Here is a 118,157-nt window from a genome sequence, read left to right as displayed (position 1 = left end):
TAAGAGAGATCTCATGTCAATGGGCACAGACACTCACAGAGAAGTCTATAGGATGAATATATCTCACAAGGCAACAGCCCAGTCTGTGTTTTTTTACAATCAAAGTTAATATGGATCTTTTTCAAAAGTGATGTTGTCGAGATTGAAGACAATTATAAACTGTATCAACAATATGTACTACAGCCTGCAAGTCACAATCTGTGCACACCCAATGGAATATATTATTGCTTGGTAGCCTATTAGACTTTGTTTATAAAAAGATTTTTATACAGAGTACAGGATTATGACAAAACTAGCTAAGTAGTTCTCATCTTGAAAATACAACATCGATTCTTTCAACAAAGTAGCTGAGAGTTAATGAACAATAACAAATATTTACTAATAATTTTATGGCCAGTTTGAACAGAATTTCTTATAGGACTCTTCTCTGGTGTTTATTTACATACGCCTCTTTTCTTTTGGAAAATAGTTGATAAAATATAACAAGGAACATAGAAATCAAAAGAATGAATAAACTTCATACCAAGAACATCAAACATTTTTGAAAACACTAAATTATGTTACCTGTTAAAAAACATACATATCATTTTGTCTTTAAAGAAAAATATTTTTCCTGTTTTAAAATATTACCAACAGCATGTAATAAACTAACTTAAAATGAGTTTCATAAAAAAGTTGTCTTGCTGTCTAAACATTACTAAACATGCTTAGGTTGAGATTCTATTAACTGCCTCAACATCTTAAAAACAGCTCCTTTACAGGAACTTGTGATATTCATACTCCAGAACACCTGCAAATTTAGAACAGTACAATGATAAAGGATCTGGAGCTAGGAACAATAAATATATATTTTTATTCAAAGCAAATAATTCTGCAATGTTCTTTGAAACAATCCATGGCCAAGAAATGCTGGCCCTTACCCTGCCCACAGTGCCTGCAGTGCAAAGGGATGCTCCAGCAGCTTCAGCTGCAGGATGAGGACCCATGGATTGAACTGCAGAAGTGAGGACCTTGCCCATCCCAGCTGTGTTGGGGCAAAGGGAAAGAAACACCAGGAGACGGGGAAAATATCACATTTTTTTTGCCTGAATAAATCAGGACTGACCATGGTCACGGCTGCTTTTTGCTCAGAGCACACACAAAGAGGACAAAGCCAGGTACGAGGCTGCTGTCCCTGTCTGCAGGGGGCTCCCACTGGGGAGAGATCATTCTGCTCTCAGCTTCAGGATTTCTTTGTTTCCCATAATGCAGGTAACATTTAGGGATTGTCTCTCCACGTTTTTTTTGGCCAGCAATGCTCCCATTACCTTTACAGTGTAGCAGTTGGTGTTCAAGGAACAGAGAATCAACCCTGAGTTGGGCAGGTATTTATCTTTCCTCAGTCTCATCCCTCATAATCATTCACCAAACAAAAAATACTGTGACACATTTTTTTTTTCTTTTATTTAAGTCTCCTGCTCTTCCTCTCACCTTCCCTGACTGTAGCCAACAGCAAGACTCAGGCACAGAAAAAGACTCAGCCAGGACTTGCAAAGGGGACAAAAGTTCAGCTTTCAGCTGCTCATCACCATGGCAAAATGCTGCTTCATACACGACCACACAGGTAATCCCAACTCTCACATCACATCACATCACCTTAGACAGAAACTGACCAGCCAAATTTTTTGGGAAAAAGTGGGTTAGGCTTTATAAAAAGTAGGCTATTCCAAGCCTGAGACTTGTCTTGGATGCTACACTGTGAGTCTTAAATTGATGGGCAATAGAGGAGTTCTTTTTTGACTACAAAACACCATGGCCAGTGCAGGAATCACACGTATGAGTGAAGCAAGAATTTCAACTGTAGGGTACCACACAACTCCCCTGGCCTCACTCTGTGTCCCGTGGGCGCTCACAGAAGGGCTCCCACGAGTCTGCTTTGGGAAGGAAGGTCACCTGCACTTGCCAGTTCATGTGACTGTGCTGTGCTTGGCAGCCAGGGACTGCAGTGTTCACTTACTGGGGAGAAACAGGACTTGGAGTGAGTAAAACAAAAGCAAGAAGCACTGGACCACAATCAACCGTGTAAAAAATGATGAAGAAAATAGGATGGAGCAGACTGTGAAACTGCCTCCAAATTACAGAATTGGAGATGTTAACAAAACTAACACAACTAGAACCACAACTTCTTTATTTTACCCTGACAGCAACCTTTCAGCATGATTAAAACCAGACGGAACATAGTCCTCGGTGTTAAGGAGTCCTGTGGTAACTAAATTGGTCATCACTGAGCCTGCAGAGCTTTCAGAGGGGCAGGAAACGTTGCATCTGCCAGGCACAAAGGAACTGAGCTTTTTGACAGTCAGTCGTTAAACAACGTTTTCTGGGGAAATATTTTTGGCATATATAGTCTCCTACTCCCCATTAAAAACTGCAGAAATGCTGCATTCATCTTACTGGACACAGGAAACTCAGGATTAACTTAGCTCTTACTGGTAGATAATTCCTAAACTAAGTACCGATACAAAACTTTTGGCATAACTTAAAGACACAAGCCCTGTTGCCAAGTCTGGTGTGTACCTGGAGCTCCCCACAGTCCTTTTAAAGTCATAGTTATTAAAAGATCCAGTGCTACAAACCACTAAATCTACCTAATCTATTCTAGTTCATACACATATTGTACAATATTGCCTAGTACTCACTACATACCAAGAGGAAAAGATGCCAACTTGAATTACAGTAAATGAGCTTTTTAAAAAATAAAAATAAAAGAGAGAGCGCCACGACATAGTTTGACCAGCATGCAACAAACTTTCTTCAGCTAATATATAGAAATTGTCTAATACAATTAGAAAAAATAATTAGTGAGAGGCCAGAGACATATTTGATCAAGGAAATGAAGAGGTTTATGTGAAATGTTGAGGTTTTTGCCACTGAAGACTCAAAAAACTAGTCATTCTATGTCCCTTGTCCTCCTTCCCTCTCCTTTATATAATTTTTTACAGATTATTGTAAGGCCTATATAGTTTTTGCATCTATCCTGTAATTTATCTCAAAATAATTTAAAATGCCATGGACAAGCTAGGACCAAAAGCAACTGCTTTTACCATCCACTCAATACTCATGCTTTTACTCTAAAAAAGCTGAGGTCCACATGCAGAAATAAATGCTCAGTATTCCTCTATGACAGGCCAAGAATCTTCCCATTCCTACATGGGACACGGGACCTTCACTTTTAAACCACAAAGTAAAACATCTCCAAAAGCTTATTCTGGGACAGCAGTCATCAAATCCTCATTTAGGAACTAAGACAAAACCTAGCCAAAACAGAGCTATCAACAGAACGTCTTTGGAGATTCTCTGTGATTCTGGGTAATTTATTTGTCTAAAGGATCCAGCGCACTTCCTCCAGCACGTGGCTCTGCTGGCAGCAGCTGCCACAGCTCAGCAAATGTGCTTTACTCATTTAATGAACACAACACACGTGCTGTGACCACTGTGTCACCACATTCCTCACTCACTACCTCTGTACTTTGGAGATCACATCTCCTCTTGCAGGACACTTGACAATGTCTGTGTAATACCAAGACTGCCTAGAGCACCCCTCTCTCCACAATGAAGATTATTGGTTCTCCAGCACCTTCTTCTCAGTTGGCAAACTTTCTCCTGCACCCCCAGAACCCCCCATTTCCTCTCCTATGGCAGAATAAAACAGTCCTGCTTCAGGTCGGGGAAGGAAGGCAAGCATCTCCAGCAGATATGTACCAGTACCAAGGAGATGAAGGAAAAAAGGAGATAGAAGACATCATGACTGAAGGATGCACAGCAACAAGTAAGGGAGTCAGCAAGTTGCAGAATGTCTTATTTGACAATACAAAACACCTCAAGCTGCAAGTGTGATGTTCAGCTCCCACTTCTAGTGTTTTGGGAGCTTTTTCTTAGCAAAATTGTGGTTAATTAGCCTGCTAAACTCAAACTGTGTTTAAACTGTCTGCTCCAAGTAGGCGCTACTTGTTCTCCCACCACTAGCTTCATCAGCAGTGGTAGACACTGCAGTAAAGACACTTGCTGGTAATTTGGCACAGTTTGAAAACACAGCAACAACAGTGTTACAGCTAACATGACTCAGTGACAGGGAACTGATTCTAAAGAAAGAGTTGCAGGTTTCTTTCTTCTTCTTCTTCTTCCTCTCAGAAAGAAAGACATTATAAAAAGACCTAATGCTTCTTCTTAAACTTTCTGTTCCTGCTCTTTTTAGCCCAGACAATGATCTCTAAATTTTTCAGGTACTTTCTTGTGAAAGAACTCATTTTAGAAATTTCCAAGACACACAGCTAAGAGAAATTAATTCCTTACTCCCCCCAAATTCTTTCAAATGCTGCAACTTTCCAGGGTTAACACTGATCTGAAACAAGGGTCCAAGAATGACAGCAAGAGAAGTGAAACAAGAGGTGTATGTCTAATTTGACAACTAGGACTCATGCCCCATGGCACCTCCTCCTCGGATGGAGAGGGCACAGTGCCCTCCCCCTCGTCTTCTGTCTAAGGTCACTGGTTTATCCTCCTCTTCCAGCTCCACAAGAACTGATTGAACATGCATTGCGCTTGAGGTCAGAGTTCCAGCAAACAAAACCTTGACAGCATGTTTAAAAAACAAAAGCAGTTCCCCCTTCCTTACTCACTAAGACCTGTCACAGCAGGGTCCCACTGTGCTCTCCAGGGAAAGCTGTGAGGACTGACGCAGGAGCGGGCCCGTAGTGGGATCTACCATGGAGGAAGTTGGAAAGAGCTTGTACCAGCCGATTGCTAAAGTTGACAAATCCAGTTCTTCCAGGAGAACCCTGGCGACTCCCATGAAGTGCTTGCGCTCCATGCGTCCATAGTTTCCCCAGACTATCACCTTAGGGACAAGAAGGGGGAGCACAGTTAATCCTCCAACTTTCACACTTCCTTGGGAAGCACAAGTCTGACCAATCCTTCTATTCATCCAACTTTCTGGAGCTTTGCTACAGCCTGAGCAGACCAGAATTATTTACTCTACCGACAGGCGATACGAAGCTCTGGCTGATGACATTAATTTTTTTATTTTACATGTTTACAAATCCTAATGTTATCGGACTTTTTCTCCCCCATGGAAAGGACGTGAACGTGCATGTGGAAAAGTCCCCATTCTGCAGGGCAGGGGCAACACCTCTACAAAGTATCCTCAGGGCTGCAGTCCAACACCTGCAGGTAAAATCTGGTTCTGGCATATAACAAGCCTTGGACACACCAAAAGGTGGCCTGAGAGCAGGAGCAGCTCCTGATCTGTAAAAATAAACCAACAAAAAAAAAAAAAGGTGGCCAACAACTTGGGCCAAAAGCCAACAGTTTGAGGAGAAGAGCATTTCAACTTCTGCACAAGGAGCTCCTGTCACGGGGCAGATGGAGACGAGGCATGGCCAATCACCTGGAGGAAGGGCAGGAGCCAGGGACACAACACGAGGGGTACACGTGAGTGACATGCAGGGCAAGCAGCACAGACGGCCGAGAATGGCTCACAGACATAGAGGAAGGGCTAATGAAGAGCTGGCAGAGGAGCAGGGAAAGCTGAATCACACTTACGACACGATGGAGACCAGTGGGTGGAAGAACAGACGCAGTGAGGGTCATGGGCTTAGGCATGCTGGAAGTCTGCACATGGCCAGGTGGCCCTGTATGGCTCAAGACAAAGGTGACGACTGACTGCAGAGTGAGTCCGTGCTCTGAAGAGGAGAGGATGAGCAGGATATGTTATGATGACAATTAGTGATCTCTGGCTAATCCTGACAGCTTCTTTCCTTAGGATCCTAACAACCACAAAGCTACATTTTCTGTAAAATGAGGCAGGAGAGACAATGAATGTCAATCAAAAACCAAAAATTCACACACTAGGCCAGCAGGAGATGGAGCAAGCCACTGCACAAAGTGCATTTGGTGACATGGCTATCAGCAAAAAGCCAAGTTCCTCAATCTATTCTTGGAATAAGTGCCTTTCCTGACAGGTAGACAGCAGGTAAGGAAACCCACACAAGGCAAGAGCAGACCAAGCTAGGTCCCACTCCATTTCAGTCATAAATGTGCAGTCTTGTTGCATCAGGGGAAAATGTTTCTAATCAAGGTAAATGAGAAGTCACTAAAGAAAACAGTCCAGCAGGTTAGCTGGTAATTCATACGCCAGTGGAAGTAAACAATAGAAACTCCTGGATTAATTACATTAGTATTACAAAGAGATTTTAGCCAGCCTTTATTGGATGGAAAATATTCTTGTATGACTGAACAAATTGTGATTGAGCAAATCACTCTTTGCTCTGGAAACACAGGTACAGAGTTGAAAATATGAGTATGGCAGAAAACATATGGCAGTAACAGAAAAGAAGTAGAAAAGGGTAGGATATGTGACTGGGTGATGGCAAAGCAGAGTGCCCTGAATGTGGTGTATAAACATGGAAGGCAATCCATGCTGCAAAATCATTTAGCACCTATAGGTACCACCCATCTCCTAACTGGATGAGAAAAAAAGAAATCAAAAAAAATTTAAAATCAATCCTTTCCTGGTAGGCACTCATGGTACCTGGCAGGGTGTCAAATAATCATCAGCTTGAGTATGAAGAAAAATGGATTCCTTTCCCTTTGTTAAGTTCAGATCGAGTGCATTTGGCTTGATGTAAATATTAGCTTTTCCCATCTATGGTAATTAACCAGCACAACGGGACTTAGTATCTTCCATGAGAGGTGGAACAGAGAGAGAGGCAGACCTGAGACTTGCTCATCTTACCTGTAATACTTTGCCCTGGGGACTCTCAGCAAACAGTAACACCTGATTGTACAAAGGGTCTAAAGACTTGCGAGCCACTTTTGTCTTCTTTTTCGCAATGCACACACCATTCTCTAGCAGGTAAGCTTTGATGTAAGCAGCTGGAAAAAAGAAACATGGTCAAGTATGAAGAAAATTTTCATGCTTACTTTAGAAAAGATGGGAGTGCCATGTCTCAGGTGTTTTTAAAGAAGGCAGTTACAGCAGGGCAAAGATTTGCCCAAACAGCCTTGTTTTCAGTACCACGCACAGGCTGCTTTGTCCTGCCAAGCAAAAATTCAAATTTTCCCTATTCACAAGCATCGTGGGAGGCTGGAGCTCAGGGAAGTACCTTAGGAGATCAAAGCACCCTACCTGGCAGTGTTTTGGAGCCAGGTTTTGGTGTCAGTCCTCGAGCCTGAATGATATCCACTTCAAGCTGCCCATTTCGCTCTTGCAAGCCAATTTCCACGTCCCCTAAACCAAAATGTCAAAATATATAGAAGACTTTCAAAATAATACATCCTTGGGTTACAGAAATGTTTAAAAAACAATCTTTATGTCCCTCCTGCACAGGCTGTAACAAACTGTATGTGCCTGATTTCCTCCTGTATTACTCTGGAGTAGCTCCATAGTGATTCCAGGCCACATTTTCAAAAGCAAACTCGACCAGGAGCCCTCTAAAAAGGCTTTGGTGGCTCAGTCTCCTACTCTTTGTGGCAGCAAACTTCTCATCTCTCCCAAATGGAAGAACACAGGACTGCAAGCTGCTTTGGAAAATGCAATTATGGTGGACCACAACAAAATTCTTACAGAGTCTGGTGGACCTTAGAGAGAAATAAAAACCCCCACAGGATCCATTTTCAGGATTTCAGCTGCATTTTACTTAGTCTGTGCCATACAGAGCTGAGAGGGAAAAACACAAAGCTGCTGCTCTCCTCCTAATGCCACATTTGCTGCAGTCAGCAAAACCTTTCAGCCAAGCTCACTGGATTTAACAGAGAAATGGAGCAGGACAGTGTTAGATCAGCAGAAGCTGGACACATTATTAGGTGGCATGTAGGAGATGTCTGCTCAAGACTCAATTAAAGCCACCCAGCTCCCTTGTGCTCCTTACCCATCGAGGTGGTGGCCAAGGTCTGACGGCCAACGAACTGTGCAGGGCCCATGCTCCCCAGGAAGTCACTAAACTGCCCAGCAGATGCCAGATGGACTCCACTGAAATTCAAGCTGCAAAACAAAATCGTTTTGGCAAGTAGTTAATATGCATATTAAAGCAACTCAGTAACTAGAAAAGCAGATTTAATATATCTTTTAAATTAATTACACCTGTGGAAGCCTTTTTTTGAGCAAAACTCAGTGATTTCCACAGTTTAGTTACATGGAATCCATTTAAAATCTCTTTCCTTATCCAAAAAGCCCAATAATGGCTGCAGTCACCAGCTGGTCAATATTTGTTTTGCTATAGCCAATTTTCTCTAAGGAAAATCTCTGCCATCTCAGGCTCATATCTGGCCTGTCACCTCTTCAGGTAACAGATTCCTAGAACTGCTTATAGGATTTCTCTTGGTAGCAATCCCTTTCCAGTCTTAATTTCTAGGGGGAGAAATAATCCATTTAGAGCAGTAGTTAAAAGTGAGATGAGCAGGCAAGCATCAATCCCCTTGGGACTCAATTCCTTATTTATCTATCATACTCACACACATAGCAATACATCTCCTTTTTGATCAGTGGGTCCCATTTCCTACTGCTCAACACCAGAAGCTTCCACCCTGTCCACACTCTGTGGTTTTCATATCTGCTTCCATGACTGTAGTCACAAAGAGCATCTGAATATGGGCGGCAAGGCTAACAAGACAACATCCTCAAACACCAGCAGCATCTCTGCCACAGTCACCACTGCAAAACAAAAGCTGCTGGAGGACAGAGCCTCCAAATCTCATCACCAGGGACTGAGGCTGGCCCATGGCAAGCAACAGGTGCTGGTCACTGTACTAGGACATGTGTAGCAACAGAGAAGTGCTGAACTCTGTGGTACACTGATACAAATCAAGATTTACCCAGCTGTACCCTGATTTATGCAGCTGTTTTGGAGGTTGTAGAAAGAAGAACTTGCTGCAAATGGTAAGGAGGAGGCTTGAGGCCAGCATTTGACACCTACATTTGTCCCACAGGCATCTGCCAAGCCATGACACAGCTGCTGAGACACACGTCAGGAGCTTTGTGCTGGGATACCCACGCTGCCGTGCCGGGTGCTGCTCTCTGCCTGCTGCGTGCCAAAGTCAGGCACAATTACAAACCTCCTCCACTTCTCCCAACTTCCTTGAAGGGGGGCAATTACCCACGGAATGATACAGCCCCCCGTTCCTCAAATCTGTTTCTCACAAAGGATGCTGTGAGGAGGCTGCTTGTTGGGTACAAGAGATGGCAGAGAGGAGCCCTGCCTGCGGGGTGGGCTGGGGACCGCAGGCTCTCGCACAGCTGAGTCAGCCACAAAGGCTTGGTGATGCCCCCCTGCAAGCCAGTCACATTTCAAAGACATTTAAAAGAAAAGAAATTCTTTTCCAACCGGTTCAACCAGCAGTGTGTTAATTTCAGGTTGGGATTTCAGCTCGCATTAGCTGTTTGCAGACCTGCTCTCAGCCCCATGGGAATATTTATTTATTCTGACAGGGAGGACGATGCCAGCACACACACCTCAGCATTTCACCACATATAGGGACTAAAGAGCACATGTCACTAGCACAGGTTTATGGGGTGGCTTAGCTCCCTTTGACAGTGGCACTGCATTAAATGGCCCAACTTTTCCACAGAATACTGCACCTCTCCTCTACATTGACCTGGCACTTTGAGAAACCTGGTTATTGCTGCTACACAGGGAGAGATGCTGAGCCATCAGCATGGACAAACCTGCCCTTGTGCTCTTTACAAATGTCACCTTCGTGAAAAGGGATGAGGGAGTCTCAACACCCTGGGTGACAGGCTTGGGAGAGGCTCTGCTTGGGTGTATTTTCCTCAGTTTAGTGTTTTTTTCACCCTGCATCCACAGTTTGCACCAACACTCCAGGTGATATTTTGAGATACAACAGAAACAGCAGCATTTATTTGGCATCTGTTGCAGAGAAGCCTTAATGTTTCTCTCTGTTTCCTGTGCCACCAAATCCTTAGCAGCACAAGGTGCATTGCCAATGTCCAGGGCCACACTCCGCTCCCTGTGGGCACACAATTCCTGCCCCACCACCCCCTGGCATCTGTCAGCCCTGCCGTCTCTGGGACCAGGGCAGAGGCGCTGGATTTGTGGCCCCAGGATAAAATGTGCACGGAGAGAGAGAGAGAGCCCCAGGGCTGGAAAATCTGCAGGGACATGGGATGGGGGAAGCAGAGGAAGAGGGAGCCCAGAGCCAGAGAGGCTTTATCAGGCTCATGATTTGCCCATACAAGGAGGGAAGAAGTGAGTCCCTGGTGCACATGAGGACCAGCGAGACTCCGTGACCCTGCTGGCTCAGGCATTTTGGGCTGCACACAGAGAGTCAAAAAAGGATGAAAACTAGTGCCTAGAGAACTCGAAATAGTGCAGGAAAAAGGAGACCTGACAGACAAAGGCATAAGATTCAGCAGGAGATGAATAGATCATTAGCCAGAAGGTAAATGTTTCCTTTATTCTCTTCAACTCATGGAAGACAAATGGACCAAACTCGGGTCTCACTCCTGCCCTGGGGAGTGTGTGACCTGAACCAACACATAAATAACAATCTGGCAAGACAACTCCCAGCCGTTCAGGGAAATGTTACTGCTGTGCTCAGAACAGATGCTTGGGCTAATTAGCAAGATGCTGAGGACCAGGACAGAGGAGGGGAAATCCAGGATTGAGTAAAGCTGAAGGCTGTGAGAGTTCACAGCACACCCAGAACCACATCTTGGAGCAATTTCTCTCTCGGGGGAAGTCCAGCCATGTTACTGCAGAGAAGACACAAAGGTGGAAGAAGACTACCCACAGAAACCCTGCATGCTGCAGGACAGCAAAGAAAAAAATCCCCTCTGGCCCCTGAATACTCAAAACAATTCACTAAACCACCTTCTCTTACCTGCCAGGGAGAGAGTCACATCAAAGGCTGATGCCCAGTATTCCTCTGCCCTATACCTGTGTGGAGAGAAGGCATGTGTGCTCTCACACCAGCCCACCCCTCCTCTGGTCTAGCATGAGGTGTCCCTGCCCACGGCAGGGGGTGGAACCAGATGGTATTTAAGGTCCCTTCCAACTGTTCTGTAATGTTATCTATAAATGCTGCTAGCAAAAGCTCTCCCCAGCAGTTGGGGCAGCTCAGGAAAAAGTAAAAGCATCTGCTAACAGAGCAGCTGATGCTGCAGCCTGCATCAGTGATATAGAGGAAAAAAGCAGGAGAGTATGAAGGACAGTGTTAAAAAGCACAAGAACAAGAGCTGTTTGGTTAAAGGTGAAACAATGGCAACTGGAAGTGCTTACAGCAAAACAAAAGGTGCTGTTATCCTCTATGAATTCAAAAGTCAGAGAGCTCCGGATGACCTTGAGAGGATGAATGCTCTGCTGTGCAAACTACAGGGAGAGGGCAGGACACTGCAGCAGGGACACCGGGGCTGGGCCACCAGCACAGACCCTCGCAAGGAGGGCAGTGGAGCTGCTGCTTGAATGAAGCTGCTGATCCCAAGGGGAATCTCACTTAGAAACACAGGCCAAGGTCAAGTCTGTCAGTCTGGGTAACAGCCCTAGTTAATGGGTTTACTAGCACTATAAGAAACTCAATATTACATCAGACAGTTAATGTTCCCCACTGTTGTTATATCTGACTGGGAAGGAAAGACATAGGGAATTACTTCTATAATAGATTATGCCATTAACTGGTAGAACTGGCTGCTACATCGCACAGAGGCTGACCTTTTGCAGTACTGCTTTATTAGACACTAGAAGCAGCAGCTCTAAATCTTGGCTTTGACCAATTCCTGGACATATATTTGGGTATTGCCAATAACCCTGGAATGGAAACAATTTCTGTCTGGAAAAATCATAAGCTATCTCCAAGAAAGCTACTGCTTCTCCCTTGAGGGGAGAGGGAAGGGAAAAATAAAACGGTAGAAATTTAGTATGAATGTGAATTAAAAACAGCAGGAACCATTTAGCAGAACAGACTAAATTTTGGATGCTCAAATCCGGCTTGGTGAGCTGTCTGTCCAATGCTCAGAGAGAACCTGGGAGGGTGAAGTGAGCGGGACATGTATGGTGAGATTGGTGGGACAGGCTGTTCCCATTCACTCACTTGTTTTCCCTGCAGTTAAAGCAGGGAGGAAAAGAGCTCCAGGGACCACTATGACTTCTTTTGACTCTTTAAATGCATCCCTGATGCTCCCAAGAGTCTGTCCCTGCTGTTCTGGAGCATGCTTCAGGCTCAGCAGACTTTTTGTGCCTGCCCTTTGCATATACTGAGCTCTTCTGACCTTGCCCTTGATCCAGAAACCAGCTCTCCAGCTGAACCATAAATACACTGGATGTACTGGAGCCAGGCTCCTGAAGGGATCTGCTGCAGGTGACAGCGGTGTCTCCACCTTGGGCGACAGCCAGCAGATGTTTCACACACACTGGTGCGATCCTGGAAAACCCTGCCCCTCCCATTGCCCAACATGTCTCTCCCTTAAGGGCAACAATCGCTACAACCTGGTTATCACGGATAGGAGATGTCTTTTTTATTTTTATTGCATCTAAAGAGAAATGCTAAAAATAGCCGAAGGAATAAAGAGGGAGCACTTTGCAGCTGACTTGCAAATAGCAGCTGTCAGAAGCAGCAGGGCCCTGACAGGACCATCTCAGGCAGCAAAGAGCTGCACCCAGAGAAGATTAACAGGTGACACTTGTCAGCCTTTTGTCTAAAGAGCACAAATCCTCAACTGAGAGAGGGCAGTGCAGCCTTTGAACAGCAAAGCAAAATTAATTATCTCTTCTCTGGCCTTTTGCTTTCACTAATCGTGATTTACAGGCTGTGCTTTGCCACAGCCAAACGGGGATGATTTTAACGGAGTTAAGGATTATGGGTTTGCTGTGGAATTGGTCATAAGTTGGATGCAATGCTGTTATTGGCCGGAAGGCAGAGGGAGAGCACAGGGAGGTCAGCAATGCCTCCAGCGTGTCAATGACAAATGAAGGACATTTTGCTGGAGGATGCTCAGACCATCATGTTTAGCTGTAGGGCAAGGAGGCAGAGCAGGGACAGCAGAAAGATGACACTAGTTACTGGTTACTATTGATCCTGGGATCTCTGAGCCCACCAGTGCAGCAGAAACCTGCATGAGCGTTAACCCTGTCAGCACACACAGCTCCCAGCTCTGCCGAGGCTCAGCACAGGCTGCAAACGCCATTCCAGCCCAACGCATCAAATAACCACTGCTGTGCCCGAACTGCCCCTAGCACAAGAGCCACCAGGCACAGCCGGCTCCCGGCACACGCTGCAGGCAGGGCAGCGGGGACACACCTTGTGACAGCGGGGACACACCTTGTGACAGCGGGGACAGCCGCGAGAGGGAGACAAGAGCCCGCAGCAGCGCTAGCAGCTCCCGCACGACACCCCCATGTAGAGCAGGGACCAACCACCACCCCGGCTTTATGCACCGATGGCCGGACCCGTAAAACATTTCTGTCTTTTTGTGACATTTTTACATGCAGAATAAAGCTGGTTGTGCGTACAGACTGGGGAGCCAGAGGCTGGAGAGCAGCGCTAGGGGTCCTGGTTGATGGCAAGCTGAATAGGAGTCAGCAGTGCCCTGGCAGCAGGAGGACCAGTTGTGTCCTGGGGGCATCAGGCACAGCATCACCAGCAAGGGAGGGGAGTGTCCTGCCCTGCTCTGCACTGGTGCAGCCTCACCTCAAGTCCTGGGGGCAGTTGGCACAACAATATAAAAAAGATACTGAGCTATTAGAGAGTTCAAAGGAGGCCATGAGGATGGTGGTGATGAGACTGGAGGGGAAGCCTTATGGGAAACACTGCAGGTAACTCGGTTTGTTCATCCTGGAGGAGACTGAGAGGAGAACTCATTGTGGCCTTCAACATCCTCATTAGAGGAAGCAGAGGGGCAGGCACTGATCTCTTCCCTCTCACAACCAGTGACAGGTTGTGAGGAAATGGTATAAAGCTGAGCCGGGGAGGGTTAGGCTGGGCATTAGAAAAAGGATTTTCACCCAGAGGGTGGGCACTAGAACAGGCTCCCCAGGGCAGTGGTCACGGCCCCAGGCCTGTCAGAGTTCTAGAAGTGTTTGGATACTGCTCTCAGGCACAAGGTGGGATTCCTGGGGTGACCTGTGCAGGACCAGGAGCTGGAGTCGAGGACCCTCATGGGGCCCTTCCAATTCAGCATATTCTACATTCTATGGATCTCAGAAGCTATGTGCTCAAACTGGGGCTGAAACTGCCCAGACCTCCTTCTTTTAAACACAACATTTCTAACCCTGATTATTTAGGAAATCTGTGCAGCCTCTGAAGACTGTGTTCTTGTGCTGCATGCTGTAGTCAAGGTGTATGAAATCTGTCCTCTATAGACTAAGTTAAGAGTAGCTTAAAGGCCCTTTGCCAGCTGCTTGTTCCTCTGCTCTTTCAGGGTAGCATCACTTCCTGACTTACTCCTTGCAAAGATCTGTGTCCTTCCCCTCTGTGTGTAAATCATGCAGTTGCTTTCTTCACGGCACAGCAGCTGCTCCTTATAACTGCATGGAGAACCAGCTTTTCAGCGTTTGCTTTTAAACTGATCAGGATTTGAATGCCTAGATGGACAACACTGATTTCAATGTAAAATGTTATGAAGAAGATGCAGAGCAGCTGTGCTGATCCCTCTCACACAGCATATGTGGCTCTGCCCAGTCCCTTCCGCACTCCCGCCCACTGGTGGCTGCAGATTAACATGCAGAGTGTGCAAAGGCAGACACATTTAGGGAAAATGTATCATTAATTTCTTTTCCTGTCCGTGTGGAGTTTGTCTGACCTCTTTTCTAAATCTATTTTTAAATTGCTTCTGGGACTCTGCCTGCCAGGTATCCCATTATGCTGCTGCGAGCGTTTGCAGAATCAGCTTGTCAAAATCTTGTAATACTCGCAGGAAAAATGGTCAGAATGCATCTCCACAGGTCAGCCAGTCCACACCCAGGTCCCAAGGCCAGAGCAGTCTTATTTACACCATCCATGACAGGTGCTTTTCTAACCTGTTCTTAAAATCCTTCCCTGAGAGTTTATTTCTGTGCACTGATTTACTTTTTCCTTCCAAATCTTTTTCCAGTCCTTCCTCTATACACATCAGTCCTGAACATCATTTGTGAATCATCAATTTGAAAAAACAGACCACATATTCCCTTTCTTTTCCTCTTGATACCATACCTTTTTGTAAGTCTTATAAGACTATGAGACTGGTCTTGATTGTACTAACGTGTAATGGCCACACACTTGCTGCTGTGCCTGTGCAGAAGAAATAGAGTGAGGCATTCATCTCCTCCCTTCACAGGCTGGGTGTAACACCCTTTTGTCCAGGAGCTCTCTAAGGAAAAAAGAATTTTGTGTCCTCCCCTTGGACCAAATCCCCATTCCTGTCTCTCTGTTTCACAAGTTGTACACCTTGACTCCCACGGAACTCCACTGCTGTGGGTTCAGCAAGGTGGTGAGGCCAGACAGCTTCAACACAGCCACGCCCTAGCACACCCAGACAACAGCTATTTTCAGATTTGTCTTGTTCTTTTCATGGATTCATTTACACTATCCACACAAACACCTATTTCCCATCATCTCAGGTCTCCAGAGGTGATGCATTCTTAAAGGCTTGCTCCACTGTGTCTGCTATGTGTATGGGACATGCCTAGGCCCAGGGTTCAGAAATTACTGTTCTGTTCTTGTAAATAAAAAACGCTTTTTTTTTGTCTTCTCATGGCACAAATTTGCAATTAATAAGCAAGTTGCCTAAACACAGCCATGCATCTCAGTGGTTTGACTTGCACAGCTGAACTAACAGATACACCATACATCTACATCTAACATGGAGCTAAACTCTCCAGCTCTGTCTTTAAAAAACAGGGACAGCAACACATTTCTTCAGCCAGAAGAAGTGGGGAGGGGGAAGTGAGACTGATAACATATTTGACAGTTATTTTATTTGAGCATTAAAAAAACCCCATCAGAACTCCAATTTCAGGGAGCAGTAATGTTCTATGTAACAATCACATTCATCCATATTGCATGCTAACGTCTTTTAAATCACATCTCACAGGCAGGAGCCAAGCAGATTTCTATCAGCTAGGGAGGAAGGCAGAACTTGCCAGTGTCCATCACCCCACCTTTCAAATATTTATGGTGTGCATGAGGAATATGCATCCAACTGCACTGTCCAGGGACTGGGCACACAGCCCCTCAACTTGTCAAAGCTGATGTGAACGCTGCAGGAGCCTTCACTTTGGCAGGGAAGGTTTCCAATAAGAATCCATCCCTGCAGGACCCCAACCCACCCTAACCCCACCAACTGCACACCATTCCTGCGCCAGGCAGCATCTCCAACTCTGCCTCTCAACAAGCTCTGTTTCTCTCTGGGCCACTCTACTTTCTGCAGCATTTTTAGCAGTGTGACGTGCTGTCTTATGTGCTGTAACACATTGTACTCCTCTCGCGTATCCCTTTCCTTCTGCTGTATGAATTCTGCCACTGAAACAGTGCTATAAAAACTATGCAAAGAATTCTGTTACAAAGACCTCCCCCACTCCCTTCCCCACCTTGCCAGGCTAGCTCCATTTTTAGCAATCACTAGTCATCTCAGATGCACTGAATAAAAGACAGCTACCTGTCTTCAGTGAGCAATTCTGTCTGTTCCCAAGAGGTTGCTGAAGGTGGGATTCACTGTATTTCCTGCTGTAACTACAGCTCTCAAGGTCACATCCTTTCTGAGCTGTGCTGGTCAAGCTTTGCCAGCACAAATGATGTGCTGCTGCTGAACAAGCTAAGGATTTTCTTGATATATTACAGAAATAATCTCCATGCCTTTCCTGGTTTCCACCTCAAAAGACACCAATTTCTTACAGCCTGAACTGATATTAACAACACATTTAATTACTTCTTTTAAAAAAGACTCGGATAAAAAGAGGCCTTAAGATAATCTGTTATAAAAGTGTCTAAAAGTCTCCTGGCTTTGGAAGTAAAAAAATAAACATTCAGGGAATAGCTGCAACATGAATCTCCTGAATGGGGCATTCAGGAATCAAGTCTTTTGGTCATTCTAGAATGCTGATGGATAAGTTCTGGTAAAGAGAAGTGAATTTTCACATGGCCATGTGGTCACAACACAGGCCAGTATTTTCTCCTGCTTCCTGTTAATTATTGTTCCACAGTGAAGCAGAGAAGGGCAGGCAGCTCCCCCAGACCAAGTCCCAGTGTTGGCTCGCACCAGCCCAGCAGGAGAACTGGTACCAGAGACAGAAGGAAGCCAAGAAGTGTGAGATGCCTGTGCTGGTGGCAGTTGTGCCAGGCTGTGTCCTGCCTCCTGCCTGGGCACAACAGGGCAGAGCTCAGGCAGCACTGTCCTCGCCATGGAGAAGAGAGGTGACATGGCTAACAACAAGATGCTTCCTTGCTGGACCTGCACACTCATCTCAGATAATATGAGAACAATCCTCCAAGTCCTTGTTAGTCACCACCTGCTGTGCTCTTCTAAGGTGAAATCACCTGATCTCTCCAGAACTTAATCATCTCAGCAGTAGCCAGCAAGAACAAAAACACTATGAGTACTTCTCACTAGGCACTATGGCAGCTAGCAGGCTTTTGTTCCAGGTCCGGTTTTTTCTTCCTGAAAATGGAACAGGAAGATAAGTGTTTGGCAGGAAGAAGTTACATGTAAGTCCAGAATCTACTGCTTTTTTGAATGCTGTACATGGTCTCGTGCAGCTGCAGCAAAACCCAGCCAAAACAAGATGTAGATCATGCAAGAGCCAGGATGGAGCTGAGATTCTGCTGAATCTCACAGAGCTCGTTTGTGAGTTATTCCTATATTCGGAATTGTATCCTTGCAGCAATCCTGGTGTCCTGAGACTACCCCACTGGCGCTTACTACAGTGGGCAACTGTTTTCTCAAGCAAATCTTTTAGTATAGACATAGAAGAAAATATTCACTGCTGCAGAGATTTGTAACCAGTGCTAAGATTGTTCCGGATGAATTATGAATGAAAACATCTGTGTATGTGAAAGCACAACCAACATGGCTGCAGCAGATCTGCTCTCCAATGACAGGGAAAGGACAGACAACATGGTTAGAGACCGCATCACTTCCATACCCTGTCTGAGGGCAGACTGTGGCCATAAAGATCCCCCAAAAACGGGAACAAAAAGGTGGCAGTGCTGCTTGAGATTTACAGCGATGAAAAAGACCATAGACCTAGAGGTGAAAGATCACTCCAAAATAGCAGGTAAGCCCTAGAAAGTATAAGAAAAACACAGTCCAAGAGCCAGTCTGTTGTGAAGAACAACTCAGCAGACACAGCAAGGGCTTGAAAGATTATGTCCCATGTCCTCCTGCAGCACACAGCCCAGCCTGGCTCCAGCACCTGGATTCATGAGGCTTGGTGTCTGCATGGGGTGGTGAGAGCATGACTGAATGAAACCTGGACACAGGAATGACTGAAAACAGTTTTGTCCAGAGTACATATCTACTTCTCCTTCTACAAAGTCTCACACTGAGTTTTATTATATTAATTTCCTATACTAGCACACAATCACTTTGCAATAGAAAATCTGGATAAGAAGGTTAGAGGATTTTTCTGTCTGGCAAAAATTTACATGAAGCAGTGTGTTGACAACGTCAACAGTTCCTGGCATGCTGTATGAGCTTTAATTCCAGGAGATGCATCATTTAACCCAGCTAGTCTCCAATATACTTCATCTTTAGGTAAAGGGAGTATTCAAAAGAAGGCCTAGCATATCTCAGAGGTATGCCCCTGCATAATAAAGCCTCTCCATGAAAAAATCTGGATTTTATGCACTCTGGTGCTCACATGAAAGCAGCATTGCTCAGAACCATGCACTTCAGAATATTCTTTGTCTGTGATAACCTTGCACTAGCACAGAGCAGCTGTGGCAGCTGCCACCAGCCCCCTGCAACAAATGTGAAAAAGCAGTCAGTGAGCAACACTTTATAAAAGCAGCTTGTATGGCTGAGGGCAGGTATTTAGGTCTGCTGCAGCAGAGTTTCACCAAATCTTTGATCACTTCAGCACGCCATCTTTGGAAGTTGTCCTTTTAGTCCTTAAATTGATAAGGATTATCAAAACACAGGGAAGATGAGAGGTTTTGAATCCACCTTCTTCCAGGTGTGAACACAGCAAAGGGATGCACGGGTGGAAAGAACTAGAACAGCATTGCCTTGCTGAAAACCAGGGGTTTGACAGTCACTGGTGAAAACTCTCTGACCTGGGAGTATCTGCACCAGTCACAAACCCAGCTTTTATTAGAAAGAAAATCAACTTGCCACAGCTAACAGAGACATATGAATCTTCATTCAGCCTCTCTGGGAAGACAGCTACAGCAAATGAGAGAGGTCAAGAGAAATCTGATTTAGGAGAACACATTTCTGTTCCTCAGAGCTATTCCCCAAACAATTCCATTCTTTGCTGCAGGAAAAGAAAGCAGAAAAACTCCCCTCCCACCATGTTTCGAGAGAATTGAGCCCTCTTAGCTCTTTGTACTCTCAGCCCTGTTTGCTTATCACTTGTGACTCAGACAGATAGCTGCAATTCCCACCGGGTCCCCAGAAGAGATTAATTATCCCAGATATGACCAAAGTATCCAGGAACCACTTAATCACACTTTTCAGAGAAGAAACTACCCCATCCCTGGCCAAGGTGCTGGCAAGGATGTTCTGGCAGCATTCAAGGTTGGAATACCAACCATTAGGCTTGTTCTAATAAAGGCAATTGGACTGCAAGACAGACTTTTCCTTTTTCTGTCAAGCAATAGCTACATGTCACTTGCCTTCAGGGTGAGACAGCTCTTGTAGGGGTGCAGTATTTTGTTGGCAGAAATACTCCCCCTCTGCTGGTGTATGTATTGAGAGGACACAGACTGTTCAGGGAACTACACCCCTTCCCAGGAGGGTAAGCTATGTAAACATAGAAAGGAAAGAATTTTGCCCTGCATGAAAGCAGATTCTTGTTCCTCATTGCCCAGGGACTGAACTTAATCACTAATCCTCTGCATCTAGTAGAGGAGGCAGAACTCCAAGCCACAGGACTGTGCTGGTGTAGCAGGAATATTTCCCTGGAGACAGCAGCTCACAGAAGAGATAAGGTACATCACAGCTTTGGAGTGACAAGATTGCTATCGCAGTCTGTGCCTCATTACTATTTTGAACCTTCAGCACAGATCTATGATGCCTTTCCAGGATTAGCCTACTTCTAAAGCTAAAGAAAGTCTCTCTTAATTTACAGCCTGTTACTTATTTAACACCAGAATCACATTAATTGAGAATGCCTTTGGACTATCTCAGCACTTTAGCTGTACAGTGTACTTGGAATATCACACAGGACCAGAGAGAACGCACAGAGTGATGCCAAGTGTGGTCCTTGCCTTAAACAGAACACCTTTTAGGTATAGTAGAAATATTTTTGCCTCACACCTAGAAAGCAAAAAATCAGATGGTATGTACTGCCTTCATTAAATACTGTGGGTTTTTTGTTTCCAAAAATTCCTATGAACAGTCATCTTAGTAAAATTATTAAATTTCCATATATGGCTTCAAGTAATGGAAATACAAAAACCAGGACTGGAGACAAGTCAGGTCCTAAAGTTCTGGCCTAAAGATCCTCTGCTTTGCATTCTGATAAAAAGTCTAAATACAAGCATGTTGTAGCTTCTCTTGGGGTCAAAAAATCTTTCCTGAAACACATTCTTTTAGGACACTGTAACTCAGATGAAACAAAATAGTTTTTTACTGAAGTACACACAGGTGCCAAAATACATATTTTGGTATCAGAATTTTGCTATGCTGTGATGTATTTTATTACTTTCAACCTTCTCACCTTGAAACTTCCACCTGCCCCAAGCCAAAGGGCTATTTTGAAACAGGAAAATGGACAACTATTGTGCAATATTAAAAACCACTGGCTTATAATTTATGAGCAGTAATGAGCCTCTGCTGCTGACCCTGAATTCCTTTTCCAAAGGCAAAGCAGTTAAAAGTAATTGGTATCTGCTTCAGCTCAGAGTAATGAGGACACTAAAAAAGTATATAAACAGTCAAGTATGTGCCAGCTATGCAGACAGAGAGATCTGCTCTAATTGGATGGGCAGTACACCTGCACCATAGGCAAATCAGAAAAACACATCTTCCATCATGCTTGAGGAAAATTAACAGGTACAGGAACAGTGCATCCCACGAGTGATTACCCAGCTCTCTTTTGATGACTTACTTTCCCTCTGATCCATAGCTGTTCATGCTGTCCTCGATGGACTCGTGGCTGGCTTGACGGATGGTCCTGCTGGGCATTTCCACAGCCAGGCCAGTTTCTGTGCTCCTCTGGATGGCTCCTTTCAGTCTCCGACCATCACCATCTAGGAACACAAGGGGAGAAAAGGCAGTCAGCCTCTATTCCCAGAGCCTTCTGCACTGACAGAACCAAGGAGAAGCAGAGAAGGGCTTTTGGAAGATCAGCCTGGCATTTGTAATGCAACATTTCCCTTACTCAGCCCTGCTTCATCAGCAGCTCCTGAGCTACCTCTGGAACACACTGTGCTCCACCACACCAGGCCCAGCAGGTACTCAGAGCATGCACACCCTCCTTACTGACTCCAACCATTTGTACCAATTAATTATCTACCGAGCAGGCAGCCACACCAGCTGGCTACACCCAGAGCTACCCAGTCAGGAAACACAGGCACAGCTGAGGTCTACAGCCTGATGCCTCCAAGCCCTTCCCAAATCCCATGTTGCTGCCTCAGGTTGTGTAGAACAACACAAAGAGTGGCAGGTCCTGGTGGCCGCTGACTGAGCAGAGGGGAAGAAAAGGCCAGGCAGCACCAGAGGTGCTGTGAAAGCAGGAGCCCTCCCAGACCAGCCACAGGGGAATAGTTGGGCACAGCCAAAATATTCCCTAGTGGCACCAGAAAGGGACCAGAAGTGGAAAACCCTGGAGAGGACTACTCCCTTTGGTAGACGCCCTCAGGCACAGCACAGAGGGAATTAAGTAGGTTCTGGGTCCTCCTGGGTGCAGTCTTCAGAGGCTCAGCCCTCTGAAATTAACAGCTGCTATTTTCATCCTCCATCTCAAGCAGTCTGTTTCTCAGTTATGTAATGAATATGTAATGAATACCATAACTATTAATTGCTGTAGCTGGTGTTAGGAAGCTCCAGATTTCATCCCACATAGAGCACTCATCCTGAAACACATCTGCTACAAGTTTTCCGAACAAAGCAAAATTATCTAAATCCTCTGAAGATGCCCAGTCATTACCCTGGATTCAGGCAATAAACCTCTGACCCACAGTGCTCACAGAAGCCTTCCAGCTTGTTTGAGTACTGCCTCCAGAGGAGAAATGACCCAGCTACTGAGTCTGGAGAATTCAGGATCGCCAAACATTAAAGAAAGCAAATCTTTCAAAGAATTAGTATGGGTAAGTTTGGAAGGGACCACAGTGGGTCATCTGATCCATCCTCCCTGCTGAAACAGGGTCATCCTAGAGCACACTGCACAGGATTGCGTCAAGACGGTTCTGGAATATCTCCAGTGAGGGAGACTCCACCACTTTCTGGGCAACCTGTTCCAGTGCACCCACACAGTGAAGAACTTCTTCCTCATATTCAGGTGGAACTTCTCATGAATCACTTTCTGAACTACTTTGGAAATATGAGGGTATCTGTAATAACTTGCCTAAAATACACTGGTATTTGTAGCACACTGTTTGACCTAAAATACTTTTCTTTACATCTTAGTGTGAAGAGGGACTTTAGAAAAAATGCGGTAAGATATCAGAAATGCTTCCTATCCCACTTCTCCAGTTATATCTACATAGAAATACAAAGACAAAAATCCTCCTATAAATACAGCTGTAAAGTACCTTTTCCTCTATTATCATGAGGTTTCCAATTGGGTAAACGTGCTGGCCCCAGGGCTCTGCACCAGCTGCTGTCCCCACATACGGTGCAGCCTGTGTACACATGTCCCTGTGAGCTAAGGGGATCGAACATGCACGTTCTGGATTAACATTAACTACAGTGAGTACTGTTTATGTGCCTAGAGCAATGCATGAAGCACATTGTACAAATCAGGAAGTTACACAGACGTAAAACATATTTCTCATGTGCTTTCAAAATCCAAACCTTCAGGGAAGAATAACAATATGGGCATCAACAAAAGCTAAGCTTGGTGAAATGGCCATGCCTATTCTCCCAATCAGAGCAAAGCAGTTCCCTTTGATGCACCCTCTTCAGCTCTGTGTAACTCACTGGAGCCTCTGATGGGGTGTGTAGGTTCCCCTGAGGGCACAGCCCACAGCCATGCGGGCAGACTTGATGGTCCATTTCATTTGTCTCGAATTCACCTCCACAAACAATCTGAGTCATCCACACGCACCAGTGCCCATCCCTCCTTCACTGTGTGCACTCAGAGCACTCTTCCTCCTGCCCTGTGAGCTTAGTCCTCACAAGAGCTCTGCTGGCAGCCAGAGTCAAAGCATCAAATGACAAATGTAGGAAACAAATTTAAAATGCCCCATTGCCCAGCCATGCAACAACAGTTAAAAAAATCTCATCTTTCCTCAATCTAATGAGATGTGCCTGGAGATGCTCAAAATTAAAAGACTGTTCAGCCACAGCTGGCAACAAACGAGAGGCTTGGGACAGAGCAAAGGTTTGGAGCAATACAAGGTGCTTGTCCTAGTCTATCAACCATCTCCTGACTGAAAGCCAGTCAAACAAAGTCAATAGCCAGGGAAATAAAGCAGAAGGGCCCAAAGGCAAGGAAAGGCAGCACTGTGGGAGCACCAGGGCACTGTACCAGAGATTTAGGTGGCACGGGGCAAGTTCAGCTGTAGAGCACCACATGCACAGCTTTCCACTGCTGGGTAGGTCATTTTCTAGTAGTTTTGATTGCTTCAGCAGACTTAAAAAAAAAATTAAAAAAAAAAAAGGAAAAAATGGGAAAAGCTTGATCAAGAATCTCTGTAAAACAAGACAATGAGAATAAAGGACAAAAATCCTTTGTTCCTCCTTCTTCTTCCAGACAGAGATGCACAGCAACTCCTGCATCTTACAAATGATCTCTCATTATTCTGGAGAAAGACTTCTCCAACCTCTCTCCCTCTATAGTTTCATTTTGCTGAAAGTTTCCTTTGAACAGAAGGTGAATAATTTGTTTTGCCAAAAAGGCAAGCTCCCAAACCACAGCAGCCAAAGGTATGACTGAAACAGGGTAAGAGATCACCACAAGCACCAAAGATGCAATCAGAAAGGAGATACAGGTTCCTAAACTATCCACCCCCATTAGCTGGGAGAGGAGGACAGATCACGGATAAAAGGAAATAAATATGGATGACACTGCAATTCTCATCTGTGAACCAAAAATATTTCACAAGCAACAGTCACCTACCATTAACCTTTTCTGGTCAGTGTGGAGCATGGCACAGGGGCTGTGCCTCCTCCCCTTCCTGAAATCTTTGAGCTTCAACACCTTTGCCAATCAGAAAGTAAATGATATGCATCTATGTGGGTGTTGCCTGGCAAAATCATTTGTCTTAATTTGTCAGTGGTATCTGAAACAAGTAAGAGCAGTATCGACGTTTTCTGCAGCGTCACCAGATTTATTCCCTGCACCTCTTCCAATTAAGCAGCAAACAGAAGTTAAGCAGTCAGTGAAGCCTGCAGCACAACACATCACTAAGAGGGGATTTTAGTTTGGGATGACCTTGGGAAGAAGAAATGGTTTGGTCACATATCCAGGATGAAGATACACAGCACCTTGCTGATGCCAAGAACCAGAAGGGCCCAGCAGTCACTCTGCCAAGTTCTCAGTGTTGACAGGTGCTTCGATTTTGCTCTGTTCAGCCAAACAATTTATGTTTGGCTCAAGAATATTTTCTAAAGCATTATCCACTCTTGGTTTGAAGATACCGAGAGATGAAGAATCTGCCATTTGCCTGCATGGTTTATTTTACTACCTGACATTTAGAGATGTGGCTTAAGATTGCCTGGTTTCAGCATTCACGTATCAGGTTTTTTTAGTGCCCTGCTCCACCCCAAGAGCTGCTTTGTGCTCTCACCATAAAGACTTTTCTGCAGTGCAGGTGAGTTATCTCTCAATGTTATTTTGACAAGTTAAACAGACTGAGATCTCTGGCATTTTTTTTTCTCCTGGCCTTGAATCTTCATAACAACCTCCCCAGGTTTTAAATGCCCTTTTGAGAACAGAACCGGAGTCTGCATTTTAGTGCAGAAATGCATGCAGAGGTAAAAATCATCTTGTACTCTCATCTTCACTACTTCTGCTGGCCTTTCCCAAGACCACAGTAAGCTCCTGGTCACATCACACCTTGCCTGGAGGCTGTGCAGTCCCCTTGCCTGTCCTGCCAGTATAACCTCACAGAACATTATATTAAAAATATGGAAAGAAAACAAATTTTATTTGAAGAGAAAGCAAGCAAAACCCCAGACAGCTTTATACAGCTCTCCCACCCTCAATACTATTTACTCTCTTATGTCCACATCATCTGTGAATTAAGTGATTTTTAAACTCATGCTTGCTTCAAATCAGTTGAAAACACTGAGTAACAACCATGCATTCAAAGGCCTCCTGCCTTTGAGGCTTTTCCTTGACAACTTCTTTTTGATATGTGAAGCAAGTTTTTAATCCATTTATCACAATCATATTTTTAGGGTCATGTTCTAGGACAAAACCCTACCATACTTACCACATTTACCCAGATATCTGTCTTTTAAAACTTGGAGAAAAAAAATTTCTCACAAGACCCATTTTCTCTACATTCTTCTTGATTGATATTAATTATATCCCAACATTTTGTTCATTATTAATTAGAACTCATTATCATGTTTCCCCTCACCTTTGAGTGACATCAGCCCAGCCAACCAAAAGTTTCTTCCAGACAGATCAGTAACAAATGAAGGGTAGCAATGTGACCATGCAGGTGTCCTGTGCAGAGCAGAGCACCTTTTGGAGGGTTCCTTTAACTAAACTTTCAGCTGTGACTCACACTGAGAGGCAGCTCTTCTTGAGGATGGTGCTACTCCCATGGAAGAGCTGCCACCAAGAGCTGGATTTGCCTGAAATCATAGGGGTAGGAAAAATAAGAGCGGCACTGCTCCCTTCTGTCCCCCAAGGAAAGAGTGACCACTTCTCATGTTCTCTTCTACAGCACTCCCATGCACAATGCTCTGAAGCTCTTCCTCTCTGCTACTGACAGGGCTCTCCATGCTCAGAGACCAGCAAGTCTTGAAAAATCTATGCGAGTCCTGCAATAGCTCATCACAAGGTCATGATTATATAATTATTACTCCTACACAGAATTACTCTACAATAGATGTTTATTGATGGCATTTCTGAGAGAGAGAGCATGCCCCTTTCACTGTTATCCCTACACTGTCTCCCCTCGTCACTTCCTTTTCCTCCACCCAGGTACTTGTTACCATCTTTGTCTTTTCCACTTTGTTTTCAATTTTCTCCTCCTTCACAGTTTGCTACCATAACAAAAAGAAACCATCATGATGCATGTGCTACAGACCCTCCTGTACTTTAGAATTAATTGGTATTGATTTAGTCCTAAGATTAGGCATTGACTGAATTTCAACTCAATCAGCCTGGCTCCTAAATTATCCGACTGCTTCCAAGCACAGAACACAGAGGCACCCAAAGCACATGGACACACAGCACCAACACGGGTCACCCAAGACTGACAAAAGGGTCTGGCAAAACAGTGTGGGTAGCTGTTATCCTTTCCCAAACTTCAGCTTGAGGTGCCAGGAGGAAAATCATGAAGGGAAATCAGTTGAATGCTTACTTTAATTTGTCTCTACTGCAAAGCCCTGGAAAATATAACAATATTGTATATTGTCCAAGCTTGAGTGAAGAGACTGCATCCCCACTGCTCTTCTTACCCAAGTGCAGCAATATGGAACAATTCCCATCCAAATGCGCTGCGGGGCATCAACCTGGGCAGAGTCTGCTCTCTGGATTCACACCTGGGTTCCTCAGCTCGTGAATCGCCTGCTTTGCTCCAGAATACAAACCTGCACTTCTGAAGCATGAAGAACTGACAACTCCAGCAAGGGAAAACAGAAAAAAACCCATCTGGCAGAGTCAAGGAAGCCTTCAGAGCTCGTTGTAGATCGCGTACAAAGCAGAGACAGGACAGGACCCAAGTGCCTGCAGAGGAGATTTGCCCGGAGCTATCTCCTTTCAGTTCATGCTGAATCTGCCTGCTCTACCCTTGGCTCACAAGCCCTTTCATTTTCCACAGCCACTAACTTCACCCTTTGGTTTTGACCCTAGGAGTTTTTTTTCTAGAGTTCTTCCCCATGAAGACCTGCCCGAGAAAAGATGAAGCAGGTCAGTTTGGTGCTGAAAACAAGGGAAAACATCAAGCATCCATCAGGATGGATAGTATCCAATAGTATCACCTGCTGAGGTGAGGAAGGTCCCCAAGTCCAACAACTGGACTGTCTGCACATCTGTGGGCAAAAAGCAGCAGTGAGAGTCTCAGCTCAGCACCCCAGACTGTTAAAGCACTGACCATTTCACCTCCTACCTATTTTCAGGTCCTCTGAGAAAAGAGTCAGTACATTAACTTCTCCACTTGAAACTTTGTCACTGCATTGATGCTCCTGAAGTGTTAAAAAAAAAAATATGTTTAGTCAGATGCTGACTCCCCATGACATGTACTAAGACCTGTGTGCCATGAATCAGTTCTGAGATGAATAAAAATTCCATTGTTCAGCTTCAAAGGAGAAAAAGAGAAGTCTTCCCACAGCCTTGCATGAATACCCAACACCTGTGACAGCCTGGCACTCATTGAGCTGTTGGCTGCCAGGGTGGGCAGCACAGGCCCCTTTACAGGGGTATCTCTGTTCAGAGCAAGCTCTGATGCTCTCCTAAGGGGCTGCTTCTGCTGAGGAAAAAAAAAAAATATAAATACTGGATTGTCCCTTCAGAATGCAGTTTAACAAGATGAACTCAATCTCATCACGCCTGGCAAGCCCTGACATCCTGCCAAGCATTCCCTACATCAACATCCTAATGGAGTGTGAATTATGAGCACCTAAAGAGAGGCAGTTTGTACTGTGCTCCAGAACATGCCAGGCTATCATCACAGCCTGAGTAATCCACCAGAATGACAGAAAATGGCTGGGGATAAGCAGGGGCACTAATCAGGCTGTATGCTTCGTTCCCCTTGTCCTAGTTTCAGACACTAGCAAAATCACACCCTTTCTTTCCAAATTAAGTACAGAATCTTTATGGGATAGAAAAAAATATTTCAACATGTTAATTCTTAATCTGTGGAGATTAGGTACGTTCACAGGGCTAGGAAAGTTCAATCAACTCTTCTTGTGAGAGCCAGAAAAATACTAAAATTAGCAAGTATTTGCACTGCTGTTACAGCTACCAACTCCAGCTGAATGCAGAGCAGGGCCAGGACACCCTGCCTTGCTTGGGAAGCCTCTGGAGATGGCAATGAGACACCTTTAAATTCCCACTGCAGCACAGCCCCAATACACCCCACTCCTCCTGACCCACAATGGTATTTTAGCACAGAAAAGCTTTCTGTCATCCTGGTGCTCAGGCTGGCCTGTCCTCACCCACACCAACAGGCAGTGCTGACACCCATGCCCAGATATGTGATGTCAAACCAATTCCCCTTGAGCCCAGAGGTTTCTGTTCTTCCCCCTCACCATCAGGAGAGGACCAAAAATCATTCACAGGGTTATTTTCTTGAATAGCCCCTGAGGATGCCTTCCTTAGTTCCCCCACAACCCAGCCCAAACCTCAACTCCTCAGACACTTAAAGCAGCATTTTTCCCTCTATGCTGGCCTAAGCTGCAGTTTGGTTTAAATCCAACTATGCCTGTATATAAGCAAGTCTCCACCCCAGTAGATGTTATCATCTCTTGTAGCTTGGCTGGGAAAAAGCTCTTCCTTTCTTCATGCGCTCCATTTTAATATTTTAAACATATTTTTTCTCCTCCTTTTGAGGTTAAAACCAAACAGTTTTTATGATGCTATTTTTAATTTTGACCTTTTTGATAAATTCACCTATAGAAAAAAAATTAATTGCCAAAATTTTCATTTAAAAGCATCTTAAGAAAAAGTTCTGCAACAAACAGTGTAGCCAGGAAAATCACTTGGAGATTTTTTCCTTCCCTGTCAAAAGAGAGAAAGTGAACAGCCAAAAAGGTAAACACGTATGTTCCACTGTCAATGACTTTCAAATGGAGTTTTCAATTACGATAAAAATTGTTCAGCTTTTCACTATAAAAAAGTCGCAGTACCATGACACTAACAAAAATGTTTGGTTCTTTCAGAGTATTTCATGGGAACTACTTTGCAGCTAGACCCAGCTCTTCAGAATTCTTTCCATGTCTCTATTTTGTTTGCAGCAGCAGAATCTAAATAGCTTCATCTGATGGCTGCTTTTGCATTTTTATTTTTATAAGAAAATGGAACACACTGCCCCCTTCTCTTCCCCCAATCTGCCAGGCTTTGCAGTAGTGTCTGATTAAATGAAATATCTATAACCATCCAGAAAATTCACTGTTGTAATATTTCTGCAGCAGCCTAGCAATGAAACCTGAACACTGCCCTGTCTGTAGCCCAGGTCTCCTGGGACATACAAGCACAGAACTGCTGATGCTGCTCCAGTTGTCTGGGACAGATATATCCCACAACCCAGGCCCTTCTTCATCTGCTGCTTTTTTGCTTGGGCAAGGGGTGATGACTTAAAAATGTAATCTTACTATGACATTTATAGTGCAATGAACCACAGATATATACACACTCTTGCTGCATGGCAATTAGGGGATTCAATCTTTCCACTTCTTGGATTTTGGGTTTTAAGCCTCACCAAGAGTTAAACTCCCCTCTGACATCAGCCCACCTGGGAAACCCCAGGAGTCTGCAGTCCCAGTACGTACCAAGTCAAGGAAAATTTAGCTGAAGGGCTCAGAGAACATATACACTTGTCACAGGCAATTAATTTAACTGATTTATTTAAACTACTACACTGTAATATTTACTCCCTAGAAAGCTGAGCAAAGTGCCATGCACAGAATCCACAACCAGTGATGCTCTACACATTCTCAGTTCCAAACTCTTAGAACTTTGCCAGCTATCAGCATGTTGGTACCAGGATAACATCAAAGTAGAAAGATGAGTGGTTGGTTAGTGTGTCAGCACAACTCCAGGGCTTTCTCCTTGTTAATCCACAAGGAGAATTAGAGGTTGAGCCAAATTGTGTCCCCCTGGCTGGAAGTTCTCCAGCTACCCAACATAAGTTGTGAAGGCCAGGTGAGGCTCTCTGCTTAATTACAAGAGAGTTGAACCAGAGCACCCAAATGTCCTAATTCTGTCACCCATCTCATGCTATTAATGAGGATGTTACTTACGTCCAGGTTCTGAAATATGAATGAGCCTGAGCTGCAGAAAACCTCTTGATTTAGAAAAGGATCACAAAAATGAGGTGAATTCACAAAAATAAAGCTACTAGAAAGAGCCATCATAGAGAAGGATGGCGTGAGATGGAAGAGCTGCCCTGCCTACACGTCACTAAGCCAAGAAACTTTGCATGAAGCTGCTGTGTCCTTCTAGTTCTTCACTTGGTAACTTTTGGGAAGCAAGCAGGTGCCAAGTAACTTCAGCAGCCTGTCTGCAAGCTCTGCCTTCCTGCTGCAGAAGAGGACTCAGGTCAGGAGCCTCCAGAAGCACCAAAAACCTCCCAGAGGTGCTGACACACCTTTCTGTCCCACCAGATGCTCAGCTCCAGAGGTCTGCATTCATCCACAAGGTGAATTTGAAAATGAGATTATGTATCAAGCCTTTTCTCCCAGAGGAACTAGTTTTTGTCTCTCTCTCAACCTAGAGCTATTTTTTCCAGCACTTTTAGAGTCTGCACATCTTGGACTTCTCCCCCAAATTTAGCTGAAACTAGAAAGTATCTGCTATACAGTAATGATGGGAGGACAGTCAAGACAGCAGCTTAAGCATTGAAGAAATGTTTGCCTCCCTCAAAAATCACAGTTACTACACAGCAGGTAAAGTTTTGTTTTGGTACAGACAAAATTCTGAGGAAGCAGTTGACAAGGCTGTATTTATAATGAGATTTCTTCCCTTTTCTTCTGTCCTACTGATGCTCTTTTAGGAGCAAGCAGCTTTGTCGAGACCGTGTGTGTGTGAGCATAGAGAGCAAAAGTCTTGGCACAATGAATGAGTCATGCAATCTTTTGTTCACTCGTTATAAAGACAATTAAAAACACAGCCCCATTTCCTTAACAGGCATGAAGCCACAGAACCCTGGAGTCATTCATAAACTGAAATCCTGGTGCAGAATTGCGTTTAGAACAGCATTTGATTTGTGTTTAGCTTGGGTTATAATTACTTCATCATATTTTCCTTAAGGAAACGAATGATCAAATTCACAAGGAGTTGACTTTAATTATACACACTGATTAATAACTTATGTCCATTTGGAAGCAATTATTTGATCCACTGTGGAAGCAGAGAGGGGGGAGCCAATGATCCGGTTTCCAGAGAAGTTAAACAATTACAGGCATTGAGTTCCTAATTCCAGACAATCTCACCAGATGTTACAACTACCTGTGTCAGGCTTCACCAAAGGTGCTTTCTTGGAATACCTGTAGCGAATGCTAGAGGAAGCAAGCCAGCATGTTCTTCCCCTCTAATTCTACATATTGCTTTGACTCACATGGAGACATCCCATGACAGGATCATGGCTGTGGAGCATCTGTTGTGCCAGGCAAGTACCACAGCCCACCTCAGGTGCACTAAAGGGAACCCTTTTCTCCCCCCAAAAGGTATCAAGAACTGTACAAAACCCTCTCTTTATAGCACACCTGTGGTGCTGAAGGGAGAGTCCACAGAGTGACTGCGTTTCCCAAAAGGCTCTAACTGGATCCACTGCACTCATACTGCCTCTCTCACATAGATCCCCTCGCAGGACCAAGGCTCTGGATCAAGTGCTGGATTCCACTTGGGTGGAGTGAAAGGAGAGCACCCTGCCCTTCATGATTGCAGTAATTTCATTGCAGATATCTCATGACAGCTGGAAGGGAAGGTCAGGCTTCAATGCCCAGAAGCAGGACAGGAGTAACAGCTCCTTACGATGCTAAATCATTCACAGTGACTAAGAAATCAAAGTGAGTTTGTATCACTGCAAACAGCCCTGCCAATCATACATCATAAATATCTTCAACTGGGGACAAGTCAGGCCGTTACACATGGAAAACATCATCCAATACCAAAAACAGAGGCACTGGAATTTAACTAGCAGACACCTAAGAAAAAACATTCAAGCAAAATTTTCACAGCCCAATCCCTGAAGAGACACATGCAAGCTCTCATCCGAGTGACACACTCTCCCACAGATGAACATGGCAGACACATAACTGCCTCCTACATCTGCTTGCTGCATGCACAAAAGCAGCACTCAGATAGAAAAACATCCCAGTTTACTTGAAGTCCTTTGGGAAATTCAGTTCACCATTTGTGTATGCAGAGAATTGAGCTTTCAATAGAGGAGAAAAAGCCCTTTGGCCAGAGCAGGAAAATAAACATAACGTGTTCATCTCTACTGAAAGATACTGCAGAATGTGGGAAACCAACCAAAATATCATGCCTGGCTGCAGATTACTCAGGATGGAAGCAAAAAGTCATCAGATTAATACAGATTAATTAATACAGGAGATTCATACGCTTTAGGAACAATATCAAAACCTCGTTTTCTCAATTATCAACAACTAGATGCAGTAAGAATCAGTCCTTGGTGAAGAAGAGGCACAACAGTGCTCAATATTGTATTGAATGGAATTTGGATTAATCACTCACAGTGAACAACAGCCACACACCAGCAGAGCATCCTGAGAAGCAATGCCTGTTTGCAGCATGGTTACCCCATGGCATGTACCTGGCAGAAAGTTCACCAAAATCTCATGATCAAATATTTCTGAATGAACTTGGTAGAAGGAGCAAGGATGGACAAAATGCTTTAGAGCACCCTGCTAATCTCTCTCTACTATGAGAGCAGCAAAGAGAACAGATGAAGAAGCAACTGTGATACAGCCAGCATCAAGCCTTGCAGGCAACGCTGACAGTTCAGAGATCAAAAACGCATTAAAGGGCAGTCTGTGAGTGAAAAAAGGCTTTTAATGTAACCACAAAAGAAAGTTTGATGGGAATCTCTTTATAAAATGTGCAGGCAATGACTGCCCAACAGCAATGGAAGGAGGTCAGAAGAGGACACCATGCTTACGAAGCACCTGCATCGCTGTCACTTCCTGCCTTCTGATACCTGCAGGTAACTTTCATGTTTCTGTTCTCAGATTTAACAAGTGGGCTGACATAAGGGAGCCTTGGGATTTCTCAAGACGTTACTGGCAAGGTCAGAGAAGCACAATCCCTTCCCATCACTGCCTGTGCCCCAGCACTCTGTTTCACTCTGCTGTACAGTAACTGTGCCAGCCACCCCCCCACCAGGCTCCACCCTTCACACCCATTTCAACAGGGAAACCAACAGAAGGAGGTAGGACACACAACTACGAAAGTGAACTTGAAGGTGAGACCCTCAGTCCAAACCCATTCACAGTCTCTGATCACAAGTTACAATTACAAATCGAGCTCAGGAGTGAAGTAATATCCTTTCCTCCTCCTGCTGCCTGCAGAGACAGGAGTTCAGGGCTCTGTTTCCTTGGCAACAAAAAAGAGCATCACAACAGCCTCCTCGCTAGCAAATGACATACAAAAACGTGTCAATTTATTTTCTCTCCCGTGTCTTTTATCACCAGGGAATAAGTCTGAACTCAGAACTCTCCACTCAGCAAGAATGGAAATAGATATTCATTACCGCTATTTAAAATGCAGTACCTTTGGAGCTTTTAAGCTTTTTAAGCTTGTCCAGAGGTAGGCAGCAAGTAAGTTCATTTATTAAGTTAAGCAAAAAAAGAAAAAAAAACCCTAACCTTGCTGAAGTTCACCATTTAAGACAAATTCTAGAACTTGAAGAGTTTGGGGGGAAAATGCAGCTCATAAATTTATGAGCTGCATTTTAGATTCTGTTAATATTCACTTTTGAAAAGCATTAGAAATGAAGATTACAAATTTAATAATGCAACACATGGGAGGAATTATACTCCTCCCCATATAAAAAGGCAATTTGCTCTTGCCTATAAATTGACTTTCTATTACTGTCATTAAACCAGCATAATGTGCTATAATTAGGGTCTGTCCAGCCACAGCTCTGTGGCAACCCACAGCCAAGAACTCATCACATCTATTTTGGCAGACATCCTCATGAGGTGACAGGGGCAGTGGCACTGCTGGGTATCTCCTCACTGCAGGACTTTGGCGTGCTCATGGACATTTATGAGGGGTCAAAAAGAAATCTGCTTGAATCAATGATGAAAAAATTCAAGAGTAGACCAAGTCCCTAAGCCAGAAGCTGGGCCAGCATCCTGAAGAAGCATCCTAAGAAACCTTGCCATCTCCCTGACTTTCCCCAGATACCTTGACAGACACAAAATCTCTTACTCCTTCCCTTTTGCCACAAACTCAGACTGCAGTAGTTTCCCACCCCTTTCCTAAGCTGCTTCCAGGTTCTCCTCCTCTACAGTTTGTGCAAACTGGGTGCCCTGCATGGTCTGTGCAAGCCCTGTCCCACCTGTAGAGCACCTGCTGTTCCCCTCTCACTCGAGACTCATGTCTAACTCCACATGTGTCTGGGCTGTCAGGGATGATTTTGCAATACCCACATGAGAACCTACCAAGCAGCAAAAGCACTAAAATCTGTATTCAATGGTTTCCTCTAAGAGGCAACTACATTTAAACAGTTCAACTGAGGGAGCATTAAAATTGTGCTGGCAGATATTTACTGTCCCATTTCCCACAGCTTTCTCCATCTTTAAGTTACTGATGGGCTATGACATATCAAAATAACAGAAATCTCAGTAAAAGAAACCTCTATGCCACTTCTCAGCACTAGCACCATTCTTCCCTTCCACCAGCCATGTACCTAAACAGCTAGATGTTAGTTCTGTCATCTACTGGGGTTTTTTAACCATTTATACTCATACTTTATGCAGCAGGCAGCTGTAAGACTTGCTCACATTTCAGTTACTTCTGGAACAAAATCTGGACAACTAGAACTGAAGGAGTGAATTGACAGCATCTGCTGATGATTCTTGCCCTTCTTTTGCTTGTGAACTGTCCTGAGTTTTAAAAGAAAAGCAGATGGCACTTGTTCAAGATTACCAAAGTATCACTGGTCATTGTATCCCCCAGCAGCTGCTCTGTGCCTGAGGAAGCAGGTTGGCAGGCCAGGCCAGCCTAGCACTGGACCTTCAAGCACCACTGGCAAGCTTTTACAAGACATGTCCTTTGCTCCATGACAAGTCAGTTCTCTAGATTGCTGGACAACAGTCAGTCCACTCAAAAACTTCTCATTTACCCAAATGTTCATTCAAAGGAGCTTAATGGCTTGGAATGAACACAAAGGGGACCTGTGATAGTCAAATCAAACCCATTTGCAGGTCTGACACATGCACAGAAAGCACTTTGCAGTCTTCACCAAAGCCTGGTTTACTCTCCTGGCTGAAGCAATTTTTAGGTCAGAACAAGTTGGGATGTTTGGAGTCTGTGCTTTGTCCTTGGCCTGTTTTGGAGAAAGTGTAACGTTTTCCTTCTGCTCCAACTGCACATTTTCATCACAGACACCACAAGGCCACACTTGATTTGAAGTCACTACTGGATTCTATTGCTCTGGATCCATGATTAGTACATCCTCCTAACACATAAGCCTGATTGAACTGTCCTCCTGTTGTATCCATTCTCCTTAGAAACTTCCCTTTATGAAGCATGACTTGGCCCTTCTGAACGTTACACAGTATTTGTCTTTCCCATGTGTTTTCTACTACAGATACATGACTTTTTCCTGTATTTTACTGTCATATGGAACAGCCTTCCCTCTCAATAGTCACAGCTGCTTAATGAATTCAAAGTGTGACATTTTGCTTTCCACGGTGAGGTGTGTGAGAAGTGTAAACCATGGCTGAGAGATGAACTAGAAAACAGAGGGCACTGAGCCCTTCCCACCAGCCAGACACAGCATTCTCAACAGCACCCACTGCACGACTCAGCTTTACTCAATTAATTGACAGACTTCAACCAAACAAATCAAAATGTCAACTTCAGGAAGTGTCTACAAGCTTCTATACACAATACAGCTTCCCAAGCCCCAACGAGATCCTCCTGTGCTTGATACTCGATGTGTTATCCCACCTGGACATTTAGATGCTTTGCTCAAACTTAACAGTTCCAGGATCCAAGGGGATTCAAAGCCTCAAAACACTTTCCAGAGCACTGCACAAATTCCTCTGATGTCGCCCACACGGGAGGCTACAAATTGGCACCAGAAGTCGTCAACATTTTGTTTTGATCTTCTGGCAAACAAATCCACCCTCTGATATGTTTGCAGGATGCTGAGATAAAAGGCAGCAATAAATAAAACCCAAAGAAGTTTGAAGGGTTTATTTTTACCAAGCAATCAATACCTTCTGGCAGTCTTCCTCCAGCTCTAATAATACCAGTGAGGACAGTGACCTTTGGCAGGTATTGTACACTGCTCTACAAATATCATCTAATTAACCATCACAATCCACTCCTAGAAAAAAGAAAGCATGGTCTGAAGTTCTACAACAAGAGAGAGAACGAATGAGTGTTGGGAAGGGCTACTGATAACAAGGTTATAGTTTGGGAGTTCCAGCTCTTGCACATCCAGTCTAACTATGCTGTTCCTCAGGGGCCAGCTCCAGGGAAATGGTGTGCTTTTCACACAATCTGTGCTTAGCACAATGCTTGGTTACACCTAGCTGTGAGAAAGCTCTAGGACAGTGCCCGAGCCAACTCATTAATAAATCAAATGACAATAAAGCAGTTGGAGGGAGATGAATTATTGAAATCAAAGCAACCTAGTGCTCAGAGACAAAGCTAAACTCTGTAAGCTGGGAGTTACTGAACATGGAGCCTGATTTTCCTCAGAACGGCTTTACTGAAAGACTGCAAACTGCCAGTCCAGTCCACCTGTACCACCGTTCAGAAGAGGATTCACCATTCAGTGGGGTGGTGATACCTTGATGATGATCATCAATATTAAATATGGAAGAGGAATCTCAGGTCTTCAAGTCAACCACAAAAGCACCTCAGGGGATGCCCACCTAAACTAAGCCTAAGAAACAGGTCTAAACCCAGAGTCAGCATATGTGTCAATATAAATCTAGGTCTGTATTCTTTTGAACAGAGTATTTTTCTATTACTTTAGGGCAGCCATTACAGAGTCACAATATTTAGTCAACCTTTTACTTCCACAGTCTTTCATCATGCACCATTTAACTACTGGTTTGTCATTTACTCTCTTAATCCTTTTCAAATCCTTCTGCTTATTTTCACATCTTTTTTCAATCCCATTTATATGTCTTGCTAATTATACTCCTTAACTGTCATAGGCTGTTTCAACAGACATGTTGAGCCAGACGTGGTTTGATCACTTGCTGTGTTATGTGCCCAATGAATCGTTTGCTATTGAGATACTTAAAATATAAACAGTGTTACTGGAAGATGATCAATTGTACCTAATTATCTGGACAGCTGCCTGTAACTCTTGGGAAGAAGGGCAAATGACCATTTAACGATGTACTCAAAACCAACACTTTCAACCTTGTAAAAAAGAACAATGAAAAAGGGAAAAAAAGGCCTAGGGCTTCCATCTTCTCATATATGGACTTTTGCTTCCTTGGCAGACTGCACTGTTTTCAAAGGACTGTTTTTTCAATTCTGCTGTGTCCTGAGCCAACCTCTCCTACCAGTCTCAGAAGACTCCATCTCCAGAAGTCTACACATGACAGCCTGAGAGTCACAGGCCACCAAAAGTAAGGTTACATCCAAATGTGAGATGACAAAACCTGGTGACAGATTAATGAGACAGAGCAGACATCACCTGAAAACTTCAAGATATGGGAATTATTCACAGCCAAAAGGAATAGAAGAGGAACTGTGATATATATGGGAAAGATGGAAGTGAGGGAGGTAGGTGGCCAACCATGATGGAACTGTCAGAAATACCCAAAGCTCTGGAAACGTCAGCCCAGCTTTACACATCCACACCTTCACTTCCAGTGACAAGCCTGACTACACAACTTGACACGGAGCAAATGTCACCCCTACCACTTCCCCTCCTGAAGCTCAGTCTTCATTCCACTTCTACAACCATGTCCTGACCTGTCATGCTAGGGATGCAAACCTTAAAACCACACATATATGTAATGAGGAGACAAGTTTACAAAGTGTCTGGAAGAGTAACCAACTCATTCAGCCTGAGGAGAGCTAACAAAGGCTGGAGAGGACCATTATATGTCATCATTGTTAGCTACTAACTCAGTATCTTTGAGGATAGGAAGAACTGAACACTTCCTTCTCTTCCACAGCCATCTCCTCAGACATGGCTATCAACCCACGCCAAGGAAAGCGTGCAAGGCTCAGAGGGGAGCAGCGCTCCCTGCACTTGGTACCCCTTGAAAAGTTCTGTCTAGACATGGTTTGTCACGCCCATTGAAGCCAAAATATGCAGCTAAAACAGGTGAAGGAACAAATGTCTTCCAAGACATCATCAGCACTACACAGGAAGGTTGTGCAGCTTCCACGTGCCAAGAAAAATGCCATGCACACCATAATCCCCAAATACACTCACATCATGTAACCCTGTTAGATCAGCAGCTCCTAATTAATTTAGAGTGTGGATCAGCCCTCAAACACCTTTTGCTATCACTAAGACCTACTGAAAGTGATGAAGAGGAATCATTATGCATAACACCCTCAAGAACTTGCTGTAAACATACTTGGCAGCACAGGGAGGTTCCTTTATGGCATAATCCATTTTTATATACACCTAATATTTTCAGGTTTTCAACTGATTGTCAAGAGTGTTTGTAGAGGCTGTTAATGAATCTCACTGCTAAAAGCAGTTACAATTCTGTAGCTATTAATAGAATGTGACATCAGTTATATCAGCTTCTGAGTGAATCACAGTTTGCAATCTTGTAGGTGTTCGATAGCTGTTGTCACATTGAAATAGAACACTGTTAAATATACTCTAAGTCTGTCCTAGTTCCGCAGCTCTTTTCCCCCTTTCTGCACTGCAGCCTTAGTGGACAGAACACCTGCAGGTCTGAAGAACTAAACAGAGGAATGTCAAGAGGAAAATCGGGTTGACTCTTAGACCACTCAGATCAGCAAGTTTTGAAATGTTCACTTTTGACTGCAATTTCCTCTCAAATCTGACGACTATAAGAGGTTAAAAGAACAGGTCACCAAATCTTTTATGATGGCTAAACCCTTCAAGAGGTACTTGTATCAAGATGTCGAGTTTTTTTATTCCTCCTTGTAAACTGAAATAAAAGGCTGGTAATCTTTCCCGACATAGTACTTTAGCATTAAAGCTGGCAAAATCCAGTTTTCAAACCATTAACTGAGTATCAAAAGCCAAATGCTGCTTTAATCTGCATAACTGAAATTCACAGAACACTTCTGTCTTGGTCAGCTTGTATATAGAAGCACATTCTTAACAAAACTGGCATAAGCCTGTGAACTCATTAATACCTTGCTCAGTTAAATATTTTCATCATGTCCCTGCTTCAGGATTCAAGCCCCTCATCAACATTTTTCATGCAGATAATACCTTGTATGGGTAATCTTTGGAAACCCAATCGTAGAGCTCCAGGGCAAAGATATTTTAGAAAATACACAGCTTTCTAGATTTCAGGAAATTAAACAAAATTACAGCCTGGAATAAGACTTCCTGATTTTGACAGGCACTCTGTCCAACAAGCTTGCTGCCTTTCTGCAGCAGACAACTGTAGTGAACAGGCTGTGAAAACAGTCAAATTCACCAAATAAAATGGACTGTGGATCACTTGCCTGGTATTATTTCTAGTGCAAAACAAGCCAGATTTTGCCTCAACCAACCATGCAATATTTCATAAGAGTGCTTTAGTAGGTAAGCTAGGCAATACTGAGACAGAAATACAAAATTATTGAAATAGGGCCCACACGATGCCAGGTTTAGATGTACTTGGCTTGGATTAAGTCTTGGGAAAAACTGAGTTTAAGACATAGCAGCGTCTCCTGGGCAGGAGCAGTAAAAGTGTTTCTGCAGAGACTGAGGAGCCAGGTCACAGGAACAGACATACTCCTGTTACTAGGCAGATGCCAGGAATTCAGTGGAAACAGATGAAAAACAAGTTTATAGAATTATTAACTTGGGACTCTGGCACAACTCAAAGCAGAGCACTGGGCAAGATGGGAGAGCTGAGAATTATTGCTGTGAAACAGTTCAGAAGTGGGTCCAAACAAACAGGTATGATTGAAAAATCAAGTTCTGCTCCTTCCCCTAGCCTCAACAGCTACTTTCTCAAACCTCACATTTACCCTATCAGGCCCTTTAGACCAGATGTGAGGACTACAAGCTCTGGGTTTTATCACATATAATTCCTTTATGCTGTAGCACCACTGTGTAAAAACCAGCTTTGTTGTGTACCCACATACCTTGAATTGCACATCCACAGCCTGTACACACCAGGTAGGCAAATCCTTAGTTAAACATCTCTTCGCCCTTCCCATTTGAAGAATCTTCACATGCACAATAACTAATTCCAGATCTCTCTCCTGCTCTACCAAAACACCAAGGAGAAGTGCGAAACGTGCACCAGTGAAAGGTCCACAGGCTGCCATACAGGAAACATCTCCACCTTTGTTATTTCTTGCCAAGGCTCTAGCTTATATTGAGAACAGCTTTCCCCATGTCAAGGGGAAAGAGCCAATAAACATGTGTGAAAAGAAAACCCATGATACTAATTTTGGAATACAGTACCTGGCGGAAATACAGAAATATAGGAAGACAAGGGGAAAATAAACCTTGAGGAATACTGAAAATCCTGGCAGGACACAGAGGTAGCAATAAAAACTGCAATATTTTTAGGCAGGCCTAAAACACTGATCAAGATAAATTGAAACCTCCAGGCAGCCATGGAGGAAAGGTGTGAGGCAGCTGTCCAAAACCAGCTCTGCCCAGGGCAGCTGATGGCTCCTGCTAAGGAACGGGATAAGGGAGCAGACCACTGCAGGCTACAGATGGACATTAGCAACAGGCGTTCTCTGGGCTGAAAGGACTGGTCCCAAAACAAGACCAGAGTGCCTTTCCAAACTGAGTGATCTCAGAGCTGCCTGACCCGAGTGTGGGGGCCTCTGATGCCAGGTAGGACACACCTACTGCAGCAACCGTACGATGGAGGGAAAGCTGCTTCCCCCGCGCAGCAGAACGCAAACCCAGGTGCTTTTGAGCCCGAACACGATCATGAGAGTGTTGCTAAAAGAAAGAATCATTGCCTTACTTAAGACACCCAAAAGCCCAGTGAGAGCATCTCTTCCACCCTCAGCCCCGTTACTGAAGAAATCCATCCGATCCCATACCACAGCACTCCTCAAGGCCCCAGATGGAGGAGGAAAGTACATCAGCGACAGCATGCGCTGACACTGCAGTACGAGAACGGGTGTCATGGGATGCTAACGTTGCCATGGCAATGTCCTCATACCACGTAACATTTTGACACTGTCTGTTTTGCGAGCAGCAGCACCGATGTGGCAGCCTGCAAAGCCAGGAGGAAACGGCTGTTCGAGTTTCGCCACGCTCGTTACGGCAGCCGGCAGCCAATTCAAACTGTCTGGGCATTGGAGTTTGACCAATCTGGCAGCTCCGCTTCCTAAAGTGCACGAGGAAGCTTTTAACAGAAACTGTTCCATAAATCACCCTGATTTAACAGGCACGGGCTGCCAGGCTGAGCGCTGGCCTGCACGCCCACTGTGGGCACTGCCTGCCCTGCTTTCCACACCAGTGCTTCCAATGTTCCCCCACCAGCTTCCTTGAGCTGCAGAATCCCAGGAAGGGTCTGCTCCCCTGCTCCAGGTAGTTTTGCACAACCAGGGCAGCAGCCTCAGCCCCACTCTTGCAGAACTGTGGGGTGATTTTCTGATCTGACAAAAGCAGACACAGCCCTAAATCACATTCACTTCCAACTAATACCAGAGACCAAAAGTCACAGGTGTCTTTGAAAAAGCACAACTTTGCACATTTAATATTTAAAACAAGCACTTACTCTTGTAGAAATTATGCTCCCAGCAGAATGCTTGTTCTTATCTCAAGGTACATTATCTAATGTATCTTTTTTCTTTACTTACATTAAAACAAAAATCCTGTATCTGGAGGGGATGTACTGTGGACTATGTGATCCACAAAGGCAGATGTGTGGGGATCAACCCACACAAAAATGCCTGGGTTTTTGGCAAACATACCAAATTTACCATTGAAATGCAACAGTGGGTTGTGACAGCAGTTCCAGCAATTCCTTCTGGTTTGGGGGGATCTGAGGGAAAGCAGAATACTGACAAGCATCAAAAGTCAGTCTGTAGCACTGCCTATCCTTATTGCGAATTCAATTCAAACAGCTATAAAGATGGAAGGGCTCTGCAGAAGTCGTGCAGAGCAGTTTCTCTAATCCCACATGCTACTGGTGAGGTCTCATGGCAGGAGGCAGCAGGGCTTCAGCCAGAGGGACAGCAGCACAAACCTGAATGTAAGGGACAGGGAAATTTACTGGGTCTGAGTTGTCATGATACTTTCAGGAATTAATCATCTACAGCAGCTGGAAATCCAACAGGCATCAGAAAGGAAAAGCCTTCTCTTTTTTTTTCTTCTGACAATCTGATTAAAAAATAGGGCTATAAAGCAGCCACCTGAAAATCCTGAACGAATGTTTCCTAACTTTTCTCTGGAGCTGTGATGACATGTATAAAATACAAGAAAAGAAAGGTAAATAGTAAAAATAAATTTTTTTTAAAAACCAAAAAAAAAAACCAACAACCCACCCACACAATCCTCCCAGGATGCTGAGAAGTGCTAAACAAGGAGCTGGATTTACAACAGGAAAAAAAAAAATCTTAATCTTCTTAGACATCTTGGCTGCAACACAATTAACATGTTTTCCATCCACATGGCAGGATACATCCCCTGCTAACTGTAAATATGCATACTTCTGGTGGGCAGCTGGCAGAAGTCCCACAGCACTGGGAAACTGTCACCACTGGGAAATGTCAGCCTCATCCATATTGCCCAGGGAGCTGAGCGAGGGGCAGCCTGTCCCCACACTCCTGTCCTTTGGTGACACTGCTGCTTCCTTGCTAATGTGGGTCATTCTACAAGTCTGAGCTGCTGCTCCTCAGAGGGTGGCCAGCTCCAGAGAGGGACACAGCCATGTGCTCTTTGGGCAGAGAGACTACAAACTCTTAAATCAGATGTCACCAGTGCGAAGCACAGTAAGGATCACTACTGTCCTCATTCCAGCTGCTAACTGTGAATGACACCCTGGCAGTCCCTCGACCTGAGCACCACAGAATGAAGCAATGAGAAGGTGCCTGACAAAACCGGTCACTCTGGATGCACTGAAAGCAAAGGTTTTCAAGGATGCTGCACTTTGCCTGTGAATCCTCAGTTACAGAGCATCTCCTCCAGATCCCAAAATTATCCACAAATACTGCTGTATTCCTGGAGCCCAGAGGATAAAGCATCTTATCACAGACATCTACCCCACTTCCCAATCCCACAAAAAAAAAGCACAGGTCTCACTAAACAACAGATACTGAATTCAGACCAATACCTATGGGATAAAATAGCTCAACCCTCCAAACCAACACAAAGAAAATCACTAAAGGCATATGTAAAAACCCAGTAATTTCAGAGCACCGAAAAAATTAACATACAAATGCCAGAAAGGGAATGAGTAGCCAACAGCACCCATGCTGGGAATGATCTGGAAAACAGCATGGATCATACCCTGAGTGTTAGCCAGGAACAAGAATGTGTATTTTCAGGAATGTTGCATACAAACTGTGGGAAACAGATACTCCTCATTGAAAGGGGCCACACAGCAATCAGGGCACTGTCCACACTGCTCCTCCTCGATAATCCCAAATCCAGCAAGAAGGTCAACAGGACACTTGGAAAACTGCTTTATGCAAAAAAAAAAAAAAAAAAAAAAAAAAAAAATGAAACCATCCATCAGGTTTCTTTGGTCCAAATAGCCAAAGGAGGGAGAGGGATGCCAGGAAGCAATGTCTGTCACTGTGGTCATTGCCTGGCTTGGAATTATCCACACAAGAAGGAACAGTTCTGTGATATGAAGAGTTGCTTTGAAGAGAGCAGCAATCAACTGCTTCCCACAGTGCTGGGAGCAATGTGATAGCAATGCACTATTTCCATTCAGATTTAAGCTAAATTTTAGGGTAAACTATCCTTCTGATTAGGAATAGATTAGTTACTTGGGGAACAGATACAAGAGACCCCTCTACCTCTAAATTTGCAAGAATAAGGACACAGACAATAGCTTAAGTTCCTCCTAGTCATAAAAGAGTTTTGAGGAAAATGTATCATTTACCTCTGTACGCAGTATACTCTCCAAATTGTTGAGCACTCAAACATTTTAGACTGGTTTCTGCAAGACTGTATGAGTGCTTTGTGTTTTGGACAAAGCTGATATAACACCCTGATGGTATGAAGGTGGAACTGATATTATCCATCTCAGTGATTTAACTGTGGCTGGTTTTTGACTAAAAGGTAGGGCTACAGAGCTTGCTGTACCACTGTGGGGTGAGGCTGTATGAGGGCTAGTCAGTCCTTACAAATGTGCTGCTTTGAAAAAGCAAAGCCAAAGATATAACTTGAATGCAGATTCAAGGCAAGCATGGTTGGATGGAAAGCAGAGAGTGCCTAATTTGTGTGTCATCAGCAGATGACTTAAGCAATGGCACAACTGCAGGATCATTGTGTTGCAGAACCCCAGTAGTGACATGTGTTGCCATACAGTACAGCATCCTCCCAGAAAATAAAACCAAATGCCAAGGGAACATCATTTGGATAGATGGGATATTCAAAATGTGTTGAACACTTCCACAGAGGAGCAGAAATCCTTATTCAAATATGCTAATGGTGCTTCTCAACAGATGTCTGTAGGAGAGAGGAGGAGACAGCAGGGCTGAGAGTCTTGAGTGAGTCAGGTCTCACTGCCCCATCAAAACCATCAATGACTTACAGACCATTTCCTAAATTAAACTGTTCACATTTCTAATCTAACTGAAGGCATTCAAATATAAGCAAATAGCACTTCAGAAAACAATTGCACAGATAAATTATTCCTCAAAACAACTACTCCAATCAAACTTAATTCTTCCCTACACAAAGCAGATCCACACATTCTGTCAAACACAAATGTTGAAGCAAAGTAGTTACAGCGTTTCACAACTTGTCCTGATGCAAGAATCTGACAGAGCAAAGATAATTTTTTTTTGCCCGGAGAACAGAGTGCTTTTGAATTAATAAATGTTGCATTAGAATTAACTGCACATGAAATAGAAGCAGTAAGAAAACAATGTCTCCTCAATAGAAAGCTTTCCAGGGACAGATTCTTGTACTCAGAAACCAGTTGACAGCAGAATAAAGAGAAAGATATCCTCTTCCTGTGGCTGGCAGGGGTCACATTCAACCCACTCTCAACAACAACTGCACACACGGCTTGAACTCAGCATCATCCTCTGAATACCTCATCATGCCACCTTTGAGGGAAGGAGACACAACGCTGTGCTCTCCACGGCTGCAGTGTGTGCTGCAAAAGCTGAAGGGACAGCACAGAGCCACCATCGTGGCCCATGACTTCATCCACATCCCTCTCCCCAATAAACCTACACCCAAATGACCACCAAGGAAACTTCCACACAGCACTTTGTGGCACAGTGCTTGAGACCCCTGGGCTAGCAGCTAGCTCTCTTGCTCCCACCTTACACCAGCATTCACACCAATGCTGAGCACAGCACAGGTGGATGCTCCAGGCTGGGGCATGCTGGAGGACTCTGCGGGACGCCCCGTGGGAGACAGGAGCAGGAAGCAGCTGGTGGCCTGGGAAGGCAGCCTGGCACGCTGAGCGCTGATCGATGCCACGTCACCCTTCCCCGTGCTCGCCCATCTGTCCCACCTTCCCCATCTGCTGGGTTCTGCCACAGACCACGGGCGCCCTGGGACTGACGCTGACATTTTGCTTTGCCTTTCTACAGACACAGCATGAACTTGGCCCAGGACCACGGCTCTCACGTGCAGCCACAACACCAAGAGCGACACAAACAAGGACAAGGTTTCAAGTCCCTTGCTCCTAATGCTGACTCATTCTCAGGGCTCCTGCTCTGCTCCAGTCTCTCGTGGCCACTGAAGACAAAACGTGTTGTCTGTGATTGCAGTCCTCTGATCACACGTGCAGCAGCAGGGCCTGAGAGCAGAAAGCTGCCTCCAGTGCACACAGGCCAGGATGTCCAGTGCACAGCAAGAATTGTTCAGCTCTACCTGACCAGGTGCACCCCAGTGTAAGAATCAGTTCCTGTATTTAAGACCTGGTTTAACTCATTACCAGGTCTGGGATCACCAGCCTCTGCAGGTCCTAGCCACAGCATCTTCTTCCAGGCTGCAGGTCCCTTTGATACACCTTCCTCTGATGGAAGACTGAATTGACAGCAGCTCTTTATGAAACAAACACGTTTACCTAGAGCTAGAATGCAACCAGCAGGGAGAGAGGCATTTCTTACAATCACTAGGATAACCTACAGCCAAAGACATCCTCCTTACTGTGCAAGAAAGAGGGAAAAACCCAGGATTCTGCTGCCTCCTGCACCAGCCAAGAAAGCTGGCACCCCTGGGGTAATGCATGGCCAGGTGAGCTCTAAGGGCTGTCTTTGCAGGGTTACAGGGATAAACTATCCTTTCATTTATTAAAGATTTATTTTAAAAATACCTAACAGTCCAGACGGACAAATAATTTTCCCTGTTTCTGCCACTTGAACATGGTTGCCTACCTTAAAAACAACTAAAAAAGCTGGCTGGAGGCTTACAGAGCTCCAAAAAATAACTTTGGATGAAAAATAACTTTGGATGAAGCAAAACCTAAGTAAGCACAAAAAGGATTTAACGCACTTGGGCTATATTTAAAAACATGTAAAAACGGACTAGTTAAGTCTTGAATCATTATTTTCTTTTAAACCATATGTACCCCAATATAGTGCTGCAACTGAGAAATATCCATGGCAACATGAAAACACACATAGGGGCTCTCTCTATTTAATAGCTTTGTAACGCTTTAATGTTTGAAATTATAGAGAAGGTCAATGTTTAAAATTATGAGGAAGTTCAATAGATAAAACCCAAACACAAGAATATTCTAAACTAACCTAAACGTTCACATTCCCCTCTCATAACCCAATAGTTTAAATGTTTTTTATCAATCCATTAAATGAGTATTTCACGTACTTCTCTTCAATGCAATTGAATGCAACACAGTGCCTCTGCCAGTACTTTATAACGTGTAAAAGCAGCAGCCTGGGCTGAATTTTATCTCTAATTCAACTCTTTCCTGAATGAGCAGCTGACACGAGGAAGGCTTACTGTCAGTATCTAGGAGACATTTTGACTTTGGAAACCATTTTCTCTCTGCCAGAAACTTGGTTCCAGCTGGCTAAGACACGATTTGATTCTCCTGTCTTGCAGCCAGGACAGGGCTGTGCCAAGCTGGACATTCCCTGTGCTGAGGTCCTGCCCAGGGAGGGGACACAAGTCCCTCACAGCTGCTCTGTACCCTTCCCTGCTTCCTGACCACAGCAGCCCTGCTCTTCACACTTGTGAGTGTAAGCGACCTTGTGTAGATGTTTAAGCTGGATCTGGATTCCAGGGTAGCTGCATTTGCAGTGTAACCCACAGCTACAGCTCCACACACCCAAATCTGCATCCCTGTAAGGGCATGCTTCAGATGCCTTCTGCCAGTGCAAGCAGGTGTCCTTCCCAAGAAAACCAGGATGTAGGATGAAAGGAGCTGGTGCACTGCAGCATCTCACCCACTTGGGACACAGCACAGACCCAAGTAGTGCTGCTGGATCCTGCAGTTTAGGCACAAGAAAGCAAACCCCATCCCTTCCAGTAGTTTTTCACATTTCCCTACCTGTCTTTCTTTAGGTGTATCTCTTATCCTCCGTAGTACATGGGGGTCCTCATCTGGAAGCTCTCCAGAGCTGAGCACTGCTTCTGACTTCCCAACTCCCAGAGGGCTCACCACTGCCACATCAACTGCCCAAGCTACTCAAACCACCTCCTCTCTCCTGCTCAAAGCTTGCTTGTTCTGAATGTGCAGCTCTAAGTTGGTTGTTGTCACTCTCTGCAAAATCCTTACTTTCTGCTCTGCTTTAGCCTGGTTTCCAAACTTCATGCTCCACCCAAGGAGCAAGATGGCTCTCTTCCACACCATTAACCTTAAGGATAACCTTCATCCTGAACTGGGGAGGGCTGTGCTAATGTCACCATCATACACCCCATTCCCTCAGTTTTAATTAAGAGCTGCACCTAGGTACACCACAAGCTGCCTAGAAGGTGCCCACAGTCATCATGGATCCTGTTATTAACCCACACGCACTTGCCACTTGGCAGTTCACTCATCAGCAGTTTGGTTCCATCTGACATGTTCCCACAGGAATATCAGCATTCCAAATGGCTGATTCCAGCCAAGAGCAAGCGTATGGCAGATCCTCAGAACAGCTAAGATTTGTGTTCACAAGATTCGTGTTAGAAACAAGCATTCTAGAAATGTGCCCACAAAGAGTGCATGACTGACTTATACCTCTCCTTACTCTACTGCTCCATAACTGAAATGTAGGATAGACATTTGCATAAGTTAAACCAACAATTATTCTGATAATAACTGCAGTTTAAAAATCCCTAAACTTCAGTGACATTGCTGGGGACCTCAGTGGAGCAAAGACAGTGGCACTCAGCCAGCAGGAAGGGCAGCAACATTACCATGCTGAGATCAAAAGAGTTATTAACCCCAAGTCCTTGAACTGCTGGGTGCATTTTGGCTATTTCAAAGCCCCACTGCAACTTCCTAGCAAAAAAAAAAAAAAAGCTCTGCATTTGCTCAGAGCATATTCTTTGCAGCTGCAGCTGAGGAATGTAAAAGGTATTAGAACACTGAAGTCCACAACTGTGTCTCTGGAGAGACACGTAGACATGACATATCTGAAACTCCATCACCCTCATGCTCTGGAAGCACCCAAATGTGATCTGCCTCTTGCTCCAAGCCCTGTTGCTTTCCTGCCTCCACTGGCTGCCCCCTTCTGCACACTGAGAGATCATCTCCACCCAGTTCACTGCCCAGAACTCCCTTCAGACACACTGCAGGTGTACCAGGTAAAGGAACTGTGGAAGATGAGGAGAGTCTTCTCACCTTATGTGCACAAGGTAGGCAGCAAAGAAGAAAAGAGCCATGGCAGAAAAGGAAATATTGTCTAAATAAAAGTATATTCTGTATTTTTAAAAAGCAGAGCAATTTTTCCAGATTAAAAGGCTGAAATACTGCAAGCCAGAGGTATTGTTACCATTGCCCAAATGTGGCCATGGCTCTCAGCACATCTGTAAATTTTCTTTTAGGCTCCTTTGATACAACCCACCCATAGTAACTTAAATGAAACATCTCAAGAATTTTTCTTGTTTGCAGATTTAAGCGATCATTAGGCTGTTTTTCTCTTTCAGAGGAAGACATCAAATTTCCTTTAGGATTGGCCATTTATCAGCTCTTCTCCTTTTTCCGTAGGATGGCTATTCTCTTAAAGATGTGGTTCTCAGCCTCAGACAAAATGGATGATGTGTCTGTTTGAAATAGGATTGTTTACTTTGTCACTGCCCCTGGGATCAATTTCATTTTTCTTCTGCCACCTCCTGTGGAGAACATCTTGCCAAGTGCAGTGTTCATCTCCCTGAATGAGCTATCGAGATCTATTTTTTTGACAGAAATCATGCTGCAACCCAAACTGGTCCGAATCTCTCACAATTTCAGAAGCATGCATGGATATTAATAATACAGAATCTTATCTGCCACAATTTCAGCATTTCTCTTGTAATTTCTCTTTCATGTCATCCATTTGCTTGAGAAGATTATACACTTGTAGTTTTAACACCAAAAATAGAAAGCAGCACACGTTCTTCCTGGCTGGTTGCTCATACGTGTCTGAACACACACTCACAGGCACAAAACACAGGAGCAACACTGCAACATCCCCATCGCACTGAATCCACCCTGAGCAGCTTCACTAACAAGACAACTCACACCAGCAAGATCTGCTCCTAAGATGCTGGAGAATGAGGTCTTAACTGTAGATTTATTTCATTCAGAGACAAGTACTTGTGTTATACTCAGAGCAGCTTATTAACATCCATGCATGAACATTCACTAAGTGTGAACAAATACAATTCAGCGCAAAAGTGTTCTGGTTTTTTTTTTTAAGCGGTGGAAGAGGAAGCGTTCACCTAAACTATCACCCTGCTCAGAGCAGGACAGGTTGCACACCAGGGAATGAAATGCTGTCCCAGGCATTGTGTTGGGTTCTCATACTTGAGCATGCCTCACTATCAATCATTCCTGAAGCAACAGCGCTGAGACTTCCCAAAGCTCCTGTTATTGCCTTGTACGCTCCTCAGCATTTGAACCAAATCTGAACTGCAAATACATCATCAGCAAAATTTTTAGACAAAAATTTTAAAAACTACATCTGTAGGAGGAGACAATCCTCTGCTTGCCACCCCTGCATGATGCTGATGACAAGTCTAGGTTAATCACACAGATGATGAATTGATTCTTACGTCAACTCCTTTAAAAACAATTGTTACAGGTGTAGCAGCTGGCAGGCTGATGTATTCCTGCTTGTATCTGCATATCTTGGGATGAGCCACTAGACAAAGGAGCATGCCGGCATTTTGAGGGATGCAACCATGACTGTCAGTGTTAAAATACGCCGTAGTCACCAACTTTTATTATCTGCCACTCACAAGATTCACTTACGAGTTCAGTCTCAGGTACAGTGTGCACTGGGAAAAACACCCCTAAATTACCAGGGAGCCACAGGTAATGGACAGAATGCTCCCCGACCGCTCTCCATCCTCCCTACCCACGCAGCGGCTGTGCTGCCCTCTACTCCCAGCACCTTCTCCAGCACCCACCATCGCTCCTCTCCCGTTCAACCCAATGCCTTTCCTGCTTTCCCCTGCCAGTGCCCCACTTCTTTAAGCTTGGTCTCACCTATGACTACCGCCAACAGTCTGAGGCCAGTAAGATCTTTCTGATGCCGGCAAAAAAAAATCACTGCATCCATTCTGAAAGGTTTTTGTTTTGGGATTTATTCTGTCCTCATTTAAACTGAATCCCTTTATTCCCCTCTCCAAAGACAGCATGGTGTACGGCGCTAACTACGCCTGGGAACAATCGGCCCGAGAGCTGATGGTGTATAAATCAGAGCGGACACACCACCCGGCAGAACGGACGCCTTCTCCCTGAGCTCTGCCCTTCATTCACACAGAGGAGGATGGAGCGCGAGCCGCTCCATTTGCAGATAACCCGCGTTTCCCATCGATTAGCAGCCGGAGCGTGTTCCACCGCTGGAACACACTCCCAGTTTTAACCTCCACAGGCACACGCATCCCTTCGCCAGCAGTCCCCAGCACGCCTCGTAAACCCCCCCTCGGGACGAAGCGGCGGCCCCCGGAGCCCACGGCGGGGTCGGGGATAGCGCCGGCAGCCGCACACCCAGCCTCGCCCGCCCGCATGGCGCACGGCGGGCGGGCACACAGCCCTGGGCACCGCCGGCCCCCGAGCGCACCCAGCCCGGCCCCCAGTACCCGCGTCCTCCTCGTCGAAGCTGTTCATGCAGGGGAAGTAGATCGCCAGGGCCTCGAAGGAGGCGGACAGGCTGAGCCGGCTCTGCGACCGCTCCATGAAGAGCCCGGGTCCGGGGGCGCCGCCGGGGGTCTCGCCCGCGGCCGCGGGCGGCTTGGCGAGCTTGGCCGCCCCATTCTTCACTCGGAGCACGGCCCGCGGCGTCTTGGCGGCGGCGGGGCCGCGCTGAGGCGGCGGGGAGCGGAGAGGAGAGGCAGGAGAGGCAGGAGAAGCAGAGACGGGAGCGCGGAGCGGCGCGGAGCGGCACGAAGCGGAGCGCAGCCACCTGCTGCCGCCCGGCCCTGCGCGCCGCCCGCCCCCGCCCCGCCGCCTCAGCGCCGCCAATGGCGGCCCGGGGGCGGGACGGGCCCGGGGGCGGCCGCGCTGCCCCCGCCCCAGGCAGCGCCCGGAGCCTTCTGGACCCGCGGTTCTATTCTCGCCTTTCCCTCGGCTTCGGGACCCGCGGTTCTGTTCTCGCCTTTCCCCCTCGGCTTCGGGACCCGCGGTTCTGTTCTCGCCTTTCCCTCGGCCTCGGGACCCGCGGTTCTGTTCTCGCCTTTCCCCCTCGGCTTCTGGACCCGCGGTTCTGTTCTCGCCTTTCCCTCGGCCTCGGGACCCGCGGTTCTGTTCTTGCCTTGCCCGGGCCGGAAAAGATCTTTTGCATCCCCAGCACAGAGATAACACAGGTGTGGGTTTGCTTGTGTATTGATCTGAGAAAGCGAAATAGAATAAGAGATACAGGAGTTAGAGCATGGTCCTGGCTTCGATCTCACTGAGATCAGAAAGCAGCCTTGAAGCTTCCTTCAGGAAGAGATGGGCTGTAAGTGATATCCATGTGAATGGAGGAGCAGCCCGGCTCCCAGCCTTCTCCCACTTGCCTCTCTTTAGACACACAAAAAAATCCCTCCCCAAAATATAAAAGCCACGGTTTGGATGTATACAAGATCCCAGGCAGAAAGCACAGAATCCGGAGGTTTTCCTTGGTGTGCTACTTTAAACAGGAAGGCTGGTGTCTGTTGAGGCTCAACATTAAGCCTGTTCTGCAGCACACCATGGGACAGAAGCTGCTGTGCTCTGTGAAATGAGCGAATTTGAGATCCATCCCCAAGTCTCATTTTTTTCCGCAACAAGCTTTATGAAGAATTACTGGCTCAAGACTGCCAGCTGTCCACAGGTGCTGCCTATGGCAGAGACATCACAGCATCTCCTGTTCCTGTTCTGGGGAAGGAAACGCAGCATAGCCTTATTTATTCAGTGCAAAAAGCCCTGGGATAGTTTTATAGCGTTTTCCACCAGTGGCATGGTCTGCACAGAAAGGTTACTGTTCCCTCAGGAAACAAAGGAGATGTTCCTCATGCTTGGTCTGTCCACCCATCCTGCTAACTAAATGTCATCCCACTGAAATGACAGGCCTGCTTGTGCTAATCAAAAAATGCATATTAAGACTCCAGTATCTCCCTTAGAAGTGTGGCTAAAACTACTACATGTTAAGTGCTCCTGAACAACAGCCTGTATTCTCCATTCTCAAGTAGTTAATAAATCAATCGATGAAAAATCTTCCTATCTACTAAAAATCTCACCAGAGCTATATTTTTGTAGTTGCCAGTGCCAAGAAACAGCAAGAGCAGGGCTGCTCCCAGGGAAGGAGTGCCAGGAGAAGTCTCTGCACAGGGCAGGGACAACCCTATGACCAGGCAAGGTCCCCTGCCATGGGAGGTAGAGCAGGACATGATGGCCGTGGCTCCTATCAACACACCAACTCCAAAGTCATCCATGGAAAGCCAAACATCAGCTCAGGAACAGCTGATGAGACTCTGCGACAGTCTCATCTACAGCCCAGGCAAGAGCTAGAAGCCCCCTAGGCTTGGAGGTTAAATGGAGCTTGTGACAGAGGGTGAATGTGAGGCCCAAATTAAGCTTTTTGGGGCAGGTAAGGCCAGCTAGTGCAGTCTCAGCCCTGACATCCAGGTTCTTCAGGACTGGTGATGCATCCAGAATGGCAAAGGTCATATGAATATCAGATGCCAAGATGAGTTTGCAGGACTTTACAAAAGAAAATATGTTACTTAATTCAAAAACTAATCAAAATTTGCTCTGGAGTTAGTGAGTTATGTGAATTACTTCATCAAAGCTAAGCCAGGCAGTAAAGCAGAAGGAACAGAATGAACTTATTACAGACAATGATATCTCCAGGTCTGAGTTTTGAAAGGCAGGGGAATCAGTGAGGAATGTATTACCATATGTTTAAGAAGAGATTTCAATAGCACCAATCAAGGCATTAACAGCAGCTACAGGCACAAATTTAGGTGCATTAAAACTGTTAAGACAGCTCCTGTCTACCAGTCCTGCCAGCACATTTGATCAGAGGAGCAAGAAGCATCTGTGAGTCAAAATTTGCTTCCAGGTTGCCAGGCACAGAAGTTACCTGAAAGTGCTGACAACTGCTTTATTTTCATTTAAAGACTACAATAAAAAAAAAATTAAATGGGGAATAGAAGTTTAATCTCAGCTTTATGCTGTGGCCATCTAAATGGCTCGTTTCACTACATCTTGAAAGCACAGTGCTGGCAGACATGGGCCTGTGGTTTGGAAAGCTAATCTCTGTGCCCAACACTCTGGTTTTTTTACCAGCATACCAGGGCTGAAGACCCTTCTACTTTTAGTGCTTTGAGACCTCCTTTTGAGGTGCTGAGGAGGATCATCACCATTCCCACCCCGCTCTGTGCACCTTTCTCCATGCTCATCCATCTGCCAGCTTTCTCCAGAGACACAGTCAGAGCCGCTCACACCTGCACAACTCGGCACCACTTGGTCACACTCTCTAAATGCTCATTTTGTGCATTTTTTCCCTGGCTGTCTTCCATCTCCCTCTTTACAGCATCTGTGGGACCAGCCATGAGCCACTGAGTCCTTCCCTGCTCCTGTCCACCACAGAGTGCCTTGGGCTGAGGGCTCCAAACATCCCCCCTTAGCTTTGGTGTCATCTGCCTCTCATTTGACTGCTACATTTTGCTCCTCAGGGAGGGGGCAAATATGTGTCCTGCAGGGCTCTTTGATTATTAATTGGGCCAAAACACCCTAAACCAAAACCATCTGCCTTAAAGTGAGAGAAAATGCATTGACAGCTGGGAATTAGGTGGACAGTTAAAGGCTTAGTGCCTTCTGGATACCTGGAGGAAACTGTTTTGGCTGCCTGTTTAGGGGAAATAGGGTTTTGTAAAGAAGCTGGAAATTGTTAATCTGTAAGAGTTCTTCATTCATTGACATGGACAGAAAGATCCTTGGGAGGGACTTGCAGAAGTGAGGATAAATGGGGAGGAAGATTCCTGTGATGTAAATAAGCTGAGAGTGCAACCAAGAACAAATAAGCTCAAAGATTTACTACCTCCAGAACAGCACGTCTGTAGCTGCCCTAGTGGAAGTGGTTAATTGATTGTTTCCCCAGTGAAGCAGGCTCTGACTGATTGAACCATGGAAAGCTCTGATAGATTTTTCCTGCTGGCTCTTTCTCTTCCCACTAGTCACGTAGCTTATATTTTTGCCTTTTCTCTAAGGTGTCTGGGTCAGCCTAGGCAGTTCATTTTTATACTGGAGCAAGAGGATATGCTGCCCTCTCTCTCTTATACCCCCTATGGTTCTGTGTATGCCTGTTTGGATATAAAACCAAACTCTGATTTGTGTGTGTTTGCTCTTTCTGCTCTCTCTGCCCACTGCTTGCTCAAAAAATAGTCCACATGCTGGGAGCTCAAATGCAGCAGAGAAACAAGCCCTACTAGTGAAAACACATCTCATGCATAAATCTGCTCAGAGTAAATACAGCATTCCTAAGATTGAGGAGGGTTGGGCTTCCCCCTGTCTCATGCTATCCCTTCCTGCCCTGAGCAAAGCTGATGCTGGAGCCAGGAAGATCATGGTTGGCAGCACACAGTGTTCTCCAGCACCCAAAAACAAATGCAGACTTGATCATGCCTGCTCTTCAGGGGTCTAATTGATTCCACTTAGAACTTCCTCTTGGCCTTTCTGGGCAGGCTGGAGTGCAGGAAGTGAGGTGTGCTGAACATGGATACACAGAACCAGGCACTAAGCATCAGAGAAGGGTCTGTGTTCCCATGGCATGGCATCAATCCAGGGTGATGCTCAGAGGTACTGGCTCACGTGCCCAGCACATCAAGTACCACAGCTTCACTGGGCTTGGTTGTTGTGCACTTACATAACAATACACATTTTAACTTACTTATTCTTCCTTGCTATTTGTGTATATATACACAGCAGGAATACTGAGGGCTGACGCCTCAAAGAACCAGGCACAGTATAAATACAGAGTGAAAGCTTTTCTCTTCCCCAAATGCTCACTGTCCAAGTAGCCAAGACAAGGAACAGAAGGCAGTATAATTTTTTTTTAATACCAGTTCAGGGTACAAAGCATGTGAGTTTTGGTTGGCTTACCCAGCACTGTATAAGGAGAGTCTCTGTTGGAGCTATGAACTGACTGTAGATTTCCTGCCATAATCTCAAAACTACCTTCTGCTTTTTGCTAATAGAAGCATTGTTCTAACCTTAGCAAAATTAAATTATAAGCCAGACAGGTTTTTACAACATCCTTTGTTGGCTGGGCTCCAGACAAGCCAGGAGTGCTCTGGTTTGTGCACAGCTGAACCACATAATGCCTTAAAGAGCAAGCCAGGCTGCTACTTGTGTGGAGCCTTTCACAATGCTCTGCACTTGCTTAAACCTGACACCCCATCTAAAAGCAGAGATCCTGTTGTTTTAGTCACATCTTTCTCATTCCCTGTCTAGGTATCAAAAACAAGCCCATAAAGGTGCTAAATGACTAGTGAGACAGAGCCCAGAGGATGAGCAATGAGAGGCTGAGCCGTCAGCCTTGAGTCCCTTGCTAGCCCTGCTTCTTCTCACATTTGTCTAGCCAGGGTTTTCCCGAGTTAAGAGAAATCAAGGCTTCACAGCACGTGCTGTACTCTGTTTTTATTGTTGGTATCTACTAAAACTGCATGAGTTCAGCCCATTCAGTGGCTTCCAACCCCTGGCAGCAGGACTTTGGATGGGCTGGACACTCCCATGGGGTATAACTCAGCAGATCATCTTCTGCTTCACTGTGTCCTTCTCAATGCTGGGGTTTGGGTCAGGCTTTTTTTGGTTCAGTCAGCCAGGATGAGTAAAAGGATATTAAATCAGGCTGATTCTCTTCTCATGACTAAAATGCAGACCGAGACTGACGAAGTGCAGGGTAGTGGTGATTTGCAAACACATGGTCTGTTGCAATATTCACTCACATGTGAAAGAGAAAAGGAAGTACCTGCATGTAGAAAGTGCTGTTAAGAGCAAGTACTTGCTTATCCACTTCCCTGATTTATAATAAATAAGACATCTCTCCGGGGGCTGTGCTATTCCCCAGCTCTCCAGGCTGGGAAATGGCTAGACACAGTGAGGGAAAGCTTGAGATCCAGGAAAAAGAGAATGGAACATCAAAAGCAAGAAGGCAAAAAATAAAGTGTGGGAGGCACAAGAAGAGAAGGAAAGGACTGGGGAGTTTAACCAGTCCACAAAAGTTTTGCAGCCAGAGGCAAGTTCAAGAGAGCTGAAGAAATGGACTTGGGGACATCCTGTGGCTGGGAGAAAAAGAAACACAAAGTAGGAGCTCATGTACACAAACAGCTCACCCAGCTCCTCCAGAAAGAGAGAAGGCCATCTGGAAATTCCATCAATAGTCATGAGCATCAGTGTTTTAAAGCACCTGGCTGAGTGACCACACATGAGCGGGGGGTGGGTGCCTGTCTTGCATGGGTGTAAAATCACAGAGGCTGCTTTGGAAACCTGAACCACGGGGTCCTCATTCCATGAAGCATCCAACAGAGCAGACATTTTGTGGCAAATATCCCAAGGGTTTGGGAGAAGAGTTTGGCAGATTGTGGCAGAATGAAAGGATGGAGTTCTGCAGACAAACCACTTCCTTCGGTCCTTTCATTTGTATCCACTCATGGTATTGGCATTGACACAAGAGAGGCAATGCTGGGAATGACAGGTGGAATTTAGTGCATTTGAATTTTAATCAGCAATTATTGTAAAACACAATAATGCTTCAACTAGTGGGTAATTTAGCTCCAATTCCAAAAATATAGACTCATCCACTCTAAATGTCCAATCTCATTCCTCCAAGCAAACTAGCACATGGAAATGTATGAATGATAACCAAGCAAAGTAATGATGGCTGGAGAATTAAGATTGCTCAGAACTACCCAGCCAAATTACATATTAATAGTATGGCAGCCATCCCAGGCCAGGCTTGGAGAGACTCAGGATTGCTTCTCTCGCTGACACTTGAAGGGCTGTGTCTCTATCTGATTCCCCTGTGTACTCACACAGGCACAGAGGAATGGAGAGGAAATATTTAAATGCTGTTGGTAGCAACAACATTCATTGCCAAGGCTGGGAAGTTCTGCTACCTGTGCAACTACAGTGTTTCTTGGAAGGAATACAGAAAATAGAAACACAGAATCATAACAGACATTTCATCTTTCTGGTATTCTGAGTTTGTGAATGTAGCTTTTTAGCTAAGAATGCATTCCTGAGCTAGCCCCACACCTGGGATTCAGGAGCCTTCAGTGCTGAACACCTCCCAGCCACTCTGGGCAGCATTCCATAGCAGGGGTCAGCCCATGCCCTGGACAATCCCTCCAGCACTAAAACAGCTCAGACCCTCACTGGGAGAAACCCAGCAAATGAGGGCACATGAGCTCTGTGCCCAGTGTGCTGCTGGGGCTCAGGCTATCTGGGAGCTGGTTTGGCTTGGGTTTTATGGAATTACAGAGTAGTTTGGGTTGGGAGGCACCCTGAAGACCATCTCATTCCAGCCCCCTGCTGTGGGCAGGGACACCTTCCACTTGACCAGGTTGCTCCAAGCCCCATCCAACCTGGCCTTGGACACTTCCAGGGGTGAGGCAGCCACAGCTTCGCTGGGCAACCTGTGCCAGGGCCTCACCACTCTCATAGGTAGGACTTTCTTCCTAACATCTAGTCTAACCCTGCCCTCTGGCTGTTTGAAGCCATTTGTCCTTGTCCTGTCAGTCTGTGCAAATCCTTGTCCAAAGCCCATTTCTGGCTCTCTGTAGCCATTTTAGGCATAGGAAGGGGTTTAAGGGCTCCCCAGAGCCTTCTGTCCTCCAGGCTGCATAGCCCCAACTCTCCCAGCCTGTCTCCAGAGCAAAGGGGCTCCAGCCCATGGAGCATCTTTGGGACGTTCTCTGGTGTCACTCCAGCAGCTCCATGTTCCTATGTTGTGGTCCCCAGAGCTGGATGCAGCTCTGCAGGTGGGGTCTCACCAGAGCACAGCAGAGCAGAGGGAGAGAACCACCCTCAACCTGTTGGTTTTGCTGCAATCTCTGCCAAAAACATCCCTTGGAGCAGAGACCTCTCAGCAGCCCAATGACTGGTAATTTAATTTAGTTTTAATGTTAGGATTTGGGTCCTTCAGTTGTTAGAACATACAATCATGTGGACGAAATGTTCCTCACTGCCACCTGCCTCATCTCAGCATTTCTGCTCCCCTGCAGGAGAGGCCCATCAGGGCCATGGATGGTGCTGAGGTCAGTGACTTTTGGACTACAGTCCCTTTGCACACAGTTCTCAGCCTGGGAGGCAACTGGTTTGTGAAATATCTCTTGTAAATGAGTCTGCTGAGTCTCTAATAAGAGGAGGACAGAATTACCTCTGTGACGCTTCATACAGATGGGCTGTAGTACCTGTAAAAGTTGTAGCAAATGGATTTGCTCCGGGATTGGATGGACATTGGCAGATTTATGGACTGAGGTAATGCAGCTGCAGCACAACTGGAACTTGTGGGGACAAATCCCTGAAAGCATTTGGGGTACTTCAGACATGTTTTCATTTTGTGCCTGTGCCTGGGCTGGGGGTGGTCTCAGCTTAAAGGGTTTTTGTGCCCCACAGTACTGGGCAAGGCAGTAGAAGCCAATAGAGAAGGGAGAAAATGCCTTTTCTTCATCTCAAATGCTAACAACAGTTTGGTGAAATGTGTTTCCATGTTTATGGATCTACCACAGAAGCTGCTTTAACCCTTTCTCTTGTTTTGCCTTGCCTTTTCCCTCCCTCCTTCCTCCAGGCTCTGATAACTCTGTCCCCAAATGAAAGGAAGATTCACTTGTCTGCAGTTAGAAGAGGGGCTAAATTTGTTATACATTATGCACATTCTTCACGATGCAGCATTTTTTCCTGAACTTGAGAGGAATAATGTTACGTAAGAAACCCCTAACAGATTGTCTATAAAACACTATACAAGACAAATAGTTCAAAGCTGTGACTCAAACTGTGGAACTACAAACTGAAAGCAAGGCCAGTGCTGATCAACCAAGTGATAATACATGTTTGATCATAATACCCTAAAACATTGCATCCACTTGAAAATAAACAGAGATCTCAATGACCTGTTGTAGTTCTCACCAGCAAACTCACATTTAGTTTCACAACTCCATTCTGTCTTCTGACAGTCCCAAAATTGAAAAAGAAAATGTTCTACCTTTCAAAATGCCTTATCTATATATGCCATCAACAGACTGCTCCTTCAAGTGTTGTAACTCCTCTCTTAAATCTCTAAGTATAGAAAACGATAGAAGGAAATGTAGGGGATTCTGTACTGGGCAGAATGTGTATCTCCTGAGAGTTTAAAATTAAAGCAGCACACGATGAAATTCACTACAAGCATGTCTTGGAAATGTATTTTTACATTGATTGTTTTAGTACTCTCAGAGTTATTATATTTCTTATCATCTGCCTAAAAAGATACACTGGTAATACTAGTGAAAATCCAGATAATGTTTCATGTTTTTACAGATGCTGTATTTCATACCAAGTACTGGAATATATCACTCCATTTCTTATCTCACCCATCTTGTTTTTATTCCCCTCTTCACATTTAATTTCAACTCTTTTTTACATTTGCAGTCTCATCAAATCATTCACCTTTTTTTTTCAGTCTGTTTGAGGGCATGGTTGCCAGCATTCCTAATGTAAATCAGGCTACGTTTCACACTTTTCACAAGGAAAATTTTTCAACTTCATTCAGATTGCTTCCAATCTTCAAAATATTAGGCCTACTCATTCAAATACTTAGTAAAAGTACTGTAAAACAGTTTACCATATTTTGCTTTTGCTGCCAAAAAGACTCCCTCATGTTAGAGTTCAGCTATTGAAGTGTTTATCATCATTGCCTGAAAATCTGCCCTTTTTTTACTTCAATTCTTATCATTAAATGGCTTGATGTCCCCCATTTCACAAAGATATTTTGCTGAGTTGCCTTGACTCCAGTGGAAAACATCTTCAGTTTGCCTCTGACAAAATGGAGTTGCAGCAGTGATTCAGGACTGCTGAAAAACTGCTTTGATAAAACAGGATACTTGTCATATGAAAGCAAATATGGTTTGAATGCATCTTAGAGGTCAATAAATCTGCTGCTGGCTGGCTGTAGAGATAACTACCTTGTCTTACAAGGTCTGGGATTGCTTTTAGTTTATATCAGTAAAATTGTGAGGGATGTAGAAATATGACCAGGAGGGATTCACTGCTCATAATGCATCAGCACAAGTTGTTCCAGCTTCTGGTTGGGGGCACAGCACCATCCCTTCCCTGGAAGTCCAGGTTTAGTTTTGGGTGGGGGTTTTTTTATTATTTTGTAAACACCTTGTTAGTTTTTTCCTCTCCTGACTCTTTAAAATTCACATCACTAAAGGAGATGGCAGCACCTGCCCAAGGTCTTAATGGGCTGATGACACACTCATCATTTGTACCAGCTCACTGTGGGGTACAGTGGCTTGAATCCACTTTTGTTTTCCTTGAACGAAGGGCCAAATTCAACTTGTATGTGTCAGTTCTTGCAGAGATGTACCTGAGTGTGTAACCCCAGGAGATGTCCTGTTTCCCAGGGCCACTGGGACTGTGCTCAGTTCCCGTGCAGCATCCCAGCTCCACTGACTGCTCCACTTTTACCTTGAGCACAGATGTGCTCTTTCTCCAGCAGATGCATTGCTGCCCTGGGCAAATCATTTATTGGAGCAGATGCTGATTTTTGTTTTTCAAGGCAAAACGCATGCGATGTGGAGCCCTGGGCAGACAGGAGGAAGTGCTCCCCCCCTACACACTTTCCCTATCTCCAGCTGATGGCTCTGCAGGAATCTGCCCAACTTCCCTGTGCCAGGGGCTCTACTTCCTAACAAGGCTGCTTTCCATAGTGCCAGTGAATGTTAGAGGGGCTACACATCCAAATATTTGAAGGAAATGTGAAATACTGACATAGGAAGAGATAAGCTGTTTGAGTAATTGAAAACCAGGGTTAAGACAGAGCCCTGAATTCCATGCAAATTCTCCTGTAATGGATTTTGCAGCAGAAACCTGTGCAGCCTGTGAGCTGTACCCCAGCTCTGAAGGGTTTGCTCCCATCACATGGCTGCTGGGGGAAGCTGCAGGGTGCTGCAGCACCAGCTCTGTTGTCCCCACCTTGCTGGCACAGGACTCAGACAGTGTGGGAACACATGTGGGAACATGTATGCTGTGGGTGTTTGGTGCATTGATACAATGGAAGAACCCATCCAGTTCTTCCTCAAGCAGGAAACAGAGACTGGAGGTGTTTGAACACCTCTAGAGCATCTGCTCTTATCACATCTTGAGTCCTCTTTGCGTCTCACCAGTGCACAACTTTATTCTGGAGGTTTGTCTTTGATGAGAGGAGGAGAAGCTCCTCACCAATAGTAGGGTTTCCCTGATTTTGCCTGGTTTTCCCAGGTTTTAGCCCTGGGTCACATCCCTGCCCTTCTCTGTCCCCTCCATGAACACACAGGGAGCCAGAGGAGAGCAGTGCTGTACCAGCACTGTGGAATGCCCAAGGGGCACTGCTCCTCTTGGTTGCCAGTTGAGAAAAATCTGGAAACTGGATTCATCTCCAAGAGACTTTGATTTTTTAATTTGCTTTCTGCTTGATTTAGCTATTTTCTGAAACAATCTCAGCAGTGAAAAGCCTTTTCAGAATAGAACAGGAAGGTTTCCTTTCTTCTGAAAATGATGAAACAAGATGTTTTGATTCTGCCAGATTTTTTGTTTGTTTCGTTTCAAAACAAAATTCCAGTGAAACACAGTAAATTTTGTGAAGTACTTTGATTTGGATGGTTCTGTGTATGCTGGCTTAAATATTTTTCCGGCTACCTCCGTCTGGGAGAAGCGGGAGGGAAGGCAGAGCAGATGTCACACCATGCTTTGCAGAACTGGAGATCTGGCACCCATCCGGCAAACAGCCTCAGGAAGAGTGGGAACATGGTGTGGGTGCAGCTGGGGCCCAGGAAGGGACAGCAGAGGAAGAGGGAGAGCCATGGAAACTTGTCTGATGATGAGGCCACATAAACCATTGATAGCCCAGCCCTGGCATCAGCTGCTGCTGATTCCCAAGTGACCTTGAACAAATGTCTGTGACCTGTGAGGAGGCAGTAACAGAGTGACTCTTTGGACCACTGTGTCTGCTAAAGTTTGAGGCTTTTTAGAGCTGTGACACCTTTTAATTGAATCATAGACTCGCTCAGGTGGCAAGAGATCTATAAAATCATTGAGCCCACCTGTAACCCAGCACTGCCCAGACCACCTCTAATCCACGTTCCCAAGACACATCACATCTACATGTCTTTCCAATCCCCTCAGAGCTGGTCACTCAACGTAACTTGTGTGTTGATATTTTGAACACAGTCCTCATCTAGACTGGGCTCTTTGCTCTGTGCAAAGCAAGCAAGAGCAGTAATTGCCTGGACATGTGAGTTTTTGTTAAGACAGGCAGCGTCAGAAGAATTTAAATGCAGATGCCAGCATCCTGCCGACACAAAAAGAAATCCAGGCTTTGCAAAGTCAAAGAGAAGCAGTTTTGTCCTCCTGGGAGCTACAAAATAGGTTGGGATGCCAAAAATAACCTGTTACTAGTTATAGATGCTCCAGCTCTTTTACCGAGACATGAAAACTTGAGCTGGGTTTAATATAAGACACTTGTTTAGTGTCACTGTGACCTTCTGCAGATTTGCCACCCCAGCTTTAACCAAATTAAAGACTAATCCATCCTGTCACTTCATCACTTTATTCTTGCACGAAGCTTCCTCAGTGAGATTCAATCCTTTTCATAATGGCTTCATCTCCTCTCTGAATTTATTTATATGAAAACCTGGTTCCCGAGTAGTCGGTTCAAGTTGTCAGGAAATAGAGAGGAATTCGGGCTGCAGATCTCAGGAACACACGAATGAAATGGGAGTTCTCACAGCTGGTTTTGGGATTTAGGGTTTGTGCTCCCATCAGTTTAGGGTCAGAGACCCAACTGGCTTTGGACGTTGAACAGTTTCACACCTGCATTGACAGAGCAGCAAGCTACGCCAGATTTCAGAGAGAAAACATTTGGCCATTCTAGGAGAGCTAAGATTTTTCTAAGGGAATTAATCTAAAATGCAAATCAACCTGGCAAATTTCTGCTCTACAGACCATTCTGTTGGACACAGGGAAAACAGAGGAAATCATCTAAGCTGGGCCACAGAGGTGTCCTTAGTGCTGGGGCTTGGGGTGCTGGAGTGACATGGGCAGTGCCCATGCAGAGTCCTTCTCCTCCCCACCTTTCTCATCCCGGCTATTCCATATTTCAGGTGCTCCTTTCCAGTCTCAGGAGTGCCAGGTGCTGCTCTGTGTTCTGGAGAAACCATGAACTGGATAAGAGGCAGAATTTTATCAGGAAATGGAGATGGCTTAGAGGAAAAATCAACAGCCTGATAGTCAGGGCTGGGAATGATCACGTCTCCTGTTCCTTCTGCCCTCGCTGCTGCAACTCCCAAGCAGAGGAAGAGGAGAGGCAGCAAAGGGGGTCACTGGAACAGAGATAAACAAAGGATAATCTTTCAGGCAACAAATCATCATTTAAAGCTGAATCGGAGAAACAATTTCCCAGCTAGCACAGCATTAAACAGATGGGCTAAACCACTTCAGCAACAAGCAGGTGTTTCAGGGCTCTGAAACCCATCCATCCAAGGCCACAGGGTGATTACCCTGGGTGACTCAGGTGTTTCCAAGACAAGAAGGCCAAATCCCTTCCTGTAGCCACTGCTTTTATTGATTTATTTATCTGCACAACGTGCCAGTGATGTCTCTGGAGGATGCCTGCAATGGTACAGCCCCTGCCTGAGGTACAGATGCTCCCGGAGAATCATTTCCATTTGCAAGACCTCACATCAAGAGAGCGAACACGAGCCATTCTTGCTGCCTTCACCCCAGCCTCCCCCTCTGTCCCAGATCTGCCCTGTTCATGCCATGGCCAGAGCTACTGTATTTTTTCAGTGCCAAAGCATGCAGAAACAGGTTTAGTCTCCATCTGGTTTGTTTGGTTTGTTCAGGCAGAGCCCTGGCTTTGCCCATGTCCTGTGGGAGATGGCACAGAACCAGGCAAGGAGAGCGGAAGCCCCAGGGTTAGTGTTACACTCCTGCACTTGGCATACTCATGAATTTTCTGAAGCCAGAGAAGGAACTGTGGAGCACATGGGTAGGTAAAACCTTCCCAGCTTGGGTGAGGTTTGGAAGAGTGGGAGGGCTGTGGGAAGTGCAAGGCAGACCCAGTTCTGGCACAGTGCTGCTGTGAGATCCCAGCTCCCCTTTCCAGGTGCAGGCTGAGCCGAGCCTGTCCCAGCCCGTGGAGGTCAGGGCTCAGGGAGAAGGAGGTGGCACTGGACATTGCCCTGCCTGTGCCAGGTTGTCTTCATCTCAGGGGTCCAACAGCTCTGGAGCCATGTGGCATCCAGGGAGCATCTCCCCTTTCTTCCTCCACCTGGGAGCTCCACAGACAGCAGGCAGGTCAGTGCTGGGGCAGCCTGCTTGTCTGCTCCAAGATCGAGCCAAGGAGGCAAAGGAGGAGGAAGAAAGCTCAGAGTACCCAGAGGCAGCTGATGCTGCTGTTGCCATTGGAAAGTTGTGCCCTCAGATACCTCGACACCTCGACACCTCGCTGTGCAGCTCTGACGTCAGACGCCTCTGACAACTTTGCTGTCAGTCAAAAGCCTTTTCACAAACAGACACTGACAGCTTGCACTGCAACCACCAATCCTGGCTGGCTTCTTTCCTTTCTTTTCTTTTTTAAGCACACGGATTTCAATTTTAAATTGCTGGTCCGTTGCTGGCCTCTTGAGCAAATGAACCTTCCCGTGGTCCCTGCAGCTGTGTCCTCTCCTCTGCCTGCTCCCCAGCTGCTGCCACAGCCCTCGGAGCAGCCCCGACCCTGGGAGCCTCCCTGCAGCAAGCAGGAGCCTCAAGCCTTGGATTTACCAACACCATGAAGCTCTCAGGAGTCAGGAGTGTGGGTGATGATGATTGGAACAAAATCCTGCATCTCTTGGGGCTGGTCATGTTTAGCAGGTAGTTGAGACCCTGCAAAGGCTCATTTTCCCCCTTCTCCTTCCATTTACCTTTCTTTCCTTTTCTCCTTTTCCTCCCTGTGGCAGGAATCAGGGCTGGCCCTGCTTTGGTGATCCTGGGTCCTCCAGCATGAGGCTCTGAGGGAAGACAGATTGCTGGGGTTTAGGTGCTTGTGCAGGGACGCAGCCAGCCAGTACCTTTTTCTCCTTTATCCAGAGCTGTGCTAGATCCCAGGAAGTGTAATATTTGCTCAAACATGTCAGTAAATCCCCCTTGTTCTACAGGAGGTCACCTTCCCTAATCTATGATGTCCAATTGCATAACTGAGATACTGAACAAATAGCTTAAATTTAATCTGTGTTTGCTTCCACCTCAGGCATGGCAAATCAATTCCTGGGCAAGCACAGCTTCAGCTCAGGGCTGGGAATGCACACTGGTCATGGTAACCTCGAAAAGAGCAGAAAAAATTTGCAAAATAAACCAAGTAAGGTTTTCCTGCCTGTTGCAGGACCTCTGCCTGTCAAACATGACTCCAAGGCTGGTATTTTGATGCCTTCAGCAGAGATCAAGACTTGCTGTGTCCAGGTGAGGTCCTGGGACAAAGGCAGGAGACTTTGCTCTGGATCTCAGCAGCAGGGTGCCGTTTTGAGGAGCTTCATGTCAGTGTTGTGAGGCACCAACTCTCATCTTCCCTGAAACCCTCCCACCCTATCCAGCATCAGTGGGAGGGTGGCAGATTAAAGACAGCAGAAAAAAGCAGAGAACAAGGGGCAGCAGGACTGCAGCAGGGCTTGGAAGATATTCTGTTAACATCATGAGTGATGGGAGGCAGAGAGGGATTTGGTTCTCTTGTTTCTCTCCACGCTCATTTTTCTTTGGATCATTAATGACCTTTTATTCAACAGCAGAGGTATTAATAGGATGCTTCAATTCCCAATGTCCCCATCTCCCCTCTCTGCTCCCCCTCTCTTCACATTTTCTGGCACTCTAACAGTTTCCTTCACATTAATTAAAACAAATAACAAGCTTATACATCTCATCAGGGTAATTCAGAAACTAAACACATCAGTCATCTATTGCTCCAGGCACTGTGGATGGAGCAAAACCAGCTCTTTCCCCCCCTGCCATGGTTTCTTCTCCTCCTTCTTGGAATGAGGATGTACTTTAAATGTCCATCCTCAGCCAGACATTATGGTGGGTTGGAAATGTTGTGCCTCTAAGCACCCACTGGGTCCTGCCTGCTCTGCTGCCCTGCCCTGAGCTGCTCTGGCTGGTGTCAACCCCATGTCACAAGCTGTCACTCCCTTCTGCATGGCACAGTTGTCCCATGTGCTCTGAACCCTGGTAAGCAGCGCCCCACTCCCTGCTGCAGCTCGGGGCTGTGGCTGCCCCAGCTCTGCAGTCACTTATTGCCTCTGGACCCATTTCCCAGGCTGAGGGATGGATAAACAGTCCTTGGCATGCTGTGGTTTAGATCTGGCCCTTAACTGCAGCCTCCTGCTGAGCCCCTCTGCATGCAGGGACACAGCCCAGCCCTTCCCATGGCAAACACAGCACATATCTACTGCTGCTTACAGCTTATTTCAGGCACCAACATTTCAAAGCAAACTCATGTTCTCTACTCCCTTTGCAGAAAGTCTTTGAGTGGGATCCCATCAGACAGTGAGAGGGGGCCAACACAGACATGAGCTGGGGACTCACACCACTTCTGGGGATGGGAAATAATTCTGCACATGGATCCCAGGCAGTTGGGGTTTGCAGGGGCATGTGTGTGGCAGGAAGATGCCCCCATGGCTCCAAGCCTGGCATTGCCAGGAGGTAACAAGTACAGGTTTCCAAGGGAAAGACAGCAGAAACTGAGTGAAAAGGAGCACATACTCCTTTCTCCAGGGCTGAAAAACAGCACCAAATCTGTCCCTGGAGATAGCCAGGGAGAGGAGACTGCTTGCCCACCCCACAGAGCATCTTCTGTATATGAAGAGCCTTAGCTTCAAATCTCCTAATTTACCCTGTGTTTTTCTCTTTAATAGTATTCATAGTGGGAGCCATCTGGACTTGGTACTTTATTAGCTTAGAATAATTCAGCTGCTTTGTTAATCTCATCCCATTTCATAGGGTTCGTTCCAGTTTGCTCGTGGTGCATCCCAGGACAGGGCAGTGCTGCTGCCCTCACCCTCCCATCACCCATGCTTCCAGTGTGGAGCAGCCACCTCAGTGCAGGTCCTGTCTCTCCAAACACGGGCTCACAAATTTCTTTAATGTGTCTGACTCTCTTGGCAGGCAGTTGGAGGCTTCTAAATCCACTGGGGTTTCCTACTGGTAACTGGGGACTGCAGCGAGTCCCTGCAGCTCCTCACAAAGCCTCTCTAGCTCCTGGCAGGGGAAGAACTTGGCAGTCCCCAAAGGCTCAGACTTCTAGTGCCACATCCCACATTGGGGGCCCTCCCCAGCTCCCCAGGAGCCCAGCAAGCCAGGCTGCTCCTCAGCCACAGGAGCCACTTGCTGTTCCAAATGCTGGGCTTGCTACAAAGCCATAATTGAGCTCCTATCAGCCTAAATGATCAAATTGCCCTGTATTGAGAGAAATCAATTTGCCAGCAAATTTTCTTCCACTCTGCCTGTAGCATTGTGCCACTAAGTGATCATCAAACTGGTGCTGGGCTTCCTGAGCATGTACAGAGGGACAACTCTCATGGACATCATATTCCTCTCCTCTCCTCTCCTCTCCTCTCCTCTCCTCTCCTCTCCTCTCCTCTCCTCTCCTCTCCTCTCCTCTCCTCTCCTCTCCTCTCCTCTCCTCTCCTCTCCTCTCCTCTCCTCTCCTCTCCTCTCCTCTCCTCTCCTCTCCTCTCCTCTCCTCTCCTCTCCTCTCCTCTCCTCTCCTCTCCTCTCCTCCAGAGAAATAGCAGGAACCACGTGAATGAGATCATCTGCTCTGAAATTACTCACAGTGAATTAATCACCCAGAACGGCAGCAACCGCAGTGGGAGTGAGCCAGGGTCACTGGGAAGGAGCCGGTGGCTCTTGGAGGAGGAAGCATCAGGGATGGTGCTGCTTGGGCAAAGGTGCTGGAGGGAGGGGCCCTCGTCTTCTTTCCTGCCGCTCTCTCCACAGAGACAGTGCTTCACACCACCAGGGTTAGGTTTGGGCTCATAGGAGAGTGCAGCCACCAGAAAACATCAAATTACTTCCCTGAATCACCATAAATTAGAAGTGCTCATCCTGCTGAGGCAACAGGGCTCCTGAGTATGAAGCCAGCCCTGAAGCTGGTGAATATTCCCTGCCCTTTGCCTTTCTGCTGCTTGGCAGAGAAGTGGGCATGGCCAGGGAGGATAGTGCTGCTATGGGAGGATGTTGCAGGCCAGCCCTGATGGCCCAGGGACTGCAGCCAGCATTTGCACAGCTGCTGGATAGAAAGGGGCCTTTGCCTGGATCAGTCTGCAATGGCAAGTAACCACAGCCATGGTGACAAGAATGCTTTCATGGCAATGTGTTACCACACTACTCCTCAGATAATGTTTAATGCCCACGTCCATGTACCTGTGATGCTTTCAGAGGTGCAGCATCCTGGTACCCACCTCAGGTACCCTGGTGCACGATGCTGCCCCACTTTGCCTCATCCTCTCCAAATGAAAAGTGCAAAGGCGAAAAGGTCCTTGGGACCTGGCACAAGCTGGAATTGCCCAGACTGAGCTAATTTAGCACTCTGTGTGAATCCCGGCAGGAACAAAGCAACAGAGCTGGGCTGGGAAGAGCAAAGCAGCAAAGGGAGCTGGGAAGAGCGAGCCATTATGGAGCAGTGGGTGAGCCAGCAGCAGCGCAGCAGGAGGTGACAGGGAGCAGACCTTCCTCCTTCTGCCATGGCAGCTGTGACACTGCCTGCACGGCAGCCCTGCCTCTGGGGAGGTGGCACAGATCCGGGGCAGAGACACAGCATAGAAATGTTTCTGGTACCATGGATCTGACCTGCAAACACCTCAGTGTCTGCTTAGTATTTTGTTCTCTGTCTCAGACTGCTCCTTCCTTCTCCCAGTTCCCAGCCTCCGTGGTCCATTTAATGACATGTGATCTATACCCATGTTCATCTGGAACGGACCTGCACTCCCTGTAGATAAAATGGTGTTCACACACTCAGGTCTGGCAACAGGAGTGAGTTACTTCCCACAGAGGGCCTTAAAACACTTTGCATTTGTCACCCCACTTGCAGAGGTGCAGAGACAAGAGCAGGTTTGTTCAATATCACCTGGTAAGAAGAGCACTTGCTGCTGGGTGATGGAACCAAGGACGAGCTGCAGGGAGCTGCTGCACAGGGACCTCAGGGCCAGCACTGCCTACATCAAGCCAGAGACACTCATTTCTTTCTCATTTTTCAGGCAGTGCTGGTTGGACAGCATGACTTTACCCATCAGACAGCTGGAGAGGGAAGCCACCCTGCAGCTGGGGACAGCCAGCTCCATTCAGCTCTGAGCTCAGTGCCCAGTCCCAGAGTTGGCTGCCAGCTGAATAAAGGCACTTTGAATCAGAGATGTCAATGGGGAAAAACATTTGTCCCAGCTCCTGCCCTCTCTGCCACAGCAATGATGCTCACTCAAAACCAAACATTTGTCTTGCACAGATACATCCACTGCACGTCAGGACATAAAGTCTGTGTGTTTGGATTAATTTGTCAGGTGGAAGATGGAAATTTGTGGATATAGTTGCAGGCGTGAGTGCCCGGCAGCCCCTGAGGCCCCAGCCCCCACAACCATAAAGCCACATCGTGTGTCCAGCCAGGGCTGTGGCAATCCAGGCACTGACAGAGCCCATTAATTCCACCCAGCATCCCCCCCAGAGGAGCTGGGCTGTGTTGCCTGGAGTTCTAATATCATCAAGGGTTTGCTTCCCCAAGTGAATATTTCTCTGGTGTGTCAATGCTGGGATGGATTCAAAACAGGGATGCTCAGACATGTGTTTCCCAGCAGGAGTGTGCATGCAGAACAGGAGGGCTCCCAGTGAGGGGTGTGTGTATGTGCTCAGGGCTTCTTTGGTGTTTTAGGAATACTAGGGAAATTAGATATTTTTTGGACCTCTTTTTGCTTTCTGGAAAATTGCATGCCTTAATGAAATGCTCGTGTGTGGGCTCTAAATCATCAGCAGCCCAGATAAAGTTCAAATCCATTTTGTTCATGTTTTGCCTGTTTCAGTGAATCCAAACTATTTCAGGGGGATTTATGCCCATCATAAAATCAAGCTCCTGTCCCAAAACAGCCATAAGAAGGTACAGATCAAAATATAAAGGTTTAATAAAAACTTGTGGAGTAATTTGACTCTTAATCCCAAATACAATTTCTCCCCTCAAATAACTGCAGTCCCTGCAAGATTAAATTCTCCCTACATATTGTTTTTAAGTCTGATACCTTCTACTGAGCTTAGCTGGGGTTTAAGTTCTTAAATCATGGCTCTGTAATTGTACATCTTATTCAGTTTGTCATGCAAAGAGTTCCCAAGGAAGATTTTGTAAAGATTTCTCCGTATCTGGCAGTAGGGTGGGACACGTGTCTGTATTTTGAAGATGCACAGTGCAGGGAAGGTAAGAGGTTGATGCTTTTGAAAAGCAGGAGGAGGCTGTGGCTTGTGTTCTCATTTTACCTCTGAGCATCAGGTCCCAGGAAAACCAGGACAACTGCAAACTGTTGTTAAACTGGGTTCTTCACCTGTGATGGGGAGTGTGTTCCTGAGGCAGAAAGGCAGGACTAGTCACCCCCTTTGCCCTGAGGTTTCCTTTTTTCCAGTAATTAGCAAAATCCCAATTCACAACGAATAACTGTATAGAAGTTTTTAGCATGGGCTACAAGGAGAAACGGGCAGTGATAAAAAGAGGCTGAAACTCAGGAGACCTGCTGCAGCACCAGAACTTCCCAGATGACCTCCAGCAAGTCCTTTGATCCTTACATCCCTCTGGAAAAACTAATGAGGAGATGTTCCTCTCCACTGCTTTCATCAGCTGGACTCCAGCCCCTGGGGGTGATGCATGACAGTCCACATCCAGCTGGAGCTGTGGAGCCAAGCTTGTAGCATGGGATGCCCATATCTCCTTTCTTTTTTTGGTTTCCTCAGGCCAGGAATGCAGTTCCCACTTCCCAGGGTTTAGAAAATATCCCTCAGCTTTATTGCAGTTTGTCTGGACAAAAGCAGGACCCTGCAAAGGACTGGCTATGTTGGCTCTGTCCATGCAAAAGTCTCCAAAATAGCTGCTTCACCTGCTCCCCTGGGGCTGGCTGTAGAAGTGCTCTGGAAATGGTGCCACTGCAACAAGCAGGTCCTGTCTGCATCTCGCTCACTCAGCACAACGTCACAACCTGGTTATATTTAAGTCCTCAGCTTGAAAATCATTGTTGTAACCTCCCCTGCGATCTGCCTGGGCAGTGTCATAATTAATGGTGCCCTTGCTCAGAGTACAAGTGGAACATGTGATGGCTCAGCGAGCTATAAATCACGACAGAGTTTCCATCTGGTCCAGCATCTATTTATACCTCACCAGCCCCAATTAACTTTGAAACTTGGGGCTGGTGATTAAGGAGAAAAATAGTTCTTGAAAAGTGTGATGGGATATGTGGCAATGTGGACTGGAAGGAAGAGATGGTGGAGGCTGACACTTCTCCATAGAGGGAACTGCATACCCCAGTGATCCAAAGGCCACTGAAATGCAGCTCCTGAGACCAGGTTGGCCTTTGAATCAGTTCAACAGCAGCTATGAGATCCCATGGGACACACAGAATTTCAGGGCTGGACCCTAACACACATTCCCTAGAGCCAGCAAGTTGTCTGCCTCCCCCAGGCACTGCCAGCCATAGCTCTGGTCCTACATCTCAGCCAAAGCCAGTGGCTCTACTGAGGCAAGGTGATTAGATCTGGTCCAGCAGCACAAGAAGAATGAGCCACAGGAGGTGGGACCAAGCTCTGTGGGGTGAGAGTCTCCTCCCTGCTCCATTTCATCACCAAACCTAACAGGTCATTCCCAGTACCCAGACTGGGGAAGTGAAGTGCAGCATGAGACAGCCTAGGGAACCCAGCAGAGTCCTGAGAAAACTGCACATCATCATCCTGTGTGCACCCAGATTCCTTCAAACAGGGGCACAAAACTGAGTCAGGAGGGCTTGGCCCGATTTGAGAGAGCTCCTCAGCAAAGACTCTGGCACTGCTCCCTGGCCTGTAGCCTGGCAGAGTCACTTTCCTGATGCACATATCAGCTGGCAGCTATTGAGTTAGAGAGCACAGTCTCACCTGGCGCTTGACAGCCCTGAAATGCCTGGAGGAGCCTGAATTCAGCAGGTTTCATCCAGCTTTGAGGAAGGTCACAGAGGTGAGGCTGAAACTTCAAGCACCAAAGGCCTGTGACAGGGGTTTCCTACCATCAGCTGAAGGCTGTCACTCCCTGCTCTGTCCCCAGGAGTGTTTTTTGCTCCAACCCATCTACATCTTCCTCACCAGATTCTGGCACTGCTTTGGGCTGAAATGCTTATGTGCCAATCCAGCAGCATTCAGTTGTGGATACACCTAGGGTCTGGCACAGGGTATAACATGCCCAGAGCAGAGAGTCCTCTGGAGCTGCTGTGGGCTCTGTGTGAGGGGCTATGGCTGAGGGATGGTACAAGGGGTATCTGGGCCAGAGCATCCCCTGGGCAGATCAGCTCTGCAGGGCAATGGAGTGGCTGGGAAGGGTGCAGCAGGCACACTTATCTCTCTCTCCATCTTTGCTGGATCAAAGCCCCAGCAATGGGCACAGTGCAGAGATGCTGCCTTCCTAAAGAGAGTAAAAATCACTTCCTGGTTCTCTGGTTCCCACCTCCCCCATCCATCACTCACGTTTTTCATCTTTTGCTCTTTCAGCACTATGGCTCCTGGAGCCCTGGCCAGCTCCCAGCTCAGGTAATTACACTCTGTCTTCCAGTATTTGAACAGGATATTTGTTCTCCTTGGTTTCCTGTCCTACACACCTGTGCAGGGCTGCAGGCAGCCTGTCACCCTGAGCGAGTGCATTTCCCTGGCAAAGGCAGTCATCCCAGTGTGCCCAGCTCCAGCACTAAGTGGGTATTTTGTAAACATGGGATTATGTAGATGCCCTCCCCAGGGAGTCCAGGTGGGTTCTAGGTCCTGCTGGGCTGGACACAGTGGCACTTTCCTTATTCCCCCTTCACTAGGACAACATTCAGCCTGGATCTGAAAACTCCTGGACACCCAGCTCCCTCTTTGGAGGTTTTTGTAGCTCACGCCATGTCACCCCTTCTTGTTTGGTATAAGTTTTCCTTTCTGTTTACATCAATCATTTACAGTGCAATCTCCAGTGTGTACAGCTAATACCTGGCAGGAAGGTCAGATAAATGGAATTAATGTACATCTGCCCTACTTTTAAATCTCACCAGGTGATCGTAAGCACAGCAGTAGCATGGAGCCCCTGCCAACACACCAGGAGCTCTGCTGAGCCAGGGATCGACCACCTGCCTCTGGGCTTGTTCCCACCACACTCCCAGGTGCAGGCGGATCACCGTGTTGGAGTTTTCTCCATGGCAATAAGAACAAGCTCTAGGGGGAAAAAAAGTCCTACTTTCTAGCAAATCAGATCTATTTCTGTTCTTTATTGGACTCCTTGTAAGGGAACCTCGAAGAAAGTTGGCAACAATTTACTTTTTTTTTTTTTCAGAGTTTCTAGAGCAGGGAAGTCTAGTTAACTAAAGACTGCAGGGAGAAAGGAAAGCTCTTAGAGGGAAAAGTGGAGCACAGCTCTGTTTCCTGAGGGAGGAGGGAAAATGCACTGGATGGTGGAGCTCAACCCTACACTCCAAGAAACAACTTTGTCAGTGCTAGCTGTCCACTGTACAGCCTGCTAAACTCACCCTGCCCTTGGGCAGGAAGGAATTGATTCTCCTGGCCAGGCTGGACTTGACATTCCACCCTTTTGACAAATAATCCCTTCAGCTCTGTGGCGTGCCCATGAAGCAGTGCAGCAGGTTATCAGCCCCATGCAGCTGTACAGGAGTCCCAGCCTGCAGAAGGCCAGGCAAGGGACAATCCCAAGCTGCCAGCTCTTTCTGTCAGCCTCGGCTGACTGTGACACAACAGATCTGGGCTTTGCTAGGGTCCTCACAGTGCAGTCAAGCTGCAGCTGATTACTGTAAGCCCCTGGAGAACAGGAGCTGCATTGAAAACCACATTTTCCTTCTTGGAAAGGAACTCACTAGTAAGTAGTTCAGAAGATTGGCATTCTTTTTCTTTGCAAAGTTTCTGGATTTGAGCTGGGTGGCAGACAGGTGGCAAGCAGCTTGGAAACCCAGGAAGATGCTTGGCACAGGTTTGCTCCGTGTGCAGCAGTGATAACACAGAGCAGCTTCTCTCCACTGCCGGTCTCAGCTTCCCAAGTGAAGGGAGTGCTCCAAGGTGATGATTAGGCTGGGCCTGCTATTTTCTCGCTCTGGTGCTCACAGAGTCTACTGGCTCATAGCTTTCCTGCGCTCAGGGCTGCTTGTAGATATCATAATCCCAAGGGCTGAGCCCTGGGGCAGGCAGAGCAGATGGCTGTCTCGAACAGCAAGAAAATGAAGAGAGGAAAGGGAGAGGGTAGAGGACAGTAAAATCTGTGACATCCTAGTGCTCATTAATAATTGTTTCCACTTAAAAAGGCAAATTCTTCTAGTTCAAGGGGAGTTGTACCAGTAAAGAAGGCAAAGGACCGCATATGGGGGACAGGCCCTATAGAAAGCAAACACCAGTTCCAGGCTATCTTGCGCACCCATGGCAGGGACCAGTGTGCATTCCATGGCCATGTTGTGGACAGGAGGCAGACTCAGCCCTGCAGCATCTCATGGGGAGATCAGGGGTGTCTGAGCTGCAGAAGAGAAATGAGGATGGCAGAGGAATCAGCAGTTTGATGGATCCTGTGCTGGCTGGGGCGTTGGGCTCCAAATCTACTCAAACAAGCCAGGGTGCAAGGGGATGTACATGCACGTGTTCCACTACCCCAACACAGCCCAGAGCCAACCTCTCACTGTGAGCTGTCTCCTCTCTCTCTTTAAGGAGATTTCTTCAGACTTTTGTGTGGAAGCCACTGATGAGGAAGTCATTTTGCCCCGTGGACATGGTGGTTGTGTGAACTGGTCAGACTGAGCAGCCCTTGGCTTCAGCCTTGGGAGCCACTGGTGGCCAGGACACTGTGCAGTGCCCCCACCTCACTTCAGAGCCCACACTCAGCACCCCTGTGTGGGATGCCATTTGCTACCAGCCTCCTTCTCCCAGAGCTAATTTTCAGCCTTGCTTTGCAGAGCAGCTACGCTTTGAGGCTGTGCTTGGGGACGGCTGGTGGCAGATGGTGTATGTGTGGTGGCGAAGCAGCACCACGTCACAAGCTCTCTGAGACATTTGGCCGGGCTTCCTGACAGCGTCCCACCACCCAGGAGTTCAGCTTCCTGGCAAAGCTACCCCTCCACTTCTGAGGAGCGCTCCTGGCCTTGTCACCGGGGCCGAGTTGACACCAAACTCTTTCTCTTTGCTTCCTTGCAGGTGAGAGGCTCCCTGGCTGGCTCCTGCCCAGGGCCAAGGAGATCTGCAGATCTGCCACACAGCTGAACAGGGAGCGATGGTCCCTGCCAGTCTGAAACACCCCCACCTGTTGCATCATATCCTAAACTGCACTCTGTGTTCCCTCTGGTGAGGAATATCTTATTCCCATACTTTTGGATAAAACCCAGCACAAACAAACCATAACTGATGGTAGATATGACAAATAATGATGATCATGGGAATAGTGGCATCACTGCTGCTCCAGTGTTTCTTCTGATTTCTTCCTTTATTTAGATATATGTGAAGAGAAGAGAACAGAGGCTTGGCCACAGAAAGAGAAGTGGGCAGATAAAGAGGCATTGAAGAGATGTATTGTGAAGGACTGTAACACCAGTCCTCTGACAACTAGAAGAGTGTAACAGCCTGATCTCACCTGCTCAGGTGCCCACTCTGCTTTGTCTCACTGCCTGCTGGTCACAGGCTCTGTGCAGCTGCACTGTGGATTTGTCATCACTGAACTTTTGGTGTGCAGTTCCCAGGGCATTGTCCTGATCCCTTACAGTTATCCTGATCCCTGGGTTAATGCCGTTAACCACAGGGCCATCCGTGCCACAGGTGGTCCCTAGGCACTGTGACAGGGTTGTCACATCATGCACAGATGGAGGTTTGGCTGCCATCCTGCCCATCATGGGGCTTCCCCAGGCACAAAGTGCAAAATGACAGCTTCATCAAATGAATGTGATGTGATGTGATAATGCTGTAACAGGTCTTGATTGTGGCTCCTACGGTCGCAGCCAGGCTTCAGAAGAGCAAGGCTGCAGGCTCTCCTGCTCCCTCCCCGCCTGCCTTTAGATGGCATTAACCATCAGCTAAAGCCCATGCCTGGCAGTCCTGGTGACTGACAGCTCTTTCACCGGCACTGCTGCATCCTGGGAAAAGGTTTTATCCCTCTTGCCTGCAGCTTTGGCTGCAGAAATGAACTCTCTGAAGGAGAGGATCAGCTGAGTCCTGGGCCTGCAGTACAGGATCAGAACAGCTAGACAAGTAGATGACAGGATTTGACTGAGTCCAGGATGTGGTCGCCTGACAGGGGCGTATATTTGCCTCTATTCTTACTCAGAGGTCATTAAATTAAGATTTCATGAGACCCCAAACTGCTATAAATGTTGCTGAGCTCATTTCCCACACTGGGCAGTGATTTATCTCACAGCCTTGATAAAATGAGTAAGCTAAAAATGTCATCCAGTGTCACGGAGTTGTAAGTAAGGTAGAAGGAACAGGAGACTGACACAATGGATTTTCCTAGCAAGGGAAGCATTAATAAATGGTTTCTTTCTGAGGTTCTCATTAGTTCCCTCTCGTTCATCCTCAGGACCTGCCAAGCACAAATGACACCACCATTCTGCACCAGAATGGACAGCAGATGCCCCCATGCAACCTTTCTGCATCCAAAGCCCCATTTCTATCTCATCCTGCTTAGTAGTTGATTTATCCAGGGGAAGCAAGCAAAATATCAGAGTACCTCAAGATCCTTTTACTGTCACATCCAGCCTTGTCTCCTGAAATTTTTTACACTCTGGCAGGAATGGTTTGGAGGAGGCAAGTGACAGCACCACAGTTCTCCGACATAATCCTTTCTCCCTCCTCATCCAACAGTGCAGGTGATCACTTACAAAAAAAAAAAAAAAAAATGTCCTGGATCCATTTCCCTTCCTTTCTGCCTCTGAAGACGTTGTAGACTCCTCTACTTTCTTTGAATCTAATCAAGAATATATTTTTTCCTTGAATCTTTACTCCCAGGAATGAATGCCAAAGAATTAATCCTGTTGCTTAGTTGTGACTGATCATGAATCACATTAAATTGCTACTGTTCCTTTATTGGACATGCTGGTTGGATCCTGGTATGCATTATTGAATTACTGCTCTGAAAGAGAAGAAATAGCAACTGAGTGGCAAGTGTGTGCCATAGGAACAAGGCAGATTTGGGAGTGTTGCAGGACCACAGTCTCTGTTTTCTCTGATAATCAGGAAAAAAATCACCTATAGGAGATTACTTCAAGCAGCAATCAGAGCAATGGGTTTTGAGGATTTTTTCCCCAGGGTTTCTTGAGCACCCCAAAATCCCAACCATGTGTGAGGGGTGCATTCAGAGCAGTGCCTGGGTATGCTGTGCATGTCAGGCAAAGTTATTCTGCTTGGGCTGTATCACATGGATTGAGCAACAGAGCGACATGGAGAAGAGGAATGGGAGCCCTAACACAACACTCCAGTGCTGCAGAAGACTTCATACAAGCAGAGATATGGCTGATCATAATAAAGATTGTTCAGAGAGAAGAATTAGGCAAGAACTGGAGGTGAGGGGAGGTTAAACATAGGCTGAAGGAGGTCCTGTGGCATTAGCATTTTGGAAAGGTGAATGTTTCTAAACCTCTTCTGTGTGGAAGGAGCACAAGCCTTGCTTGAGCCATTTTCTGGTTTCTTCCTCTGAGTGAGCTGTTCACAGCTTTCTCCTGGGTCAAATGCAGAATCACAACACTTCTGAATATTATAGCAAAGCAATTAAATGAAGGGAGAAACAGTGGGCGCAGAAAAGTGCATGTGTGTAGAGAAACTTGCATCATTGCAGCTTGCTGAGCAAAGATGCTAAACCACAAATGAGGAACAGGAAAAGAAAAGTAACTTGACATTGCACCTTTATGTGCACGTGCAAATCCCACAGTTACACCAGCTTGGCAAGATCAGAAATATTTGCCTTCTGCTCTTCCATATTGCTATTCCGAGGAGTTGAAGTGTCAGCTTTCCCATCCCTCTTTGTTTTAATGTTGTGGTAGCAGTGTTGCTGTATCCTTAAGGTAATAAATGAAGCAAGACCAGCTTTAGGATATGGAAATTATTCCTCTGTTCCATGTGTTCAGATCCCTTATTTCCTTGCACCATCAGAGGTACAATACAAGCCCTAAAGAAGGGCGTATATGTGCTGATTGCAGACAAATCAGTTAGTCTGTTAAATTATACCTTGTCTCCTGCACCACCAAGTTTGTCCTCCCTCTGTCTGCAGCTGATGGGTGCAGTTTGAGTGCAGCTCTGGGACATCTAGTGGCTGGTAGTACTTGTAGTTAAGGGCTTACAGCAGTTTTGTGCTGCTTCCTCCAAGAAATCTGTCAGAAAACTGATTTAAACCAAAAATACACGCTCTGCCTCTGCTCCTGGGGTTACAATGACTTTATCCCTTGATATATCCACGTTTGCAAAATGTTTAGGTACTCATTTGTGATGACTTTGTTATTCCTTTGCATCTCTGTCTCACCCAGCCTGGGCAGACATCTTCAGCTATTCTCATTTCATTGTTTCTTTACCACAATGTTTTCTTTATTAAGGGCTTTCCATGTTTCAAGCAGCTGGCATTAGCATAGATAATTGGATAATGTTTTGGCAATTTGAGAGTGAACGTGTTAACACATTCCCATGTACTGCCCTGGCCTTTGGTTGATCTGTATTTATTCTGATAAATTAATCAGGCCTGAAATAAAGATGACTTGCAAAAACCAGGCAGATCTTTAATATTAATAGGGAAGTATCAATCTGGATTTTCAAGAAAGCCTCAGTCTGCTATGGGCCCCAATCCTCATTCCTTCAGGATTCAATTTAGGCTGGAACCTAAAGGAGTCAAAGAAGCAGCAAGAGGCCTTAGTGTGTTTTTATGAGCCTGGATAGTCTCCAAGGAGCTGTAGTATCCTGACCAGAGCTCTAGTGACAGTTGATGGCTTTCTGGGGATTTGAGAAAAAATTCAGTCGTCTTCTATTCAGTCAATCTTCAGTGCAGCCTGTACCTTTCCATCTCTGATGATACCTATTAACCCTGGACAAAGCAGAGTGTATCTCAGCCCAGGGGATTGCCAGGCTGTAGGAAAAAGGATACAGTGCTGAAAAGAGCTTTTTAACTGTACAATCTTTTCTGGTTCATGTTCATGTCTGCACTGCTCTGAAAAGGTGACCTGAGGCACGACTGAAAGTGCAGCAAATGACCCAGAGCACACCCCCTACTCTTTCCCTTGCCAAAGCCATTTGGGAATCTCCTGCAGTGAATCCAGACCTGCAACATTGAACTAATTTTGTTACAAACCCCTGGGTGTCATAGACTCCAGAGTACACTCTGTCATGGGTTAGATACTGAGTCAGCTATACAAATGTTAAGAGGAGGATCAATTTTCCATTATTCTTTTCCAGGAATCCTGCTGAGGAAACTCAGGTGGCCCAGGATCAGTCTTCAGACTGTTTTCTTGCTCTGTTCCTGGAAAGCAGGAGAACAACATTCATGATGTCAAGGGGTTCATTAAAAGGTGGGTGTCAAAAGTGACTCATTTGGAGAGCTTCTCCTGGAGTTAAGGGACACTTTAACCAGCTTCTTAAAACACAAATGAATCTGCAAAATGCTGACTTGCTCAGGAAGCCAAATTCTGGCCATCTCAACTGCCCCCCATTGCTCACATGGAGGTCAGCATGAAGGAACTTTTTGTTTACACTGTTTTTGACTTCTGCCTGGGAGAAAAATGTGGTCTGTGCTTGGAAATCATTGTGATTTCCAAAAGCTTGTCACTGGGCAAGTCTCAAAGCTAAAGTGAATCTTGGTTTTGGATTCTCTTTTTTGTTTTGCCAGATCAGACTGTCTTACAGTTCAGCAGGGAAATGACATTTTGTTTTGTAAATACTCACAGACAGAACTCGAGGTTTCCCTTAAAGGCTTTAGGCTTTGTAAAAAAGTAGATCAAATCTAGTAACATATTGAATCTAGGTACTGAAATTTCAGGACAAGCAGGCTGATGAATGTCCTTATTTTGCCCTTGGGAGAAATGGTACCTTCATTACAACCAAACAGCTTTTTCATATGGAAATAGCAGGTGGCAGGAGTAGAAACAGAGTTTCATTTTCAGAGAAACAGACGGAACAATTCCAGTAAAAGTGGAATAGCAGAGCTAGGTTGAAATGGTTGGCAGTTTCATTCTGCAAAAATATTCTACTTTTGCCATGAGAAGATGTGTCACTCCTTCCCCTCTCTGTTTTTCAGCCCCCTCAGTACAGCTCAAATACAAGTGTCTACTGTAAGGACCAGAGTTTAAATATAATTTAGGAAGAAATCTAGTTCAGTTTGTTTGGGAAAACTCTCCAAATCTATCCCAGAGCTGCACACCAACTTCCAGGGAGAAAAAGCAATTAAGAGCACTGAATGCACAAAATAATCCTTAGAGCCAGTGTCAGACAAAACTGAACTCATAGCTCTCAGGGCTGTGATTTATTAATCCTTTTATCAGGCCTATGCCATTCTCTGAGTTATTTTCCAGTTCTGACTGCTGGCAAGCATTTCCTTGGAAGCTGTGGACTGTTAAACTATTAATGGGTTAGTGGTAGGTGCTTATTAAGAAAAAAAACCACCTTGAACCACAAGCCAGAATAAAAAAAAGATATCCACCTGGAGTCATACTACTTCAGAAATCTTACCTTGATGTATATGAGAAAAATCAAGTTTTTGAGAGTCAATTGCATGGGGAGGTGGATGAACAGTCATCTCCTCCTCTGCAATTGATTCACTGCTCTCTGGAATTTGAGATTTGGGGCAGAAATGGAAGGAAGGAAATTGCTGTCCTATTTAGGAGCAGATAAAACTCCACCCTGTCCTGTAAATTCTTTTTTAAAAGTCAGGATTTTCACAGGATGAAGATTAAATATTTAAAGCATTTATACTAATTATAAATAAACACTTTGGAGCTCCAGGCAGCTTGTATAGTTCTTTAAACTTCAGATTTTTAGCCCTTTGGATAGTTCCTGTTTAAAAAGGAGAAAAGCAAACACCAAAAACCCAGGCTGGACTTTGAAGTATGGCCTGAAACAGATACATAATTGCTGGGAGAGAAGCTGCCTTTCCCTGGAGACATCCAGAGAAAACTTCATGCCAGGCTCCCCTATGCATTATACCAAAGAAGGAGCTCCACCACTGCATTTATTAAGGAGAGTTTTCTCCCAGTTTGCCATAAGGGGCCTGGACTTGTCCAAGCTGATCTCACCAAATCCCAAAGGGATCCATCCCTCTGCCAAGTGGAGGTTTCTCATCTGGTTGCATCTCCCCATAAAGAATTCCAGCTGACCTGCACATGCTGAGGAGTGAAACATTACAAAAACTTCAGCAGACCTAACTGTCATTGCCACAGAGAGGGTTATTTCTTCCATAGCTGCTTCTCTAGCAGAAATCCCACCTCAAAGGCACCTGGAAGATAGCTGGTTGTGAGGAAGGTGGAGCTCTGTGGGACCCAGGCAGGCAAGTCTTGGAAGAGACACTGGCCTGGAAGTTCTGCACAGCAGACTGGTATTAAATACGAAGGGAGAAAAGAATGAGAAATCAGGAAATGGAATAATATTGGTATTTCCTAAAGATCAGTGTTTCCTATGAAAATGAACGCATGCCATGCAATTTCAAAATATCAAGACATTTGCCTTTCTTTACAGCTTGTCAGAAACAGCTAATAAATAACATACAGGGTTTGGGAAGTCACCTCTTTAAACCTCTCAGGCTCACAGGCTGCTTTGAAACTGAATTTCCTTAGGGTCACTGAGTTGGCAGCTTTGAACGGTTTGCTCTGTGTTCCTTGGCTTGAATTTTTCTTAGGCATTACCTGGCATCAGAAGTACACAACTTTCCAGGTCCCAGCAGCTACAAAATTCACAGCAATATATTCCATTCTATTTCTGCTTGGTTTTTTGCACTGCCTCTTTTTTTGAGCAGAACATAAATTACCTGAGTTTAATTCATGACCCAGAGTTCAGTGCATTTCCCCAGAAATAGCATTCTCTGTTTGGGGCACTACTGCCAAAATTGCATTCCTGGAGCTGAATTCCTATCCCATCCAAGACATTTGTTCCAACCATATTTCCCATCATACTATTTTATACTATTTAGGTCATTTATATTTTCATGCTCCCTCAGTTACTTCTTGTAAGTTGCTTTGCAATTGTGCTCTTAAGTGTGTTCTCTAAAGTCACCTTTAGACCTTTAAACACCTTCAAAATAAAACAGCCATTTGACTTTGGTCCAAATCACATTTAATAGAGAAACTGCACTAAACCACTTGCATTCCTTGGACATTAGGAAGGACTGAAAGATGCCCAAACAAAGTATTATTTAGTCTAGCATTTAGTTGGCAGGGACCATGAGGAAAACCTGCTGCTCTTTGCTTTAAATGTTGCTTCAATTAAACTTATTAATAATTCTATCATATGCAGGATGTTTATGCCTGAGCCCAGTTGTAATTTTAATTCTAATTAACCTATTTCTAGTTTTAACTTCATCACAGTAGTCTGTAACGTCATAAACAGCTTATGTACTGAGAAAATACAAGATGGACAAGAAATGCAGAAGTTTTTCCCTTAGAGCTTTTTTTTTACTCTCTATTGCAGAAATATTAATTTTAAAAATACCGTTTTTCTCCTTTGTGTTCCTTGTTGCTTCCTTACAAGTCTCCTTCTTAGGGCCACTATGTGCAATTCAAAGTACATCACAACCAGCATTGACAAAGGCTGAAATTCTTAATATACTGATGAGACTTCTGGTGGACATCCCAGCTGTCAGCTCCAGCAGCTCAGTTGTGGCAGCTGCCATAAACCACTACACCAGTTCCATTTGGGATCCATCACCTAATCCACTATTTAGTGATCTGTGAGATCCAGCTCTGGAACAGTTGAACAGGCTGTACATTCTCATACACACAGCAGAAGATTGGGAAAATTGGTACAGAACAATCAAGAAATAAAATATACTTAATAGGTGGCAATTACGTTTTGTGAGTGTCTTTCCTACAGCATGGAAGTGAAACACCCTCGTTTTTCATTCAGAGTCAGGCTGCAGGGAGACATCAACTGCAGGGACAGCGATCATGCAGTGCCATCAACTGTTTGCTTCTGGTACCCACAGCAGCTGAGACCTACTACTTTCAACACAAATTACCAAAATTAAAAAAAAAAATCACAAAAATGGAGTGATTTGTCAGGATGGCATTCCTGAGCAAAGGTTTATGCACTTCTTTTAGTACAAATCGCAGGTTCATTTTTCCTGTTCCAGAAGCAGCACACCTGAGGGCAGGTAGGGGCTGCCGAGAGCAGAGACTGAAGCAGCTCGAGCTCTTGTGCCATCTGCTGGGAACAGCTTCTTTTGACATCGCTGCTCGCACGGGGAGCAGAGCCAGCCTTCCCTGTTTGGCAACTGACGTCTTTGTCAAAGAGCTTGTTCCAGCTCTTTTACCTGCTACTGATGTTAAGTACTAACTTAGTGCAAGAGAAGTGTTTTGGAGACTGAAATCTCTCTCTATAGTGAAGCAGTTACAAAAGACGGGAGCAAACTCTCCTCGCAGCCCCAGCAGAGCCTTCTTTGAAAGGTGGAGCCTGTGGTGTATCCGGGGAAGGGCTCGGGTCTCACGGTCCTTGTGAAGAGCGACTCACACCTCGGTCATGAGCTGTCTCCTCTTTCAGAGCAAATCCCGTGATTTCCTCTCTTCTGGACTGACTCTCTGTGAGGCTGTAGCTCAGTGTGAGCACTCTCTTAGTGCAGCTGCCCTGTGCTCCCCAGGGCAGGGACAGGGTTAACGCTGGCCAGCTGCTAAAGCCAAATTCCATTTATACCTCACAGCTACCTGAAATGTGGCTCTTTGGGAAAACACACAGCACGACGTTTTCTGCTGAGAGCCAGCTCTCTCTTTTGTGCTTGGTTACTCATGGATCCAGCCTGTCCCTGAGGTAAAGGCTGCTCTTGCACAGTTTTCTATCTCCTGTCTCAGATCCTTTGAACTGACATGCACTTCCTCCTCTGAAATGTGACACATTGAACCCACTCACAGCTGGTGCAAGCTTTTTCAGAGTTGAGGTTTGGTGTTGGTTCCAACCTTCACCATCCCTGGAGGAACTGCAGGGTGCCCTGCTTATCCCTTGCACCAGACCAGGCACAGGAGTGGGAAGGCTCCAGGGTAGGAAGAGCTCAGGAATGACCTGCATCATTAACACAGTTATGTCTCCGTGGCCTCTGGCCCAGCAGGGACCCAGCTGCAGGAGCCTTATGAAAGCAGAGGGTCATACTTAACTTCTGTGACTATACAGTATGGAATTATCCAGCCTGGATATTGTGGTGGAGATTGCACGGTCCAAAAACACCACTTGAGAAAGATTGTGAGAACTTCAGCGGGGATGATGAGAATTTTACATGGGAAAATCAGAGGAGCTGTATGGAGGGAGATCAGTGCACCTCACTGGAAGCAAGAGGCATCAGCTATGACAACACAGGCAGCAAGGGGAGAAGGGTGAGGGAGGCACAGCGGGAGCCTAAATGAACAGGTGTCGACAGCACACTTCTGCAAACTGAGTATGATACACGGATATGCAGGCAAGGAGTGTAAGGAGTGTCAAAACCAAGTAATTCTGCCATGAATCAGCACCCCCAAGGCCTCAGCAAGAACACTGGGAATGGCCCTAATAGAAACTGAGAAGATAGGGACTATGGAGGAGATCAGAGGAAAAAACAAGTTTTGTCTAGAAAGGAAAAAAAAAAGAGTGATGACAGCATCGATGGAGCTGAATCAATGTTTGCAGCTTAAGATAACTTGTGGGTGCCAAGTAATTTTCCTTCTGACTTTCCAAAGTAATTAACCTTTGGACTGAGACTAAGCAGGAAATTAACGAAGTCCTTCCATCACCAAAAAGGAATCTGACAGTCACTTTGATGGTCCCAGGACTGTATCTGAAAGTAGAAAATTGGACTCCGGGATGCTGTAATTGAACTGAGCCCCAATAATAACACTTTCACAAGTGCTGCTGCCATAAATTTGAGATCTGGGTGCAGTGCAATTGAGTTATGTTTCCTGTCACTTCTTATCCAAAATGATTATATGGATTACAAAACTGAACTCTTTTACTTGGATTCCTTTTTGGAGACCGAGCTAGACTTTCCCTCATGCCCCAAACATGTTCTCTTTTGCCATTTCCCTAGAAAATGTAGTTTATTAGTTGCATAAAACTTATCTAACCAGTAAGGATCTTGATTTGTCAGTGAAACCATGCATTTGAAGTTGTAGGGAAGAGCTGCTACTAAAACAGCTTTTAAAGGCAATTTTGCAATTCAAGGCATTTGTGAAATTTTCTTTCTGTGAGGGTGTACAGAATAACCCCACTGCCTGTTTTCCTCGGATATGTCCTTTATATGTCCCTTTGGAATGGTCTGCTCGGGGAAGTGGTGGAATCACGGTCTCTGAAAAGATTTAAGACCGGCTGCGGCACTTCGTGCCACGCTCTAATTGGCATAGAGGTGTTCAGTCATAGGTCGGACTCGATGATTTTACGTGTCTTTCCCAATCTAATCAATTCTGTGATTCTGTCACTCCTACCGTGAGGTCCCGCCAAAGAACAGCAACGAGAAATCGCGAGAAACCCAAAAGCCGTTTCTTTTGTTGCCGAACAAACCGCTGCACTTCCAGGCCGCGGCACCCCCTCCTCTGCACTCCCACCGGCACCGGGGAGCTCCGCGGAGACAAAGAGCGCGGCGGGCGCCGAGGCGCGAGCGTACCACGGGCCGTGTCCGGGGCTCCTCCCCGCTCGGGGTGTGCTCCCGGGGCGGGAGGGCACCGAGAGCCCCGGGCCGCGCTCAGCGCCGGGGCCGGGCCGGGCAGGGCGGGGCGAGCCGGGCGGGGCGAGCCCCGTCGCCATGGTGACCGTGGCGCTGGGGCGGTGCGCGGGGCGGTGGCGCCCCCTGGCGCCGGAAGGGGCGTGTCGCGCGGCGGAAGCGGGGCCGAGCGCCGCAGGGTGTGTGCGCGTGTCCGTGCGAGCGGCCGCCGCTCCCGTCGCCTCCGCCCGTGGGATCCGCGCGCGCCGACAGGTGAGGGGCCGCGGCCGCCATCGGGGCGGGCATCGGCGAGGGGCATCGGCATCGCGACCCGCGGGGCAGCCCGCCCCGGCCCGCACCCCGCCCGCCCGGCCGGCCGGCCCGCTCCTCTCCACCCCGCGCGGGGAGCCGCAGGCCGCGGCGGGCGCGCCGTGCGGGACGTCCCTGCGGGAGGGTCCCCGGTTTTGCCTCCTCGCTCCTGCGTCCCCCGGCCCCGGTAACGGTGTGACCCTCGCTCGGCGGCCGCTGGCGGGCCCGGGCGGGCGGCGCCGCCCCTCGGCGAGCGCCCGGCGCTGCCCCGCCCCGGTGAGTCACTCGCTGCCCGGGGCGCGGCCGCGCTCACCTGGGCCCGCCCGGCGGGAAGGGCTGCGCGCCCGGGGCGCAGAGCGAGCCCCGCCGCGCCGGGGCCGGCGCTGCCCGGAGCGGGCCCGCAGCGCGGCACGGTCGGGCCGGCCTCGGGCTCGCCAAAGCCCGGAGCTCCGTGCCCAGCTCGGGAGAGCGCCGCTGCCGTGCCCGTGCCGCTGGCCGTGAGCTGGCCCACGGAGGGCCCAAGGTGGTCGTGGCCATCTGTGAGCGCTATAGAAGGGAACAAAATGCGATTATTATTATTTTCCATTTTTGATCGTTCGTGTCCGTTTGGGAATAGAGATCCGTTTAGGGAGGACTCCATCGGGAAAGAAGGTTGGTTCGAGCCAGTCCCATCCTACAGAAAGGCTGGGCAGTGCCCCAGAGCTAACGACCATGGGTTTTGGTTGAGGTATGTGTAACCAGGTTTTAATTGGGATGTTGAAATGACAGTGACACACAATCACTGTATTGGCATAAATGTATCTCACACAAAGATCACAATGTAAATTTGTTGCTTTCAGATGAATTCCTTATTAATAGTTAAAATACCTTTTCCAGTTATAGGAAAACAAAAAACACATCACGCAGCACCGTAAAAACTAAATTCCCATAGGAAAATATCAGAGATTTTTGGAACGTTTATAATGTTTTGTGTTTTCAGTGGCTGTAGGAATATTTGTGTTTTCACATGTTCACTGACACAGGACACCTCAGTCAAAAATTACAGTACTTTTATATTAAAAAAGATGAGCTTACTTTTATTTCAAAGCAATGATGAGATATAATCTGATCTAGAAAACAAGAACACGAGTGCCTTTTTCTCCCTTCATATTAAAGGACTGCAAAAATATCCCCTGTATCATATTTTGTTTATTAAATTGGTACCGATAAAGTGATAGACTCGTTGCACAGATGGGCCTGGTGCAGTTTTCTCAACCTCATTATGTCAGTACCGCATGTTCTGATCTCTGCTATTTTGATGTTGAGTCTTTTTATTTTTTCCTGAGCAGGCCTGTGCCAGTATGCAGCTTTTTGTGATGCATGTGAATAAACTCGGATGAGGAGGAGCTCAGTAAATAATTATTTGGTTAATGAGGTAAAAGCTCCTGCTCTGATCCGTGTGGTATCCTAATACCAGGCATTACAGTAGTGTGTCTGTTATATGGCCACAATTCTTGCCCCACCCTGTCATATAAATACTGTCAGTTTATTATTAACAAAAGTGATTTACCTGTGATATGAATACATTAGTTTGGCATGAACTTTATGCCTGGGGGAAGATTTTTTGGGGGTTAACACACTATTTCCACCTGGATTCTTGCCAAAAACCATTCTGCTGGTTGGAACAAATAGGTGTTGCCATGTGGGGCTGTTGTGCTGTGGAAGTGCCAGCATGTCTCCACCTGCAACTGTCCTGAGCAAAGGGCCATAGCCAGGGAGCAGGGCTCTGCTTTTCAGCCTGGCATTAGGAAGAGCAAGGCTGCTGTCACTAAATTTAAGATGTCCATACAGCATCAATGTTCCCACATGCTCTCAGCAATGGTCATAGGCATTTTGTAATTCTCTATGGAGACTGAAAACCGTTGAGTGTCATTTTATGAAGCAACAAGTAATGATGGCAGCAGATGGCCAGAGCAGGGTGAGGTATAGCTTTATAGAATGTTAATTTTATCTCAACATTTGCATAGAGATTTGAGCTGAAGGCCAGGGTAGATGCAGAGGAGGTTGAAGTTATGTGCTGCACAAGGTCAGTAAGAATATCACAACTGTGAAGTCATTTTACTTTTCCCCTCATTATGTTTGCAGGATATTTTACTGAACTTGCTATACCCAAGCTTCTGACACGAAGATTTTACTGTTCAAATCTTTCCAGAGCTATTCATTTTCTAATCAGTTATTTAACAATCCATGGCAGCCTTTGAGGGAACCAACTAGAGAAACACAACTAATAAAATCAAATGCCTAGTACTGCAGTAAAGCGAGGAAGGTTCTTTGCACTCAATAGAAAGAGCTGCACTCCATTTCCTATAAAAAATAAATAAAAAACAAAAGCACTGTCCAGTCGACAGGTAATCACATCCCCATCATGCAGATACTTGTGTCAGCATGTGTGCACCTGAATGGTGGAGAATTATTTTCTATTTATTTTAGAAATAATGTCTTCCAAAGCTCTTACTCTCTGTAGTTAGAGAACCGTAATTTGAAATACTACTCACCTCACATGAATGTTTAGTTTCTGAATGAATTGCCCATCCAGAAATCAAATAAAGTATGTCCACATATTGTTGCAATATTGAACTACAGATTCTGTAGCAGTCTGCTGCTTTTTCTGTTAGAATTTGAGTGGACTTACAGAGCTTTTGAGTGGGGAGTATGATTGCCTCCCATTTCACCAAACCTCATTTTGTATTCCTTTCTCAGAGTTAAATATGCAGGTCTGTTAACCTGCAGCTCTACTCGACTCGTTAGGGACTGGTATGTCAAACCAAGAACTACCCTGCTCTCTCACCAGTTCTTTTCTAAAAAGTGGGAGTGTTTGTCCGATAGATTCTCATGCTTGCTGTAGAGAGAAAAACAGTGCACAAAAATCAATTACTTAATTAGCATCAGAAGAACAGGTCATCAAGAGCAGCAGACTTCAGACCAACATAAGCTTATTAGTATTGTCCTGTCAGTTCAATATGTTATATAAGCCAGATTATTTTCAGTGTCAGTTTTCATTTGATTTTTACAGACTTTAAGCACAGTTAGTTCAGATTCATTTTGGCTTTGTCCTAAAGAGCCCATAGGAATGGGAACCAGTAAAGGCTACAGAGCAGATGGAATAAGTGCTGAGGAGTAAGTTGTAGTTCTCAAAATCCTGCAGTCTCCTGAAGAACAGTAGCTGCATGTTTTACCCCCCAGCTGTTAATGGGATGTAAACCTCCAGTTCTGTGTGGCCCTCCACTCTTGAAAGATCCATGGGTGTACTGACTCCAGGTGCTGTTCCCAGGCTGGTCACACCATCTCCTTCTCACTGCATCTTCCACTGAAAGATGCAGGCAGCTACAAACTGATGAGTTTTGCAGGTTCTGACCTTTTCCTTTGATGCTTTGTGACATGTTTCATTTCTGGAGTGGGAGTAAGCATTTGTAACTTACAGTGCCTGCATACATGCTCTTCTGCATTTGTAACAGAGATTGAAAGAGCTCTAGGCTGTATGGGAGATAGAGGGAAAAAATAGTAAAAAATTACATTTTGAGTGTGGGATTTCAGGTGATTGAAAATTCTGGCAGCTGGTACTATTGGATGTGACTGCTGGGCAGTGGTTGGCATTCCTTGTTGTGAACCGTGTCCAGCCACTTCTTTTTTGGAGGACTACTAAATTGTGTTGGACAGATTCCTAAGAAGACAGTATCTTAAGAATTGGAACTGTGTTAATGCTTCTAATATCAGAATCTTCTGCTTAGAACAGGCAGCTTTCAGGACTCTTCAATGGCTGTGATCTGCACGTCTCTGCTCCTTTTTCCATCTTCCCTCTTTTCCCTTTGCCACCATGGCATGGCTTTATCAGTGCTAGAATAGATCATTCCTGTCAGCCTCCTGTTCATCACCTCTGTGTGTTTTGCTCCTAGCTGCAGGTAACCTTTGGTAGATGGCTTCTGTGTGTGGCCTAGGTGTATTTTTAGCTCTAGGCTTTGCTTGTATCAGACTGTGGCACACTGGTCCATTGTTAGAGTGTGGCTTTCATCTCCTCTCTGGGAGGGACCAGTTATAACTGATAGTTGCTTCTTTGCCTTTTCAAACATCACTCCTTTCCTTGTATCTTTTTTCCTTCTGGCAAACACTTCCCTCTTTTGGAGCTCAAGCCAGCATAGCTCTGCAAAGCTCTCCCCAAGCTTCTAACAAGGTAAGCAATGGAGAATCAAATGAGGATTTTAAGTGTTCCTTTATGCAGACCCTGGGAAGTAAGTACTGGTAGGCTTACTGTCATTGGCAGATATTTTGGTATGGGCAATGATTTTCTTACTGCATTTAAGTTCTGTTAAATCCATGTTACTGAATAATACTTGTGTTTCTTAGCAAGCCTGCTAACAGTCCAGATATTAACACAAATGAACTAAACTCAGGCCTCAGTATGCTGAATTGTTATGTCAGAACTAAGCTAGTGAAGTTCTCAGGAGCTCCATCTTTAGCGATGAGTTTGAGTTTCATATATGCATAAATGATTTTCATGTGCATAAATTAGTTACATTGCTGAGGAAAGTTGCTTGATGAGAAGCAACATTCTAATCTTTGTGCTGGTATTTTACTTTATAAGTGATGTGTTAATCTGGTTTCTGGATCTCTTTTGTCTGTTAGGTCTTTGTGCCCCCGTGTTTTCCTTCATGTGCAGTTTCCTTTGCGATTTCCTTCATGTGTCCTTATATGAACCCATTGACTGCTGTGAACTGTCTTGCATCTAAATAAAAATATGTCAGTGAGCTTGATAAAACAAACTCTTCACCCTTTCAAAACTAAACTCTATATTGTTTGTAAACAGAATTCTGCACTGATGACTTGTCTACAGATTAGATCACTATTGGCAAAGTGCAGATCAAAGATAAAACTAACTGACCTTTCAATGGCAAAATGTAAACTCAGTTGGAGCTACTTGCCTCTGCACTTCAACAAGCAGGCTGCTTCCACTGTAACAATCACATTCCATGATAAGAAGAGGAGAAGATAAGATGTTTGTAGTAGAAATACTTCTAGAAGCTGTGCAGACAATGAAGAAACTAAAAGTGCTCTGAAACTGCTTAGTTTCAATGTCCTGTTGTTTTAAGTTGGTTCTTGTAATGTAAAAGTCATTCTTCAGGTGTACTTTGCTCATGTTCAGATTTTAGTGGGTGGATAGAGACACACCACTCATAAATTACTTCCTACCTTAAGCACATGGCCTGCAATTAGTGCTGGTTAAGGGAATGGTTTACAAGGTTTGATAAGAGGGAAAAGTGGGATGAGTTGTCTCAAGGGGAAGTGGTCCAGTGATTTCCTTGGGCTTGTTCTGCATTGGTGCTATGATAGCCTTCAAAGTAGGAAGAAACAAAGCACATCACAAATCCCACTGAACCTTTTCCATCAACAGGGGCTGTCTGTTTGATAAGCCTGTGGAAACCAATGGTAATATCCCCAGGGTAAAAGCTCTACTGGGGAAGAGAGAACCAAATGAATCATGCCTTACAACAAGTTGTCACACTGCTGCCTGCAGTCACCTTGTCTTGTTGAGGACTTTGATCTGAAGTCTGTGTGGCACCTTTCAATAGGTCCCAGAAACCATTGGTTTAAACACAGCACTTGAAACAGAGCTGAACCAGAGCCCAACTTTACTTACCAGTCTGCAAAAGGTTCCTTTCCAGGAGGCTGGTTTTAGTATTCCATGTCCTTACTTTGAGTGTCTTACGAAGGTGGATGCATTGGGATCTACAAAGGATCAAACACAACAGGAGTGAGTGAGACTTGTGGATACAGAGCAGGTACATTTGGTTGCTGGGTTCACTTCAGGAATTTTTACGTGAAATAACAGTGTTTGACTTGATATCCTGGGTGTTTTGTTTTTTGGGGTTTTTTTCCTAAAGTGGAATATCCTCAGCTGGAGGGACAGAATATGCTCATCTCAAAATAATTTTCTAGTTATTACTCATCCTTGGTTGTGTAAGCAGTGTCTGAATTTGGGAATGTATCACAATGGGAATTTGGGTCTGTATCTCATTGTCCTGGTTGAGGATTTAGTACAGGGGATTGGTTTTGCTCTATGATAGTGTGGTAGATGATCCTTGGGGTAAAATACAAGGTGAGCAGTGTGCGCAAGATATTTTCCATCAGAAGCCTGTCAGACTGGAATTTTCAAAGGTGAGAGGCAGGGAGAAGGCTGCAGCAACCTCTTTCAGGTATTGGTTCTTTCTAATACGACTGTAGGTGCTTTTGTAATGAACAGAAGTCTGTGAATTACAAATGTAAACTTAATGTTCTTGTTTGGGCTTTTTTGTTCTTTTAGAAGTTGTTTTTAGGCTGTTCAGTCTCAGCCTGACAACTTACCTAGACAGGGAGAGCCCTGATTCGGGTTTAGGAGTGGGAGAGGATAATTATTATGATGAGAATAACAGTTCTGGATGTGTCCAAAAGTGTACCTGCACATCTGGAGAAATTTTGCAGTTAAACTTGGGTTGTCTGTAAGTTTGTGAGCTATTGAGGTCCATTTTGATAAAGGCAAAGAAACTTCTTTCTCCTGTGAGCCTGGCCCTGGGTGGTTTATTCATTCTCTCTGGCATTAGCTCTTCAGTGACCATGTGGCCATGTGATGTGTTTTCACAGCTTTGGTTGCTAAACTGCATTATCAGAAATGATAAACAAGTTGTTTCCATAAAAGCAATTTGTTTTGTAGCAGTGACCATCATGTGGGCCACGTTCCATTCGGATTTTATGAATGTCAGTGTTATTTAAAAGGTCTTGAAAACCTGAGGCTGCAGCCACCCTAGCTGTGTAGAGTCATCCATTATGTGTATGTTGATTCACATGTAAAAAAAACCCACGTTATTTTCTGGCAGAACATTATAAATGTACTTTCCATAGTTGCCAACTACAGTTTTCCTGGGTATGGTTTATGTAAACCCACAGAAACATCTCCTCTAACTTGCCAAAAATCTTCAGTGTCAGAAGGAGCTGTCCAGTGCTTCAGTGCTCCCAAGTAGTTGCTCTTATACTACAGTGGAGGAAAACAAGCAAAAACAAACAAACAAACAAACCTGAAAAAGCCTCAGCAAACTCAGGTTTCTTGGTTAATATCTCCCACCTTGAGCTGTGGTTGTTAAAGGACAAAGGAGAGATTCACACAGGGCTCTGCTTAATGCCAGTATGACTTTTGCTGTATTTTGAAGAACAATGCTTTCATATCTTCAGGATTGTCATTAGTCATTTACACATGGAAATTATATATATTTGGCAAAAGGCGAAATACATTTTTTAAAATAACCCCTTTGTATTACTTAATTACAGTTGATAGATTTCTCTCTTTTTACTGACTGTAAAATCTGCTTCACCCTTCAGTGCACGAACTTCCTCAGTGCAGACCATCGAGACATTTTTCTCTATTTTTATGCCTCACTAATTGCAGGACAGCCATGGATAAAAGTGAGTTGGTACAGAAAGCCAAACTGGCCGAGCAGGCCGAGCGTTACGATGACATGGCTGCTGCTATGAAGGCTGTCACTGAGCAGGGACATGAGCTGTCCAATGAAGAAAGGAATCTCCTCTCCGTGGCCTACAAGAACGTGGTCGGTGCCCGTCGCTCGTCCTGGCGCGTGATTTCCAGCATCGAACAGAAAACAGAGAGAAACGAGAAGAAACAGCAGATGGGAAAGGAGTATCGTGAGAAAATTGAGGCTGAATTGCAGGATATCTGCAATGATGTTCTGGTAATAATCCAACAGCAAAAATAACAGTAGTTAGTACTGCAGCATTCTTCAGAGAGGCTTAAGGAATTTTAGTAGTGCTGTAGTCACTGCAGCACCTTAGCAGGGGAATAATTTTGCATAGCTTCATGCTTTGGTCCAATTCTAGCTCCTAAATCATTTAGCTTGCTTCTTAGGGAATTTGTTATAAAACACGATATTTTTTTCTAACATCAAAAAACAAACCAGGGCCATGCTGAAGACCCCTGGCTGCTGTCTGGAGGGATTTCACCATGAAAACAAATTTAGATCTAGGGCACTGACATGAGTCCTGCTAAAAGGCCTGCTGTTTAACTTCTTTAATTAGTGACTGCTGACATCCTGAGTCTTGTTTAGTACTTTTTTAAAAAACTAAGAAGGTATGTAGTTCTCCCAGACTGATTTTGCTCTTTCTTTCACTCTGACAAGAGGGATTCCTTTTATTGTTGTTCCATTTGCTTAGTATCAGTCAGGAGCTGGTGCTGTCAGTGCAGTCGATCTTTGCATCTCTTTCTGAGTGCACATGTGCTGCCTGTGCCACTGTCAACCTTTTCAGCTGGAGATAGAATCAGTTTTTTGTGGAAAATTTCATAGCTCTGCATAGAATTCAAATTTCTGGCAGTTAAAGTGACCAGATGTGCAAATTTCCAGCTGCTGCTTTTTGTTAGTTTGGTCATGGATGTGGGTTTGCATCAGCAGGCTTAAGCTCTGATAGCCTTCAGATCCTGCAGGGGGGAATTGTGGGTAGGATCAACATAGCAAATTTTCAGCTCTCCATAGATTTGGCTACAAGTAGTTTATCTTTTTTTCCCAGAGTTTAGACAACAGTAGGCCAAGTGATTAACACGAGTCTATGTAAGTCATGACAGAAGTCATTGTTACCATTTGAACAGTTCATGCTCGCCATTGTAACAAAGGCTCTGTTTCAAGATATTATTTTTATGACTCAGGAAACATCACTTTTTTTAAAATCTTTCTCAGGAACTCCTGGATAAATACCTTATTGTCAATGCCACGCAGCCAGAAAGCAAGGTCTTCTATTTGAAAATGAAAGGTGATTACTACAGATACCTCTCAGAAGTGGCATCTGGGGACAATAAGCAAAGTAAGTAAAAATGAAATCTCTCTCTGCAGACCAAGCAGAATCAAGTATAAAAGCCACTTACATTGTTTTCCCCAAGATCATGTATTTGTTTCTTTTCAGTACTGCTCTGTAGTTATAAAGATAGGTGCAGTACAAGTCACTTTTGGAGAAAGACTTCACTGAAATAAATAGAAGTGGTTGACAGATGCTCATCAATGCAGTCAAACTCTGCTTGCAGCCCCTGACCACAGTGGCTAGTTTTCAGGCATATGTGGAAGTGTAAAATCATTTTCCTGGAGAAGGAAGGTTTCTTCCTCATGAAAAATGCTTGGTTTGTTTGATCTCATGTTTAAACTATGAATCCAGCTCAAGTCTCCACTGTTCACAAACTCTGCATACAGAGATGGGATGTTGGGTTCCTGGGTTCTAAAGTAACACATTCTGAAAAGGGAAAGCAGTGCTAAACTGTCTGAATTCCTGTGTCTGATGTAAACCGTATCTTGCAAACTTTGCTTGATGTCATCGTGGAGCTTATTGTTACTCATTAGCCAGGAAGGGACCGTTGGCTTTGCCCTGAAACCCCAACCTGAAATACAAAGTTCATGACCTAACAGAAGTAGTTTAGTTACCTCTTCTTCCCCATATGGTTTTGTCTGGATTTATTAGTGATAACTATGACTTCTTCAGCTGGGCTGGAAATGAATGTTTAAAACCAGAACACTTAAGCAGAGTTTGTGTCCATTCAGATTGGTTAGAATTTGTTAAATAAATTTTATTTTAAGTTTCTATTTAAAGAATATATTTCAGCATTAATTGTTCAGCAAATGGAAGGCTTTTGCATGTAAGAACAGTGAAAGACGTGTCTCTTCATAGGCAGTTGTTTGAATTTCTGGTGGCATGGTGGTCTAGGCTGAGAATATAATTGCTTCCCCCATGAAGTAGAGAGATGTACTGTGTATTTATGTGGTTGTAATTGCTTCTTGCAGCAACGGTAGCAAACTCCCAGCAAGCTTATCAGGAGGCATTTGAAATTAGCAAGAAAGAGATGCAGCCAACACACCCCATTCGACTCGGTTTGGCTCTAAATTTCTCTGTCTTCTACTATGAGATCCTAAATTCTCCTGAAAAAGCCTGTAATCTGGCAAAGACGGTAAGTAGACTCTTCTTATCACCAGTTGTTGTGGAGGCTGTGGAGGTAATTACATGGTTACAGTAGCATTTTTTAGATGATTATGCTTTTTCATATCAAATTCCTTAAAAATGCTGTCATGAAATGGTTGTCATTGTAGTATATTTTCAGGTTAAGTTGGTTTGCTGAACTAGCTTAGCTTTGGGTAAGGCTAATTTGCTACTGCAGCTGTTCCAGTGACAGGGAAGACAAATTGTCTCTGTTTAATGTCCACCTAATTCTCTTAGAATGTGTTTGTGTCAAAATTGAAAACACTTGAATTAATTTAGCACTTCTAAAGTGAAATATTTATTTAAATTGGAGCACTTAGCCAGTACATGAAGTGTTGTCTGTGTGCCCATCTTTGTAGCCCTGAGTGTCCTTGGGTGCCCCTCTCTCCAGAGACCAGAAAGAGCCTTTTTGATGGCTGTGGCAAACAAATAGCCATTTTTTCCTCAGCCTTCTCCCTAAAATAGGATTAATCTTCTAAATGGAGCTTTTTGTGTCTGTGAAAATTGTCTAGTAGGGACTTGAATAACATGGCATTAGGTGAATCTTTGTGTTCTTAATATGCACTTCAGTACGACTTTGTAACAAGAAGTGATGTTGTGCTGTAAAAAGAAGTGGTGTTGTGCTTCTGTTCTTGCTTTTCTTAGTTAAAATGCTTGCATCTGTTTGAAACCTGAATGAAGAAATAGCACTTACAGCTCTCAGACTCACAGTATTGATTTTCAAGTGTAACAGATGGATGGGAAGAATGGCTTTGTTAATCTCTAGTGGAATATACCTGATTTCCGCTGCTGTTTTGAAAAGAAATTGAAAACCTTCCCTCCCTACTGTTAAAAAGTCTTGTGTTCCATTTTTTTGTCTACTTACTCATGTACTCTCTCTCCCTATATATAAATATATATATATATACTCATTCAAGTAATGGTACCTTTGTCTTTCCCGGATTATTTAGACCAGTGAAACCTCCTTTTAAATGAAAGTTTCTTTTTTAAAGTGCTGTCTTAAACCTGATTTCAAGCTATGTGAACCATTTTTCTGCATGACACATAGAGTGCTCTTGCCTCTTCAGTATTTGGTATTGGCATTTAGTAAAGCTTTTCTGGGCTTTTATCTGGACACCCCTGAAGATTTCTGTTTTCCCCTGGCTGTCTAGGATCTAAAGCTCACTTTATTTTACATTTCTTCTTGTGGTGGAAAAGAAAAATACTGGAGACTTTTTTTACAGAATTTGGATACTAACATGGCAGATTTGTAAGCTCTGTTTAAACAGCAGTGACTTCAGAAAGCAGAGTGTGAAAGGGCTGTGTTTGTGTTTTTAGGCATTTGATGAAGCAATAGCAGAGCTGGACACGCTGAATGAAGAGTCTTACAAAGACAGCACCCTGATCATGCAGCTGCTTAGGGACAACCTCACTGTGAGTACCATGGGGCAAACCACTGCACTCTAGGCTGCTGCACTCTGAAGTGGGACTCAGCATCTGAAAGCTGATGCGGTTCTGTGCCATTAAAAGCTTTTTCTGAGGCATTAACTGCATGTGTTAACTGCAATGCTTTTTGTAACCAGACCAGTTAGACTTGCTTGTTCAAACTAGGAATCACTTGTTAACTGCTGTAACAAGCTCAGATTCCTTTTGTGACACAGAGTGGAGTTTGTTCTCAACACTTTTATGTGGAACTTTCCAGCTTGTGCTAGCTTCTTGCTTATCTTTTATTCATGTTCTAGTTTATTATTCTTCAGCTTTACTATTAAGTTCAGTTCTGCATTGCTCTTAGCTGAGAAAATTGCACAGCTACTACTAATTACGCTGTCTTCCCTTTCCTGACAATTGTAATTAACCATGCTTCCAGCATAAACACGTGTTTGTATTTCCTTACAGCTATGGACGTCGGAAAACCAGGGAGATGAAGGGGATGCTGGGGAGGGAGAGAACTAATGGCTGTCACGCTTCACTATATGTTCAATGTCACCCTGTATCCTACACATAATCCCTTTGTGCGACAAGCAAAAAGAATAGTACATTGACTTTCACAACCTCAACGTAGCAAAAACTGTCTGTGGGGTAAAACCGGTTGGTTGGTGTTCTGTGTACCTAGAGCGGAGGTCGGTTATTCCAATGGCATTCCGAACTTTCCTATTCTGAACATTTACAGTTCCGATTACCGTGTTTATATTTTTAACTGAACACTGTGATGATGATAATAATAATAATAATAAAGGGTTTTGTGATTGCAATTGACTTTACAAAACTCTTATTGGTAGAAAAGTAGACATCAATTATGTAACTCTGGCGAGCTTAATTTGGCACCAAAATAGTCGAAGTACAATTCTGTTGTAAAGTTGTACAGAAAGTTATAGAGATTCTATTGTGACACTGGGGCATGGAAGGAAAACAATCCAATGTATGGCATTCCGGTTAGGGACACTGCTATGAGGTAGTTGAACAGGCACACTCTGTAGACATTTGTAACTGAGTCTGAGGCACCGCTTTCAGTCAAAAGCTCACTTTGTCAATCCTGTCTTTCTGGGGATGGGGTTTGTTTTGGGGAGGAGGGATATGGGGGAGTTAGCAGCTTGATTTCCAAACTCTTTACACTGGCAGATAACTGGGATTTGACTTCTCAAAGTGCTTTCATGCTCATACCACATGCATGACTAAGCCCCTTCCCACAGCAATAACTTTTACCTAGTTACAACTTAGATATTCTTCAGTAGTAAAAACTCTTGGTTCGCTGCCATGGACTTGCAATAGGAGAAGATTCAATTTTTTGAATGGCCTTATTAGTTTGGATGATACCATGAAGTGATCTGCCACTTTTGCATTACTTTACTCTTAGGTGAATCAAAATCTCCATGGTATTCCCATTCTCAATTTATCCTGAAAACTTCGTAAGTAATCCACTGAGCCATCTTTAAGTTCACTTGATAGAAATTTTTCTCCCGCTGGACTCTGTTCACCCTTGACCCTTTCACCTGTTTAAACTCCATTAAAGCAGTTTTGGACTCCCATATATGCATCATCCTTTCTTTGGTTCTTGGTGATGTCAGGATGGTGGATGAGGCCTGCACTTCACCAAGGACAGGTTTCTTCCTTGGGTGTTTGAGAGCTGCCTGTGCTGTTGCATTCTTCAGCTCTTATCTGCCATTCTTTGGCAGTACCAGGAAACTGGCTCAAGTACTGGCTCAAATATTCAGGATTTCCCATCTTGTACTGGAATGCAGACCTACACATCTGTAACGCTTGTAATATTTGAGCTCCAAACGTCCTCACCTTGTCATGTTTCAAACATGTTCCATTAAACAAAACCTAGTAAGAGTTGCGTGAATAATGCAGTGGAAAAGATTAGGAATAGTCACCTATCAGTCCCGTGGTATCATCCCCTGCCTTGACATTCCACTTAGGTATAGGATCCATCTGTTTGTCCATTTGTCTGCTGAAGAGAATTTCATGCACTGATTTTAAAACTCCCCTCTACTAGCTGAACAAATTGTGCAGTTAATACTTGGCGCTTGATAAATGCAGTAGTGAATGTGGAACCGAGCCTGTCTGTATATCTGGTAGCTCTTTTCGCTTTGTTTTTACTGACCAGTATTCTGCCTAAAGTTTGCTTCTGTGACGGTTATATTGCCTAGCACACACGTGGTTGTGAGAATAGTATAGCAAAAAGAAATACCTGGTTATTGATGTACTAGATTTGTGTATGTCTTTTAAACAGTTCTAGTTTCACCTTACACAAAATAATCAGGAAAGTGTAAAAGAATTCAAAAGTGAATAATAAAAAAAAATTTTATCATTTGGTTGTCTGTTTTCTTTGTTGTAGTAGTGCCGAAACCTGTGGTAGTAAAATCACCACTTGTATTCAGTTTTCAGTCTGTGGATTGTGTGAGTTGATTCATGATTTACAAATACTGAGTTACTCATTCCTTTACCAGGAGACTTTCCCACACACCGTCCCAGATTTGTAGGAGAAAACACTGTTTCTCTTACTTTTCCTCGAGGGCATACTATATTGTAATATACTATAAAATATATACTGTGTGTGTATATATATATATACATACACACACACACACATATACTGTAATATACTATAACATACTATATATGTAATATATTGTCATTGCAGAGTTTAAATGCAACTCTGAATAGCCATTTAACTTGCCATGAGTCATTGTATATCGTAGGGTTGAACACACTGTAAATGAGAAAAGTGTTGGTTACATTTAGAGATTTTTCTTGGGAATCTTTTAAATACCCACTATGAACACAGGGCTGGCCTTACCTCTGCACACCCAGCCCTTGTTTCATATTGTACTGTGCTAAAGGAACACCAAAATTGCAAAATAGTGCAGGTGCACTGGACAGAAGAGCACTTGAAGGGATGGATGGCAGTTGCCAGACAGCAGATGCCAGGCAGCCTGAAAACTTCAAGGAAGCTTGGTCCTGCTCCCAGAGCGGGGCAACACAGAAGTATGCACAGTGGAAAATGTCACTTGGCTGCTCTTGATTTACCAATGAAGGCATTAGGCCAAAATCTCACCAGCTGTTGCTTGACCGCTGCTCTGTCCCATGCCATATGGCTTTACATGGTGGTCCCCCCGTGTCTGTAATTATTGCTACTTTGTCATTTTCTTCAGCCTTTATGGACATACCTAAATGTATGCGCATACCGTAGATCTTAAATTATTTTATAGTGTGCACTAACTCCCAGTCTGACTCATGCTGATGACACTGTCAGCTCCAAGAAGAAAAATCGCTGTGTCTGCTAGCTGCTGCTGTTCAGAGACCACCTCCTGTCTTAGTCCTTTCACATAACATCTAATCCTTGCTGTCTCTTTTGGGGAAATCATGAGCCGAGAAGGCTGGTCTGCAGCAGTGCTGAGTTGAGGGCGTGTCTCGATTTTTTATTTAATTCTGTCTTTCTGGGAAAGGGCACTCCAGCTGGCCCAGCCACAGTAAGAGTGCAGGTGCACTTTAGATGTTTGACTTCCCTAACTTGCTGCTGCAGCTTCTTATTCTCGGCAGTGATGCTTATCTGACCTTGGAGTGAGGCAGCTTAGTGTGGGAAACCACCAGAAGGCTTTTGTGAAGGTGAGGGTTCTCCTGATTGCCGCGCAGCTGACCCTTCCGAGGGTGCAGCATGGGTGGAGCCGCTTTGGAATTGGGCTGCCCGCAGCTCGAGGTTCCTTTGTGCTTTCGTGCAGCGTTTCAGCAGCACAATCGCGTCCAGAACAGCTGGGGTGCGATCACAGTGGATGAAAGTGATCTTACAGCACTCCTGGCCCATACAGACAAGAGGTGGTGATGGCAGAGGCCATTTTCCCTGGGTCTCTGTTGGGTCCCAAGGCAGATTGCTGCGCAGTTCGGAAATGCGTGACCGCTCGGTGGTGAGAGATTTGTAACCGAGCTGTGTGCGGCTCCTGCCTGTACTCCTTAACTTCAGGGAATTACATACCAGAAGGTGCATGTGATTTCCTAAAAGCGCGTGGGTGGGACGCGCAGGAGCTGCCATTCGCAGAGATGAGGAGATGCATCTGCCGAGCCCCCGAGCCCCTCTGCTCGGCGGGGGCCGCCGCTGCCCGGCCGGACTGGGCTGTCCGCAGCTCTGTCCGCTGAGCTTTCCGTCGGGCTGGCCACAGCGCTGGCCATAGCGCTGTCCGTCGGGCTGTCAGCAGGGCTGTCCGTAGGGCTGTCAGTGGCGCTGTCCGTAGGGCTGTCCGTAGGGCTGTCAGTGGCGCTGTCCGTAGGGCTGTCAGTGGCGCTGTCCGTAGGGCTGTCAGTGGCGCTGTCAGTAGCGCTGTCGGCTCCGTCCTGGCGGGGCAGCCCCGCACCTGGCCGGGGGTGGGTGGGGCGCTGGGCGGGGGTCCCGTCCCGCCCCCGGGGCCGCAGTGAAAGATGCGGGCGGTGCCGGCAGCCGCAGTGGAGCGGTGCTGCTGCGGCGAGCGCTCGGTGTGAGTGCGGGGCCGGCTGCCAGCTCCGGCTGCCGGGGCTGTTCCTGCGGGGCGGGGGTGGCCGGGGGTCCAGGCTGGCTGGCTCGGGCAGGGTGAGCAGCGCTCCTCTGCAGCCCTGTCCCGTGTCCGGCGGTGTGTGCTGCCCCGGGCTCCCCGGCGGGGCTGTGCCGCCTCTGCCCGGCCGCTCTCCCCTCCCAGTCCGAGCTCCCATCCCTCCCTGCCCCGCTGCCTGTGAGGGGGCTCTGTTACCCTGTGCTTGTTTTGGGGGGCCCTGGGAGGCGCCTCTGGGCGGTGCGAGGAGCGGGGCTGTGTCCCGGAGCCGGTGCGCAGCTCTGCTATGGGCTGCCCGCCGTGGGGACCTGCCTTCGGCCGGGGGATTGCTCGGTGCCCTTCTGTATATGCGTGTTAATTTTGGGTATCTATAGGTAGCTAAACAAGCGTCTCAGGACTTCTGGGCTTTCAGGTAAGAGCCCCAAGGGTGGATTTATAAGCTTTTGGGGCAGGACCTGCATGTTTGTGTTCCTAGACAATATGCCAGGGGTCTCAGTCAGTGACTGTTCCCTTCATGCAGAACTTTATACTCAGCTGAAGCCAGGCAAAGACTGAGCATCAACTTGCCTGCTCTGGGAACAGTGGTCAACAAGTTGAGAAACTGGGAATAGGTGGCTCAAACCCCGTGTCTGCCTTGTTAGAGGTGGGGTTGTTTGCACGGAGTGGTGTGGGCTGCAGTTCTGTTCCCTGGGCATCAGCGCAAACTCCTGAGGTCTGCTCTGGCTGGAGAGAGACACTGAGGAGCTAAAATGGAAGTCTCTGGCAGAGAAGGGCTGTTTACCTTCTGAGAAGTTGAACTCAAATTTATTTCTCTTGAGGTTTGAGTGTTTGAAGGAGTAAATTTCTGTGTGTGTGGTGTGTCCCACTGCATCCTTCTGGAGTGTGCAGGGGCTGTGAGGTGCAGATCACCCTAGCTCATCTTTTGCACCAAAATTATGTCCTGGAAAGTTTGGGGATTGCAGCTTCCTTGGGATATTCCTGTTCCTAATGCTGCTGGTGGGAAGGGCATTGCTTCAACTTGTGCTGCTGCAGTGGGGCCAGCCCCAGTGTGGGTCTGTGGTTGCTGCAGACCACCTGAAACCTATGCCCTGCAGCCTTGGGTCTGTCTCCTTCTGCAGCTGAGCTCTGTGGGTGACCATGAATGCCAGTGGTCCTGGCTATCCCTTAGCCTCTCTCTATGTGGGAGACCTGCACCCAGATGTGACCGAAGCCATGCTCTATGAGAAGTTCTCCCCTGTTGGGCCCATCATGTCCATCCGGGTGTGTCGGGACGTGGCCACGCGCCGGTCGCTGGGCTATGCCTACATCAACTTCCAGCAGCCCGTGGATGGTATGTGCCCTGTAACACAGCTCCCAGGAGCTACCTCACAGTGGGGATTTGGGTGGGCAAGTGATGGAGTGGAGCAGTTGTCTGAGTGACTGCATCACTGCTGGGGCATGGTTCTAACTAATCTGCTCTCTGATGGTGACCCATCCTGCTTCCATCTCTTCTTAAGGTCTGGGAAAGGATGCAGCTGCTAGGCTCTGGTGAGGGGTTGAAGGTGACTTGCAAGAGTTGCCCCCCCTCTTTTTCCTCCGTCAGAGAAGGGACCCAAAACCCATTCTGCCCTCCCTCCAGGGTACCCAGCTCTACCCACTGTCTCACAGTGTAAAGTGAGGCCACTCTCCTGGCAGGCATTGCCATGACACAGCACTGTAATTGAAAGGTGTTCAAAGCTGAACTGAGGCTGTGGTGATGGGAAGATGTTGATTTAGTTGCCCTAAAGACCAAAATCCTTTAAAAAATTAGCTGGGCATCTGCCAGACTGGAGCCTGAAGTGAAATAGTTGGTCCTTGGGAGTCAGACATGCTTTGGAGAGAAAAAAAGTAATTAGTCAAAGAGTGGTGTGGCTGGAGGGGTGGGGAGGTAGAGCTGCCTATCACATTTAAGTTAACAAGCCCCTGTCCCTGATTCCTGTGCCCATTTTAGCTGCTGCAAGATGTGAGAGAGATCTGTCTCTTACTCTCCTCCCCTTCTTTGGCAGCTGAGCGAGCCCTGGACACCATGAACTTCGAGGTGATCAAAGGCCGACCCATCCGCATCATGTGGTCCCAACGGGACCCCAGGCTCAGGAAATCAGGGGTTGGAAACGTCTTCATCAAGAATCTGGATGACTCCATTGATAACAAAGCCCTGTATGACACATTCTCTACTTTTGGAAACATCCTGTCATGCAAGGTAGGTGTGCCCAGGGCCCTGCAGGAGAGGACTTGCTGCAGAGCTGCCCTCACTCTTGGAAACATGCTTCAGCCAGCTGGAATTTTTTCTCATTTCACCTCCCACAACATCTCCTTTAAATTCCCAGCTGCTTTGAAGCCAAAAGGCCTTGTTATGTTTCCCTTCAGAATGGGAAGTCTTGTCCCAGTTCAGTGCGTGTGGGTCTTGTGGAGACACAAGTTCCTGGGTATCATATAAAGCAGCATGGATCTGGTCCTGGTACTGCCCAGCTCCCTGACCTGCTGCCAACACCCCAACAGAGCTCAGCTGCAGTGGGAGCAGGATGTCAGGGAGGAAAAATGTCCCTGGAAAATGTGGATGGGTTTTCCTGCAATGCACTCATGTACAAACAAGGAAAAAAGTGTCTCTTTTCTTTGCCCCTTGTGCCGTGTTTGTGCCCCTACCTGTGTTTGTAGGTGGTTTGTGATGAAAATGGATCCCGTGGCTATGGCTTTGTCCACTTTGAGACACATGAGGCAGCAACTCGGGCCATTAAGACCATGAATGGGATGTTGCTCAATGACAAGAAGGTGTAAGTGCCAGAGAGAGGAGTCTGGGCTCTGCACCTGGCTCTGCTCCTCCCTTGCCTTGGTCCACTATTGGCAGCAAAAGCATGACCTGCTCACACATCCCCTTCTTGCTGCTCTCTGTTCTTCCCTTTTCCATCCCTGCTGGGCACGGCAGCTCTGCTGCTCTCTGGGAGAGTGAGTCACTTGTGGTAGGTGCTGGTGGAAGTGTGACAGTGGTTTGGAGCTGTTCCCAGGTGGTGGGGAAGGAGTCCAGCCCTAGCCTGGGTTTTATCGCTGGGGCAGTGCCCACAAAGTGGAGTTGGTCCTTGATCTGATCTTGGCGGTTGCCATCAGATAATCTGGGCAGGAAGAGGTTTTGTTGTTGTTGCTGTCTCTGCTTGCATTGCATCACCTCACTCTCTACATCCCACAGAGGCAAGAGATGCCCAGAGTGTTTGAGAATGCTTTGGAGAAAGAATGCTGACACTTGGTGGTGTCTTTTGTGGTGGTGGCATCCTCTGAAGTCTTTTGATGTCTTCTGGGTGACACATCCCTACTTCTGGCAGTGACAAGGGGAAGTTTGGGTGTGTGCACACCAGAGTGGGATATGCTGAGGTTGCTGTATGTGACGCTTGTGGGTGAGCAAAGCATGGGATCTCTCTTGGCCTGTACTGAGACAGGTGTGCCTGGGTCCATCTTCCCTCTGCGGGGGACATGCAGAGTTTGAGGCCCATCCCTTTGTTCCCACAGGTTTGTTGGACACTTCAAATCTCACAAAGAGCGCGAGGCGGAGGTTGGGGCTAGGGCAATAGAATTCACCAATGTCTACATCAAAAACTTTGGGGATGACATGGATGATGACAGACTCCGGGAAATATTCTCAGAATTTGGTGAGTGCAGTTGATGAAATATCCTCGTGTCTGATAAACTGGAGTTGGGGCAACTGAAAAGGAAGTTGGAGGACTGCTTGGCTCAAATAGTAAGCCCCTTTTCTCAATGAGATGTGACTTGTTTAAACATCCCCCACATGAAAGGACTGCAGTCACTTCATTTGTCAGGATGTTACATGTGCTTTCCTGCTGTGACAGAGGATAACTTGTACTTGGTGCTATCTTGGAAAAAAAGAATATTTTTCTTTCTTGGAGAGTTTTATTTAAATTTTCTTGTTACCAGCGTGCTGTCTAGTTACAGGAACCCTGGGAATAAGAATTGTTGAGTCTGAATTTAAAGAAAACAGGCTTTTCAGTTTAGTCCACTACTGGAGGATGGCTCTTGTGATGGGTTTTAGTGTTGTACCAACCCATGGGCAATACTGTCCATGTCATCCCAGGTAATTTGTGGCTATCCTTCATGCAAACCCAATCTACGTGCTCATGTGTAGAGATGAGATTTTCTAGCCAGAGGAATTCACTGAAGTGGCTGGAGAGGCTGAAGAGCCCAGGGCAGTGAGCAGCACCATGGGCTGGGGGGATCAGTCACCAAACCTCACAGCCTGCTGTCCCTGCCTCATGGGGATCCCGTTGCCTGTCCTCGTGCTGAGCTCCTCCCTGCTGCCGTGGCTGTCCAGTCTCCTCGTTGGGCTGCTCTCTCATGGTGGCTCCCAGCATAGTGGGCACCCCTCAGACTGTGCTTCCCTTGTTTCCTGCAGGGAAGATGTTGAGTGTCAAGGTCATGACAGACAGCAGCGGCCGCTCAAAGGGCTTTGGATTTGTCAACTTTGAGAAGCACGAAGAAGCCCAGAAGGCAAGAGGCTCCTCGCTGCCCATCTCTCCCCTGAGACTGTTACCTGGTGATGTTCCCACCTCTCCTCGGGAGAACCTCACCAGCTCTGTGTTTGTCTGGGAGCTGGTGCTGGGTACCAGGATGGGCAGGACCTGGCGAGGGGGAGCGGGTCTCTGCTTGTGGTGGGTGATGAGCAGAGCTGGCCACGGGCTTCCTGCTGAGCTGAGAGCCCTTCCCTCCCTGGCAGGCGGTGGCTGACATGAACGGGAAGGAGATCAACGGGAGGGTGCTGTACGTGGGCCGTGCCCAGAAGCGGCTGGAGCGCCAGAGTGAGCTCAAGAGGAAGTTTGAGCAGATGAAGCAGGAGCGGGTGAGCAGGTACCAGGTAAGGGGAGAGCAGGGTGATCCATCCTGCAGGTCTGCAACAGGGACACTCTCAGTTTGGGAATGGCACAGAGCTCTGTAGATCAGCATGGTGGGTAACTCCTGCAAATTGGGGTCCAGTTACTGCCTGGGAGTGTCCTGGGAAGGAAGATCAGGAAAGAGGAGAGAGATTTAAACCCAGGATGATGTTGGGAAGTGGACAAATGGGTCTGTTCATTTCCAGAATTAGTCTGAAAATGAGACAGCTTCATGAGGTTCATCAGGTTCACAGTGATGGTGGAGGTGCCCTCTTCACTTGGGGTGTTTGTACTTAAAGTGGAGTTGATGCACAATCCTGGCCTCTCTCCATGTCACTGCTCCTGCAGGGGATGGATCTGTGGGATGTCCCACCCTCCAGTTCAGCTGCTGGTGAAATATGCATCCAGTGTGACAAACTGCTGTAAACTCTGGGTTCCTAACCTGCTTTTCTTTCACCTGTGTGCAGGGGGTCAACCTGTATGTGAAGAACTTGGATGATGGGATAGATGACGAGAGGCTGAGGAAGGAGTTCTCTCCCTATGGCACCATCACCAGTGCCAAGGTGAGGGACTGGGGCTGCCACTGGAGCTCCTGGAGTCAGTACACCAGTGCACTCAGCCCTTGGAGATAGATAAGGATTATCATCCTGTTGAATTACACTTCCCTGTTGACAGCTGGTATCTCCAGCCAGGTGTAAGGGACATGCTCACATTGTCCTTAGGAGCAAATATGTTATAACTTTGAGTTGCCCCAGCCCTGGTGAAGTGCCAGGTATGGGACCTTAGAGCTGCAACATTCTGAATATTGCCCAGCTGCTCTGTGATACTGGTACAAATTAAAATGACCCACAAGCCACCTCTCTTGGGACAGTGGGGTGACACCATGGACGTGTCACTTGTTTCACTAGAACGGGTGTCAGGGTTCTCTGGAAGGCAGCATATAAAGGATGGTCTGGCTTTAAAGTCAGCTACCTGTAATCTGCCAGGAAGAGATGCTGCCTGGCCCTTGTCAGGGCCCAGTGTCCCACTGATCCCCTCCCCTTGCTAGCTCCTGCAGTGTTTAGCACCAGAGCATTTCTTGTCCATATGCCCTGTGAGGTTGAGTTGCAGATTCCCCCCAGATGATCACAGGCTCCCAACTGAAAGAGAGATACAGTTCCATCCTCCCCACCCTGGGTGTGGGGGCTGAAATGGGGTGCCTGTGGCTGGATCCCACACGCACCCTCTGTGTTATGTGTTGTGGATGCTGCAGCGATCTGTGGACTTAGCTGTCTTGTTCTAATCCTATTTCAGGTGATGACAGAGGGTGGCCGCAGCAAAGGGTTTGGGTTTGTATGTTTTTCCTCCCCAGAAGAGGCTACCAAGGCCGTGACAGAAATGAACGGGCGGATTGTCAGTACAAAGCCTCTCTACGTGGCACTCGCTCAAAGGAAAGAGGAGCGGAAAGCAATCCTCACCAACCAGTACATACAGAGATTGGCCACCATGAGAGCCCTGCCTGGCCCTCTCCTGGGCTCTTTCCAGACTCCTTCAGGGTACCTTGTACCCCCTGTGCCTCAGGTGGGTCCTGCTCTCCAGTGGCAGCCTTGCACAGGGTCCCAAGCCTGCTCTGCAGCAGGGTGGCAGTCTGGCTGAGAAGCAGAGATTGGGCTGTGCAGATCTGGGCACACCCTGTGGAACTGGTGGGATCTGCTTGGACTTCCATGGGAGCATCAGGGTGGGGTGCAGGTGCTCCAGGAAATGGGCTGGGCATTTCGTAGTTACAGCTGCTCCTTAGAGAAAGGAAGCAAGGAGGAGTTTGGTGGGAAGGATGTGAGCATGGAGAGCAAGGGAGAAGGGTTACAGAGGTGCAGGAGCTCCTGAGAAGGAGTTAAGTAGAGCTGCTGGAGGACATGCTGTGACAGCAGGGCTGGAGGTTGGTCTTCAAAGTGCCCTGGCACCCTGCAGAGCATGGTTTTGGCTTGTCTGTGTGCACCAGCCACCAAGAGGCTCTGGGTTAGTTCTGGCTCAGCTCAGCTCCCCAATCATGTTGGATCATATGTTCTTCTTCCCCAGCCACAAACCAGAGGTGCCTTCTACGGCCCCAGTTCTGTGGTCCCTGTCCGCCCTGCCACTCGCTGGAGTGCGCAGCCCTCCTGGCCTCCATGTGAGTCTGCCTGTCTGTCCCTGGGGCTCTTGGCACCAGTTGGGCTCAGCTGGAGACTGAGGGTCTTTAATAGCAGCACCGAATGTGTAACCATGGGGGTTTATCTTGGAAAAGTGTGCAGGGTCATGGTGATGGGCACTGGGAGGTGAGGTGGTGGCAGTGACACCAGAGGTGAGGTGCTCCTGAACTGTCCCTAGCCACAGTCGCTCCCTCCGTGCTTCCTTCTATGCCTCTGCCACCAAGAAGCTTCACAATGTGTGTTCTCTCTGTACAGCAGTGTATCCTGAAGCCACCCCCATCCTGAGGGCTGCCATGCCACCCCGGCGCCTGCTGTCCAACATCAGCACCACGAGACAGGCCTCCACACAGGTGCCCCGTGTGCCCCCCCAGGCCCAGAGAGTGGGTGAGTCAGGGAAGGACCTCCACAATACCCAGTTGGGACCCTGTCGTGGTGGCAAGGGTGCTTACTGTGAGCTCAGGTCTCCTTGAGGATAGGTTGGTTTGTGGGGTTGCTCATGGAGGAGTCTGGTGTGATGGAGTTGGAGCAGTGCCTGTAGGAACTAAATGTAACTTTTGGGGAAGGTTGGGATCTTTCAGCTAATGGGATAGGTCTCTGATATGCAGGTTGGTCTTTTCGGTGGCTACACCTTGAATGTGATCCTTAAAGCAGATGGTGATGCAGCCACAGTACCTGGGCTTAGTGCTTGGACAAAGGCAGAGGGTGGGAAAGGATGCCTGGGAAAGAGAAGGGGATCTTACAGGCTCTGGATGAACGGCTGCCAGTGCCAAGCCTCATGGTAGATGGGTTTGGAGCTGAGAACCAAGCCTTGATGGAAATCCCCAGTGCCTGGCTGTGCTGAGGCTGGCCCTGGGGTGTCCCTTCCACATGTGACCATCTGGGACAGTGACTGCCTACAGCCTTCCCATCTTCATGAGATTTTGCCTGAAGTTATCTTTGGCACTGGGTGTCTAACTGCTGAAGTGAGCAGTGGGACTGGGAGGGCTGGCTGTGGCTTGTCCCCTCTCCTTTTGCTGTTGCACTCTCATTTCTCTGCCTTCACCTCCCCTCCTCAGTGCTGTTCCCATTCTCTGGCTGCTGATGCAGATGGGTTTCTGGAGGAGACATGACAAGGTGTGAGTGCCTTTGCCAGCTCTCCTGCCCTCTGCACAGCATCAGACCACTCCACCCCAAGGGTGGCAGTGCCCTGCCTGTACTGGGGAAGCTGCCTTTGACCTGGAGGCTGATTTGAGCAGATGTAGGACTTTTTAGGCCCTCCAAACAAGCACACTCCCCTTGTGGCTTCTTCAGCCCCCTTGGCATAGGCATGCATTTAAGGACCCCCTCCTCAGAAGTGTTCTTGCCCCATTGCAGCCGACATTGGGACGCAGACAGTCAGCACCCGGGTGCCCTCGTCTGCCCTGCCACGGGGTGCCCAGCAGTACAAGTACTCTTCATCTGCCAGGAACATGCAGCCCATGCGGCACATGCCACCTGTGGTGGCCCCACAGGTAGGTGCTCTGCAGCCACCAAAATGTGACATTCCTGGTGCTGCTCTGGGATAAGGTGACTGCTGACCCCCCAGGATCCCCATGGCTCTGTGAGTGGTGTTGTAGGGACATTTTTCAGGGGCTTTTGGGGTGCTATGGATCCAGTAGCCACATAGCTCTAATGCTTGACTGCTGCTTTTCTGGAGGCTGGTGTTTTAGAAGCAGACAATGGTAGCATCCTGGAAGGCTGAAATGCCCCACTGTGGTTGGTATCAAGCACTATTCCTGCAAGCCAGGTAACTCCCATCCCTTCCAGCCTTTGATTGCTCTTCTTCCCTGTTTTTCCTCCAGGTGGGAGAACCTGCTGTGCATATCCAGGGGCAGGAGCCACTGACAGCATCCTTGCTTGCAGCAGCCCCTCCTCAGGAGCAGAAGCAAATGATTGGTGGGTGCCACAGCTGCTCTGCTGGAGCAGGTCCAGCTGCAGGGCCCTGGGGGATGTGGGCTGGCATGCAGCAGCACAAACTTAACTGATGGGAAAAGCTGTAAGGCTTGGTGGAGTTGCTCTGATATTATGCTGCTTTAAGGAAATAATAATAAATTCAGTCTGTGTTGTCACTGGAGGGGAGCAATAAAACCACTCCCTGTCTGTGTGAGTTGCCTGGCAGTGAGAGAGTGTCTGGTGAAGCTTTGCAGAGAGGCAGAGATCCATCCACCCATGCCTGTGCTGCCAGGCCATGACAGGGCATTTGCAATCTCCTGAGCTCTGAACCATCCTGTCCTGCTGCTCGTGGGCACTGGTGAACAGCTTGGTGGCCATAGGGGTTAAGGTCAGCTGTGCCACACAGCCTTTGGGTTTCAGGTGTTCTGTGGTGGAGCAGGCAGTGCCCTGGTGTGAGACAGCATCACTTGGCCTGGCCAAAACACAGCCGGTCACAGACCAGCTCTCTCCTCCCTAGGAGGAAACTGCTGCTGCAGAAACTAGTGCTTTCACCTGTGCACAGGTGGGCAGATGTGCACAGCTCCACTGCCCTGTGCCCACTGTAGGTGCCTGCTGCTGACGGCACCCAGCAGCTTCCTGTTGCTGTGATGTGCTGGAGTAGCCTTGCTTGTGAGCAGTGGTTTTTCCACCACCATCACCACACTTGTATCTCATTTCAGTTGAGAAGGCAGGAGGGTTTGCAGCGGGGTTGAAAATGCTGGAAGGCTTGCATAATGCTCATGTCCTCACTGGTGTTCGGGGCAGGTGAACGCCTCTACCCCCTGATCCATGTGATGCATCCCTCACTGGCTGCCAAGATCACAGGGATGCTGCTGGAGATTGACAACTCTGAGCTGCTGCTGCTCCTGGAGTCCCCAGACTCCCTGCGCTCCAAGGTAGGAGGGACTCAGTGCCCAAACCACCCCTTTCCAAAGGGCTGATTCCTTGCAGCAGCAAGGAAAGGTGTGCAGAGCCCAGGACATTGATCACTGTAGGGAGAGCAAGTAGCTGCTGTTTTTATTTTCAATGAAAAAGGAGCCCCAGGTTGATGTCACCACACCCAGTGCCTGAATGTCTGCCTGTCTTCAGCAAAAGGAGAAGCTGGAAGCAGCTCCCTGAAAGCACAGGCTAAGCCTGAGGGTAGTTTGGAGGTGATTGGGAAGCAAGAGGGGAAAGCAGGGTGCTATCTCTACATAGAAGCAGCCAGAAAGATGCCCTTTCCTCAGACAAACTGCTGCCTCTCTGCAGTATTTCTTCAGTTTCCTTCTTAATTCTGGTGAATATTTAGCTTTGGTTCCCACCAAAATAGTTGGAGTGAATTGACTGCATATTTTTGTTGCTCCTTGAAGACAGGAGCCACTTTCACCCTTCCACTGCTGGTTTTTTTGAGGAGCCTGGGCACTGCTGGGTGGTGTCAGGTAGTTTCACCTTTGAAATCTGACTTCTGTCTAGCAAGTTCTGACTTGTTAATAAAGGTGAGATGCCCAGAATTTCCCTTGGTAAGAGACAGAAAGGTTCTTTGGGCTGATCAGTCTCCTGCAGAAGCAGCAGGTCGGGATTTTGTAAATTCAAGTCCTGTACCTTTTGAAAGTGGGTCTGTGTGGAGGCCACATTGGGACCCTGGTGCAGAGCAGTTTTACACATGAGCAACTCAACTTGTCCCCCTTGTGCTCTGTTGCAAGATCGAGGAAGCAGTCACCCTTCTCCAGGCACACCAGACCACGGAGACACCCCACGAGGGCAGTGCTGGGGCGTTCCTGCAGTGACTCCAGGTGGGTGCTGGGACCGTGGTGTGCTCAAAGTCTCTGCTTTCTGACTCTGAAACTGGGGATTGCGTTTCTCATCCAGGCCAAGCAGGGTATAGTAAGCAATATCAGTGTCCTTGACTGCAAAATTCCATTTCTTAAATTGCATCCTCAATTTTCTGGACTTAGTTGTACCGCAGAGACCTGTGTGGATTCTTTCTATGTTCATGAGGGAAATGACTGTGCTACCAGAAAGGAATATAGGAAAGGTCCTTGCTTTTCTGTAGGTCTAGTGGAGAACAGCACAATCTTTCCTGGGAATTCCCAGTGCTGGCCCCACTGCTGAGGCTGGCATAGACAGGCTAACAAAGCACTTCAGACTATATGTACCCCTTTGAAGATATTTATGATATCAAAGTAACTGTGTGTAACTGTGTTAATCCAAGTTCAGGTCGATTTCATCTTTTTTGCATGCAACTCTTCCTTTAGCAGACTTCAGACTTCCTCTTCCTTCCTTGCAGACTATGGGACTGAGAGCAAGCCCTGAGAATGTTGCTGTTGAAGAACAGGAGCAGGAACCCCACCATGCTGTTGGAATCATGCCTGCACAATGACCCTGGCTTGTCTACAAATGCCCCATCCTATTGTCAGTGTGTATTGTAACCCCTGTAGAATTGTTTCTTCCTGCACCTGTAAAAATCCTCACATTAAATTTCTTCTCATCACTGAAAGCACCTTGTGAAATGTGGTGTGGAACCCAGCCTGGGTCAGTTGCCCAGGAAATGAGTGCTGATGAATCATCATTTTAGTGAATTTATTGGGTTCTGCAGTTTTATTTGTTCATGTAGCAGGCACTAATAAAGAACTGCCATTTCCACCCCCACAAAGGAGTTAGTTCCCTAGGCAGGAAGACAGCCAATACTTTGCTTCTTGCAGGTGGAAAGATGAACTCGGGCTGCAGTAATTAGTGATTGAAGTTCGTGGTGCTGGCGGGGTGTCAGTCTGGAGAAATGACAGAAGGGACATACAGGATTATACATGAACAAATTGCCAACCCACGGGCTCCTCTAATACTTTGATTCCCTAGGAGGATACATTTAAGCAAAACAGGATGGATTGCTGCTGTTCTCCTTTTGTAATGAACCTTGTATACTTGCAGTTATGGCCTCGAGTGTCTCCTGGTGACCACAGGGTCTGTCTATGTCTCTGTGGTGCACAAGATCAGCTTTCTAAGGTACTGTGGAGTAGCTGTAAATCAAAACCTGTGCCTCCAATGTGTGTCTCTGACCAGAGGTTCTAAGGGGTCACTGAAGAGCCTGTGAGCATTCATGACTGCAATGTGTCCCACAGGGACAATTCCTGCTTGCGGGGGGAGCTGGGACCTGTTATTGCTGTGTTGTGCTCCTTATGTTGCTGTCATCACCCTGCCCTTCATCCTCTGCTCTTCCTAGTTAGGAAAGGAATTTCAGTCCCTAGAGACTCCTCTGTACTGGAGGCTGGTGATGCACTGACCTCACTTGACTGCTTCCTCGAGCTGGCAGGAGCACACCTCCACCAGCACCACCCACCTTCTTTTTGTGCAGCTTGTGCTGGTTTTGCTGTCTCAATCTTCCTTCTGTGCTGTATCATACTCACTTCAGTTCCCTGCTGAGTCACCCCTCCTACCTCTTGTTTTCCTTCCAGCATTTTAATAGAACCATTTACACATCTGCTCCTGCACGGTGTCTGCTTTGTTCCACTGGCGTTTTTCACTGGGGCTTTTCATCGTTCCTTTTTCTCACCTTCATTTCACTACTTCTTCCTCTGACCTCCTTAAATATTTATTTTCCTCTTAGTCGATGCTTCAGCCTGAACTGTTCATTGTTTAGATATCATCTCCTCAGTGAGATGCTTATAGAGGACTTTAATTCGCTTAATATACAGGACCCTAATTTGTTATTTGTCTCAAAATGTCACAGCCTGGAAGGCTTTCTGCTTTGTCTCTAGAGGAAAAACATGTATTTGCAGGAGTGTAATGCATGTAAGAGAGCTGGAATGGAGCTGCACAGGTAATCTTCATTCTGCTCTTGTTTAGCTTGGCTGCAGCCTTTTTTCAGGTGTGACAGGGCAGTTCAGGTGTGCCTGTGACAGCACCTTCAGTGCCAGAGGGCTGCACTGGGTGAGTCCTCTTTAAAACCAGAGGGAATGTAAAGTGGGGCCCAGAACATGGGGCTATCAGAATAGTCTCTGAAAGGATGTGAAGAAGAATGAGAGGTTTTAAAATCATGATCAGCAAAGGTGAAGCTGGCACTTGGATCCCTGATGATACTAGAAATTATTCAGAGTAGCTCCCTGGCTGCAGTCCTTGGTGAAGTCTGAGCCTTCAGGGAGTTGAGGCAGCAATGCAACTGAGTCTGGAGGCTCTGGTCTGGAACAGCTGCTTTTTCTGAATGGGGCAGATGAAGGTGTGTCCCTGTGACAAACCCTGTTGCCCTGCTGCCAGCACTACCTTTGCCCACCTGGGAAGTGTCCTGCACAGACAACAGCACCTCAGCAGGAGCAGAAGTGACCCTGAGCTGGCAGTAGTGTCTTATTGCAAGATCTTTGTGCAACAGGTGCTATTGCTGGGGAAATCTTTGGTATCAGGCACAAAACTGCTGTTTTGAGGGGAAGGAGATGGTGACTGCTGCTGCTTAGAGGTGCTGTCATGAGCTGCTGCTGAACACTGCAGCTATCTGCTGCTCAGGTGACAGCAGGGCTGCCAAGAGGATAGCTCTTAATCAAGTGAAGGCAGTCCTACTCCTGGATTCTGTGACCTTTCTCTGCTTCTCTGTGTACTGCTGTGTGCTTCCCCACCCTGAAATCCATCACACCTGCTAAGAGCTTGGGCAAGGGCTGGCTGTGGGATCAATGGAGCTGCCCTGCTTAGAAGCAGGAATGGAGTGAATGGAGCAATTTGTGCCCCTCAGGGAGGACTTGTTCCAAGCCCTGGCCCATTATGGCTGATGGAGTACAGCCCTGGGACTTACAAAAAGCTGTTTAAGGTCAGGATAAGGTAAAAAATTTTTCTCTTCAATTGCATTAGAGGGATTGCTCTCTAAATTCAATTCAGCAGGGTACCTGCCTGAAAACACTGCTGGGAGAGGCAAGGTAGGAAACAAATATTTTTGAACCCTGACCAAGGGTTAACTTCTGCCTCCTGGTCTGTATTATGAATTGGATCAGGTCTAGCATTGCTCAGCATCTTATGAGCTGAGGCAGAGTGCAAGGCTGAGCAATGGTTGAATACCCAGAAGCAGTGCTGTGCTTTCCTTGGCATGCCTTTCACAGGCCCAGTGTCTCTGGAGCTGTAGGCTTCCTGGTTTTTCTGAACTCTGACTTTAATGGTCACTATGAGCTGAGGCCCTGTCTGAAAGAGCAAGGCACTGTGCAGTGCTTGAAGTCCTCTGACAAACAGAGGGGACAGTATGAAGTGGTTAAACAAGTGTTTCCCTTCCCCTATTCCATCCATCACAAAGAAACACAGTGCTAGAGTGAAAATAACATGGCTTTA

At 46.3% G+C, this 118,157-nt stretch overlaps 3 protein-coding genes across 3 annotated transcripts; 2 read left to right on the top strand and 1 right to left on the bottom strand.

Moving 5' to 3' along the window:
* Positions 1-4,657: 4,657 nt before the first annotated feature.
* On the bottom strand, positions 4,658-51,997 carry RIMS4 (regulating synaptic membrane exocytosis 4). The gene is made up of 6 exons (XM_062505143.1): positions 51,901-51,997; positions 21,234-21,375; positions 7,908-8,020; positions 7,166-7,267; positions 6,773-6,912; positions 4,658-4,876 (listed from the first exon to the last, which is right to left on the bottom strand). Exons 1-6 carry the CDS (start codon positions 51,995-51,997, stop codon positions 4,658-4,660), a joined length of 813 nt encoding a protein of 270 aa, XP_062361127.1.
* Positions 51,998-87,771: 35,774 nt separating this feature from the next.
* On the top strand, positions 87,772-100,391 carry YWHAB (tyrosine 3-monooxygenase/tryptophan 5-monooxygenase activation protein beta). The gene is made up of 6 exons (XM_062504761.1): positions 87,772-87,812; positions 95,299-95,599; positions 96,596-96,719; positions 97,685-97,848; positions 99,195-99,290; positions 99,753-100,391. Exons 2-6 carry the CDS (start codon positions 95,306-95,308, stop codon positions 99,807-99,809), a joined length of 735 nt encoding a protein of 244 aa, XP_062360745.1. The 5' UTR covers positions 87,772-87,812; positions 95,299-95,305; the 3' UTR covers positions 99,810-100,391.
* Positions 100,392-105,013: 4,622 nt separating this feature from the next.
* On the top strand, positions 105,014-115,272 carry PABPC1L (poly(A) binding protein cytoplasmic 1 like). Its single transcript, XM_062504937.1, has 15 exons — positions 105,014-105,206; positions 105,901-106,094; positions 106,550-106,665; positions 107,393-107,532; positions 108,291-108,385; positions 108,612-108,749; positions 109,233-109,328; positions 110,059-110,325; positions 110,821-110,911; positions 111,186-111,380; positions 112,284-112,420; positions 112,751-112,844; positions 113,646-113,776; positions 114,563-114,652; positions 115,147-115,272. The coding sequence occupies exons 1-14, from the start codon at positions 105,014-105,016 to the stop codon at positions 114,644-114,646; spliced, it is 1,971 nt and encodes a 656-aa protein (XP_062360921.1). The 3' UTR covers positions 114,647-114,652; positions 115,147-115,272.
* Positions 115,273-118,157: the final 2,885 nt, after the last annotated feature.

Source organism: Cinclus cinclus, chromosome 18 (assembly GCF_963662255.1).
Source record: "Cinclus cinclus chromosome 18, bCinCin1.1, whole genome shotgun sequence".
NCBI lineage: Eukaryota > Metazoa > Chordata > Aves > Passeriformes > Cinclidae > Cinclus > Cinclus cinclus.
This window is presented reverse-complemented; position numbering and strand designations above follow the sequence as displayed.

Bases quoted from the DNA above. Each gene is read 5' to 3' on its own strand.
- RIMS4 (XM_062505143.1), bottom strand. From the start codon at position 51,997: ATGGAGCGGTCGCAGAGCCGGCTCAGCCTGTCCGCCTCCTTCGAGGCC. The intron at 6,913-7,165 runs GTAGGGTGCTTT...TCTTTTTTCCAG, and splicing joins TGGCTCCAAAACACTGCCAG to CTGCTTACATCAAAGCTTAC. The intron at 4,877-6,772 runs GTAAGATGAGCA...CTTGTCCCTAAG, and splicing joins CCCAGGGCAAAGTATTACAG to GTGATAGTCTGGGGAAACTA.
- YWHAB (XM_062504761.1), top strand. From the start codon at position 95,306: ATGGATAAAAGTGAGTTGGTACAGAAAGCCAAACTGGCCGAGCAGGCC. The intron at 95,600-96,595 runs GTAATAATCCAA...AATCTTTCTCAG, and splicing joins ATATCTGCAATGATGTTCTG to GAACTCCTGGATAAATACCT. The intron at 99,291-99,752 runs GTGAGTACCATG...ATTTCCTTACAG, and splicing joins TGCTTAGGGACAACCTCACT to CTATGGACGTCGGAAAACCA.
- PABPC1L (XM_062504937.1), top strand. From the start codon at position 105,014: ATGAATGCCAGTGGTCCTGGCTATCCCTTAGCCTCTCTCTATGTGGGA. The intron at 110,326-110,820 runs GTGGGTCCTGCT...CTTCTTCCCCAG, and splicing joins TTGTACCCCCTGTGCCTCAG to CCACAAACCAGAGGTGCCTT. The intron at 112,845-113,645 runs GTGGGTGCCACA...TGTTCGGGGCAG, and splicing joins GGAGCAGAAGCAAATGATTG to GTGAACGCCTCTACCCCCTG.